Source organism: Mirounga angustirostris, unplaced genomic scaffold (assembly GCF_029215605.1).
Source record: "Mirounga angustirostris isolate CCGP_5_RB_7025 unplaced genomic scaffold, mMirAng1.0.hap1 SCAF_12, whole genome shotgun sequence".
Classification (NCBI taxonomy): domain Eukaryota; kingdom Metazoa; phylum Chordata; class Mammalia; order Carnivora; family Phocidae; genus Mirounga; species Mirounga angustirostris.
The window spans coordinates 27,139,808-27,261,703 of record NW_026991720.1 but is presented as its reverse complement, the minus strand read 5'-3'; the positions used below and the strand labels follow the sequence as shown (position 1 = coordinate 27,261,703).

Sequence of the window (121,896 nt, the reverse complement as noted above, 5' to 3'; positions counted from 1 at the left end):
AACTATATCAAGGTGATTTAATAAACTACCTGTTACAAAGTTGGCAGGGGAGGTGGGGAGCCTGATTTCTCAGTGGGTCTTAGCATTATGTGGCCACGTGAATTTCTATTTTCCTGATCTAGAGATGTATTAGTACAGAACAACAGATTTGTTTTATTCTGGGGCCTACTTCCAATTTACAGTAACAATAATTCATTTTAAGTAGTTTGGCTAAACATAGGACATTAGGATAATAACACTTGCATTCAAGTGCACTCACCCAGTAGCTCCAAAAATAAGAGGTCGGAATTTTTGAAGACTCGGGAACTTGATACAGGAGAACATTTTCTTACGTTCCTGTTCCTTCTTGCTTTAGCCACCAGTTCCTATTAATATTTTAAAAAAAAACTTGTGTATTTGGAAGCTTTTGGGGGGAACAACTCTCAAAAAATTCCTTCATAGTTTTTACACTGCCCATCCCTATCCTCAGTTTCATGGTGTTATCTTGTCAGGGTGAGGATACAGCAGTGGTTTCCACGTGTTGAAAGATCCTTGCTTTATTATGTCAAGCAGTTTGCGTGTGGAGTCATTACTGAAATTCTAACTTACCATGCATCACAAACCAAGACCCAGATACGAAGAAAATGCTACACCTAAGTGTTAAACAGCCATGCAGTGGAAAAAATACCACATTCCCGCCCCGCCAAGTTATCCTATCTTTTCCAATGACCCGCCAAATCCCATCTGAGTTCAACTGTGCATAATGATTAGAGAAGTAAGCTTGACAAAGTCAAGACTGAACTCAAATGCCCAACGTACTTGTTTCTCTCTGCCCTTCTTCTCGGTGGCATGACGCGTGGCTTCATATTTAGAGTTGGGAAAGGAAGAAACATCTATGAAAAATAATACAGCGACTTGCCATCAAACCAGGTTTTCTGTTGTCCTGGAAAACCAAGTGATGCAAGTGGAAAACAAAAGGAGGATGTTGAGAGGGCTCAGTGGCACACGGAGCTCTCCACACCCGGTCTCATGGCATAAACCACATCAGACTGACCCAGACATGGTGGCCGTAAACCTCTGGGCTCTGGTGAGGCAGACCTAAAGCAATTGTCTGGCTCAGAATCAACTCAAACTTTCAGGAACATTTTCAGGCAGCAGGTCCTTACAAACATGTTCTATAGCATCCAAGCATTCAACCAGGGACAAAACAAGGTTACTTAAGTTTTAGCAGAATATGCAATTAAAAAAAGATGGCTTTTCTACATTTATAGCCTTGCTTTTAATTTTTTTTAGAATTTAAAAAAAATTTTTAGAAGATTTTATCTTAGGAAGAGAGAGCCAGAGAGAGAGAGGGGACGCATGAGTGGGAGGAGCTGAGGGAAAGAGAGAGAGAGAGAGAATCTCAGACTCCATGCTGAGAGCCCGAGGCAGGACTCGATCCCAAGACCCTGAGATCATGACCTGAGGCAAAATCAAGAGTCCGATGCTTAACCAGAGCCACCCAGGCACCCCTATATCCTTGCTTAATAAGCAAACATAAACCAAATACCCAATTTCATTAGCTTCTTAACTAGTTATCACCCTTCAAAATGGAGACTTTAACACACTTAATTTTACTTGCTAAATGTTTTCCCAATCCCAATCTTTAAACAAAAATCTGCTTGCAAAGAAATTCTCCTTCCTATTCTCTGCCTCCTTAGACTCCCACCCTAACTAAAAAAATAAATAAAAGTTGTTTCTTTTTAGGCTCAGGAGCTGATTTAAGGAACTAGTTAGAGTTCTCTTAACAGATCTCTACAGAATTGAGACATTATGAACAGCTTTATGTCTTCCTATAGTTAACTGGACATGACGATGCCTTTTCCTTTCACTTAATTTGTTTCTTTCAACACCAACACTAGAATACAAGCTTTATTTTCCTGCGTTTTTTCCAGTAAGGGTGAAATACATGCTACTAAATTAGAATCTCCCCTCTCTCACTAATAAGAAAACCAGGAAGCTGGATTTAAAGCGTTTGGTTTGTCCTTGTCCTCTTGGAAGAACTCCCGGTCTTTAAATTGACAGTGCAGCTGTTGACTGAAAATTATACAGAAAGATTAATACATTCTCAAACTGATTTTCTGTCAGGAAAGTTGAGTGTTAAGGGTTTACAAAATACTTACGTCTAAATAAAGGCAATGCTCTTTACATCCATAGGAAACAAAAATAATTTCGATGTAGAATATAAAGCTCAATTTTATTAACCCAGCACTAAATGACAAGAGTGTCCTGTGATGACCGAATGCTTGGACAATGTAGGGTGTCCGCCATCACTGAGCCAAAATACGATCACATGCTTCAGAGTCAGAGGCCGGTTCCTCAAAACAAGCCAGCTTTCCTCGGCAGAGACAAGAACAGGATGCCAGTGGCTTCTATCAACACCCAGATGACAAGTACGAAAGAGTGAAATTCATAGCCATAAATCTTTCAGAAGCAAAGTAAATCTCCAACTTATTAGTAATTTAAGAAAAATACAGAAAACAAGGATAAAACAGTATTATGGTGCACAGAAAAAAGCAACTGAGCTAGTAGTCAAGGCTGAATTCTAGTATTAGCTCCTTCTAACAGAACTCAGGCGAGCCCCTCTACCAGTCTGATGAGAGTTGGCCTGATGGAACTTGATGGTCTGCAGCTGTCTTTCAGCTGTGAAGTAAGTATTTTAAATGTAAGGAGGGAGGGGATCTACCTTACTGCAATTATATTTTAATGTCCATCACCTATTCAGTCTTAATAAATGTTTAAATATGGCGATATTGATGCTTAAAAATTCTTAGACTTGGGCTTGGATGAAAATCCTCACACATCTAGCCATAACCAAGATAAAACTGAATTCAGGTCAAGACATGCAACCAGTCCAAGACAGAGAGTGATGTCAATATGACACCTGGAAATTCCAGTTCCATAACATAATTTGATACTGTTAAAATGGAACTTCCTCTTGAATAGAAAATTTAAAGAAAATCCTTACTAAAGTAAGTATAAAAAATGTTCGTGGTTGTTAAAAAATTAAGGGACTTCAAATTTACTAGAAACGCCCCAATACATAAATACCTAACCTAAAAACCACCTATAAGCTTCTTAACTGTTAAATTTTACTCAAAAAAATTGTGTGCTATTCATATATTAATTTGTCAATCTTGATGGTGGTACAGACCAGTTTAGATTTACACTGGACTTGTGTGAAATTAAATACTGCACCAATAGTTAGGATGACCACTGATACAGACTTAAAAAAAAAAAAAGGTATGGCTTATTTATGTAGACATGTTTTGTTATAAAGCCAAAATTTTCAATGGGCTCCCTTCATGCAAAGGAGGATACATGTATCACATGTTGACATAAAGGCAGTCTTAGCATTAACTGCAAAGTATGCTCCCCATCATATTCATAACACCCAATTTATTACACCTTTTTCCAGGGGCTTCACTAAAAAGCAAAGGTTAAAAAAAAAATCCATCAATGAAAGACTAAGAGATTATAAGAGAATACTGTATTTTGGAGATAAAATCTAACAATGTCAATAAAATGTGTGCAAAGTGAAATTTCTCTTTTCCATAAAGAATTTTCTATTGTATATAAATAGACCTTATTTCTATATTTGTCCTTTAAGAACTCCATTTCTAAAAGACAGTAAGTTATTTCAGGAATTTCTCCTTTGATTAGATAAATATAATATGACAAGAGCAATTCTGAGGCATTTGTCTCTCAAAAAAAATTTTTTTTTAAAAGTTTGGTTAATACATTCGTAAGTGTTCACATCTGCACAACAGAAACGAATTTTTAATAGAACATATTATTGAAATGTTTAAATTTGGCTAAAGTTCTTAGAAGGCATTTTGTAGCATCCTACACACTAGATTCCATAACTCAGTTTAATCTTCAGACACCCACTTGTGCCAAAGTCAGCAGCACAGAAAATTCTATTTATCAAAACTGAGGTTCCTGTTTAATGTACCATCTTTGATACCATTGATTAAGAACTATTTAAGTCCCACATGAACTGCTGTATTTGGCTTTTACTGAAATGACCAGTAAACTGCAGTATCATTCTGATTTTAGGGAACTGCAACATTTTCAGTATGCCAAACAGCTCCAGGTTGACCTTGCAATGTGAATGCTCTGTATACCACAGCAGTGGCTTCCAGGGAGCTGAGCAGCTGTCCCATTTCCCAGCAGAACAGGGTGTAACATTCTTTTTGCTCACCGTGTTTATTTAATGGCACACTCCCTCAGGGCATGCAGTCTGCTGAAAACTTCAACCATCATCATTCACTGCTGTGTACCCTTTACTATAATCTACAGTTAAAAAAAAATGTTTTTATCCATTTTAATCTCTTCACAATAAAGAAAAACACAGCATTTTAGCCTATTTGGGTCAAATTAATTTTATTATGCTCCATGATGAATTGCCACCAGTGCAACATCCTATCACTATACATTTCAAAAAAATTCACATACTAAACAAAATTTCAGTTGATAAATGGAAACGAATGATTGAAAAGTCTTTATGAATCTCACGCATACAATATGTGGCTAGCTGAAATTGTCTATCACGTAGCATATAAAAAGCCTCATGCTAAGTTTGTTAAATGCGAAGGCTATCAGACAATCATTTAGCTGCAGAATATATGGGAGGCTTTCAGACAACGCACAGGTACAGTGCTGCCCACAGTGCAAGGTGGTGGAGGACCGAAACATGCAACCTTTACATCTACAGTGGACTTAGTCTTCATGCCTGGACTGAACTCCACAGCTGCTGTGTTTCAACCAACAGTAATTTAGACTTTGTGCAACAACAATAACAGAAAGCCTTTTTTTCCTCAAGAAGAATAAACTCAATTACCTTTGGCAAATTTTATACTCATATTACATGTTTAAAATTGTTTCCAACTCAAAGAATTGATATCCTTTTATTCAGAGCAGCTCCTGATAAATACCATACCGAAGTTAGCTGGAAAACCCTGAATTCCTTGGCCAAAAGTTAAGAGAGATCTTAAACTGGCATTACCTTAAAGACATTTCTAGGATATTTAAAATGTTTTTTATAATGTCAAATGAAAAAAAAAGGAGGATGCTTAATATTACTTAAAATAATTATAATGTTCTATTTACCATTTGCACAAATTCCTAACTCTATTGGTTAGTAGTTGTCCAGCCTCATCCACACCAGACTCAGTGTCACTGAGCTCAAGCCACGATAAAAATGAGAGTAAGCAGAAAAAGGTTTCTAGCAGCAGAGGGCACTGTTTTTGCAAGAAACAAAAAGTCTAGAATCTTTCCCATGTGTTTAAATTACTCTTGCAAGAAAGGTAACATTCTTTGAATAACTTAACTATCTTACCGCACCACTTACTGCTTTCAGCAACAAAACCTTTTAAATTATTTATGATAACTAGATGCATGATCATTAGAGATTATGTGATAACTGGTTAAAATTCAAGCCATATCTTGCAGGTCCAGCCTGTCAAGATCATGCCAAATACTAGATTTTGGTCGGTACAATTCTAGAGAGCTTAATTTTTAGTTGGATATTGTGATTATAGTACTGAAATACATTTGGAACTACATTCTGCATATGACTCAATGTGAGAAAAATACGTGTCTGTATTTAAATCAGATCGTTTTCCTACCTAAAATTTAAAGTAGGTAGGTATGATAATTAGCACTATAAATATGAAAACAACCACCTTTAGGCAGATTAGTGTATTGCAGAGAGGCAAGGAAACCCTAATTTTAACACATCATTTAGTATACATAACAAATGTGCAGGTTGTAAAGTTTTATTTAAAAAAAAGAATCTATCATTCAGTCATGTGTTTCAAGAAATACGACACTGGGACCACCAATCTTTTAAGAAAAATGTAACCCTTCACCTGACATTTGACAAAAACCTTGAGAAATTATAAAAAAAAAATTTAAATAGCGTAATAGGTTCAGCATTACAGCGTTTACCTTTGCCAGCTAGATTCGATTTGTATGGCTGGTATTTCTGAATACCTCAATCCATACAGACTACACAATAAAAATAATTCCACATCATTTTTATAATGTTCTGATTTTTATAGTGTATTTAACTAGATACTGAAGTAACCATAATGTATAGCCTCCTTCAGTTCATGTAGAATATTAGCCCTAGAATCCCCCAAACTGCAAAAACTTAAACTACTGTTTAAGAGTAATACCAAAAATATTTTTAAATTTTTGCTAAAAAGAGCCTGACACATTTGCTATAGCATAAAAATAATCTCAGTCAAGTACAGGTATGCAAGGTCTCCTTATGATTCCAGCCTCCAAATACCACTTCTGTACAAGAACAGGCAATACTGTTACAAGAGGTGTGTTACTGATTTTCCCAACTAGCGTCTCTGTAGTGACATTATGCAGAGCATACTGCTACAACTTGAGAAACCGCATCAGTGTAGTGATGTCTAGAGAACTGTGCAATGTGTCAGCTTCAACATTCATGTAGCATGGTGTTCAAAATGAAGGGGCTAAATAAACTAAGGTCTGTATCACTTAAAAAAGAATGTAGTGCTATACTAGATTTTAATAAGAAAATTTAGGTACAGAAAAAGTAGGGTATGAAAATAGTGTTTTTCCTTCTGGCATTATAACTAAATTACATTAAGGTTTTTGTCAGTCTCACATATAATATTTAAACTCCCTTGTTGATGGAATGAAAAATATTCACAAATTAAGTGAGCATCCTGGTGTAAACTTGCACACAATAACAGGGAGTAGCTTTGTAGAGGATTTTGACAAACCTTTACAGATTAAATGAGGTATTGCACAGATTAATTAAAAAAAAGCAAAAAAGGCAACAAAAATATACAGCAAATTGGTAGAACATTTACATGATAATTTTACAGAATCCATAGACAGAAAGTAGTGTTTAGTATTTCACCTTAAAAATATATATATATAATATATAGATCAGTCTTCCCATTCATCATCATCCTCAAAATCTTCTTCGTCATCTTCATCCTCATCTTCATCTGGAAAAAAATCACCAAGGCAAACAATCAAAACATACGTATAAATAAAATAACATTACATGATTCTTGGATGATTCCTCCAATTATTTAACTTCTGAAACAAAACCATTCGATTCTGGAGGAATCTGGTTACTAGGACAATTTAAAATGAATCAAATAAAATACATCTAAAGAGTAGGATGGTCAGTTGAAGATTAGAACAGGAGTCAGAAGACTTGGGTTCTCGTTCCGTAGTATCTATGTAGTGAATTTCAACCAGTGTTTCTTTATATGAAAACCCACATTTGCGTTGGCCTCTCTGAATTTTCACACATCTCAAATCCAAAAGTGGCCCCTTTAATGACTATTTTTAAAGAAAAGTTGTAAAAAATACACCTGACAGATTGTTCAGCTACCAATTCCAGTTATAATTCCAGTGATAGGCAGGAAACTCATTGATACTGAGGACACTGAGCCACTAAGGAACAGAGCAGGCAGTCCAAATACCCAGCCTCCCCTTCCTACCCTCCTATTCTCTCCTGAACCCAATGACATTGCTCTTTCCAGGTCCCCAATAACCTACTGTTGCTAAAGCTAAAGCTCAATTTCCTGTTCTCGCTTTCTTGTCTGACCACATACATTTGACCCAGATCGTCACTCCATCCTCCTTCAAACACTTCATGTGGCTTCTAAGACACTCACTCTCCAGCCTTCAGACCTTATTACACCTTCTCTTCTCTATTCACATCCACTTCTTTAATGATCCCATCCCATTCTGTAACTTTAAATACCACGCCTATTTTAATGACATGCAAATTTATTTTAACAGTCCAGACCTCGCCCCTCAACTCCAGGCTCATAACCAAATGCCTGCATAACATCTACGTTTGAATTTTTAGTAAGTATCTCAAATTTAATATTTACAAAAACCAATCTCCTGATCTTTCCTCTCAAACCTGCTCCTCCTTAAATCTTACCCCACTCTGTTAATGAAAATTTCACCCCTTTCATGCTCAAGTCAAAAATCTTGGGAGTCATCCTTCACTCCTTTCTTTTTTACAAACCTCACTTCCAACCCATCAGCAAACTCAAGGATCTCCACAGTCAAAATATACCGAGTATCCAACCCCAGCTCACTGGTGCTACCAATCTGATTCAAACTTTTGCTATCTCTTGCTTGGATCATTGCCATTCCTCAGCTAAGGACCTTCCAGTGGCTTCCCATCACATTCATGGCCTCCAAAGCCTTACTACTGGCCTCCTACCATCTCTCTTACTTCATTACCTTCCTATTCTTTCCTCAGCCACACCGGCCTCATTGATGTTCCTCAACCTCAGGGACTTTGCATTTGCTGTTCTTTCCATCTGAATGAACACATTTTCCCCAGTTTTCTGTATGGCTTACTCCCTAAACTCCTGGTCTTTTTTCAAATGTCACCTCAGTTAGGCCTCATCCTATTTCAAAATGAACTTCCCTCCCACATCCTTTAAGTCCTTATATCTCCCTTTCTCCTTAATTTTTGTCCTTAGTACATATGACCATTTAACATATATTTTCCTAACTTTGTTTACTGTTTGTCTCTCACTGGAATGCATCCATTCATGCTCCATGAAGGCAGGGATTTTTTTTTTTTTATTATTATTATTCCATGATAAGTATTTGCAGAATGAAATAGCCTATTCTCTCTTTATCACACAGTACGAGAATAAATATGTCTATTTAAGGAAAACAAATATTGGTAATAGATCCTAGATATCCACATTCTTACAGAGAAACAAAGAGAAGAAAAATGACATTTATTGAGCACTTACTATGTGCTAAGTAATCTGCTGGTTAGTTACGTATTATTTTATTTATTCTTCATATCAATCATGATTCATGAATTCTCTCCACATAACAAGTAAGAAAATTGAGCTCGATAGAGAGTAAATAATAGATTTAATAAGAACAGAGAACTGATTCTGGTACATCATGCTGGGGAAGCTCTTTAGTAAACCTCAAGCGTTATATCAAGACCCATTGCTTTCTCTTTTGAAAGTAATATCCACTTATATGGTGGTGTACATACGCTTAATAATGGCCTCAGAATAGGGACAAGTTTATTCAAATAAACCTTTTAGGAAATCACAAGAGGACACAAAAAACTTCAAAATTCTTTAGCAAATCCCAGAAAACCCAATTTCTCAGCCCTGATTCTCACAAATCAGGGAAATCTGAATTTCTCATGTCACAAGAATGTCACAGGAATGAGATCCAGAATCTCAAGCCTAATTTAGAGAGTTGCCAGGCATTCTATTAGTATTTCCAGTATAGGAAATGAAATTGCTATTTTTCTGAAGTCGTTCTTCCAGTTTATGGTTATGGCTATGGTGTCCTGGAATCCATTAAGCTTCAGACAGACTAGTCACAGTGGCAGTAACTTTTAAAAATTTGTCCTAAAATCCACATCAGTGTTACTCAACAGCAGGGGAAAAGCTAGCAAAGACTATCATAAAATCAAAAGAAAATAGAACTTCAAATATTAAAATTAAATACACATATGTACATGTAAATATACCTGAAGAATGAATGGCTTTGCTCCTTTTCTGCATCACTTCCATTAATGCACCCACAATTCCTGAAGTGGGTGCAGGTGTTGGTGGTGTAGACTCTTGGCCATCAGATACCTTGGAAAAGAAAGTTAGCAGAATTTAGAAATAAATTCTTAGCAAAAAATTTTTGTCTCCAGAAAGTCTTACGTTTTTAGAATCACTTCCTATTTAAAAAAAGGAAAGGGATAAAAAAGAGCACACAAACCCAGGACAGGATTAACCAAGTTAGGAAGAAATAAACTGCTGCCTTAAAATAATTATTCATATACTCCTTAATGTATAAAGCCAACAACACATTTGTTATTAGAATAACAAACCCTTCCCTAAATAATACTTGTCCTTGCAGATGGATTACTTCTGTTCATTTTCATTCTAGAACACAAAGCCTTAGCTGATGAAACTTTAAAACTATTATCAAGGAACATCATTTTAACAAAACTAAGGTAATGTCCAGATCCCTGGAGTTGTTAGGTGAGGACACTTAAGATATCTAAGAGCAAATGAAGAGACTTCTGCTCTCCTAGAAAAACTCAGCTTTACTAACAAGCTTATCACCTTATATACTATATTTATACCTATATGTAATTTTAACTCAAAATGAATTTTCTTTCTCATAGCATTATGAGGAGTTAATCTCTTTAAGGAGATCAGTTAGGTAGCTTTCAAAATATACCTACCTCACAAGGCAACCAACTATCCCTAACTAAAGTACTTCTATCTAGTATAAACTACATTCAAGGGGGGGGAAAAAAAAATCAACCTCAAGGGGTCTCATTAAAATCTAATTTCTATACAAAATACTCCCTGATTCCAACTCTCATTAAAAAAGAGAGAATACAGGAAATCTGTTGAGATTCAGGGAAAAAAAATTTAGAAAGTACTCCTCTAAGTGTACTTTGACTAAAATGAACAGTCATTTATACAAAATATTCATTTTGTTAATTTCGTCTCTGGAATTATATTACCTTTGTAAAGGTAGAATACTGGTATAATTAAAAATGAAATCACACAGCTGTTTCATTTCAATTCTAAGTCATTCTCCACCCCTACCACCACCACCCCCCGCCCCCGCCAAATTACTTTGTTATGGCAAACTTCTTATTTTGGTCTTCACAACTCTTCTCCTAATACTACTTGTCTTTCTGGATTTACAGATCTTTTTCTTTTAAAAACAGTCAAAGTAATTCCCCATAAAATACTGACTCATTCATTAGGATTTAGGTTTTTAGAGACCAGATGTTAACTATTACTGGTATAGAAATGCCACAAATGAAAGAGACAACAGAAATAGTTTCAGAGCTCTGAATGTCAGCATGAGGCTCTCAAAGAAGTATAGCAGCAATAAGGAGAAACAGACTCCCCTTAAGCAAGCTGGTAATACGAGGCAGGGAGCACTGCAGGAGCACGACACTGCCATAAACATGTTTTCTAAAGCACTGACTTAGACATGGTGCTGTCCGAGGTACTATGAACACAGAATTCAAAATATATGTAAGTGAATACTTACACCTTTCCTGCCAGCTCTTTATAGTAAATCTGTGATCTTATGTTAGTAATTTTCATCACTGAACAAATGATTTATATAGACTGTTAAAGAAACAGAGAAATTTCAACCACAGAATGGTTTCTTAAAAAGGAAATAAAATTATGGACTCAGATCACATATATAGCATGCTAATAATTCACTGATTCATGCCCTCTAGGATATTACTTTGCAGTTAATTAAAAAAAAAGGTGATTATTTAGGGTAAGGATGGCTTACATTTAGAATGGAACACACATTTCTTTTTCTAAAAGAAATGCAGAGATCAATTTACAGGGTTTTTTGGACAGGGAGAGAGTTGGGATGGGAAGAAATGATGATGGGGAAAATAAAGACGGAATTTAATTCAGCAACTTTTTAAATTAAAAAAAGAGGACACAACTTAATTCATTAAATATAACACCTTATTAGTATCAGCAAATGAGAGAAAAAAACAAAGTTGACTGTGGAAGAGAGAGGAAAGAGAAACAAAAGGTAAGTTAAGAGTGGCAGATGTGGGGATGAGTGACACATTAAGTGGCACAGATTCTAAGCTGCAAGCTTGAAAATGACTCCATTAAAACCTGTTATTCACCGTGGCTGTGGTCATTTTGACACTAATTCTTCCCACTAACAACTGTTCAAAACTCTTCAACTGTTCCTGAGAAACCTTTAGTCTAAACTAAAGGGGGAGAGGGAGCAGAGCCAACTGCTCACAGCTTAATCATATGGTAAGAAAAAGCTCTAGATACATTTTAAAGATCAGAGTTTTTTAAATCTGTGCTATGCCAATGTTTAAATGTTTTCATTCAATCAGCTGTGTTCCCTATCCACCATTCTCTTCCTAGCTAAAGTTTTGGTGATTGAGAAAGTTACCATAATTCCCTAGGTCACAAAATAATTTTCAATCAAAATCCCCTTCTTTCATCTTTATTTACTGCAAAGAAAAATCTACCGTCCGTTACCTGTCTGAAGCCCCGCAGAGCAAATGTTCCTGTTGGAACTGACAGACTACATGTACTCTCAGAAGGAAGTATGTCAACGCTGAGAGTTTAGGTTCTAGAAAAGCGGCCAGCAAACTATTGCTCATGGGCTAAATCTAGTGTGTCCTATTTTTGTAGAACTTTTTAAAGTGAAAAATGAGTTTTACTTTTAAATGGCTGGAAGAAAATCAAAAGAATAATATTTGTGACACGTGAGAATTATATGAAATTCAAATTTCAGTGTCCCTAAATAAAGCTTTATAGAACACAACCATGCCCATCCAATCACGCATCGCCAATGCTGCTGCTTTTGTGGTACAACACCAGAACTGAGTGGTTGTGACAGAGACCACATAGCCTGCAAGCCTAAGATATTTACTATGTGGTCCTTTAAAAAAAACCAGTTTGCCCACTTCTGCCTCATCCAGTACAGAGATTTCTTTCCTTTTTCTGCAGAGTCGGGTTTTCTACTAATCTAACTTTCAGAACACAGGAACTTTAGAATACAGTTTAGTTTTCATAAAGGTAATGGTCTGAACTTACCAAGGTGATTACAATTGGTCTATAAGTAGAGTTTACTTCTCTATAGTTTGAAGATTTTTCTTTAAATTTAAAGCAAATTTTATTCAGAAGTGAAGTCTAGAACAACAGCAAACATGTTGGAATATTCCACTTACCTGAGGTTCTAGAACAGGCAAAACTATCTACGGAGACAGAAATCAGACTGGTGATCTTTTTGAAAGGGGGACTAACTGGAAAGAGGCATGAGGGAACTTTCTGGGGTGATATTTCGATTACAGAAGTATGGGTTACACTGGTAATAGGTATAAATGTGTGTGTTTTACCATATGTAAAAATATCAGAAATTCAAAGGGTTAAAAATATGAATACCAAGAGAAAGAGCAAAAAGTGAAATAAAGACTTTCCAAGTTGTCTTATAAATTACTTTAAAAATTCCATTAGGACAGATAGTCTAAACTGAAAAGAACAGATTACTTACAGATTTCAGCTGAATACCCTGTCGTATCTGGTCTAAAAGTGCATCCCTTCCAGAACAGGATACCGGTCGACTGTTTTGTTCCACTTTTTTTAGCTGAGCACCCTCTCTAATTTGATCTAAAAGAGCTGCTTTGTTTCCTGCAGGAGTTGGAACTTGATGGTCACCATCAGAAGGGAGGCCAGGGGGAGGTGGCGGCCCCGGTGGGGGGGGTGGGGGTGGGGGCGGGGGCGGTGCTGCTGACCCCGCCAACGACAGAGGCGGAGGTGGTGGCGGAGGCCCTGCTGGTGCTGAGGAGGGCAGGGCTGGAGGTGGAGGAGGGTACATCCTATTTGGCGGCGGTGGAGGGACTCCTACACCTGGCCTGGACGGAGGCGGTGGTGGAGGTGCAGCTGTGGGAGCTCTAGACGGTGGTGGAGGAGGAGCGCCTCTCCCCCGGGCAGGAGGTGGGGGAGGGCCTGAGCTGTGCGGAGGGGGCGGAGGGGGAGGCGGCCCTCCCCTAGATGGTGGTGGAGGAGGTGGTGCTGAAATAAAAACAGAAAAAAAGAAAGCATACTTTTTCCCCCCACAAACATCATACTGGAAAAAAAAACTTACTTCAACATATATAAAAAAAACTATACGAGGAAAAACAAAGGCCTCATCTTTGTATCTTATTTTACAAAGATATGTGAGCACAGAAGATATCATTCTATTTGGGAATACTCAACTGAAGATCACCTTCTTGTCGTTTCTTGAAAAATATTAGCTAAAACTGTAGAATTTAGTTTTTAGGAATCAGCATCACTTCTGAAGGTAAGGGAATAAGCACTTTCTTAAATAATAACAAAAATATCACAACAAAACTAAACACTGGTCAATTAGCATTATTTAACATTTTCATAAAAATTAATGGATACCTTCCCTCTTTAAAGAACTGAGTTTTAGTTACTTTATAAAATTAACTTACATTCAGAATTAAATAGCTGATGTAGCATAACCTACCAGAGTTTATTCAAGTTAATCTGAGCTAAACCCAAATTGAATACTTTTTCTTTTAAAATTTAAACCTTTGCCACCTTATGTTTATATTTTATGTCTTCTATTTTCTATACAAGATGGTCAGTAATTCTAGTGATGGCAGTTAGGGAGGCTTACTCAGGTGAAATATTCAACTACTTATTCAGAAGACACAACTAGCTATTAATAAATTAACTGAGAATTTCTACACACTGAAAAACCAAACTAAAGTTATTAATAAAATATTAAGACTATTCTGGTATTAATGATATTCACATTCTTTTTCTACTTAAGTAAAAATGTAAGATATAACAAGGAAAAAATTCAAGGTACACATTTATTATATTTCTGGAGGCATGATTTTACCAACAGTATACACAAATTTACATAATAATGAACTTCATTACTTCTCCATTCATTTAAAGACTGGAGAGAAAAATTAACTACTTTTAGGAGTAGAGAAATCCTAGAATTCATAAAAACCATTTGTATTTACTGATATAAACTATATTATTGATGGATAGTTCTACAGTCTTACAAAATACAAATGCCAACCCTAACTACAAATAACAAGTACCTTTAGATGTTCAATAACACAATGATACCAGAGAGGGGGAAAAAGCCCTCATTTCAAAGGAAATAGAAGGTATCTTCTAATTTAACTTGGGGCAATCATGGGAAATATGCTACCAAATATAAACATTAGATAAAATATGCAGAAAGACCAATACTCACAGGGTATTATCTCCTTGCATACAAACTTTTAAAAGTAGAAATAATATATATCTGCAAACAGGAGAGTTACCCCACTTAGATGTCAGCCATCACAGAGGAAAGTTCCTATGATTTACATTCAAGGCACACTGGAGGTCTGAGTGTTGCAGCTAAGGTCCACCCAATTCTCTCACTGGATCCAAAGTGAGGAGACTTATTAAACTTGCTAAAAGCAAAGTCCTTTTCTAGCATATTTTGTAATAAAAGAGCAAAACCAGGAGGATATGACATAAATGTATTACATATACTCTGAATAGGGACAGTACATCAAATCCTTCCAGCAATGTTTTTTTTTAAAGATTTTTATTGGGGCTCCTGGGCAGCTCAGTCGTTAAGCGTCTGCCTTTGGCTCAGGTCATGATCCCGGGGTCCTGGGATGGAGCCCCGCATCGGGCTCCCTGCTCGGCGGGAAGCCTTCTTCTCCCTCTCCCACTCCCCCTACCTGTGTTCCTGCTCTTGCTGCCTCTCTGTCAAATAAATAAATTTAAAAATCTTAAAAAAGAAAAAGATTTTTATTTATTTGACAGAGAGAGACACAGTGAGAGAGGGAACACAAGCAGGGGGAGTGGCAGAGGGAGAAGCAGGCTTCCCGCCGAGCAGGGAGCCCAATGTGAGGTTCGATCCCAGAACCCCGGGATCATGACCTGAGCCGAAGGCAGACGCTTAACGACTGAGCCACCCAGGCGCCCCTCCTTCCAGCAATTTTAATCAGTCTAAGGTTTATATTTCAAATAGTTATGATTTACTCGTTTTTTAATTAAAAGGAAAATAACCACCGTATCCTACTATAAAAAGTATTAGTAAATCATTTCTCATGGTCTCATTGAGGACTCTGAATCCACAATCTTTTATACTAAAATGATCTATTTCTTCAGTAGAGAGAATAAAAGTTCTTTCGAACTTGTAGTAAGTACTTTATTGGAATAACTTGCACTCTAGCTATTATTCATTGGAATGGACATTAAATCACTGCCTAGGGGAAAGGAAGCCTTAACTGACTGTGTGTAAATTATTAACTGCATCCAGTTTGGGTACAGCACAAGTTCAGCATTTCTATGACCTTGAAAAGTGACTGGAAACATCTCTATATTTTTATGATGAAAATCTATTACCAACTTTCTCTTTTTTTATAGTCCGTATTATTTCTACATAAAAATAAGTATGCAAAAAACATGCCTTATCCCAACGTAAAAATGTGAAAGAATTAAAAAAGGAGAGGAAAGGGCACAATGGGAGTTAGATGTTTCCATGCACAAATATGCCTGCTAAGCAGATACCACACAGACCAAGAGAAAATCTGATGGCCTAGAGACTTGCAAAACTCTATGAGTCACCATAAACACCAGAATCACAATGACAATACTTCTTAGATTTCTAAAAAAGAAATAAAGTGAAAAATATGAAACAAATTACAACCAATAAAACTTCTTACTATCAAAATTTAGTTAAAAAGGAAGAAAGACTGGCATCTATGGAAAAAAACCTTGTCTTGAGGTTATACTACAAAAAAGCTCATATACTTAAAAATTATTATTATTGCAGATCAACATTAAGAGTAATAGGTAACTCTCTAGATATTTGACATTTACAGGTATTATACACAGAAATTATAAAGCAATATAAATATAACTAATATTTAAAAGAAATATAGTATTATAGAATTCAGGAAACATTAAAGAACTGCTCTCATGTACTCTCATCAAAGTAAAGCAAACAGAAAAATGCTACTCAACACAAATTTAAATTTATGGGATTACTGACAACTCCCTGAGTAGAACTAACTGTATGTATTTATATTAAGTACCCCCTCCCTGGCCCAAATTAATGTAAAAATCTAAGTATATCTTATACAGGTTACTGAAATAACGCCAAATGTGAAAAGCAATCACTAGGAATAAGTATAATAAGCAACAATAACAACAATGGTGCTGTGGGTAAGAGGTGTTTTTAAAATATCCACATAATTTCATTATAATTATCTAAAGTCAGATGAAATATGAGCTCAGACTCATACAGAAATAAATTAGTTTGAGTAGAGGACAAATAATCTCACTGGATGCTTGGAAGCAGGATAAATGAACTCTAGCTTCTTTGAAAGTAAACGTATCAAAGCATACATAATTTAGAGCACTGGGTCAAATAACATCCCACATACATACCACTCCACTGTGGTGGACCTACACAGATTATTCAGTTAATGGCCTTCATTTTTTTTTTTTTTTAAGATTTTATTTATTTATTTTGGCGAGAGAGAGGGAGGGGGGAAGAGAGAGAGAGAGAGAGCGAGAGAATGGGCACGAGCAGGGGGTGGGCAGACTCTCCACTGAGCAGGGGGAGCCCTATGTAGGACTCAATCCCAGGACCCTGGGATCATGACCTGAGCCGAAGGCAGACGCTTAACCACTGAGCCACCCAGGCACCCGAGTTAATGGCCTTCAAACAACTGCACAGACACACAAAAAATATGTTGGAAATCACAAGTCTACTACTTTTAAAAACCTGATTACATAATTTTACAAAACAAGTTTCAAGAGATTTGATCAGCAGATTTTACTATATATATTTTTTTTTTCACAAAATATATTTTTAAGGCAACTTCATAAACTTCTCTAATTTTTTTTATACTTTTGAACACATATGTTCTGCCTGGAAAACATTTCCTTAATAAATCATTAGTCTTTTTACTCTTCCATTGAAAAAATTTACCTTCTATAAAGTAATTCTTTGGTGTCTAAAAGATTCCACATTGGGAGTTAGGTTCTTGAGTATGACAAGAATTTAACTTTGTTCCCAAAGCATGTTTTTTTAATGCCTGTATATTTTTTTTTTTAGGTAATTCAACTGAGGACTTTGCCTAATTTGATGCTTTAAAAGCAGCTAAAATAAAAAGCAATCACAATAAAGTTTAAAAAACAAACCCAATCAAGTTAATATAGTCAACTCTTAGTCACCGGAATTTAGGTGTAAGGGCAGATGTATGGATGGTCTAGTAAATGTCAAGAGTAGATTTATAAACTTATAAATTCAGAGAGCTCAGAGAGATGTCAGGCGACATCTGGTAGAGTAACGCCAAAGTGTGTGGTAAGAGTGGACAAAAAGAGAGTCAAGGAACACATTAAGAGTAAATGTGACTCACTCTGGGAGCATTTAAAAACAATGGTGCTATGCCCAAGGTGTTATTAAAAACCCATTCTGGAAATGTAATTTTTTCAAAAAATAAGATAAATTAGCATCACACTAGTTTCATTAAAACTAACACTGTGTTTGTACAATAGCAGTTATTGACTATATACTTGTTTAAGTATCTGTTTCCACACTAGACTGTAAGATTTCTGAGGACAGAAACTGTTTATATCTAAATATCCTGAGTGAAGACAAGTGCTGACATAATAATGTTTACTGAATATATGAATGAATGAAAAGCCGAACGAACATCAGTAGTGAAAAAGATACAGGTAAGTCAAACCCCTAATTTAAAATGACAGTTAAATTCCTCAGAAGAATGCTTTAACTAGAGCTTTTGTTCCAGTACACAAAAACTAGGAAGAAAAGCAAGCCCAAATGAATAAGGTGGCAAAGAAGAGTTTTTAATAAGAAAAACCTTATCAAAATTTAAGTTATATCAAAATAATGCAAAGCAACCAGGCCAAGCTACTTATCTATAAATTCAAATATTCTGCTTAAGGAAAGTTCACATGAACGTGTGTAGCTGTCTTCCATGAAACTGACCTCAAAAGATTCACAAGGAAAAAAAGATTTGAATGCCTGAATAGAAAAAAAAAAAAAGTTACCTTGCCTTCGTAGTTCATTTTTAACAGCTTCTACACCTCCTGTTTTTTCAATGAAGTCATATATAACTTTTGATGTTTCTCGGTCTTTAAGTTGTGCCTCTGAGATTCCACACATATCAAAAAGATTCTTCAATTCTGGATCCAAATTATTCAGCTAAAAAAGATAAAGTAACTGTTAACTATAAAATCTACCCCAATTTTTAAAAAGAAGCATGATCAAATTCAAATTTAGTTCTCACCTGAGTCCTTTATGATATTATTTTAAATTTATACACTTTTAACATGGTTAGATTATTTATAAGCCAACTAAACTTTCTTATTTAAAAAACAGAAAAGATAAGAACAAAGAATAAATTTTTCATTTTTTGTTCCCTATCTTCAAAAAGAAGGCATCTCATTTAGAGTTTTACTAACCCATTCCTGATTCAGATCTCCAATGTTCACCTGTTACTAAATAAGATTTAGGTATAAACACAAATAAACAAAAAAAGTAAATCAATTTGAAAATTTGAAGAAAGGACCTCCTTATAACTTCAGCATCCTGTACAGAGCCCAACATAAAGAAGCATTCAATAAATGTTGTGGAGTTAACATTGTAGTTAATAACAAAAAAAACCCAGAAGGATTTCTGACCCCAATCACAAATATTTCTCTTCAAAATAATTTTTCCAAACCCTGATTATCTGTCAAATGTGAAATACATATTACTTAAGCAACCAAAATAGATTAAAAATGTTAAAAACACTTATTTTTGCCAGCAGTTGCCTACCTTGCTCATAGTGCTAAAAATTAAATAATGACAAAACTGCCAAAAAGAATAGAATGAAAAGATTTAGATAATTTAACAACTGGATATTCAGAATTTGATTATAGTACTTTCCAGTAATTTGGTATATATTCCCCTAAAATGATCAGTTAGCAGAAATAATTCTCTTGGCTGTCAACACACAAGAATTTTATATTATAGTATGTAAGATTTTATCTATCTATCTGTCTGTCTATCTATCTATCTATCTATCTATCTATCTATCTATCTATCTATGAGAGAGAGAGAGCAAGCAGGGGAGGAGCAGAGGGAGAGGGAGAGAGAGAATCTTGAGCAGACTCTGGCTGAGCGCAGAGCCGACACGGGGTTCGATCTCATGACCTTTAGATCATGACCTGAGCCGAAACCAAGAGTCAGACTGAACCATCCAGGCACCCCTGTATTACAGTACATAAATCCAAGGAGTATAAAACCTTTGTCTTTACAGACATAGCCATAAATGACAGAACAATACTAAGGTTTCCAATCTCAGTGGTATATGTACATAAACACATTCAAATAAACGCTAGAATTCACAAAAATGAATAATAAAAATCTACCCGTAGGCCACAGCATTACCACATATTTAGAGCAATAATATTTATGGCTTGAAAAGACACTTACATCAAAGCCAGTATTCGGATCCCAACCAACATGTCCAATGTGCCTAAAGAAGTAGACCAAAAATACATATAAATAAAAAATAGAAAATACATAAAAAGCATTTAAAACATAAAATATATGAAATCCAATCCAACCAATAAATTTTGGGGCTGAACTAATAGTTCTCACAGACATACCCATATTCAGGGAAAAACTGTGTGAGGAGTCAGGAGGTCAGGATTAAAACTGAGTTTTAACATTTTTGCACAATCTTTCTGAGCATCCATTTCCTCAACTGTCAAACTAGCAGAAGAATATAAGCATATATACATGAGAGGATAGGAATTTTGTAATGAGCTAATGAAATGATGTATATGAAAATGCTTAAAATATGTCAAATAAATACCAAAGGTTTGATGCCTACTACAGACTAAATGTTTGTGTCCCCTAAAAATTCCTATGTTGAGACTTAATCCCCAATGTGATGGTATTTGGAGATAAGGATTTGGGGAGGTGATTAGGTTTTGAGGGTGGATCCCTCAAGAATGGGATTAGTGCCCTTAAAAAAAAGGCCCCAGAGAGTTCTCTTGCCCTCTTCCTCTTTTTTTTTTTTTTTTTTAAAGATTTTATTTATTTGACAGAGAGAGCACAAGCAGAGGGAGAGAGAGGGAGAAGCAGGCTCCCTGCTGAGGAAGGAGCCCAATGTGGGACTCGATCCCAAGACCCTGGGATCATGACCCGAGCCAAAGGCAGCCGCTTAACCGACTGGAGCCACCCAGGCGTCCCTCTTGCCCTCTTCCAACATGTGAGGAAGACAGCTAGAAGACAGCTATTAATCAGGCAGTGGAACCACACTAAATTTTGCCTGCCTCTTCCCAATCTCCAGAACTATAGAAATAAAATTCTGTTGTTTATAAGCCACTCAGTCTACGGTATTCTGTTATAGCAGCCCAAATGGACTAAGACAGTGCCTCTAGGCAATTTCCAAATACCATTTATAGGGAAAAAGTGAGAAATCATTATGTCCAACAGTTATTTAAAGAAACAACTTAATCTGATATTTCTTTCCTGATGAGAAGGGTAAATAAACTGTAAGATGCACAGGAAGTCTACTGAGCAATAGCCTTAAAAAAAAAACAACACACATACACACACAAAAAAACCCAACTCCAACAAAATCTATAGCGAAAAAAGTATGCAGATGATAAATGTAAGGGTCCTCCAAAAAAGAAAACAAAATTTTCTAACAAGGTAAAAACCAAGAGCAGCAGTGAGTAAATGAAAAGATAAGAAAAACAAAAGAACTCTCTTACTGGAAATTGCTTGGTGTTCCAATATCTGCCTTGGTTAATCTCTTCTTTTTAGCTTTTCCTTTTTTCTTTTCTTTGGTATGGGAGATGTTGTTGACTTGTGGACCATAAAATCTATTGGTTGTGATTTCTGGATTTTTTATGTCAACTGTTGCCATGGGTAGATTAGGACCTGCAAAACAATATGAAAAGGATATAATTTAAGATAACAATTATTACATTCATAATTTATAATTTAAGTATCTTTCTCTGAAGTAGGACCACTTCACTAATATAAATTATTTAAATTTTAAAGTTGCATGTTAATTTTTTATAAATAATGGATAAAGTACTGCCAAAATTTCAAAAGCCTATAATAAATTCTTAAACACATTAGCATAGGTGGTATTTCAAAGAGAACTTACATTTTTGTAACATTAAATCTCATGGAAAATAAAAATAAAAATTTTCAATAAGAATTTAAATTTAATTGGTCTAAATCCCTTAAATTTTGACTATAATAGCCTTACACACATCCCATTACTTGTGGGTAAAGTGGTATATATGACATAACAAGCATAATAAAAATTAAAAAGAGCATATACTTTTTTTTTTAAATCTGACACAGAAATCTAGTCTTACTTCTTTGTTTCAACTTTATTAGTCCATGAGGGAAAAAAAGTACTTATACAATTATTACTACTATTTTTTCCAAAACTACCATATATAAGTCCAGTAATATTTTCCCTATCAGTATACGTACACTTTGACTTTGGAAGTACAGGGCTCAAAAATGAGATGGAAAAATTCTCAAAACACTCATCTTCCACAAGAATCAATAGTGAAAATCTCCAGCATCTTCAGATATTGATAATAGCACCTTTAGTAGTGACACTAAATATAATATACAAAACCTGTTTTATAATTCACAAAAATATCCTTGGCTTTAAAAGCATGACAGTCTAAATGAAATGTATTCAATTTAAAAATTCCTTATAAATTTAACTAATGGCATCACATGTTCCTATTTTAATATAGGATTCTCTGACAAAACCTCTTACTAGAAAATTCCTCTGAGATGAGTATATTAATGCCATCCTTAGAAAGGGCTGCTTGTAAGATTTGCTCTGAGCTGGCATCTGGAAAATGGGATTGCAAGAGGTTTTTTTATCATTCCCTGATAAGATGGGCTCATTGTGCCTCAACTATTTGTGCTAACAATGTGCTTAATGCTAAACACCTGCGTTCCTTCTGGGAGTCTAGTATCTTGGTATGTGCTAGAAAGAGGAGGACTACGTGATTAACCCCCAATAAACTCTGAGCACTGAGTCCCTAATGAGTTTCTCTTTTAGACAACATTTACCATGTGTTGTAACAACTTATTACTGGACGAATTATGTGCATTCCCCACGACTCCAATGGGAGAAGACTATGGCAAAGCTGTATGTGGTTTCCCTCAGACTAACCCCATATGTCTTTCCCTTTGTTGATTTTGTTTTATATCCTTTCACTGTTGTAAATCTTTGCCATGAGTATCCCACTATATGCCTGGTCCTGTTGAGTCCTTCTAGCAAATCAGCTGTGGGGTGGTCTTGAGGACCCCTGACACAATCATAGAATGGAAAACAGAAATCCCAAGAAATTACAGGCTAATGTATGTTAGGTGATAACTAAATGCTAATTTGACTGTATTTCTTCAACTGCATTAAAAACCTCAAATGTAGCCTATTCATTAAAGTTATATGAAAGAACAATGTTTATCTAAATGGGTATATTATATATAACCCATGTTCTCTCTTTCAACTCTACTATTCAAGATGAAATAGAGCTAAAATAAAATTTACAAAAGCCATCTACCACCTTATCGGACAAGTAAACAATTTGGAAAGATTTGTATTTTTAATATCACCAAAATTCAGCTATTTTCCCTCCATATTCAAAGTCTACTTACATGTAAGTGTCTAAAAGTTCTATCTGTATTTTCATATAAAATTCCATGGGAAATTGCTCATATCGGCAAGAAATAAAGAAACTGTTATTTGAAAAAGATGGAAGGTAGTGAATAATATGGATAAGACCATTAAAATAAGCTGATTCAGTGTCAAGGAATAATAAAAATGACTGGATCAAAAGTTAAAGGTTAGTTATGCAATACAGAAGGCTTATGAAATAGTAGATAAAGGCTGGATTTTCAAATTTGTTCAGGTATCAGATTTCAGTGTTTACTATAGTTTCACAAAGTAAGGGACTTATTGAGAATACCCAGAACTCAAGTGTTGGAGGGTTAAATTGGTGCCATACTCAAAGGCTTATCTACTGATCTGTTTCTACCTCTCTTCCTTTCTTTTCTGCCTTCCCTCTTATTATTTAGCTTTACAAATCAGTATCAGCAACACCATCCATGGTAAGATGCCGCAAAACACTACCTACTCTCTTATCTTTATACTTAATAGAATTTAAGAGTTAGCTTAAGACAGATTTAGGAGTATCAGAATGAGGCACTTTCCTTATACATTACCACCCCTCCTGAAATAGGTGTTCAAAGAGCAACTATAAAGAAGCAACCAGATTCACCATTTAAAAAATAACAAAACTATTACTAGTTTTTAGAAAAAAACAAAGATGAAAATATTTTTATGCTGCTTTAGGTTATATAAAAGTTATTATTATACCATGGATGTTTTAAATGGTAATAGAATGGGGTAAAGTGAAGTTTAATAGTTTAAATTATCCAAGCTAATAAATTCTTTTCTGGGAAATTTAATAAAGTTAAGATTCTTGTAAGCCTGATTCATAACTCACTAGAGAAAATAATTCAGTCATCTCTGAAGAAAGTTTAAGGATAAAGAAGACAGGAACAAAATATAAGTGGTATGTGGAATGAATAACAAAGTTTAACTCATACTGTAGTCAGACTGTTTCCCCTCCTCCCTCTACCCAAAACGGAGGTGTGGATATATTGTTACTGCCACACAGTTTATAAAGCCTTTGAATTAGCTATTTAGCGTCATTACACATGAATTTCATTAGTACTAGTTAAAACATTACTTAAGTCTATACAGGAAAATTCAAATTATACAGAATACAGAAAATTAGTATTAGCTGAGAAATTAGAGTGTTTTTCTACACTTTTCATCTTATAGATGAAAACTAAGGATGAGAAGGGTCAGGTGACCTATCTAAAGTCACACAATTAGTGGCAAAAGCAAAGGTGAACTCTATCTTGGTTCCTAGTCCACTACCCTATTAATTACTACTGTACTTTTTACACTAAAGTCAAACCATAAGGTGATTGATAATGCTAACGTTACCAATGTTATCATATATCATTTCCTTATCAATTAGTTTTCTCAATTTATATAGTTCAACAGTCCATCATTCAATAAATATAACTTCCAAAATTTAGAAAAAAAAAAAAACTCCTACATAATCATGGGATTTAGGTATTTGGTTATTTCTGTTGACAATAGTCACTTACTTTAGAGTTTGAAGGTGTTTGGAAGTAAGTTTAAAACGGTGTTCTAAAGCCCAATTAAATATTTGTTTCAAAAGTGACAACCTGTGTAAGGCACGGAGTCATTTTTTAATAAAGTTTATGGAAGATCTGGTAATACAGATACTCTTATATCACTTCTAGTAAAAATTAAATTATTCCATTTATGAAATTGTACTCATCCTAAGAACATATACTAAGTAAATATATAATGGAGGGGGCGGTTTCCCTTCTTTAAAAAAAAAAACAAAAACCAGTCAAATGACAAATTACCATTTTCTGATTAAAGACAACTGTCACAGAAAAGGCTTTTTAATACTCTCGCTGAACAGCATTTTTAGTTAATCTTTAGAACTAAAAGAACAAACTGAAGTCTTCCCCTTAATTACATAAAAAGCAGAGAACTCTCACCAAGGTAAAATAGTTGAGAAACAGGTGGCCCAGAGGCCTCTGATGTCAAGCAGTCATGAAGCTGAGAACAAATCATTGGAAAGCATCTAAGCTAAAAGGTGAGACTGACCGATAAAGAAAAAAGAAAGATGTATGGATTAGGAGTTAGTGAGGAAGACACTGAATTGCATTTCAGGAGTATATGTTACTTCTACATAAAGTGTCTTTTTAATAGTTACGATTTGACAAGGTCTACTAAACTGATAATCCAAATGCGGATTTAAGACAAAACACCCGGGTGGACACAGCAGGGTGGTTCAGGTGTCCACTGCGCCTGACAGTAGGGTAGAGTACCAAATGCAGGAAAGTAATATGCTGCCCTCAAAACAGCGGTCTCCACAGAGTGGGGAGAGCAAGACAAATGACTGCACTGCAGGAAAAAAAATACGAAAACTTCTATTAATTATTTCATCCTTTACTGTGTATGTAATATGTTAATACCATATTATATGTATATTTTATAAGGAAATATACAAATGCTGGCAATACATGCCATATAATTTTGCCTTTTAATGATACTATTTTTTTAAACTCTCATTTAATGAAAAGAAGTTTGGGATCACTGTGCCGAAGGGTTAAAACTACAGATCTAAAGATTTAAAACCAAGAGCAATCACAGAGAAAGAAACTATTTAATTATGAGTACCTCTCCTACTAGGAGTAATAAAATTGCAAGACACCACTGTCACCAAATTCATGAGGTGCCTGGTAGCTCAGTCGGTTAAGTGTCAGACTCTTGGTTTGGGCTCAGGTCATGATCTCAGCAGAGTCGGCTTGTCCCTCTCTCCCTCCCCTTCTGCTCCTCCTCCCGCTCAGAGCTCTCTCTCTAATAAATAAATAACATCTTAAAAAAAAAAAAAAAAGAATATCCAAATTCTGTGTATTCACGGATTAGGTGCCTCTTCAAAAGTACATTTTATATGTACTGAAAACTCCATAAAGTATTTATATTGTTAACTTTAATTATTTATACAACATCTACACTTTAAAATCTCAGGTTACTTTTCCCAAAGATGCCACTTCTAGGAAGCCTTCCCCACTGGTACTCAACACATGCTTACAGAATGCAGAATAAATTCAAAAGGATTAAAATATTGAGCATGCAACAAGGGAAAAAAATTCTAACACTGCTGTAAGAGTTCACAGATGAAGGACTTCTGACTCAGCTGCTTCTGCTTCCTTTGCCTCTGCCTCGTATCAGCTGTGTAACTTAAGGCATGTTATTTACCCAGTCTAGGTCTCAGTTTCTCCTTCAAAATCTTATGGACATAGCATAGTGATTAAGGGGCCAGGCTGTGGAGTTAGACTGCTTGAGACTGAACCCTGCTCTACCACTTACTAGTTTTGTGACCCTGAGCAAGTTACCCACCTTTGCCCCTGTGTGCTCTTCTATAAAATGGGGATAATAGCAGCCATTTCATAAGACCGCTGGACAGTGCGTGGCTGGTAGTAAATGATCATTACATAGTAGCTGCTAAAATTATTGTTGTCATTGTCTTCATCATAACCAGTATTTAGTTATACTATGCTAAGTACTTTGATTACTTCGTTTAATCTCCACTGCAGTCCTATAAAAAAGTATTAAAATTTCCACTTAAAAGACAAAGTCAAAGTATATAATACTTGGCACAAGGTAAGTCTTACTGAAGGTAGTCATTTTTTAAAAAAATTATAATAAGGTAAATAATCCAAAATTTAATACAGCAATATTTGGTTCATGTTTTTATATCAGGAAAACAAATTTAAGGACAAAATCAGAAATATATCTGATTAAGAGAAACAAACCCTAACAATCACCAATAGCTGTCACACATTGTGTGTTTTCTGGAATAAGCTATCTAAATTCTAATGAGAGGATGTGAGATGCTTTAAAAAAAAAAAAAAAAAGCCATATTTTCCATTATAATTAAGGTTCCTGGAGCAATGGTTCCTTTCCTCCACAGGGTCAGGGACCCAGTTTAAATGTGATGAAAGTTCTGCATCCTCTCTCCCCAGAGAAAATATATACACTTAAGAATTTACCACACTATTTCAGGGAGGGTTTATGGAGTCCAGGATAAGAATCTTTGCCCTAAAGATGTGGGACTTTGTCCTTTCTATTTTGGAATGTACACCTTTCTGGTATATATGTTTTTGTTTTTTTAAAATGAATTCTCAATACTTCAAGTGCTCATCATCAAATTAAGGAGGGTAATATACAGCTACTATTACTTCTAAACACACCATTAAAGTCAGTGCTCATTCTCACAGAGGCTAGTTTCATATTACCAGTATGAAATAATATTTCAAAATAAAAAAACATAAATCTTAAAGTAAGAAGTGAACAAGTATGCGACACAAAATTTACTACCTTTAAGGAAGATATTAAGTCAAGATTATACAGTTCCTAAACTTAATCAATTGTCAATACAGAATGAAGATGTAATAGTGATCTTCACCCTACATAGTCCTCCTTCATCCTATAAAAAAGCCAAAGAATAGTACATTTCTAAGACTCATCTTTGTTATTTTTAAAATGACACAATAAACTACAGTATTTGATCACAGATATTAAAAATTAAGTATTAATGTATGATACACGTTTCTAAAAGGATTAAACAACCATCCAAAATCTTCTAGATCAATAATTTGTATCTAAGAGCTTACCATTTGGGGGGTCTCGTCTCTTCTCTGTTAGAAAATAAATTAAAATAGTATTATTAGACATACACAATACAAAAATCAACATAAAAAATTAATTCACCTAAATTCTGTCTTATTCCTAAATCAATGTATAAGTGGCTAAGAAAGGTTTCTCTTAGGAACTGACATCTGAATAAAATAAGAGAGGGAACAACATATTTAAAGGCCCTAAGGAGGGAACAGCATGAAGGAACATCATGAAGCTTGGACTAGAGTGAGCCAACAGAAGAGTAAAAGGAGACCCAGGGACTGGATCATATAGGGTCCCACAGGCCATGGTAAGGAATACAGATTGTATTCTATATATGATAGGAAGCTATTACAGGGTTTTCAGTAGGGCCAGTGACATAATCTAATCTATGTTTTTAAAAGTTAACTTTGGCTACTATGTGGAAAAGAGATCGTAGGGGGCACTGAGTGGCAGCAGGGAGACTAGTGAGGGAGTTATGGTAGTCCAGATGACAGATGATGGGGGCTTAGATGGGGGGGGGGGCAGCAAAGGTGATGAGAAATAGATCCGGGATATGTTTTTGAAGGCAGAGACAACAGACTCACTGATAGGATTTACGAGAGACCATGGTAAGCCAGAGCAGAGCCTTCTACCAAGTTGGGGAAGATGTGGAGAGGAGTAGGAACAGGTCTAACTGGGGTTAGGGAACATGGCTCAAATGTTCTGCTCAGACATGTTAAGTTTGAAGGTTATTCTGATGCCCAATTGAAGTAAACAAGTCTGAAGGTTGGGGGAAACGTCAACAAATTTGGGGGGGCATCAGCATATGGAGAGTTTTCAAAGCTACAGGACTCAATGAAATCGCAAGAGTAATGAGAGATCTGATCACTAAAGCAGACCAAAATGATAATAAAAAGCTATAGAAGATTAGGAAGGAGTAAATCGAGGAGAACTATCAATCCATTGCACTCAGACTCTTACATACCAAGTTTGATATCATTTTGGCTTTAAGAAATTCAAAAGTGGTTGAAGAATTTTAAACAAATGTAATTTCCACAGATTTTCTAATATAAAATTGCCCAAAATTATAAGAGAAATACCCATAAATAAGGATATAATAATTAGTTTATAAACAGCCATAAACTAAAATTAATAGGATTTAACTGGGGGACAAGTTAAAAAATCCTGGCAATGGGAAACACAAATTTATTACTCCATCTGGTGGTCTGATGAAGTAACTTTCTGAAACACTGGACATAAGCAAGTCCTATCTATGTCAATGAATGTCAATCTCCCATTTCCCAGGTGATGTTATCTCTGCAACCACAGAGGAAATACTTCTTAAACTGATAACACAGATATGGAAATATACTGAGATAAATATAAAGTTCAGAGGATAAGTTCTAAAAAGTAATTTACAAATAAGACACAAACCGGGCTTGAGAGCCATTCATATGAAAAAAGTGAGAGTTTGGTTGAACAAAGAAGAATGGGAGCTATTGGTGTGAGGTATTTGCTAGAAACATTTGCAGAACAGTGTTTAATCAAATCAAGAGGTATTTTAGTATCAACTAGTAAAACTACTTGTGGAGTACTGTGTTCAGATATGACCACAGTATTTGAAGCTGGATCATTTCTTCAAATCTGGACCATCTGAAGAAGACATAAAAATCTATAGTGGATTCAGAGCACAGTATTCGGGATGATGCGTCTAGAAACTACATCATGTGAGGAGTAAGAAATTGAAACTGGTTAAACTAAAGAAGTAAAGGCATGAGAACATGATAGATGGCTTCCAGTATTAAATAGCTACTGGGAGGAAAAGAAAACAGACTAATTCTTTGTTGCTCCCAAAGTCAGACTCCATGCATCTAAGAAAGAGAGGGGAGGCTGGAGTTTGACTTAGCATGAAGCACTACCCAATGATCAATCAGCGGCCTCCCTGATCTTTCTGCTTCTGAAACACCATGCTTACAAGTTTAGGAACTACATAAAACAAAATTCCTGTACCAGCTGAAAGACACCTTTAAGTGACCTTCCTATTTCAAAGTCAATTAGTCTATATTTTAAGAAATATTTTTTACTTGTTTTGATTTGGAAATGTCACATATTTTGACTATAAGGAGCCCCACAGAGCCCCTGGCCTAGGACCTGACTATGTCACTGAAGTAGAGCACTGAACCATAAGTTATTCTATACCTTTAAATCCTTTCCTAGCATGGAATCGAGTAATTCATGTCCTTGGTCCCAAAAAGAAGTAACAAAAAACAGGTCCCTGATAATTCTGTTTACTCATTACAGTTGAGGTATAATAAGGCAATTGTGAGGCAAAACTTAGTTCATTTTATTTTCATTTTTTATCTCACCTCCCTCTTGAAAACCCATTAAAATAACAATAAAGACGTACAAAATGGAATACATGATTTTACATTTCTGTTTTCTGGATCCAATGTCTTATTTTTTCAAGGCTTAGTTCCTTTTAGTGGCAAAGCACATCCTGGAATACAGTGATCTTCAAAACTGTGGTAACATGTACCCCCAGATGTACAGAAAAACTTTCCAAGGAGCGTATGGCATAGCTAGTTTGAAGGGGATCTATTTGGTGATCGCAACTCCCATATGTCCTTTCTCCTAAAACTCATCTTCTTAAGATGTTGATTTTAGAGAGATTCACCTTTCCTAATCACCCTTCTCCCACCTGATGACAGAAAGGCCTAGTACACTGTTGTCAAATATTTCTATATCAATAAATTTAAAATTCTATACTAGACTGCATCATTCTCTATTTTATATGTATTACAGTCTCATGCATTAAACTACATTCCTTATGGTTTTATAATAGACAACATTAGGGCAAAACAGAGACAAAACAATGTTAACAGACTTTGTTTGCAATTTCGCTTATTTGCTTCTAGGCTTACCTAAAAAGTCTTTGTTGACAAAGTATTAAATATTCTAAGAATGTAAGTTAAGAACAATGCCATAAAAATGCAAGTTTAAGAGTCAGTATACATGGAATGTTATCAACAAAAAAGGTTATCAGAATGAGTTCTTCAGTAAATTTGAGAAAAATTAGTTCTTAATAAAAATATTTCTCTTAAGGATTAGTGCATTTTTTTTTTTTTTGGAAGGGGCCAGAGAATAAATATTTTAGGCTTTGTGTGCCATAGTCTTTGTTGTAACTACCCAACTGTTGTGGCACAAAAGCAGCCATTAGATGTATTATACAGACAGAATGGAAACCAATGAGCGTAGCTGTGTCTCGCTAATACTTTATTTATAAAAACAGGTGTGGGTCAGATCCGTCCCATGAGCCATAGTTTGCCAGCTCCTGTTCAAAAGAATTAAAAAAAAAAAAAAAGTTTACCAGATTTCCTTTGTCGCCGGCCCAACAAGTCTGTAACTGCTTTTCGGAATTTTTTTGCTTCTTCTTCATTGGCAAAATTAAGAGCAACTTGACAAGTCTGAAATATTTTTATTAAAAAAGGTAAACAACAAAAAACATGAGTCTAGCTTTATTTAATAAAAAAGTTGATAACAAAGTACATTTCTAAAGAAGGAAAGCTGAGTTTACTAGCAGACAAGAGCTTAGCTTAGCTTAGTTTTAATTTTATCTGAATAACTTAAGAATACTGAGAGCATGGAGAAGGCAAAGTAAAAGACTACTATTAGAAAAGTTGCCTCTCATAGTAGACATTCAAATATTAAATGGAATACTCCATCTTTTTTTTTTTTTTTTTTTAAAGATTTTATTTATTTATTCATGAGAGACAGAGAGGGAGAGGCAGAGGGAGAAGCAGGCTCCAAGGAGCAGAGAGCCCGATGCGGGACTCGATCCCAGGACCCTGGGATCATGACCTGAGCCGAAGGCAGACGCTTAACCATCTGAGCCACCCAGGCGCCCTGGAATACTCCATCTTCAACAACAACAAAAAGAGCAAATTGAATTTGATCTTTCAATAGAACTCTACAAAATAATTTGGATTTCAGAAAAGGCAAACACCAGAAAAGTTGGTCAAATGCAGGTCAGCTCTATCTTCACTAGGTTGTATGTATTATTTAAATTATAACCTTAATTCAGATAAATTATTAAAGATGTGGAAACACACTGACATCGATTATGGCATTTTATGCACACTTTTATATATGTACATATATTTATATTTTATTAAGAAAAATGTGAAAAATAACAGCTAGAGAAGAAAATACTTTTTGAAAAGATACATCATCTAATCTAAACTTTTTTCTCATTATACAAAACTTAGGAAATACAAATATGAAAATAAAGAAAATTAAAATCGCCTATAACCTAGTTAGACAATCCCTGTGAGCATACAGTATGGAAATGCTTCTAACATCTTCCTCAAGTTTATGCAATAAATTTTTTTTTTTTTTAAGATTTTATTTATTTATTTGAGAGAGAGAGAATGAGAGACAGAGAGCATGAGAGGGAGGAGGGTCAGAGGGAGAAGCAGACTCCCTGCCCAGCAGGGAGCCCGATGCGGGACTTGATCCTGGGACTCCAGGATCATGACCTGAGCCGAAGGCAGTTGCTTAACCGACTGAGCCACCCAGGCGCCCCTATGCAATAAATTTTTAAAATTCTATTCTCCCCTTATACACATTTATTGTATTTTTGCACTCTTCTAGGTCATGAACTATTCTTTCACAAAATAATTTGAATGGCAATATAACATTCAATATTTAAAAGATACCATGGATTAGTGGGCAAGTAAGACTTCATTTTTATACATAAGAAAACTAAATACCGGAAAGATTAAGCTATCTATCCAAAGACAAAGATGACAAAAAACCAAATTTCTTTTCTACATAGCAAATTATATTTACAATACTCTTTGGAATCTTTTTTTTTTTTTTTTTTTTGGCCCTTTAAAATCTTAGACATTTCTGGGGCACCTGGGTAGCTCAGTCGTTAAGCATCTGCCTTCAGCTCAGGTCATGATCCCAGGGTCCTGGGATCAAGCCCAAATCAGTCTCCCTGCTCAGCAGGAAGCCTGCTTCTCCCTCTTCCACTCCCCCTGCTTGTGTTCCCTCTCTTGCTGTCTCTCTCTCTCTCTCTCTGTCAAATAAATAAATAAATAAAATGTTAAAAAAATAATAAAAATTAAAAAAAATCTTAGACATTTCTTCCTATTTAGCTATACTATCTATGAAGAAGCTTTTAAAAGTAAAATAATTCTTTTTACTTTATACAATGTTTACATGGAAAGCTCATAAATGCTTTCCACAGACAAATATAAAAACATTTACATTAAACAGGGCAATAAAAAAAATATGACTTACATCTCCAGCAAAGGTATGAAAATATCCTCTAGGACTATTATATACAAAGTTATTGTATAGCTCTTGTTCCCACAATAGTTTCCCATCCTAGAAAAAAGTTAAAATAAGAGTTACCAAAAAGATAATCTCTAGGAATAAAACAAAATAGATGACTCATATTCAGGGAATTAGCTTTTACATGCACAGAAAACACACGTGTATAAAACATAAATAACATAATTTAATCAGTAATTTCTTAACAAAAGAGTACATTCTGGATGTTTCTTTCAAAAAACTACATAGCAAATGAGTTTAATTCAGTATGCTAAGACACAGTCTCATTAGCCTTGTATTCCCAAATATAGTTACTCAAATACAAAACTAGAACAATTACTAGATCATCATTGTTAGATAGAAGGACTAGAATACTGTTGTACATGCACTGATTATCAATGCATAGTTCCATCAGCAATAGACTGCCATCAAATATTACAGAACAGTTCATGCTCTCTTCCTCAATTCTGTAGATTCTGGGAGGGTCAAATATACCTTCTCTGTATTGTTCATTAACAATTTTTGAATCCCTAACTTATACACAGTGACCCTCTAAATAAATACAGGTAAAAGCAGTTAGTGTTGATCATGTGCAGAAAAAGACTGATGATTAAAGTGCACCGAGGTTAGAGTATAGTTAAGAGAACCATGGATGACTGGATTGTCCTATCTATGGCTGCAGTAGAAGAAATATAATTAACCTAATACCAAAGGTGGATAACTGCAAGTATTCAGCATTGGTTATCTATAATTAGAAATAAGTGGTTAGAGAAATATAAGTATTGTCCTATTCCGAAATCAAAGTTCTACCTAGACCATGACTTAAAGATATTCAGAAAACACTGTACGCACATATAATGCAATTCCTTTCTTCTCAGTGGAGTTATATGCACACTTGATTTCTAAACAGTGCTTCTCACTGGTGTTGAGAAATATGTCATAAAAACTAAACAGTTTTTTTCGAAACATGCATGTGTTCCCTATCCCCTAGAATCACTGCCATAGTGAGCGCCCACTACAGGAATATGCCATGTCTCTCAGCTGTCCTGGGGGATGGAGAAGCGGATGTTAAGCACAGTTACAAAGTACAGTAACTTAAATCTTATTTAATCTCAGGGAAACACTTTGCATTAGAACCAGATGGTTCTCCCATTTTACAAATAAATAAGCCAAGGCCCAGAGAAGTAAAACAGTTTGACTACAATCTATCTATCCTTAAGCATCATCCAGGAGAGTTCAAAGTCAGTTTATTTTTGGTAATTATTCCATTATACTTATTGCCATATCATATAAATATTACAAAAGCCTACCTATAGAAAAGGTTTTGTTTTTTTTTTTAATTTATTTATTTGTTAGAGAGAGAAAGAGTGAGGCAGGCAGAGGGAGAAGCAGGCTCCCCGCTGAGCAGGGAGCCCAATGTGGGACTCGATCCCAGGACTCTGGGATCATGACCTGAGCTGAAGACAGACACTTAACCGACTGAGCCAACTAGGCGTCCCCTATAGAAAAGGTTTTAAAAGATAAATGGAGGCTTCATCTCTGCACAAAGGTAATTACTTCTACGGTAACTGTAAGAGGGTGAATACCTGAGAATGGGCATTGAATCTAGGACAATATGGATTTGTGTTTGAATGTGAGAGGTACAAAGCTGCGAAAATCTGAACATACCTATGTTGAGACAACATAAGGAAAAATGGGTAGCAAACACATTATTATAGATACTGTATCATGCTTTAAACCTAGGATGAAGTAACTAACAGTACATACTAAACTAAAATATACTTCTATAGTTCCTTGAAAGGACTATATATGCTACTCTGTAATGGACAAAATCGAATAAAAGAGTACCATTAGAAAAAGAGAAAATATAAGGAAAGCCCACGATGTAAAGGTATTAAAAACAAAAACAAAAAAGTCCTTTAATATGTGGTGGCTGTGGAAAGATAAAATAGGGAACTATTCATGTTCTGGCTTATGACCTATTCCTGTTTGGTTGCAATGCCCATGCTTCATTATCTAAAACCAAGCTTCACTCTTCTAATATTAAGTATAATTTAACAATACATACAGGATGAACAAAAATTATATATATAACAATATATATAAATATATATAAAAATTATAACTGAGGTTAAAAAACCTATTCACCTACAGTTTAAAGTGGAAACAAAACTCACCTTAATATCAAATATTCTTAAAAAATAAGATCTCTGTGGATTGTCCTTAACAAGACAAGCGACACCGCTGCACTTCTTTGACCACATACAGTTACGATCTGCTGCATATAACTGTACCACTGCTGAAGACATAGTCTGGAAAATATAAAATTTATAGCCATTACGTTCAAAATAACATTCAGATGACCACAGCCCCTGCTGACATCTTCATTGCAACCTCATGAGAGACATGCAACCGGAACCACCCAGCTATGCTGCTCCTGATTTCCTGTCCCACAGAAACAAGGAGATAATAAACATTTATTGTGGGGCGCCTGGGGGGCTCAGTTGGTTAAGCGACTGCCTTCGGCTCAGGTCATGATCCTGGAGTCCCGGGATCGAGTCCCGCGTCGGGCTCCCTGCTCGGCGGGGAGTCTGCTTCTCCCTCTGACCCTCCTCCCTCTCATGCTCTCTGTCTCTCATTCTCTCTGTCTCAAATAAATAAATAAAATCTTTAAAAAAATAAAAATAAAAAAAATAAAAATAAACATTTATTGTCACTTTAAGCCATTACTTTTTGAAGTAATTTCTTATGCAGTAGTAAATAACACAATATCTACACTAAAAATAACTATGGAAAGCAAACATTTACTGATGCTTAGAATGTGTCAAAAATCATGTTAAGCACTTTAAACTCAACTCCATTTAAATTTATTACTATTATAATCTCATTTTATGCTTGCAAACCCAAGGTTAAAGGGATAAATAATTTGCCTCAAATCACACAGCAAAGTGGCAGAGTTCCAAAGAAGACAATCTGTGACTTCAGATCCTATATTCTTACTCCCTGTAATATACAGTAGTCCCCCTTTATCCATGGGGCATACATTCCACGACCCCCCCAGTGGATGCCTGAAACTGCAGATAGTACAAATCCCATATATACTATGTTTTTTCCTACATATCTATGATGAAGTTTAATTTATAAATTAGGCATAGTAAGAGATTAAAAACAATAATGAAAAGTAAAATAGAACTATTACAACTATTGTAACAAAAGTTATGCAAATCTGGGATCTCTCTCAAAATATCTTATCATACTATACTCATCCTTCTTCTTGTGATGATATGAGATGATAAAATGCCTATGTGAGCAGATGAAGTGAGGTGAATGCCGTAGGCATTATGATGTAGCGTTAGGCTACTACTGACCTTCTGACAATACGTCAGAAGGAGGATCATCTGCTTCCAAACTGCAGCTGACTGATCATGGGTAACTGAAACTGTAGAGAGCAAAACCGTGGATAAGGGAGGACTACTATACCATTTTCCAATACAGTGAACATTTAAGTAATGAAGTAGTAGTGTTAGTAAAGGCTGATGTCCATATAGCAGTTAACTACTTTAGTACGGTACTAAATCAAACCAGAGGCAAGATTTGAAGGTACAAATTATAGGGCTGGGCACTCTGAACATACCATCATCCTGGAAGATACATTCTAATATCACCTTTTTATTATTATTTTTTAAGATTTTATTTATTGGACAGAGAGACAGAGAGAGCACAAGCAGGGGGAGCGGTAGGCAGAGGGAGAGGGAGAAGCAGGCTCCCCACTGAGCAGGGAGCACAATGCGGGCTTGATCCCAGGATCCCGGGATCATGACCTGAGCCGAAGGCAGACACCAAGCCACCCAGTGCCCCTCTAATATCACCTTTTTTAAGGATGGCAAAACTAAGGGAAAAAAGACATTAAGTGACTTGCACTTGGCCATGCTTGAGAGCTATACATGAGAGCTATACTGAAGAGATGAAATTTGAGTTATTATTGTACTAATTTTCTCTAGGATATACCTAACTAGTACCCTTTTAGATGTGTAAGAGAAAAGCTAATTGTTACAAGCAAGGAACACAGCACATTAAGTTTTACCATGTTGCCACCTCCCTCAGGGCAGCATCATGAAAAAATGGAAACTTTTGTTTAATTCTAAATTAAAGTTTTTTTTATATTATAATTCCGGACGTTAACTATTCGATTTTAGTTTCTGTAAGAGTGATACACAGCACTTAAAAATCCTTTGAAAATAATAATCATGTTTTCTGGTCTAAATCTAGTGATTTCACTCCAAAACTAGAAACCAACGAAATAATTTAAAATACAACAAAAATTTATTATTTGTAATATAAATATGAAACAAAATGTCTATATAAATACATTAGTTATGGTTTTTTTTTTAAATAAAAGGAATTTAAATAACCGGAAGTGACGAATGATTTAAGTAAGAACAGTACATAAGAAAAAAAAAAGAACAGTACATCAGTTCAGTGAATACTGGGCATTGTTAAAGAAAATAGACTACGTTAAGATTTAGAGATAAAGCTGTTTTGGGTTACTTAACTATGGCTGGGGAATGCCTTCCTTTGATAAGAGGATTCCAAAGAGCTAATATACACACACACACATACATATGCAGGTCTTTTATAGTAATAAAGTCAAAAATGTAAGATCAGTGTACTTTTGGGGACCAAAATATATAAAGACTTTCCTAAGTAACACTACTCCATGTTATGTTTTTAAGTTTTGTAGACCAAACTCATCTCTGAATTTCAGAATCATGAATAGGACACAAAGCAGCAGGAAAATTTCCACAAGAGCCATTGAAAAAATTATGAAGATAGCTTAGAAACATAAAATGTATATACTAAGATACTGGGCTTAAAAAAGGACACTGAAGAAAGTTGAGTATGCCTTTGACCTGCTCAAAACATACTTTGTTTGTTCTTCTGCAATTGTAATACATATCATCATCTACTTGGGCTCCCTGACCCCAAACTCCTAACACTAAAAACTTAAAAAAAAAAAAAAAAAAAAAGGGTTTTGCATATATTATCCAAAGGTATTAAAGACCAGGCTGAAGGATTCAAAATCAGATGAGTAAATTCATTCTAAATCAAATTCATACAAATTAGAGCTCTTGTAGTATGATGCTGTCAAATGCAGTCACTTCTAAAAAGAGAAACAACTAGGAAAATAGATACCAAGAAAAAAAAACATCAAAAAATCCTTTTAGGGGCACCTGGGTGGCTCAGTCGGTTGGGCGTCCAACTCTGGATTTCAGCTCAGGTCATGATCTCAGGGATCATCTGATAGAGCCCCGTGTCTGCTCCCCACTCTGCAGGGAGTCTGCTGGTCTCCCTCTCCCCCTACCCCTCTCCTACCTCACGCGAGCACGTGCGCACACTCTCTCTCAAATAAATAAACCTTTTAAAAAAAAAAAATCCTTTTTTTTTTTAACCAAAAAACAAGAAGTAACAGCTTGCGAAAGAAACAACGTATTATCAAATAGAGTCTGAAATTCCATTATGGAAATTCCCTTGCCAAATGACCAAATATTAACATGTACAACACTGAATGTATATGTGAACTTAAAAAAAAGTAACAAAAAACTAAAAATCCACATTTAAACATTTATATAAAATTCTTAAAACATCTGCTTAAGAAATAAAGACCTGTGAAACAGTTCAGTAACATTCCACATAAATGTGGTTGGTACTATAAACCTCATTCTAAAACAATTTATAAAATTTTAATACTGAAGAAACCACCTAATCATAAGCTATTTTCAGTAACTGGATTTTCAAAATTTTGCTACAATCGTATCATCAGTCTAAGTATGCCCCTTTCACTCCCTTTTATCTTAAACTAGCAAAGTCTAAAATTATATAAATTTTATATAAATTAATCATTATATAAATAATTCTGGAAAATTACAGTGAATGCAAGAATAGCTTACACGCATAAAATTTAATATATAAATGCTAGAAATATAAAAACAGTGACTATCCCTTAGGCTCTAGATTGACAGTGGCTTAATTAAGTTTTTAAAAACATTCCTTCCATTCCTTTAAAGTAATTACAGCTAATCAACTCCATTACTTCTTGTCTTTCATAACTGAGAAGGTATTATTAAAAAACAACGGAGGGACAAGTGCTTAGGAAAGGAAATCTATTAGCCCAATAATGTTAGGGTTAAAATTTGTTAATTAAAGGAAAAAAGTACTATATCAACTTTTGTAGAAATAGAACCTGTCCTACCTTACGCATTCCTGATATTTCAATACTAAGTTATTGCCATAGCATATTCATCCTCAGAACTTTGTCAAGGGCGGAAATAAGATAAAGGATGAATTCTGGGATGTGAATCCTTCCCACTGTCCTTCAATGGGGCAATTTACCTCTCAGGCTTACTCTGCACTGTTAGGAACGATTTCCCTGATTCCCTATGTTAAATGACTCTTTTTTTTTTTTTTCATATTTCTAGAGTACAGAATACCTTGTGTAAATCTTATTACATCACAGATCTTATTCTAAAATAGGATATTTTTTTCTTTTGACTTATTACCCATTAAGTAGACTGCTTAATTCCCTTAAGCACCTAGTTTCTATACCAGAGTATAGAAAGTATAGTTTCTAGACTACACTTTCACTTCATCTACACTTTGCTCGAAGTAAGCAAACATTTGCTAAATTAAAAATTACATATTCTGATCTTGATAATACTACTATGATAATGCCCTTGATTTTAGGATCCAGATCTTGGGGATATCTGGGTGGCCCAGTTGAGTTGGTTAAGCATCCGACTCTTGGTTTCGGCTCAGGTCCTGATCTCAGGATTGTGATATGGAGCCTGGCAGAGCCTGGCATCAGGCTCTGTGCTCAGTGGGGAGTCTGCTTAAGTTTCTCTCTCCCTCTGCCCCTCCCTGCTTGCTCACATACACTCTTTTTCTCTCACATAAATAAATAAACTTTTAAAAGGATATGCATCTTGAAGTATTATAAAGGGTATTATATTGGCAACTTACTCTCAAGTGATTCTGAAAATAATAATATGTATGTGTATATACATAGAAGAAACCCTGGTAAAATGTTATAAATGCTTGACAAATCTGAATGAAAGATATGCAGGAATTCTTTGCACTACTATATTTGCAACTTTTCTGTAAGTATGAAATTATTTTGAAATTAAAAAAATTTTAAAGCCCAAATGATTCATAAAAGTGTAAGACTCTCAGCCTCCTTCCACAGCCATGACAGTCTTGGGAAGGTGGTTCTCTTCTCAGAGCCACTGCTACCTGTCCACATATAAAGCACCACCCACAATGACCCAAAACTAAGAAAACTACCACTTCTTCAAATTCCTTCTATACTGACACCAACTTTGTTAAAAGAAACTTCATCCTGAGTTAAGACTTAAATCACAAATATCCGTCACTTCTATAGTTTAAATTCTTTTCACATTATCAGAACAACCGTGTTATATAACAGGTCAGAATAAGAATTTTAGATGAGGAAAATAGATGTTTCTTTTATTACAGAATCAGCTAATAACAGGAAAAGACTGGAAGATACTAGGTCTTATAGATTCTTGCTTGACAACCAATCGCCTACAAGTACTAAGGGGACTTAACAGTGAATAATTGTCTACAACTATTATTATTTTAATAGTCCAATAAATAAACAATGTTGTTAGAGGAAATAATTTTTAAAGATATATATTCAATTAATATCCAAAATAAACTGAGTGTGGAAAAAAAAAATCACATGATTGAATAAGTAAGTCTTTTCTATGGTTGCAATGGCCTAGATTAATAGTCAAAACACTCCAGCTTTTATGTGTTGTGTGTACCCAAGTACCTAAAAACTAATCCAGGAAAATCCACCGTAAGTTTTCTTACTATATAAAGCTATTTTAAATATGTTCCTAAATACTCTGATGATATATTCATGCGAAATGTCCCATTCGTATCATGAATATGAAATTTTAATATGAAGCATAAGAGGAATCACAAAAGTAAAGAAAAATAAAGAATTTGGTTGTACTTCAAATAAAAATTAAAAATTATTTAAACAAGGAATCTGGCTGAATTCTTATGATTACTTTAACTATGCAGTGATCTCAAGGAGCCATTTTCTAAATAATTAAAGTATAAAAACACCGCAGTTACAGGTCACCTAAAAAACCCAATACAGAAACCAGCAATTTAAAAAACAGAAGCAAGAGTCCTGATTGGTGAGTACCAGTGAAAATTATCCAGAAAAAGAAAACACAAATAATTTACTCTGGAAAGGAGAGATTTCATCACCTGGTAATTTCCACAGTGTGAACCAGAAAAAGAAAGAAAAAACAACAGAAAAAGGAAGAAACTAAAAAAAAAGAATACATCAAAGATAGAAGACTCCACAAGAAACAGTAATTTTTATTTTTATTTATTTATTTTTCTTTTATTTATTTATTTGACAGAGAAAGACACAGCGAGAGAGGGAACACAAACGGGGAGTGGGAGAGGGAGAAGCAGACTCCCTGCTGAGCAGGGAGCCCGATGCGGGACTCGATCCCGGGACTCCAGGATCATGACCTGAGCCAAAGGCAGTCAGTCGCTTAACCAACTGAGCCACCCAGGCGCCCAGAAACAGTAATTTTTAAAAAAGCAAAGTTGGAGGACTAGAAGAAGAGGACGAAAGCAGTAAGTAACAGAATCTCAACAGTGGAAAAAAAATGGAGCCACGTGAGAACAGCTGCTGTCTTGTGGATCAAGCAGAAATAGTCTTTTAGGCCTTAGGAGCTGTTTAAGAAAACAACCATGTTAGGTATACTCATTTACCAAATGTTTACTGAGTACCTATTGCATGCATGGAACTGTGATAAATGGGGGTGGGTGGGAATGAAAGTGAGGTCAAGTAAAAAAATTTATTACACAGGCATGGTCCTCATGAAACGGGTTCTAATGGGCACATAGACATTAATAAATATTACAAACGCTATGAAGGAAAAATTCAGTACGCAGGAAAAATGTAAAACCTACCCAGCATGGGAAGGCTTCCCAAAAGTAACAATTTACCTAAAGGATGAAACTGAGTCAGGTGAGCAAAGGGGTGAAGGGAAGAGGGAGTGGAAACAACATTCTATGCGGACATATCAACAAAAGACCCTACCATGGGAAAATGCTAAGGGAGTTTGGGGAGCTGAGAAAGAAAACAGTGGCATGGAATGAAGCTACAGACTTCATATTGAAGTAACATAAAAAAATAGCTCACCTCTGTGGTTTAGAGAGATAAACAGCCACGTGTAGTTTGGAAAACCTTGTCTGGAGATGTGGTACAGTGGTTTATTATTCCTATAATGGCTTTTGATGCCCCTTAGTATACCAGTTCTGGTATACTCTCCTCCCCCACTGACCCTGGGTTTATCCATATAACTTGCTTTGACCAACAGGACCTCTGCAGATGTAAGTAGAAGCTTGAAAAATACTTGTACAATGTGGCTTGCCCTCTTGGAACTGCTGCCCTAAAATCTTGGGGTGAAAGAGCATATGGAGAGCAAGGCCCCCATCATATTACTTGACTTTGCTGAGTCCAGTTCCATTCAGACCTGCCAGCTGAATGTCACTGCATGAGTGAGCACAGGTGACAAAGTAACCACTCCACCAATCCACAGAATCATAAAAAATAAACCGATGCTGCTTTAAGTCCAACATTTTTAGGTGGTTTGTTTGCAGCAATATGTAGGAGATTATTTTTTAATATAATAGATGGTGCTAGCTCCTTTCTCCCATTCATTTATATTGAACTTGTGTTTAAAATTACCAGTGAAGTCACCAAAATTTTTTATCTACAAATCATAAAGTTCTAGAGCTCACTCTCACTATCAATGCATTTTCTTTTTTGGAATCATTTTTAAAATGCACTTTATATCCAAAAGGCTTACTAAAAAGTATGTACTGAACAAGAGACTAGGCTCACTCACTAAACCACTCATAGACACACATCAATCTCATATGGTGCCTGTGATTTAAATTCATACATCAAAAAATTATAAATTATGTGGCAAAGACCTTTAGCATTACCTACAATCAAAATTATAGATGCTAAAACCACAAATGGCAAGTTTTACTGTACTCTTAATTTTCTACTTGAAGGATAACCATATATAGATAAAGGTGAGAGTAATACTGATCTCATTACAGACTGGGTTATGTTTGCGAATAGGTGAGGACACTGTGTTAAAAGAGCAGCAAACAGGTGTTGGCTTGCTCTCCTCTGCCTCTCCCTTCCCTGCAGGATAAGCGGACCTGCTGAAAGGAGTTTTTCTTCCTTCCTCTTCTGTCTCCTCTTCCCTTTGTCTGCCTCTCTCTTACAAGGTCAGTAAAACCTATGGTAAAACCTGAAGTGTGGGTTTCAATTTTCAGGGAATGAAGGTAGAGGTAGGAAGGAGGTTCCCTAGGATTACCACCTCAGCTGACCGAAGGTTAACATTTACCAGTTGAGACCCAAGCCCTGGTAACAATAGGTGTATAAGTGTATAAAATATATTATAAAATTATAAAATATATAAAGTATATTATAAAGTATACTGTTTCATAAAATATACATTACATATTTATAAAATGGTACATATATTTTATGTGTATAAAACATAAGTATATATATTTATATTTATTATATATTTTTATTATAAAATATACCTATTTATTCATTATAAAAATATATTTTTTATTCTACCACTTTCCTGTGCAAATAACAGTTTGGGAAGAGAAGGTGGAAAGGCAGGTAGTTTGGTCACTGACAGGATTTCAGTGTTCCTGAACCTAATACCACTTCACCATAAATTTATCCAGAGTATAATCCAAACCCCTCATTTTACAGAAGAGGTCAATTTATTTGCCAAAGGTCATCTTGGTCAGCTCTGGATGAACTTCACAATCAGATGCTCATTTTATATTTACCATACACTACTCACTGATTCATCTCAGTTCCTAATGTTATATTTTTGCCCTATCCCATCTAAATGATTCTCAAAGAACTATGTATCTTTAATATAATTTTATTCATCTACTAATCACATTTGGTTTACCTTATTTTGGGGGAGTGTGGCGGGGGGTTAGTGGTGGTGGAAAACAAAGGGTTGCTAGTGCATGAGAAGAAAGGATCTTTATGAAAAAAAAAAACTTCAAACAGATATAAGTTATACGTCCTGGGGTCATAGGTAGATTTACCATGAAGTCTGTTAGTTTAAGCTTTACTTGGAAGCTTTAAGCTTTACCTTTACTTGGAAGAGCCCCTTACAAGGTCTGGCTCATTCTCCTTTGGGGATCACGTGAGGTAGCAGCAACCCCAGCCTCACGCTTAGGGACTCTTCTCTAGCTATCCTGGAAGGTTATCCTGGTACTTCCATCAAGGCTGTACTATCTCAACATCTGCCCAGCCCCAGCAAATAACCTGTCCCCTCTTGGACCACAAAATGCATCCAGACCCAATCTTTAACCCCAAGGAAAAGGTCTGAATGACTGCTGTCTAGCTCCCTGCTGGGGGTGGCATACTAAGACCAAACTTCACAAAGTGGGGATGGCGATGGGGAAGTGGTTCAGCCAACTGAGATCAAAGGGCTGGAGTTTTCCCCAGGTAAGAAGCACCCTCTAAACAAACTGAAGGAAATTAAAGATGTATTATTACCAGTAACTGGTTTCAGGAAATTTCTTTCAGCTTCACAACTATCAACATTTTGATCAAACATACTAGAGCAGGAGTCTTCTTCTGTAAAGTGCCAGACAGTTAATATTTTAGGCTTCGCTGGCTATTTGGTCTCTTTTACCTCTGCTGCTACATGTGTACAAGAACAGCCATAGATAATTTGGAGATGCATATGTTCCAATAACACTTTATTTACAAACACAAGAAGGCTGGATTTACTATGCAGGCTATAGTTTGCCAAGCCATGTGTAAACAGAAAGGTTCTCTCTAAAAAAAATATAAAATTGTTGTCATGTAAAGAGGTGTTCAGTGAAAATGTAGCTAAAGTAGATAGGAAAAAAGTATCAAGGTGTATCAGTCAATTAATAATAATAGCAATAAGTTATAATAATAAGTAATAAGCTATTATTCTGGATTTTGTGATGTTTATGGTATTTTTTTGTTGTGATCTTTTCTCATACTATATAACTATTCATTTTTATATTAATTTTGGATTCTTTTTTTGAAGAGAATCCCTCCAAATTGTCTATGTTTCAGGCCACAAAACCTGGACCAGCCTTACTGGGAGTAAGAAAATGATGCATCAGTTGCAGCAACAGAACTCTGTATCAAAAAAAAAATGAATTATCTAAGTCAATATATTCCTTTTGCCTAACTAAACTTAATGTAGTAACTTTTTAACATACAATGACCTTGCCCACATAAGAAAACTGTGGCCAAGCAACTTCAAAAAACCACTCAATAAAAAAAGTGTGAAAAGCCAGTGGGTACATATGTGTGTATGTGGATGGGCTACAAGTCTTTTATAGTCAACCTTCTATCCAAAGTAAAAATCCTTCATATAACATTCTTAATAGATAATTAAATAACATTTGCTTGAATGCTTGCTGTAATGAAGAGTTCACAACTTGAGGGGAAAAACTCCTATTGTTGAGCAACTCAGAAAATTAATACTGAACCTAATCCTGTTTTCCTGGCAATTCCCACTCATAGGTATTTAATTTCTAATCATTCATTTAAATATCTGTTGAACATGTGCTATATGATAGGCACAGGGCTAGTTATTGTAGCTATGATGCTATAAAACTGGAAATGTACACTGTTCCCCACTAATTGCAGCATACTTATATCTGTGTAATGGTAATAACATTTTCACTTCCATGAAGATGTACGTGTTCCAACAACCCTACTTCTCAGGTCATCTCTTTTTCAGCAGGAATTTATTTTGATTATCTTCATCTGACCTGATTTATGGATTCCTTATCAGTCTGGTAAAATGAAACAGATAATATTTACATGTGGTCTGAACAGTGCAGAACGTGAACAAAATGGTGGAGGAAATAATTTGTTTCTAATTGCAAAAAGAAATGCATGTGTGGCCTTATTCTCCTCTATCACATGGTATACAGAAGACACATGGGACCATCTTTTTCTAAATCATTATCCGCTCTCACCTCCTGATCTTCCATTTCAATTCTGTGCTCTCAAAAACAAAACACTCTCTCTCACCATCCTTTTCCCTGGCTAATTCTGCTCACCTTTCAAACCTCAGTTCAGATGTCATCTATCATATCCCTTCCCTGACTTCCTCAAAGTGTTACAACTTAACTGTTAATATCTCACTGTTTATTAGAATAACAACATAAGCTTGCCTAACAAGACACTTTAGTTAGCTTCAGTCATCAAAACTCGGAAGGAGGAATCACTTTTTCTTTTCACTGGGCCTTACCAAGAAGATTCTCTTAAAAAGTCACTGGACTGGTTAGATAATTAGGTCCTCTCAAACTACACCAATGGTCAGGTTAAACATTTTTTAGTAGACAGGAAATGCTAAAGAATAAAATGAAATATAGAATTAAAAAGTCTATAAGCAAACATGCTGAGAAACTTAAAAGTTCATTAAAAAAACATAAGGAGGGGCGCCTGGGTGGCTCAGTCGTTAAGCATCTGCCTTCAGCTCAGGTCATGATCCCAGGGTCCTGGGATGGAGCCCCGCATCGGGCTCCCTGCTCAGTGGGAAGCCTGCTTCTCCCTCTCCCACTCCCCCTGCTTGTGTTCCCTCTCTCCATCAAATAAATAAATAAAATCTTTAAAACAAACAAACAAAAAACACAAGGAACACAGTCAATAATATTGTAATAACGTTGTATGGTGACAGATGGTAACTACACTTTTGGTGGTGAGCATATGTTGTACACCTAAAACTAATGTAAGACTGTATGTCAACTATACTTCAACAATAAATAATAAATACTTGGAATAGGAAAAATTATGATCTCTGATGTAGCTAGTGTAAGAGTTTTCCCACTAGCACACAGAGATACTAATAATAACAATTCTCTGAACGGAAACCCAGTTGAGTGCTGCTTGGACAGAAGATCTGCCATAAATCCTCTGCAATAGAGCCCACATACTCAGAAAATATACGCAAGCATTACTCAAACAATCTTGCTTATGCAAAACAGTAGCAGATCTACAAGATACTGAGAATAAAAGTATCTAATAACTAGCAGGGATGATAAACATTACATAAACAAAGATAATATAACATACAGTGTGAAAGAAGAGCTGTAACTGACTAGCAATAACCCTAAAAAAGTTAAGTCTTAAGCATAGACAAAATGAACAAATTCATAAGATGCAGCATGATATGACAATTTGTATCCTACAATAATGCTATACTTCCTTTGGAGCAAGGAAACAGAGCATAGTAAGATATATGGTACCCAGATTGTTCACACAGATGATCTAGTTTATCATATAGAAGTTAAAATAAATTTAGTAATGTGTTTGGTCTATTTTACTAAAACTAAACTAAACTGTGTGAAAAGAGTAACATATTTTAGAAAGCCTTCCATCAAAATCACTGGAATACTTCAAATCTTACATCTGTTAATTCAGATCTTCAAAACCTTAATATTATCCAAAATTATTCAGGCAACTGGAATTTTCTAGGTCATCAAGAAAAATAAACACTCAACTCATTAAATTCAGCTATACAATGAGATACTATACCGCTGCTAAAAAAAAAAAAAAAAGAGAGAATGAAGAAGCCCTAAGTAATGATAAAAATTCTCAAGACACATTGTTATGTGAGAAGCAAGCAAGCTGTAAAATGAAAGGTATAGCATGTTAACATTTGTGCACAACAGGAGGAGCAAGAATCCGTATTTGCCTCAGTATGCATAAAACTGGAAAGGGACACAGTAGCTAGCTGTTTTATGTATGTACAGGGTGTTTTGTCAGGGAAGAAAGGACTAGGCAAATCCAAGATAGGATGGAAAAGAAACTTTTTACTTTCATACATTTTGATTTTAAACCATGTGACTCTTTTAGCTTTTCAAAAAACTAAATAGTGATTTGAAAATACGCAAGACAAAGAAAAAGACCTATTCAAGTCCTATCATGTTATAAGTCTGGGGGAAAAAAGGTCTTTGTGAACTGTAACTCAGGAGGAATTTCTAGTAGCTTTTAAAAAGCCTTCCCCTTAAAAATTAAAAGTGAACACTGCTGAGGGGCACCTGGGTGGCTCAGTCGTTGAACGTCTGCCTTCATCTCAGGTCATGATCCCAGGGTCCTGGGATCCAGCCCCGCATCGGGCTCCCTGCTCCGCAGGAAGCCTGCTTCTCCCTCTCCCACTCCCCCTGCTTGTGTTCCCTCTCTCGCTGTGTCTCTCTCTGTCAAATAAATAAATAAAATCTTAAAAAAATAAATAAATAAAAGTGAACACTGCTGAATATAACACTACACATAACATACTGTAGTATCTGAAGGCATAAAGTAATAAAAAAGCAAACTTTGGCTACTATAAAGAGACAGCAAAGGCCAATGTCTATGCTTTCTTTCACAAACTTTCCCTCTGAGTCTTCTGAACTTTTAAACATGATTAATCAAGACAAGCAAGTTTAAATAAAATTCAATTGGCTTTGTCTTCCCTATTTGTTATTCTATATGCAACTCATAATTATCCAAGCTTTTATAGTCACAAGGATGTGTGTACATATTATATACACATATGTATATATGTGAGTACATATATTATATATACACACATTTCTTTTGTACACATTATATATTATATCCATAAACACATTTAATTTGCTTGACTTTCATATGTACAATCAAGGTGGGGGAAAGACATGCAAAGAGAAGGTTAATCTGAGAGTAAACCGATAGTTTAAATTCAACATACAACCTAACTAAGGACTTTAAATTCAACATTTGAATAGACTTTTTTTTTTTTAAAGATTTTATTTATTTATTTGACAGAGAGAGACACAGTGAGAGAGGGAACACAAGCAAGGGGAGTGGGAGAGGGAGAAGCAGGCTTCCTGCTGAACAGGGAGCCCGACGCAGGGCTCGATCCCAGGACCCTGGGATCATGAGCTGAGCCAAAGGCAGACGCTTAACAACTGAGCCACCCAGGCGCCCCTAAATTCAACATCTGAGACTCATACATTATGTGTAACAATTAGGAAAAAAAAAAAAGGGAAAGGCAAGAATCTTTTTTTTTTTTCTTTAAGATTTTATTTACTTGAGAGAGAGAGAATGAGAGAGAGGGAGAGCACCTGAGAGGGGAGAGGGTCAGAGGGAGAAGCAGACTCCCCGCCTAGCAGGGAGCTCGATGCGGGACTCGATCCTGGGACTCCAGGATCATGACCTGAGCCGAAGGCAGTCGCTTACCCAACTGAACCACCCAGGCGCCCCAAGGCAAGAACCTTCCTAAAGTTGTTTTTAAGATTTACACTTTATGGTAACGAGACTTATTATGGTGATCCCTTTGTAAAGTATATAAATATTGAATCACTATGCTGTACCCTGAAACTAATATGATACTATATTTCAGTTGTTCTTCAATTAAAAAATTTATACCTTATTAACAATTTCAGACTCAAAATTATAATGTAAAACATTAATAATAATCTAGTCAATTTGAAAAATCATTTATTTAATAAACTAGGTTTTATATACTTCCTCAGAAAGCTCAATACTGCTACTTTCAAAAGGCATTTTTTATTCAAAATGCATGAACCAATATTTCTAACTGCAGTTACCGTTACTGAAACTAAATGAACATGCCTAACTAGATGTTTGACTGCAACTACCACAAAGGAGTAGGAAGCAGACTGTATTAAAATAAAAGGAAGATCATGTTATTTTTCCTTTTAAAACACCTTTACTATTAATAAACCATAAACTTGGGGGGCAGGGGAAAATGTTAAGATTTTATACAATGTAATTCTACTCTCTAATATTACACTAAGTGCTGCTATAAAGGCAAAAACAACAAGCTAATGATTTTCTCTCTAAATGGAATAAGTGGCCTGGCTCCCATGCAAACATTTAATAACTTGAATGTTTTATTTTTTAACGCTTAAATTAACTTTGAGCCAAACAGATTTTACAATGGTGGTGTTCTCTCCAGGTGAGTGCCTTATCTGGGTGGCTAGGCAGGAGGTGGAAGGGTGCAATATATTAGGTTCTGGGTTCCTCTCTGTTCTTTGGAGCTGCACTAATAAGGAGGTCAATAGCCACACAGTAGCTATTTAAAGTTGAAAATTCAGGTCCTTGGTCATACTAGTCACATTTCAAATGCTCAACAGCTATGGGTAACCACTTATTAAATGGTACAAAATATGTCCACCATTATAAAAAGTTTCATTGGACAGTACTGCTCTGGAAAATCCTGGGGAAGAGATTTTATATAAATACTTTCTTAGAATAAGACACGGGATTTATAAGGTCAAGGGTAGAAGAGAGTCAGGATCATTAAACAAAGAATATTCATAATAAAAAGAATAAAATCATATTCATGAAATGTCTGGCTAACTTAGAGACTAAGTTTGAATAATAGGTCATTAAATTCAATTTAACAGATACTTATGATATGCTGAAAATGGAAAAACAATTAAGGGCTGGTCTCTATCTTTGATGAGTTAATAACCTAGTTAGGGAGATATGTTTAAAAAAATAACAAAGTATGCTACCAAATAAAAATGTACCACATGAAATGTACCCAAAAGCAGAAATAACGTGCTCTGGGAAGGCTGAGAAGCAAACCCTGAATTCTCACTGGGGATAAGGTGAGGGCAGAAAATCAGAGATGTCCCAGGGAAGAATAATGTGAGGACTAAAGCACTAACTCTGGGATAGATCCCACCACTTACTTGCTAAGTGATTTTAGGTGATTATGCACTTCTCTTCCCTATCCATTTCCTGACCTGCAAAATGGGGATAATATTACTAACCTCATTTTGTGTTATAGAGCAAATTAGTTAATACACGTAAAGTGCTCTGAACAATTTCTTCATCATAGGGTGATTAAAATTAAATAATACACAGAAAGTACTTAGAAAATTGCAGGTCACTGTATGCACTTACTGAATGTTATTATTATGACACTGCTATTATCAGATTATCAGTTGCTACATTTCCAATCAGATCATTTTAAAGCTCTACTACTAGCTTACAGAAACTAGTAATTAGAGGATTAATATTTCCTGTTTTCAGCAAGATGGTCAATTAAAATAAGGAGAACGAGAAAGAACCCTAAGCTTGCAAAACATGAAAGACACCCTTACACCTTCACGGTCTGCAAATCTAGGATCAGAATTATAACTAAAGAAGCACCTCAGTTACAGTAAATATTTTTTTAAGATTTTATTTATTTGAGAGAGAAGGCGAGCTGGGGGGAGGAGTAGAGGGAGAGAGACAAGCAGACTCCGCACTGAGCACAGAGCCCAACACAGGGTTTGATCCCAGGACCCTGAAATCATGACCTGAGCCAAAATCAAGAGTCTGACCCCCAAACGACTGAGCCACCCAGGCACCCCCAGTTTAAGGATGGCACCTAAAGCAGGTTTAGGTCAATAACACACCAAATAAATAATCATGTACTATATCTCAACAGAATTTTCACTTTTACACACATGTTAAACCTATCTTAAGCAGGGACTGCCTGTCCCCCATCCCTAATACTTCTGATGTTAGAAACCCACTGCCTCTCTCCAGGGACAAGCACCTGTGTTGAAGCTCAACAGAGATTCTCTACCCAAAATTCAGAATTATAAACTGAGTCACAGGACTGAGGGTTGAAGGAGGAGATGACTGGAATTGAGAGAAATTCCACCAACTCCTGCTATTGTTCTCAGAACTTCCCAGCGTCCTGCTGTTCCTGAAGTTTTATTGTTCAATTCTGTTCCGGATTCCAAGGGATCCTGATAGCCAATAAATTCCTTTTTGCTTAAGCCAGCCAGAACTAGTTTCTGTTATTTATACCAAAGAACCTTAACTAACAATACACTTGTTAAAGTAAATTTTTATATTCAGTATATTCTCATACCTCTGAGTTCTTAATGGAACGAGAAAGGACACATTTTCCACTATATGTATATGCCCAACTGTATAAATGGGGATCTGAAATTTATACTTTCCTTTGGCCTGAAGTATTTTAATAGCCTAAGAGGACACTCTGCTTTTATTTTATTTTCCATATATTCTTGTCATTTTTAATTTTTAAAAATTTTAATTTTTTTTTTTTTTTTAAAGATTTAATTTGAGAGAGAGGGATAAGCAGATTCCCTGCTGAGCAGGGAGCCTGATGTGGGGCTTGATCCCAGGACCCTGAGATCATGACCTGAGCCGAAGGCAGATGCTTAACTGAATGAACCACCGAGGCACCCCGTCAATTATCTTTTAATGTATAGGTTCATGCTCAAAAAACATAATAGGTTCCTATTTGACAAGAATAAGGTCCAACTGTTTGGCAAGGATTCAAGCTTTCCCCCCCCCCCCCAATTTTTTTTTTTTTTAAGATTTTATTTATTTGCGAGAAAGAGAATGAGAGACAGAGAGCATGAGAGGGAGGAGGGTCAGAGGGAGAAGCAGACTCCCTGCTGAGCAGGGAGCCCAAACGTGGGACTCGATCCAGGGACTCCAGGATCATGACCTGAGCCGAAGGCAGTCGCTTAACCAACTGAGCCACCCAGGCACCCTGATTCAAGCTCTTTCTTAACCTAAGGTAATTAACAACTTTACCTTCATCTCCTCCTCTTAACCCAATATATATCAGATAGCAACCAAATAATCTGCAGATGCCCATCCATACATACCATACTTCCCATCTTAACTCATGATGTTTGTTTACTCTGCTGTAATATTCAGTTTGAAACTTTTCAAATTCCATATACCTAGTTCAAATATCACACTCTTTGATCTAGTTTTTCCTCAAACACTTCTCCCTCTGCATATTCCCATGTTTCATTTACACATCCAATGAAGCACATATCATTGAATGACTTGTGATAGGTCCCTACACAGGGTCTGCTTCACCAATACACCATTCATCCCGTGAAAACAAGGGCCATGTATTTTGTATACTTAGCCCGAGGACAGTATTTTATATGCATTTTGCACTCATTCATTAGCTCAACTAAACTGAAAGCAGTGTCTTTCTTAGAATCATATCAGTTAGTGCTACATTACCACAATTATTTTAAATAATTTTTCAGAAAGGTAGAAATTGCTAGTCTGTAGTATATAAATTATTTTTAGAAGAATGACAACAGTTCTCTTCTTGGCATTTCAATTAGTCATAAACATCAGTATGAAATGGTGAAAACCCCAAATTAATGCATCCCCATTTCTAATATTTTAAAGCCACAAACCATAGGAATTTGCTTCCATTTCAACCTCCATTCATAGACGAGAGAGGCAAGCCTTATCCTTCATCACTGAATTGACTTGGAACCTTTTTTCATAATGCCAACATAATAATGATTTGATTATTGTAGCTTTATCAAAATCTTAAAGTCAGGTACGGTGGACCAACATTTTTCTTTGTTCAAGATTGTTTTGGCTATTCTAGGTCCTCTGAATTTCCATCTAAATTTTTAAAAAAGTGTTTCAACTTTTTCCTTCTGCGATTTTGGTTGGGATTATGTTAAATCTATTGATCAATTTGGTGAGAATGGGTATGTAACAATATTGAGTTTTCCAATCTATGAACATATCTCAATATTCATTTATTTCTAGGTATTTTCTTCATATGCTATTGTAAATGGTGTTGTTTAAAATTTTTATTTTCGGGGCGCCTGGGTGGCTCAGACGTTAAACGTCTGCCTTTGGCTCAGGTCATGATCCCAGGGTCCTGGGATCGAGCCCCACGGGGAGCCTGCTTCTCCCTCTCCCACTCCCCCTGCTTGTGTTCCCTCTCTCACTGTGTCTGTCTCTGTCAAATAAATAAAATCTTAAAAAAAATTTTTTTTTTATTTTCTAATTGCTAACATATACAAGTATGTAGTACATTGACCTTGTATCCTGAAACCTGTTAAATCTGCTAAATTCAATTAGCTCCAGTAGCTTTTTTTTTAAGATTCTGTATTTTTTTAGATTCTGTAATATTTTTATGCATATAACCATGTCTTCTGTGAATAATGGAAGTTTTATTTTTTTCCTCCCCATCTTTATGCCTTTTATTATTCCTGCCTTATTTACCTAGCTTGGATAGAAGTGGTAAGAACAGACATTCCATCCTTGCTCTTGATACTGGTGGGGGAAAGTATGCTTTTGTCATTGACATACTTTTTCAAATTTACGAAGTTGCTGTTTATGCTTAGTTTGCTGAGAACTTTTATCATGAATAATGTTCAATTTTGTCAGCTGTTTTTTCTGCATCTATTGAGATGATCTATATGATTTTTTTTTCTATTTTGTTAATGAGGCAAAGTACATCGATGACCCCACTTGGTCATGATTCTTTTTCATGAATTACAATTATCAAATGAGTAACTATATGGAAAAAAATGAATCTCTAAAGAAAAAAAAATGAAATGATCATCTCATCTGACCCCTTCTGCACTCCATATACAACAATGAATTAGAGATGAAAAAATTAGAAATGAAACCTAAACATAAAAAGTTAGAACCACAAAACTTCTAGAAGAAGCATTTAACTATCATTGTAACCTTGGCATTGGCAAAGACTTCTTAGAACACAAACAGCATTTTCTGGAAAAGAAATAAAGGTAAATTAGACCTCATCAAAACTAAAAAATCCAACCCATCAATAGATATCACTTAGAAAATAATTAGGCAAACCACAGACTGGGAGAAAATATTTGAGGTACATAAATGGCCTTGTGTCTAGAATAGATAAAGCACTCCCACAAGTCATTAATAAACAGAAAACTCACTAAATACATGAGGAAGAGTTGAAAAGCTACATAAAAAACAAAGATACATAAATAGACAATAAATATATGAAAGGTTGCATAACATTATTAACTGTCAGGGAAATGCAAATAAAAAACACTCTGAGACATTACTTCACACCTACTAGAATGGCCCAAATCAAAAAGACTGACCATACCAAATGGTGGAGGAGACATGGAACAATTAGAAGTCCCATACATTGTTGGTCAAAGTGTAAAATGGCACTAGCCACTTAGAGAACTACCTGAAAGTTTGTTATAAAAGATAAATATGTATCTTCCTACAACAATGTAATTCTTCTAGATTTACCCCAAAGAAATAAAAACATGTGTGACATAAAAAACTTGTACAAGAACATTCACAGAAGCCTGACTTATAACTGTCCCAAACGGAAAACAACTTAAATATCCATCAATAGGAGAATGTATATTCCTCAATGGAACACCACTGAGCAATAAAAACGAATACCTATGCAGTAACACAAATGAATCTCAAAACCATGCTGAGTGAAAGAAGTCAAACAGGCAAAAACTAGGCCACTGTGATATAAATCAAAAAGTGATTGCTAGGGATGGGGTGGGGGGTAAGGAGAGGTAAGAATTAGAAAGTAATTAGTTCGATAGAGACATAGGAAACTTTATAAGGTGTTAGAGATATTCTTCTTCTTTGTTTTTTTGGGGTGCTGGTTACACAAGTGTTATCACATGTCAAAATTCATCAATTTTAGTATTTAGGTATATAAAAATTAAGTATATAAATCTGTGTGTTTTATTGTATGTGAACTATACCTCAATTGTTTTAAAAGTGAAAAATACCTTACTGTGATGAGTTTTAAAAACATACTACCAAATTAATTACTTATGCTTGACATAAACTTGTTTGCAAGGTGGCTAGATAAAATAAGGGGAAAGTTGTTAGTAATAAATAGTAACACAAACTTCTTACTTGCTTTATTTGAGAAAAAACCCATAATATCTTACTTTACAAGGGAGATACATAAAACTTTGTTACATTTATCTTCTCATTCATTCACTTTCATTTTATATTTTTTCCCCCAAGATTTTATTTAGATTAAAATTAGTTAATATGGAGTGTAGTATGTGTTTCAGGAATAGAATCTAGTGATTCATCACTTACGTATAACACCCAGTGCTCATCACAAGTGCCCTCCTTAATGCCCATCACCCATTTACCCCATCCCTCCACCCTCCTTCCCTCTACCCTCAGTTTGTTCTCTATAGTTAAGCCTCTTATGGTTTGCTCCCTCTCTATTTTTATCTTATTTTATTTTTCCTTTCCTTCCCCTCTGTTCATGTTTTATTTCTTAAATTCTACATATGAGTGAAATCATATGGTATTTGTCTTTCTCTGACTTATTTTGCTTAGCATAATACACTCTAGCTTCATCCATGTCATTGCAAATGGCAAGATTTCATTTTTTTTGAAGGCTGAGTAATATTCCATTGTATATCTATACACCATTTCTTCTTTATCCATTCATCAGCTGATGGAAATATGGACTCTTCCCATACTTTATTGTCAATTCATTCACTTTCATTTTAAAATTGAAAAATCTCTAATACTTAAGAAAAATCATATCCAGGACTCAGGAAAATCACATTTAAGAAATCAAAACAGGGGTGCCTGGGTGGCTCAGCTGGTTAAGCGACTGCCTTCGGCTCAGGTCATGATCCTGGAGTCCCGGGATCGAATCCCGCATCGGGCTCCCTGCTTGGCGGGGAGTCTGCTTCTCCCTCCGACCCTCCCCCCTCTCATGTGCTCTCTCTCTCATTCTCTCTCTTTAAAAAAAAAAAAGAAAGAAAGAAATCAAAACATTTTCATGGAATTAAATTTAAAAATTTATTGCTATTTATATTTGTTTAATGTTACTTAGTATTAATGGTTCCATAGTAGGGCTATATAGCAAATGGGCACTTTCAAGAACTACAAAGAACACACTAGAGTATCATAATAAAAGGTACAAGGACAGTGTAATTTGATAAAGTCAAATTTTAAATGTGCTTATCTCTTTAAGCAATTCTATTTCTTTGAAATTATCATAGTAAAATAACAGATCAAGTCTGTGAAGATAGATGGAATATATGTATACACACACAAATGTTAGGAAGAATGTTAGGAAGAATAAAAAGAAAAGAGAAAATTAACTGTCTATCTCTAGGAAATTGGTCAATCTTCTATAATGTGTCCATCCACTGAAAACAATATACTTACTGACATGAAACAATGTCAATAAAAAATTAACATCTATATTTGTCTGGGGGCGTCTGTTGAGATTAAGTACACGTTTTTATTTATCATTCACTAATTCATGAAAAACAAAACCTAGAAGAATATACAAAAAAACATTAATAAGAGTTATTTCTGGGTGATGGGGTTTATAGATGATTTTCCATTTTTCTCATTATTACCTTGTGAACTGCTTAAGTCTGCACTGCCCAGTAAAAATATAATGTGAATCATATAAGCAATTTCAGATTTTCTAGTGGCCAATATGTAAATAAAAAGTAGATGAAATTAATTTTAATAAATTTTATTTAACTGAATATATTTCTTAAACTATCATTTCAGCATGTAATCAATATTAAAATCTTTTTTTAAAGTTTACTTATTTAAGCAATCTTTACACCCAACGTGGGGCTTGAGCTCATGACCCCGAGATCAAGAGTCACATGCTCTTCTGACTGAGCCAGCCAGGCATCCCAATATTAAAATCTTAGTGAAATATTTTGCATTCTTTTTGGTACTAAGTCTTAGAAATCCAGTGTGTATCTCACAGTTACTGCACATCTCAATTTAACTAGTAATACCTCAAGTGCTCAACAGACACATGTGGCTAATGGTTACCAGGTATGTTATCAGACAGTGAAGGTCTTCATCTTTGTAATAAGCACTGTATTTTTAATGAAAAGGCAAAGTCATTTTTCAAATAATCAGTCACTTGACTTTTCCCGAAGTCTTACACCTGAATATTACATAGTTTTTTGAGTTATTCAAACTGTTTCCTAGCATTCTGTGGAAAATTCTGTTTTTAGAAATGAACAGGTTGGTCTGAGCTCATGGAAGAAAGATACAATACAAAAATTAAATAAAAATGGAGCACTAACAGTCTTTCAGTATATAGGTGGGTGTACGCATAAAGCCAATTCCCTGATTTCCACTTTTTTTTTTTTAAGATTTTATTTATTTATTTGAGAGAGAGAATGAGAGAGAGAGAGAGAGAGAGAGAGAGCATGAGAGGGGGAGGGTCAGAGGGAGAAGCAGACTCCCTGCTGAGCAGGGAGCCCGACGCGGGACTCGATCCTGGGACTCCAGGATCATGACCTGAGCTGAAGGCAGTCGCTTAACCAACTGAGCCACCCAGGTGCCCCTTCAAATGTTTTATTAGTGAATTCCTGATGGTTAAATTCAATAAATATTAACTGATTAGCTATATACTATGAACATTATTTTGAGGTCATTTTTTTATTATTATGTTATGTTAATCACCATACATTACATCATTAGTTTTTGATGTAGTGTTCCATGATTCATTGTTTGCGTATAACACCCAGTGCTCCATGCAGAACGTGCCCTCTTCAATACCCATCACCAGGCTAACCCATCCTCCCACCCCCCTCCCCTCTAGAACCCTCAGTTTGTTTTTCAGAGTCCATAGTCTCTCACGGTTTGTCTCCCCTATTTTGAGGTCTTTTAAAGTGAGATTAAGATTATTCAGAGTATGGGGGGCGCCTGGGTGGCTCAGTTGGTTAAGCGACTGCCTTCGGCTCAGGTCATGATCCCGGAGTCCCGGGATCGAGTCCCGCATCGGGCTCCCTGCTCGGCAGGGAGTCTGCTTCTCCCTCTGACCCTCCTCCCTCTCATGCTCTCTGTCTCTCATTCTCTCTCTCTCAAAAAAAAAAAAAAAAAAAAAGATTATTCAGAGTATGTTTAATCAAATAAAGAATTAAAATAACTTCTGCTTTAGAAACTTCTCTGAGTTCTAAAAAATAAGAAAAAGATCATAATCATTAGATGTATCAAACACAGACTTGAAAAATTAAGGATTCATTCAGTATACTTTTAAGTAAACCTAAGAATTCCTATTGGAGGAATTTTCTGCTCCTACTGGAAGTAAGAATTGCATCAAATGTCTCTTCAGAAGCCACACAAACAAGAGAGTGGCATAAAATATTTAAAGTGCTAAAAGAAAAACCCACAATTCTGTATCCAGCAAAATTATCCTCAAAAGTAGATAAGTACTTTTTAAGACAAACTGAAATTGAATTTGTTCCCACTAGACAAGAAGCCTACATGCAGTAAGTATTAAAAATTCTTAAGAGTGAAGCAAATGATAAAAGTCAGAAACCTGAATATACTTGAAAGAAAAGTGTTAGAGAAGGAATAAATAAAGGTTAAATAAAATTTTTTATTTTTATCTAACAGGTAACAGCAACAATGTATTCAGTGATTATGGCTTATAGATCAGTGAAATGAATGAAAGCAATGTTATAAGGGATGACATGGAAGAACTGGGAGTACTCTGTTATAAAGTACTTATATTACCCATGAGGCAACAGTATTATTTGATACTGGGTTTAGACTGACTGTAAATGTATACTGCACGAGGTAGGAAAACCACTAAAAAATTTTTTTTAAGAAATATAATTGATATGTTGAGAGGAAAGAAAATGGAATCATATAAAATGCTCAATTAAAACCAACCAAAGCTTGGGGCGTCTGGGTAGCTCAGTCAGTTAAGCCCTCAACTCCTGGTTTCAGCGCAGGGCACGATCTGGCAGTCCTAATATCAAGCCCCACGTTGGGCTCTGAGCTGAGCCCAGCGGCTACTTCAGTTTCTCTCTACTTCTCCCTATACCCTTCCCCCCCACTCACATGTGCACATGCTCCCTCTCTAAAATAAATAATAAATAAATAAATAAATAACTTAAAAAGAAACACAAAGCAGAAGAAGAGTGGAAGAGAAAAAAGAAACAAAAAACAAGGGCAACAAAGAGAAAATAACAATATAGTGGATATTAATCCAATTATTATCAATAATCACTTTAAATGTAAATGCTCTAAATATACTAATTAAAAGACAGTGACTGTGAGAGTGGATTAAAAAATAGAGCCAAGTATATACTGTTGGTTTATAATTAAAAAACCATTTTAATTATAAAGACACAGATAATTAAAAGCAAAGAGAGAAAAATATACTATGCTAACACTAAATGAAAGAAACCTGGAGTAGCTATATTAATTTTGGGCAAAGCATGCTTCAGGGCAAGGAAAATTATGGGGAATGAAGAGGAATATTACATAATGATAAGAAGACCACTTCTCCAGGAAAATATAACAATACTTAATATGTCTGTATTTAACAAAAGAGCATCAAAATACATGAGGCAAAAGCTGATAGAACTGCAAGAAGAAATAGATGAATCCACTATTTAAGCTGGAGACTCCAACACTATTCAATCCATAATTGACAGATCTAGCAGGCAGAAAATCAGTGAAGACTCAACACTATTCATCAATAAGCTGGATCTAGTTCACATTTATAGAATACTTCATTCAACAGCAAAATACACATTCTTTTCAGGTCCATATGGAATAATCACCAAGAGAGACACAATTCTGGGCCATAAAATGCAACTTAAATTTAAAAGAAGAGAGGGGCGCCTGGGTGGCTCAGTCAGTTAAGCATCTGCCTTTGGCTCAGGCCATGATCCCTGGGTCCTGGGATTGAGCCCCTCATAGGGCTCTCTGCTCAGCAGGGAGTCTGCTTCTCCCTCCCCCACCCCCGCTCAGGAGCTCTCTCAAATTAATAAAATCTTTAAAAAAGTAAAAATTAAAAAATAAAAGAACAGAAATCATGCAAAGTATGTTCTCAGACAACAATGTAAAAATCAATAAAAGAAATTTTCAAAATATTTGAAGTTAAACATACTGCTAAATAACAGGGGTTAAAAAGGTCTTGAGAAATTTTTTTAAATTTATTTATTTATTTATTTGAGAGACAGAGCAGAGAGAGAGAGAGCACATGAGTGGTGGGAAGGGCCAGAGGGAGAGGGAGAAGCAGACTCCCCGCTGAGCAGGGAGCCCCCACACGGGGGTTCGATCCCAGGACCCTGGGACCACAACCCGAGTCAAAGGCAGACGCTTAAACAACTGAGCCACCCAGGCGCCCCAGGTCTTGAGAAATTTAAAAAATAATTTGGAATTAAATGAAAATGAAAATAAAACTTACCAAAATTTGTGGCATGAAGCATAAGCAGTGATTAGAGAGAACTTTATAGCATTGAATGCATGTAAAAGTGAAGAAAAAAAGGGAAACAGTCAGATCAAACCGTAAGAGCTTTATATGAAGCCTAATTGTATTGGAGGCTTAGAGAGGTAAAAGGGTATTTTAACTTTTGACACTAGATAGTGCATTGTGTGTGTGTATATTTTAAACAATAGTGTAAGTAGATATTACTTTTGCACTCTAAAACAACTTTAAATGGCTAATACATATGATAAGAAAATTATACAACTACAGAATGAAATAAGAACTAAATAGTAAATAAAAGAGACTTGCTTTCCAATGGGAAGCCACAATATGTCAATTCTTCCTAAATTAATCTACAAATTCAATACTATTCCAAATCAAAGCAAATATTGTCTGGTGAGGGACAGAGGTGGGAGGTAAGTCCTGAAAAAATACAAAGCACAGGCACATAAAAATAGCCAGAAGATACTGAAAAGGAGAGTAATGAGGGACTTAATGATAATCAAACTGTACCATCATTATAAAGCTACATTCACTAAAATTCTGTAACAGGCAAAGAAACAAACAAATGAAATAAATCGAACAGAATGCAGAACTACATGTAAGTAAGTACATCTGGAAATTTAGTAAATAATAAAGGTCGCATTTCAAATAGATGAGAGAAAAAATTGTTCAATAAATGGTACTGGGACAACTAGCCATTTGTAAAAATATAAAGCTGGATTTCTACTATATTCATTTTCCAAAGTCATTTCCAGAAAGATTAAAGATAAGATGTTCACCATAAAAATACTAAGAAAATTGAGTAAATATTTTTGTAATTCTAAGCTAGGACAGTATTAAATAAAAAGTTGATATAATAGGAAGATTATTATATCAAACTGTACAAAACTTTGAATCCCATGCAATGACCAGAAACACCAAGTATACTTCTGTCAAAAGATAAATGACGAACTGCCAAAAAAAATACTGTAATATACAGTAACTATCCCTAAAGAATTCTTCAAATAACTAAGAAAAAAAACAACCCCACAGAAAAAAATGGTCTAAAGACAAGAACAAATAATTCACAGAAGAAATATCAATAACAGACATGAAAAGATATTTAACTTCACTAAAAACTACAAATCAAACAAGATTTTTTTTGACCAGTAAAACTGTCAAAATGGAGGGACGCCTGGGTGGCTCAGTCATTAAGTGTCTGCCTTTGGCTCAGGTCATGATCCCAGGGTCCTGGGATTGAGCCCCGCATCGGGCTCCCTGCTCGGTGGGAAGCCTGCTTCTCCCTCTCCCACTCCCCCTGCTTGTGTTCCCTCTCTCACTGTGTCTGTCAAATAAGTAAAATCTTAAAAAAAACCCCAAAACTGTCAAAATGGAAATGATTTTGCAATCCTAGTGTTGATGAGAATATATGGAGTTTAGAAACGCTTTGTAGTTGTTGTTTCTAAACAGCAGTATATATTAATTTTTTTTAAAGATTTTATTTATTCATTTGACAGAGAGAGAGAGAGTGAGCACAAGCAGGGGGAGCAGCAGGCAGAGGGAGAGGGAGAAGCAGGCAGCCCGATGTGGGGCTTGATCCCAGAACCCTGAGATCATGACCTGAGCTGAAGGCAGACACTTAACCGACTGAGCCACCCGGGCGCCCCAATACTTTTAATGTTCATGTCCTCTGACTTCATTTCTTAGAATTCATTCCATAGAATTAGTTTAGAAAGGATACACAAAAACATGTACTTGGATGTTCACTATAGCACTTTTTCTTTTTTTTTTTTTAAGATCTTATTTATTTGTCAGAGAGAGAGCGCACAAGCAGGGGGAGCAGCAGGCAGAGGGAGAAGCAGGCTCCCCACTGAGCAGGGAGCCTGATGTGGGGCTTGATCCCAGGACCCTGAGATCATGACCTGAGTTGAAGGCAGATGCTTAATTGACTGAGCCACCTGGGTGTCCCTTATAGCACTTTTTCTAAAAGCAAAAACTTGGAAAGTAAAAAAATACCTATTGTTCAGGACTGAATTATGTCTCCTTAAAAGATATATTGAAGTTCTAACACCTGTATCTACGAATGGACCTTACTTTGAAAGAATGGCTTTGCAAACAAAACCACGTTAAAATGAGGTCATTAGGACTGACATTAATCCAATAACTGGTGTCCTTGAAAGAGAAAACACAGACAGGTAGAGAACACCATGTGATTACATAGATAGAGATTAGAGTCATGAATCTCTAAAACAGGGAACATCAAGGATTGCCAGCAATGCCAGAAGCTAGGAGAGAGGCATGGCACAAATTCTCTCAGTGCCTCCAAAAGGAACCAACCCTGCTAACACCTTGATCTGACTGCTAGCCTCCAAAATGAGCAAGAATAAATTTGCCTTTTAAGCTACGCAGTTTGTGATACTTCATTATGGTAGCCCCAGAAAACTAATATACCTATCAACAGTTACAGTAAGTTACAAGAAACTCACGAAACAGAGGATGTAGTAATAAGAAGGATGCAACAGATATAAACAAACATGGAAACATATGAAAGATATATTAATATAAGTGAAAAATTGTTTCAGAACAGCATGTATACCATTTTTCAGATAAATTAAAGAGAACATCTTTCTCCCCCTCCAACTCCTCACTGAAATCCACCCTTCTCAAATACCGGCCAAGTCAAATATGGGTTAGACTACTTCCCTCTGTAATCCTGACCCGCACCAACACCTTCGTAGATGGAATTCACTCCCAAGGCCTCAATAATCAACACTCTGTAAAGGATTCCAAAAGCTCTACTCCTACAATTCCTACTATGAGGAGTTTCTGTTGTTATCTGCAATTCGCACAGCCAACTAAATATTGCCAATTTTTTCTTCACAACATTTCTATTATATAGCCTTGGCATAGCAACTAGATTTCATCTATGTGAACTTGGACTGATTGGTAGTGGCTGCCTGTAGGGATATGCTGAGTATTCAGAGACCATATCTGGACATAGTAGGAAAAAATAATATGAGTGATAGTGGTGTCTGCCATGTACACAAAGACCATGGATTTACTATACCTCATAACCCTTTTTTTGTTCCAGATGCTGCCACAATTCAGGTTCCTTAGCCAGGCCAGGTCAGCTAAGATAATGAATATGAAAATGTTTACTAAACTTTAAACCATTACTGAATTATTTCCATTATGAATGTAATTTCTAGTTTTCCCCATCTCTAGATCCTTCTAGCTTGACACTTTTTGAATCAAAAATCTTTCTGACCCTTTACTACTTAAGGACTAAAGCTCAACCTCTAAGTCTGAAGGTCAAGGTCTTCCAAAATCTGGCCTCAATTTACCCTTCAAACTTATCATTCGTTATGTTCTCAAGCAAATATCATTCTCATTTCTAGCCAAGCCAGTCTATTCAATATTTCCTAGTACTCCATGCAAATTTTCTACTCTAAACTTACACATTTCCCTCTACTTGAACTGAGCTGCTTCCTTGTTCCTGACCATTGAAGTCCTCATATTCAAGCCCCACAAGGATGTACCAAATCCCATTGTAATCTATCTATCTTTCCTATTATTTAAATCTTTATTATGTGCTGGCTTGTGAAACACATCTTTTTGTGCATGATTTTTGTCTTCCCCAGCTAAGGTGTAAGGACTAAATCTTCCTTACTCCTTTCACGTATTCCAAGATACTGAGAGGATGTTATGTTCTCAGTAAGTCCTCAGTACTTGATCATGATGACATTTCATTAATAAAAACATAGGAAATCATCTGGGTTTCTAACTAGCTTTATGCATTACATACAAATCAATCAGCACCTTTACTATAATGAAAACTTCTTAGGCATTTAAGGATCCTCTAATATTTTATGGCAACAAAAATATTCATAATAGTAGAGGGACAATTTCACTTAAAATTTTTTATTTTGGAACCAAAGACATGATAAATAAACAACTTCACCTCTATCTTAATAATTAAAAATACTAAATAGTTTTAGCTTCTCCAAATCTAATATAAAATTTAACTTTAAAATGAAACTTGAAAAATATTTCATTGTCCAAAGGTTACTATATATTTGGCTTATGATAATTTTGACCTCCTCATATCATTTTTTTTTTTTAAGATTTTATTTATTTGACAGCGAGAGAGGGAACACAAGCAGCGGGAGTGGGAGACGGAGAAGCAGGCTTCCCGCGGAGCAGGGAGCCCGATGCGGGGCTCGATCCCAGGACCCTGGGATCATGACCCGAGCTGAAGGCAGACGCTTAACGACTGAGCCACCCAGGCGCCCCACTCCTCATATCATTTTTAACAGCATTTTATATTCCTAGGTATCTTTCATATTTCCCTTTTGTTTGAATTTATCTGGTGTTTAATGAGCACCCCTTTACAAAGACAGATTTCTACAGTAATCTTCAAAACAAGTCAAAAATAAGTTTAAAAAATCACTATGGCAGGGCACCTAGGCAGCTCAGTCATTAAGCGTCTGCCTTCGGCTCAGGTGATGGTCCCAGGGTCCTGGGATGGAGCCCCGCATTGGGCTCCCTGCTCGGCAGGAGGCCTGCTTCTCCCTCTCCCACTCCCCCTGCTTGTGTTCCCTCCCTCTCTGTGTCTCTCTGTGAAATAAATAAAATCTTTAAAAAAATAAAATAAAAATAGCTAAACTTATGTTATTAAAAAAAAACACTATGGCAGAGGAACCAAGGGGCCAAGGAAACTGAGAAACCAAGAAAACTAACAGAAATCCATAGTAATTGAACTATGAAGTTACTACAAATCTTTCATTTGATTCCATCTTCTAAAGGGGGCTTTTCTAGATTTGCCTCTTCAATATTACTCTAAACCCAATTATTTGGTTTAAAAAAGGGTCACAATTCCTCTATAACACATTAACTCCAAAGTGAAACTAATGTTGTCTAATGAATTTCATTCTCCTATATTGATATTATAGTCATTAATCCTCCACTACTAAGAATACACATATAGATACAATAGATATGATATGATAAATAAAAACAGGATATATTTCTGTTACATATATTTATGAATAAAGTTAAATACACCAAACATCTTCTAGTTACTAAATAATACATAATCACTTAAAAGTACTAGACTGCTCAGTAATACACCAATAAGAGTTACATTTACAGTTAACGATATATATGACTATGAAGTTGTTTTGCTTCCAAAATCTTTACAGTGAAAGTGACCTCTGTATTAATGCTGGGTTCTATAAACTCTTAGACAGATTAACTTTTCAATTAATTACCTATATCTGCTTTTATACCTCAACTTTGAATCAGTCTCTAAAATGACTAAGTCAGTTCACTATAACTGTTGAATCTAACACTTAAACAAAAACTTTTTAAAAATCTTCTTTACCTTCTTTCACATGCTTCTCCAAACAGCCAGAACACTTCAGAAGTGGCAGGTACTCCAAGTGCTATACATACATTATAGCATTATTCTCGAAATCCTTGAGTAAGCCCACTTTACAAATCTAGACATTAAGGCTCATATTGGCTAAGAAATTTGCCTATAAGCTAAGAATAACAAGAAATAGGATTTATAACCCAAATCTGCTAGATTCTTCTAAATCTCCTCCTATACTTATAGTTTATCCCATATGACACACACTTTTACTCACCTTTTTCCTCTATACTAGACGAGGCTGCCTTCTCTGCTTTGTATATTCCAAATCCCATAAATATTAACCTTTTTTCTCTTTCCATACTCAAGGTGAAATACATTCTCAGCCCTAACTTCCCACCAGTGCTGCCTTAATTCAGGCCCTAATCAAAACAATGATCCATCTAGGGACCTCTCCCTGTAAACCTATTTAAGAATTTAGAACAGAAACAAAGTAACTGTTGGACAGCTACTGTTACCACCTGTATTCAGCATCTGACTTAAATCATTTTGTTCTAATAAAGGCAGACTTAAGTCCAAATACAAACTGCATCAGAAACTGAAGATTTTAACAACCTGATTGAGCAATGAGAAATGCTAAATGAACTCCTAAGGAATAAAAGAGTTAGCAAATTATAATTAATAAGTATTCAGTGATCTGTATGCTAGATGTTATAAAAATTATAGAAAATTACATAGACATAAGGTCTAATCTCCCAGAATTATATATAGGGTGAGAAAACAAACCAAAAAACTAACAAAGGAATATAAGCAAGTTAAGACAAGTACTGAGGAATCAAAAGAAATGAAGATGGTTAATAAAAATGGCTTCTTAAGCACCACTAACTCTTGAAACAAACCAGGTGAGCATGGCAGAAACAAGTAGCAGTCAACATTACTAACCTCAACCCATTTGGACCAAAGATGGTTATAGAGAGCTAGTATGAGATTTTATTTTTCCCAATCCTTATTTCTTTTTCAGGACTATATATATTAAACTTCACTTGGGAAGACAGCATATACTCTGTAGAAAGTAAGGGGCGCCTGGGTGGCTCAGTTGGTTAAGCAACTGCCTTCGGCTCAGGTCATGATCCCGGAGTCCCGGGATCGGGTCCACATCAGGCTCCCTGCTCAGCAGGGAGTCTGCTTCTCCCTCTGACCCTCCTCCCTCTCATGCTCTCTGTCTCTCATTCTCTCTCTCGCAAATAAATAAAATCTTAAAAAAAAAAAAAAAAAAAAAGAAAGTAAGTTAAATCACGGTACAACAGAACTACAAAATAAGACCTGATAATCTTTTTTTTAAAGATTTTTATTTATTTATTGGAGAGAGAGAAAGAGACAGAGATAGCGAGAGAGCACAAATGGGGAGGAGAGGGAAAAGCAGGTCCCCTGCTGAGGAGGGAGCCTGAGACAGGGCTCCATCCCAGGACCTGAGCAGAAGGCAGATGCTTAACCAACTGAGCCACCCAGGCACCCCGAAACCTGATAATCTTGTTTTTTAACTCTTAATTATTCTAAGAAAATACTACCAGCTAATGAATTGCATCAGAACTATTTCTTTTAAGCACGTAACATATACTGATTTATTATATATAACTTTAAGTGAAACCTCATCTTTCACAAAATCTGTTTTTTAAAACTGTGGCAAAATAGATTTAAGATGCACCTCTTCCATGAAACCAATCACCAACCTGTAGTCTAATATAAGGCACATTTCCATTTAGTAAAGTATGCAGGTTTCTGCATACTTTTTCTGCTGGTGGTTGTACCTGTCTTTAACCTAATTCTCTTCCCTCACCCACTAAATCTAAAGGGGATGAAATCCTACTAAAGACTTTTTAATTGTCCTGGAATTTCCACCAGCAGTGCCTTAATTTAGGCCCTCATCATATCTTATGTGCACTACTCTTAAACACCTACCTGATCTCCTTTGTCTCCATTCTTACAATCCTCAATCCACCTTCTACAGTGCCTTCACCTTTCTCCCCAACTTTCTAAAAGTCATCCCTGATCTTGTGCACTAACTAGTGCAATACTTCAACTGTATCCCTCTCTTACATCTGTGAAATACACACTGATATCTTAACAGGTTAGAGCCTGTACTAAAAAAAACAAACAAAAAAACAAAACAAGACAAAACAGAACCCTCCAAAATCCCTTTGTTTTAATTTAACTTTAACTCACAAAATATACACCCAAGATTGAAGGGAAACATATAAACATTTCAAATATGTTTCAAGATTACCCTATCAGAAAACAGTAAACTTCATAAGCTTGCTAAAAACAGAAATGCCCAAGTTCCCCCTCAGACCCACTGAATATTATCTAGGAATTCGGGTTAGCAATATTTGTAATCTCCACAATGTTTCTAATGCATACCTAAATTTGAGAACCCAAACAGAAAACCCTCCTTGCTCCATAACAAACTACTAGTAGGCCCCCACCTTTCCAAGCTGTTTCGTTCCTCTCATCAACCTGGGAGCATACTAATCTTAAATATTCAGGTATCACCCATCCTAAAATATTTTAACACATCCTCTTTTAATCTCCTAAACTTTTGCAAAAATAATAATATCTATATATTTACATATGGTCCTTCTAATCCACAAAATCATCCCACAAGACAGTATCCCTATTTTAGAAATAAGAAAACCCATTCTACCACAGGAAGTTAAAAAAAATAGAAAACAAGAACAAAACTTGTCCTAAGTGACCAAATAAGTTTGAACTCTGGTGTGCTGACTACAAAGCCAAGACATTTTCCATTGTGAAATGCAGCATCTTACACATCACTCTGAAGTACTGACTTACTCATCAGTTTGTTTCCCTTTTGAGACATAGTAAAGCTCCTTGAAGGTAGGCATCAACCCTGATTTTGACCTCAACATTTACTTACTCCATATATACGTTGAGTCAAAGAAGGAATGCAGTTCCTCCAGAACTGGGACTATAAGTACTTCTGTTTCATTCCTTGAACTCTTAGGTAGGGCTCTGAATACACTTCTTCCCTAACAAATTTGGTCTTGTAAATGTTATTGCTGATTTTTTTAATGAGATAATGTATTTCACTATTATTTTAAACTACAAAAAGCTGCATAGTCAGCAAAGAAGAAAAAAGGATTGTTCAAAAAAATTAACTCTCAAGTAACTGGAGACTTCAAATATTAAGGTTAACCTTCACAATAATTTCAAACTGTTTAAGAATGTGGTTTTAAATGACATATTCAAAAGATAAAGGTGATTAATAATAGATGACATAAAGATATAGAGCATTGAATACTGATGGCTTATTCAGCAATTCACTTACGCTAACCAGAAAGCAAGGCTATCTTTCTCAATCACAGTATTCTTTCACATCTTTCATTTTTTTGAAACCAGTAAACATTACAGGTAAGCACAGAGAAATTAGTCAGTGTACTCGTGTTTAAATGTAATGTCCTTCCTCCCTAAAGTTAATGTGTCTGGTATGTAAAACATAATACAACTACTTCCTTTCTGACATAGACTACATAGCAAATGAAAATAAACCAGCGAAATTTTAATTTTTTTTTTCATTTGCAGATAATGTTAACATTTAAAGAGCTGGAGATTTTCCTAAATTGAAAATATGCAAAAATTAGTGCTGCTTTAAGAATCTTGCACTCTAATTATATCAAAAAGAAGTGATTATTCCTTTTGCACCACTTTTTGAAATAAATCAATAACAAGTAATAAAAAAACCCTTCTAAAACAACATAATGTAGTGAAAGTACAACAGACTAGGCATCAGGAGTCCTGGTTTTCTAGTTCTGGTTACATCACTGAATTGCTGTGTGACTTAGGGTTCACTGCTCAGTTTTCTCGTTTGTTTAAAAGCGGTGGGGGTGGGGAGGGGACTTGATTATCTTTAAAGTTGTTTCCTAAAATATCGGTTTTAAGCCAGTCCTCCTATTTCATTCTTCTAATCAGTAAAATATGAAACACATCTGAATTAAATGCAATGATTCAATCTCCAAGAGGATACAAAAGGTTGACTCCTATAAAGTTAACAATTAACCCACAGGGTAACTTTCCGGAAACTGTCTAATCCTAACTTCTTAAACAAGCAGATGTAGCCTAGTTTGACATATTTAACACTACTAAGAAAAGCTGTAAAATGGTACTGCTCTGTTGACATTTCGTAGGGGTTTCCTGGGTTCCCGTGACACATACTGTGCAGGTGCTACCACGTAAGGAGGGGAGAAAGAGACCCAAACAGCGTTTCAACAAACTCAACCACAGTTCAACCCAGCTACCGCAGTAAGATGCAGCCTGACAAGGCCTACACCACAGAGCAGAACCTCCCCACCCCCAGAAGTGCCAGCAGCCAATGTAATGAATGCTTCCGTCAACAACACACATTCCCCTTCCCACAGCAAACTGCCTGCTCCCAACCGGCCATCTGGGGTTGGAACAGGCCGCACAGCACCAACCTAAGAATCACTCTCAGGCCCCCAAAGGCCAAGACCTACTAGAGATTGCGGTTCCCCTGCGCATGGTTGTGGGGCGAGCAGCACCTCCTCCCACCAATGAAAAAAAAAAATCAGTGGGGAGGAGAGCAGAAACCAGGCCTGGGCGAGATTGCTGGAGAAATAAACGCTGTTTCTCTGCAATGGGGAGCAGTAACATTTCCTGCCCTCATTCTGAACCGATACACTCGACTTCATTCCCTCCTGGGATCCTAAAGGGGGATCAAAAACCCCATTCTGGTCCTCTTCATTCATATCTCGGCTTCATTCCCCGACCTATCCACTCCTGAGACCTCTGCCATTGTCAAAGAAGGTACCCCCGGATCAAGCAGCAGGAGGTGAAGCGAGGGCCAGTACAGAGGCCCGGTTTTTAAGATCGAGCAGCTCGTGCAAGAATAAAATCCCCTTGCGGCCTGAGAGCAAAGTTTGAGCCAGCAGCAAGGGCGCAGACCCGGGCCCGGCCAGGCAGGGTTCCAGGACACGGCTGCGGAGGTGACACTTCCCTGCTCACGGGCAGCTTCGGGAGGCGGTGTCCGCCCGCCCCGGCCCGCACTGCCCATACCCAGGGAGCCGGGCTGGCTGGAGGCCCGGCCGGCAGCCGGACCCTCCCCGCGCCGCTCCCGCCTTCTTCCCCCCTCCCACTTCCCGGCCCTCAAGCCCGACCCCGTGAGGTAACGTCGGGGACGGCGACGCGGGTCTCGGCCACTGACCACACATTTCTTGCCGAGGAAGGTGAAGAGAGACTCATTCTCCTGCGGGGTGAGCAGCAAGGACCCCACATTGGTGACCCTCCGCGGTGGCGGCGGCTGCTGCTGGCCGGAGCTCATGGTTTCGCCGGCGGGGTTGCGAGTCCAGGGCCGTCTCCCGCGAGTAGGCGAGCGCTCTTTCCCCTCTCGGTGACAGGGGTGGGAGGAGGGGAATCAGAGGCGCAGCATCTCGCAGCTCCTCGGGCGCGGGGAGGAGGCGGCCACGGGAAGGAGGAGCCAACGACGGGCCGCGCAGAGAAAGGGAAGCTCCCCGCTCCCGCCCGGCTGGGCTCTGGCCGGGTGGTAGTTGTCCTCGTACTCCGGCGACTGCGCTAAACTCCCAACTCCTCCTCCAACCCTCCTTCGGCGGCGGCGGTGGCGGCCGCACAATCCAACATGGCAGCGGGGGCGGACGAGACCACAGGACGCAGGACGCGGGGGAGCGCGCCGGAAACGCGCGGCTGCGGGCCGGGCCCCGGAGGAGCCCCCCCAACCCCACGCCGCGGCCGGCCTCGCCGCGCCGGCCCGAGGCCCCGCCCCCTTCCGGCCGGGCGCGGGCTGCGAGGTGGGAGGGGGGACGCGGGCGGTGATCGCGCGTGCGGGCCCCGGCCTCCAGCCTCGTTTCTGCGGTGTTTGGGCCCGGCGGCAGCCGCCTGCACAGAACCGGAGCCGCCCGCCCCTGTTGTGCGGACGCACACCTTTGCGAAGCGTCAGTGAAGACCCAGGTCTCCCCTCCCCACGATAGCTCTTATTTCTGGGGCACGGAAGCAGGACGTTCACGTTGCAGGTCAAAAAGATCTGGGATCTGGAAACGGAAAACTGTCAAGAAGTGACGCGCTCCGCTGTGCTCTTCGCCGGTTTCGGTCAGAGCCGCAGGTGCCTGGGGTTTCTCAAACTTTGTCCAGACTTCAGCAGTGGGAGTGGAGGAACAAACAGGCCTCTCCCAGTATTGTGAAAGAGAGATTTTGCCGATGGATGTTAACAAAAACCAAACGCACTTAAAAAAAATTTCTACTGCTCGCCTGGAGTGTTGCGAGGGATAAATGTATTTGGAACATTTAAATTCAGGCTCTTTTCTTTGACGTGCCCTGAACACATTTTTCCCCATCCTGTGGCTTGGAAAATAAACTCCCCCTTCCCATTTTTTCTTTCTCTCAAACCCCAAAGACCTGTTTTCTTTTTATCCGGAACGAATGCGCCCATTCGGGGGTGTCACACAGGAAAATACGTACTCTGATTTACTCCTTAGAAGTAAATCTCAAGAATTTTTGTTAAAATTTGTATGCCTCAGAGTATTTAAAGTTACTTAGGATAATGCCCTTTGTTCAGTAAATTAAATACTAAAATATTGTTAAACGAAGTTTTGCACTTACCAAAATGTAAAGAATAACCTCCGCAGCAATAAGTATCTGACTTCTCCATTTTAAACATCATTTATTGTATAATCTTCGCCATTATGTTTGCTAATTATTCAATTTCAATAAACAAAGAAGTTGCCATATATTAAACTTGACATCCATGTTACGCCAGATAAAATTGGGTAAAACTATTTGATTTTAACATCTCTGATAGCTTCCAATACAAGTCTCCTAAAGAAATTGGTAAGCCATTATCAATGAACTTTGAAAATATTATAAAAATTCAAAATTAAAGGTGCCCTTATGAAACTAAGCAGGAATAAATCTAGAAAGGAAAATGAGGTATGTAGTCCTGGGAGTCCTCTTATAAAATATGGATATCTCAAAATTAAACTTGATTAGTAATGTTGGGGGGAAAGGGATTCAAGAAAAGCAAGCTGACTTTTTATAAAATAATTAGGTTTAGAAAGGCAGTAGAAATGTAAACCTGGAGTTGCCTCTGAATTAGGAAGCTAACAGACACTAAATCAGTTTGTCTCTTACATCAAAAGTGAGGTTCCTTGAAAACCACAGTGACAGCAGAAAGCAGTACAAATTCTTGAGAAATAATGGAAATCAGAGTCCTAATAATTGTCAAACCTGTGAACCACAGTGATAAGAAATACACACTTTAGATAGGCCTGCGTGGAGTTCTTGTTACGCCATGTATATATGTATATAACCTTATGGACCTTGGACAAGTTGCCTCTCTGTTTCCTCATCTGTAAAACGAAAATAATTTCTATTTATTAAAGGTGTAGTATAGAGATAATTAAACCTAAAGTTGTAAAATTTACCAAGAAAGCATATGTGAAATACCTGATACATAGTGGTTACTCAAATATTACTTGTTCACCATTGACCATCTTTGTCTATGGTCTCCTTGTCTTCCCTTTGCCTAAGGTCAGCTTCCCTTCCCTTAGCTAAGGATCAAAAGTTGAGTTGAAATGTGTATTTTTACCTTTGTGCTATCTGTGATATTTCAAAAACTTTCTCGCATTTAGAACTCTATGTACTTCTCCAAATATATAGTGGTGAATTTGGGGCATAATTTCTTTTTTAGCAGAATTTCTACTAAGGCTATATATTATGCCACATGGACTATATATGTCCCACTATGCCAAAATTACAAACCTTTTAAAAACTATAAATCTAGAGACAGAGTCATATTTGTTTCTAATATCTTTTTAATATTAAATAATATTTTATAATATATTTTCTAATATTAATTTTATTTGTTAATAAAAACTGAAAGGCAGCAATTTTTATGCTAGAAGGCCAGCTTTTAAAAGCTTATAGACCACCCAACTATTTTGAAGATGGGAGAGAGAGACGTGGAAGAGGACTAAGGGGAAAAAGCAGGCAGCATGGAAAGCTAGTTGAAGGGACATCAGCTATGAGTTAACTACTGGGTTCTAATCATTTCACGACCTCTTGTTAGCCTAGACTATGTATTGTTTTAATTGCTTTTTTTCTTTCAGGAAATATTAAATGTCTTATCTATTTCTAGGTGCAATTTTCTATTTGCCCCTGTTCTTTTTTGTTTAGAAATGATGATGGAAAATTATAACCACCATAGGCTTTTTTTTCCTCAAGCCCAAATCATTTCTTTAACTTTGGCTTGAGATTTGAAATATGGTTATTTTGTCCACAAAATTGCAATCTAAGTTCTTATTTTCTACCCCTTCTTTGTTATTTTTGCTTTTCTTTGGCCTTTTTCCAACTCCCTATTCATAAAATGTGGAAAATGTTACCGTGAACGTTACATTGGAAATATGACTTCCTTACTCTTACGAGCATGTGAACAAGCAATATTTGGGGTTTTCCCTTCTTAGGGTGCACACAAGGATTTTATTTTTCCATGTTCATCCTGGGACCAAGCAGTAGCAGCTTGATTTGTTTCAAAGTTTTAGTAAGTCTCTTCTTTTATTCTCGATAGTGTATCCTCTATTTGGCAGAACACAAGACATCTTTCTCTCTGTTTTCTTTGGCAAGTTACTTTCTTATCTCAAATTCTTTTTACCCAGTTTGAGAGATTGGATTTGGTCCAGGAAATAAGAAGGATTCTATTTCCTTTCCACTAAGTATCTTGAAGTTTATAAGCCAGGTTAAGAAGACTGTAAGGATTTTATCTTCATATGAGTATAAAATGCATATGCTGTATTAAAATGTCTGAATATAAGAATAAGGCAATTCTTAAATTTAATTTCTTCCATTTGACTTTCCTTGACTCAGAATGTATTCTAACTACTTTTATTTTCTTCTTTCTTCACTATGATTCTTTAAGGTAAAGTCCTCACCTTAACAGAAAACATTAGGGTAGCTTATTTATGGAAATGAGGGCATAATTTCAGATGGATTACCTGCCATTATCGTTATACTCTGCAAATTTCTCCTTTGTTAATCCACTTTTCTTCTTCACAAATATAATTGTTTATAATCTATTATAAGTCCTTTGAAACACCCTGTTCTCCTTGCTAATGTTAATAATTCAAACTGTAGTGACACCTATCATTGTAGAGGAATGTGGAGGTAGCTGCACGTGGTATCAGTTGCATTCAGCAGCCGTTGTAGCTTAATTACCAGTACTGACTAGCTGCTTTACTTGGCAGAACTGAGTTATAGAACAACAGCGAACCTGGATACTGCAGGGGTGACAAATGTGACTTCTACCATGCAACCTCCAAGTGCCTTGGGTTTAAAATGTGCACATTGTAAAATGTCTCTGTGCATGTTTATGTAAATGTTGCCTATAGCAATGTTTGAGAGAATTTGTCCTAGTATTTTCTCTCATTAAATACTGAATGTTTTTCATCAACTAAAATCTTAAAGAGCTAGCAAACTATTTTCCCTTCCCTCTTCCTTTTATTTTTATTTTTTATTTTTTTTAGAGAGGGAGAGAGGGGGAGGGGCAGAGGGAAAGAGAGAATCGTAAGCAGGCTCCACAGCCAGCTCACAGCGCGCAACACGGGGTTCAATCTCACAACCCTGAGATCATCACCTGAGTCAAAAATCAAGAGTCAGACGCTAGCCAACTGAGCTGCCCAGGTGCCCTTTCCTCTTCCTTTTAAATTTATTTTGAGTATAAGCCTCTCTGGGGCTTACTTTTTAAGAAATAGCTTATTTACAATTCGTTCTAATTTCTTATTGATGTTAGTAGAAAATTGAATTCTTATCCACGCTACGAATTACAGTGATAGTCACTACCTCTATATGGCATAATCTCCAGATACCTAATACATATCTTTATTGAAGAAATTATCTAAACAGCTAAGTACGTTATAGTTCCCAGGGTGCTGCTTACTGTTTTTTTCCGCTGTTGCTCTTTAATGTTAATGAATATTCAATGGCTCTCAGTTTAATTATTTCAGATGAGAGGGGGAGAAACATTGGCTCCTTTATTATAATGTGTTTGATGTCAGTCTACCTTAGTTGAATTGGTAGGCATCTTGGATACTCGTGATGATTTGAAGATGCCATGTATCCCCATTACCTCACTAAAAGTATCAGGGTGAAGGATATGGTCTTCTCTATCATCCAGTGTGTTGTTGTTGTTATATTGATCAGGTTTATTTGATTTTCTATTTCAATAATTTTTGTGTTTTTATTGCTCTTTTCTACTTCAGGCTTAGTAATTCGTAGTTCTTTTCCCATTTCAGAGTTGAAATCAAGGCTTTTTATTTTTTTATTGAGATATAAGTGACATGTAACATTAAATTACTTTCAGGTGTACAACATAATGATTTGGTATTTCAATATATTCCAAAATGCACTTTCTAAAATCAATCTTTAGCTTTATAAAAGTGATACATGCACAAATTAAAAAAACAAACAAACAATACTACAAAGTTTATAACAACAAAAAACAGAATCTTCATGCTTCCTTCTCTACCCTCATTTACTTTCCCCAGAGACATCTACTTTGTTTCTTCTGGTTTTTACATATGTATTTATAAATAAGAGGTTAAACTACTATGTACTGATTGATCAATTTAAAGTATTATCTATTAACTTTCTATTATAAATGGTGAGGATTTATCTCTTAAACTACCACTCCCGCTTTTCTCTCTCTTCCCACAGAGTTATAGCACAATTTGTGTTTAAGTCATTATCCCACAGAACGATGTGTGTTAGTCTCTAACAAGTCAAGTATTGCACTATGATTATATTTACATTCTTGTACTACTTTAACTTTGTTGGGTTTTTTTTCACCTCAATGGTTTCCTCAAATTTTCTTTTATTTAATTTTTTCATTTCTTCCATATTCTTTAACAGCTATAAAATCCCTCCCCATACTATTTTCCAGGTATCATGTATCAGGAATCTATTAGATGTACTTATGTTGTTTGTTAGTTTGTTTTTAATCAGAGACCTCTCTCCCTGAACCCTCCCCCATCCTATGTTAATCTAGTCTATGGCTATCTTGACTACATGGCTGTTATCTGGGATTTCCCCTCAACCCTTTTATGTCTTGGGCCCTCTGTTTCTGGATCCTATGTTAATCTAGTCTATGGCTATCTTGACTACATGGCTGTTATCTGGGATTTCCCCTCAACCCTTTTAAGTCTTGGGCCCTCTGTTTCTGGATCCTATGTTATCTACATTGGTTTATTCCCTCATTTGGTAGTGTATATCCATTAGTGACTTCCTGAGGAAAAAAAAATTGTAGAAAGTAAAATTTTTGACACCTTGCATATCAGATAATGTCTTATTCTAACCTCACCCTTGGCTGATAGTTTAACAGCCAAGTTTAACAGGATATAGATTTCAGACTGAAAATCAGTTTTCTTCAAAATTTGAAGGCGTTATTCCATTGATTTCTAATTTTCAGTGTTGCTGTTGAAATATGGTGACGTTATTCTGATTCTGATCCTTTGTGTGACTTTTTATTCTCTCTATAAGCTCTTAGGATCTTTGCTCATGAAATTCTGAAATTTGATGATATATCATAGTGGCATCTTTTATATATATACAGTCATTGTACTGGATATTCCAAAGGCCTTTTCTATCTGAAAACTCATGTTCTTTGGTACTAGAAATTTTTCTTAGGTTACTTTCTCATCATTTTCTCCACTCAGTTTTTCTCTTCTCTTTCCAGAATGCCTGTTGGTCAAACGTTAAACCTCCTGATGTATTCTTTTTTTTTTTTTTAAGATTTTATTTATTCATTTGACAGAGAGAGACACAGCGAGAGAGGGAACACAAGCAGGGGGAGTGGCAGAGGGAGAAGCAGGCTTCCTGTGGAGCAGGGAGCCTCAAGCGGGGCTTGATCCCAGGACCCTGAGATCATGACCTGAGCCGAAGGCAGACGCTTAATGACTGAGCCACCCAGGTGCCCTCTCCTGATGTATTCTTTACACAACTAGGAACTACACATAAGTTTCACTCTTTGGGATTGCTCCAGTGAACTCTCACCCATCGTCATCTCTGAACACAGACGCCATAAATCCCCTGCTAATATTGGGAACAAGAAACTAGAATCTAAAAGCTGTATATTTCTTTTCTTTCTTTCTTTTTTTAAAGCGTATGTTTCTGCTACCACCTTTGCCAGAATGTATTCCTTTGCCACCCACTACTTTGTGCTTTGAAATCACAGTTGCCCATGGGTTTGTCTGTTTAGAGAAAAGTCACATACCTGTGCCCTAGCTGCAAGAAGGCCTGAGATTTCAGGTTCAACTTTAGGGATCTACAGATTCACAAGGTCAGAAATTCCCTGAACATAGGAGGAATATTTATAGGCACTCAGCAGCAAGTTGATTCAGTTGGAGAGAAGGTGGCAGTTGACAGTCAGGACTTTAGTAGGACACTGGATGACTAGAGAGGAGATCTTTTTAAAGACAAAACAATAATATTAAATATTAAATACAACTAGTATTTGCTTTCCAATTTTATGAAGGTGATAGCATTTGTACATGCATATCCCACACATAAAAAATTGTAAAATTGTCTCTAGAACATAAGCAGTCCTTTTCATTCCTATTTTTTTTTTTTTGTCTTTAATAAGGATTATCAATGTTGTCCCCCCCCACCGCCACCCCAACCCAGGTCAACTAGGTTCGTCCTTGGAAAGTTAGTAATGGCTGAGAGGATTGGTACTATAAGATTATACACTTTGATGTCATTCGTCTATGAAGAGCTGCTTTACCAGTCCATTAAAGAAAATTGTGTGTCATTTTATAATATGCTGTTAAAGCCAGTGACATACAAATTTTCTATTTGGTAAATATAACTAGTTTGTACATGTCTGTCTCCTCCATTACTAGCCTAAAGGCTCTGTCTTAGTCATCTTGATATTTCCTTATTCTTAATATTGAACCTATACAGTATTAAATGTATATTCCTAGATCAAATGATCACTTCTGATTCAAGAAACAATATATGAATGTTTCTCATAAGGTACAAAGCTAGTTATACATGCTCTGAAATCAAGACCAGAAAACTTACTGACTTGTCCAAACTCTTCCACACAATACTAATCATGTAGTATTCAAAGAGTATCTGGAAAGAAAATACAATACACAGAAATCTGCATACAACCTAGTGGGAGCAGGGAGAGGGGTTGTAACTTAGAGCAATAGACATGGATGGCTCTCACTATAGGTGGCCCAGCAAATGAAGTCAAGTCCCGAGCATGAAGTGATTTTTTTTTTTTTTTCCCTGAGAAGTATCCAGGGGTCTGGTTCAGAAGAAATGTGGAATCTGTTGTTAGGGATTTCTAGGAATAATAGCTTTTAGCATGAATCATTTGCCAGAATAGTAAATTGAGGCCTGACTTGGTCTGGGAAAACAAGACTGAAAGCAAGTCCAGTATCCAGGTGTATTAAAAATGGCAGTAAGAACAAGGACCAGGACAAAAAGTCAGTAGACTGGCCATCCCTAGGGACTAGGTGAGATAGACCAGTTCTCAAAATGTGGTTCCCCCAACCAGAGGCAATAGAATCAACCTGGGAACTTGTTAGAAATTCCCATTCTTGAATTAGAAACTGAATCAGAAACAATGGGGACAGAACTCATCAGTCTATATTTTAAAGATTTTTATTTATTTATTTAACAGAGAGAGAGAGAGCACAAGTAGGCAGAGCGGCAGACAGAGGGAGAGGGAGAAGCAGGCTCTCCCCTGAGCAGGGAGCCCGATGCAGGGCTCGATCCCAGGACCCTGAGATCAAGACCTGAGCTGAAGACAGCTGCTTAACTGACTGAGCCACCCAGGCACCCCTCATCAGTCTATATTTTAAAAATCCCTCCTTGTGATTACGATGGACTGACTTTCAAGAGGACATCTAGGGGGTTAAATTTACTACTACCAACAACTACCTTCCTCCCCCTCCCCCAGCATATAAGATATATAGCATTCTACACACTGTATCTGAATTCCATTCCTTTTTGGGGAGGGAACTAAAAACCACGGGGGTTTATTCTTGTCAGCATAAGGCCTAGATAGTATAGTACCTGTAGGCACAACATCTTCATTGTTCACATCTGGCAAAACAGCTGCTAGGGCAAATGGATTAGCTATTCTAATCTGAGTTCTGATATTAACTAGCCATGTAATCTTAGCAAAGTCACTCAACTTCTGTATGCTTCCATTTCTGATTTCTGAAATGAATGAATTAATGATTGCTAAGGTCCTTTACAGCTTAAAATTATATAATCAATTCCATATTTTTGGATTGAAAAGACATCCAGCATTTTTAAAAGTAAGGGGTAAAGGGGCGCCTGGGTGGTCCAGTCGTTAAGCGTCTGCCTTCGGCTCAGGTCATGATCTCAGGGTCCTGGGATCGAGCCCCGCATCGGGCTCCCTGCTCCGCGGGAAGCCTGCTTCTCCCTCTCCCACTCCCCCTGCTTGTGTTCCCTCTCTTGCTGTGTCTCTGTCAAATAAATAAAATCTTTAAAAAAAAAAAAAAGTAAGGGGTAAAAAGGCAGTGCATAAGAGAATATAAGCAATGCTATTTTTTGCATTATTACAAATGCCCTTTGGTGGTATAAAAATGAATATATAAGCCTTATGATAAGCCCACCTCTACTGCGAGAGGGGCTGGTAAGAATTTCAATCTCTTGAGCATAAAAATCCTACTTCTAGGGCGCCTGGGTGGCTCAGTCGTTAAGTGTCTGCCTTCAGCTCAGGTCGTGATCCCAGGGTCCTGGGATCGAGTCCCACATCGGGCTCCCTGCTCGGCGGGAAGCCTGCTTCTCCCTCTCCCACTCCCCCTGCTTGTGTTCCTGCTCTATCTCTCTCTCTGTCAAATAAATAAAATAAAATCTTTAAAAAAAAAATCCTACTTCTAATAACCACAGCAGAAAGGAATGGGTAATTAGTGACTATGGTTTCATGGAAATGTCACTCTAATATGTATCATTTATATTCAAAACTAGATTATACAAAACTTGATAATTGCTAAATCAGTCATGCTTCTCAATTTCCCATGGCTGAGAGTTAATATTATTAGTTTTTTTTTTTAATAGATGAGAAAAACATTGAACACTCAAGAATTTAGCCAGAGTCAATGGTTATATTAGGATAAGTTCCTTATTCCTTGTTTGGAAATTATTCAGCTCAAATCCTTGTGTTAGAGGTAGAAGGGACCTTAGCAATTATATAGTTCAAACTACTCATTCATCTATGTCTAAAAATGGAAAAAGCAAAAAAGTATAAGAGAATATGTGGAGGGGCGCCTGGGTGGCTCAGTCGGTTAAGCGACTGCCTTCGGCTCAGGTCATGATCCTGGAGTCCCTGGATCGAGTCCCACATCGGGCTCCCTGCTCGGCAGGGAGTCTGCTTCTTCCTCTGACCCTCCCCCCTCTCATGTGCTCTCTCTCATTCTCTCTCTCTCAAATAAATAAATAAAATCTTTAAAAAAAAAGAGAGAATATGTGGATATATTTGGTTTGCTACATAGCAACAGCTGTTGATTAAATGATTCTAAAAATTCCATTGAGAGGCAGCATAATATAATGAAAATAAGGTAGACATTATAGTCAGACCTCTATTGAAGACTAGGTCTGCAGTGGTCAAACTAACTTCACTGTATCTCATTTTTCTCATCTGTAAAATAGAGATAATACCTATCCCATGGGACTGTTGTAGGGAGTAAAATTGAAATTATGTATATAACAGCACCTGCTACAAATTTGGCCTTTAATTGTTGCTCAGTAAATGGTAGCTATTACTACTTAGAATGTAAGCACCTCCCACAAAAAAAGATTTTCAAGAATGTTGATCAAACTACTCAGCCATATTTATACATACTTTATACATATAAACACGTGTAACCTGAAAACCCTATGGCGTGTAGATCAAGTTTTAAAACATTTCCTTGCTGTGTTTTCTCAATTCTTAAGTTACCCATCCAAGAAAAATATTTTGCCATCTCATCAATAAGTACAAATTTGCCATTTGTTTTAAGATTGAATCCTTAAATCTTAATATTAGGTTACTAGTGATATCTTATTAAATCATTACTGTCTTTCTCCAGAATCTATTTGTCCTTCTCTAGAAGTTAAAAAAAAAAAAAAAAAAAAACACCCAATAATTAGTGTTTGTATTAGACCAGGTTCCCTAGAAGCAGAGCCTGAGATAGGAATTCAGGCACACATGAGTTTTGTTTTTTTTTTTTAAGATTTTATTTTTATTTATTTGACAGAGAGAGAGACAGCCAGAGAGGGAACACAAGCAGGGGGAGTGGGAGAGGGAGAAGCAGGCTTCCTGCAGAGCAGGGAGCCCGATGTGGGGCTCGATCCCAGGACCCTGGGATCATGACCTGAGCCGAAGGCAGACGCTTAACGACTGAGCCACCCAGGCACCCCTACACATGAGTTTTGAAGGGACTGTTTGTCAGAAAGCACTCAATAATGGAATGAAGGAAGCTGCAAGGGGGAGGAGAAATAGCCACGGGAATGACATCTCAGATGAGGTCTGGCCTTAGTTTGATCCAGAGTATGAGGCTCTGAAGCATAAATTATTGCACAGAAATGTCACCTTGAGGCCGAGGGGATCAGCCTTTTGTGTGTCCCATATTACACACTCAGCCATTGGTTTTGGGAGGAGGGAGCAGTTTGAGTGGTGACACCCACTAGCCAAAGGCAATGTCAAGTCTCTGGAGAAGGAGAGCAACTGTGAGCCGTTAGCAGGCAGCACTTTCAACCCTGGGAGCTGGGTGCCTGGACTGGTCAAGGGGAACAGGATAGCTCAGGAAGGTTTCTAAATCCATGATTTTTCCTTTGCACTCACAGCATCCCGAATAGTAGTTTCTAGATTTCTGTAAGCTGAAATCTAATTCACGCTCTATAGCCAAGTCATGGGCCCCAGCACCCAGAGGAGACACTTTTTGCTAATTCCTACAAAAGCACTGAGTAGACTAGCGACAGCCGTTGAAGCGTAAACTGCAAGTGAAGGGCCTCAGTACCCACTGCTCAGCAGGGCCAGGAAGGCAATACTGACAAATGTTTAAGGAAAAAATAATAGCTGGATATAAATTTTCCTTTCATCAAAGCCCAATAATTGTTTTTCTCTGTTTGGTCATCACTTAATCTTGATCTCAATTGTTACCAGTGAAAAACAATAATTTCCTCGTCTTTAAAGCATCTGGAGGGGCACCTGGGTGGCTCAGTTGTTAAGGGTCTGCCTTCGGCCCAGGTCATGATCCTAGGGTCCTGGGATTGAGCCCTGCATCAGCTGGAAGCCTGCTTCTCCCTCTCCTACTCCCAGTGCTTGTGTTCCCTCTCTTGCTGTGTCTCTCTCTGTCAAAACAAAAACAAGAAAAACATCTGGAGGCTTATATTTTGTTTGGGTTTAGACTCTTGCCTTTGGTTCTGACTCTGGAGTACTATGAGACTTCAGAGAAACTTTGGCAATCAAAAACCCGCAGAGGGCCGCCTGGGTGGCTCAGTAGGTTAAGCGTCTGCCTTGGGCTCAGGTCATGATCTTTAAGTCCTGGGATGGAGCCCCATGTTGGGCTCTCTGCTCAGCAGGGAGTCTGCTTCTCCCTCTCCCTTTGCTCCTCCCATCCCCCCTGCTCGTGCTCTCTCTCTCAAATAAGTAAAATAAAAAAAAAACAATACCCGTAGAGATGCTCATTTCAGTCATGGTCCACCTAAGGAATTATAAAATTAAGTATTTAAGACAGAATGAATTTAACCCAGAGTAAAGATAATATGTAGAATCTGATTATCCGTAAGTGATTTAAAAGCTAGTAACGAGCAGAAACCCTAAGTGATCAAAGTCCAGTCAAGAGAAAATGAATTTGGAAGTATATATATATCTTGCTATCTCTGAAGGAGACATAGGGACTGGGAATTTAGAAGGCTACATACAACCTTGTACAGTTATTTTAGCAAATAATACCATACCTGTCCTTGAGATTTTGTTATCAAACCAATTTCTCACCCTTCCTCTGTAATGTTCTGTATTGTAAGGGGTGACTCCTAGAAAGGTATAATTCGCAGCTTCCAAATCAGCTGATTTCCAGCTAGGTTCGGCTAATGAGAGGCACTTTCAGAACTGGAGGACTGGAGAGAGAAGTCAGGAAATTTCTCCCATTGTTTTTGTTTTGTTTTGTTTTGTTTTCTCCTGAGAAGGCCTCCCTGACAGTAGAGCTTCCACTGAATAGGGCAGCTGAGGATCCAGCTACTACTAGGTATCTCTGGGTCCTCCTTCTCCCTTTGTCTTTCCAGACTCAGAATTCTAGTGACTTTCTTTTTCTGCTAATCTCTGTTTCTACTGTCCCCTATTTGGTTTTTCAGCATTCCTAGCACCTGTGAAAACAATAATCAGATTCCACATATTACCTTTACTCTTCCATATTTTCCTATAATAGATAACTGTTCTTCTACAAAAGCTAATGTCCACACTGCCAAGTAGTGGTAGTCACGTTTATATTTTGTGACCTTGCCCTTAGAAAGTCAAATCTAAGGTCTAAGACCCTCCCGAACATAGAAAATTGGACCAGGGCTGAACACCTAATCTCAACTGGGCCAATCAAATTTGTTTCCTGACATCTGGGAATCATATGTACTAGACGTTAGTGCATGCTAGTTCCATAAACTGAGGACATATAAATGCAAGGGATGTGTGGTGGCCAAAGCAATTTGCAGAGAGAAATCGGAATGAAGCAGAATCAAGCAAAGATGGAAGCTCCTGTGACCCCCCTCCCCCAGGGAGGGAGATCCAAGGACGAGTAGCCTGCGTCCCTGCTAGCAATCCAGTTCCTAGTTGGGACCCAGCATGACTTCCTGCTCTTGGATACTGAGAAATACTCCATTATCCTATATAAATTCCTCTTTTTTGCCTTATTCCAGGGAGGGGGGAGGTTCTATTACCTACGACTAAAAGATCCTTGCCTAAGCTAACATTTTAACTAATTTAAACAAGTAGTTTAAAAATTAAGTTACATATTTCCTTTTCTTCTCCTTTAAGATAGGGAGATATACACAGTGGAACACTGGTACTTTTTTTTCATTTGGATACTCTTCATACTGAAGCTATTGTATGTTTACGTTATATTCAGCTAGACTGGGACTTTGAACCAATGAAAGAGGAAAGCTCTAAAAAGCATCAAAACTGACTTGGTGTGTTGATTCAGTTCCTACATAATGATGATATCTACATGCATGCACATTATAATGTTCTGACACACATAAGGAGAATGTGTCACTCTGTCACAATTTCCTGTCTTAATGAAGGTTCACACAACACATCCCAATCTTCCCCAGGCTCTCCAAGCACCACTGGATTTACTGGGCCATAAGAGACAATTGGCAGACCACTTTACCTCAGGCTGAACTTACTGGAGAGCCTTCTTTTACTCTCGGCTCCACTCCAAAAGAGCAGTTTGCAAACACTGGATGAATAAATTGAAATAAGGCACTCAATTATATCTACTGACATAACCATCCAAAGAGGTCCACCAAGCCTCCTTTTTTACTGGAAAGACATGTTAGGAATGGCAACACGCCCTTCATTTTGAAGAAGATATTTTTACATGTCCTCCTGTAACGTCCCTATGGTATCAGACTTCTGTATTTGGTGGTATTCATTTCCCCATCACGTTCATTTATCTGACCAAGGCACCTAGGATACTTGCAACCTCCTGATCTACAGGTCAGTTTCAGCGTGATGTTGTTTTACGCAGTGAACTAACCCGATATCAAGTGGAATGGGAACATGGTCCAGGAGGTCTGACCTAGGCTTGAGAAATGAGCCGATCTGTGAGCCTCACAATACCCTTCCAATAAATTCCTCTTTGCTTTAGTTATTCAGGGTCAGTTTCTGTTGCTGGAATGAAACCCTAGGTGATTCTAACATTTCTAGCATAAAGCTGGTTGCAGGTAACATATCATCATTGGGTTATTTGGAATTGGTTATCTGGCTGTGAGGAGCAAAAGGCAGTGAAACTGTCATTCACATTCTAAGTTGGGAAACTAGCAATGAAACAGCATCACATTATTGCCCAGGCTTATTACAATCGAGAATTGATTAGGATTCCAGGAAGCTCTAGGGCAGGGGTCAGCAAACTATAGCTCAATCTGGCCTGCTGCCTGTTTTTATAGATAAAGCTTTTTAAAAGATTTTATTTATTTATTTGACAGAGAGAGCAAGAGAGTACAAGCAGGGGGAGCAATAGAGGGAGAGGGAGAAGCAGGCTTCCCGCTGAGCAGGGAGCCGGACACCGGGCTCGATCCCAGGAGCCTGGGATCATGACCTGAGCCGAAGGCAGATGCTTAATCATCTGAGCCACCCAGGAACCTCTATAAATAAAGCTTTATTGGAACATAGCCATGCTCATTCTTTAAGTATTGTCTATGACTGCTTTCATGCTACAATAGCAGAACTGAGTAGCTGCAACAGAAACATGTATGACTCACAAAGCCTCAAATATTTACTATCTGGCCATGCACAGAAAAAGTTTGTTAACCCTTAATAGGTAATTAAGTGGGTTTTTTTTGCCATCAAATAATAAAGGTATGAAGAATTCAATAACTGTGAGACAGCATTGAATAAATTAACCGGTGAGAATGACAAGCTCTTGTCTATAAATTCCTGCCTCAGAGCACAGCCTGATACTCAGGGACATTCTGTGATAATTCTGAAAAAAATATCTCTCTTGGATTGATAGGACTATAGGACTGAGATAGCCAGAAGTGAAGTTCATAATTTTATCCACGGTTGCTGAACTTATGACTTGTGGATTAGAGTATCCTAAATACTTTGCAATGAGATAGGAATAACCATTAAAATTACTCATAACAAAGAAACTGGCTATTTTATTGTAAATTTCTTATAAGAATCATTGACCTTAAGAAGTTATACCTTTTCTGGTCTTTTTAAATAATATAGACAGCTCGAATTCTATCCTTCAAATGACAACAAAGGTAACTCAACACGCACTGTGTCTGGCATCTCTATGCTCACGGAAGCCTAACATTTTGCCCTTCCTAAAGCCTTCCACCTGCTATACTCTACACTTCTCTGTATTCTTTCATTGGCTTTCTCCAATCAATATATAAATATGCTCAAATATTTCTCAAGTTAAAATTAAAACTACTCTGATTGTTTAATTACTATCCTGTATCTCTCCTCTTCACAGTCAAGCTTCTAAAAAGAGTCATGTTCATTCACTGTCCCCATTTTTTCCTTTCTCTTTCACTCATCAAGCAATGTGAGCTTGTTTCCACCCCTAACATTCCAGGGACTAAGTTCACCAATGACTTAGTAACTACTAAATCCCCCCCAAAATTCATTAGTTACGTGACATATTGGTAGAATTTGACATCTTCTCTTCTTTGCAGGCTCTCTACCGCCAGTCAATACATTATCTATCTCTCCCAGTAGTGTTATCAGTCAGTCTTTTCTCTATGAGCTCTGCATCTTAAAAAATATTGATCCAGCCAGAGTTCTATCATTTTGCTTCTTTTCTTTGGCCTTGAATATCGTAGGAGTCCTAACAAGATCTGGTGAATAGATTGATTCTAATTCATTAATCCTGTTTGTCAGAATAACATAAGCAACCATTTATTGAGGACTTATTACATGCCAGATACCGTATTGAGTGCTTTAGATACATTCTCATTTAATTGGCTTATGGGAAATATTTTTAACATCTCTTTTCAGATTTAGACAACTTGTATAAGTCAGTGAGAGAAAAAATCTGATTCAAAGCTGGTTATTCTGACAGAAAGCCTACACCCTTAACAGTGACATTATTAATGTCCATGGCTTTTTACTGTCATCTTTGTGATTCCCATGTATCTCTCCAGACTTCTCTCCCGAGCCCCAGATCTGTAGCTTCAACTGATAAGCGCCTCCAAGTCATCAATGGCAAAGCTGAACTCATAATCTTTGTTCCCAATCTTTCCTTTTCAGAGCGAATAGCACTGCCATATACTCTTTCTCAGTCAGAAACTTCAAAACCATCGGGTTCTCCTATCCCTCACACTGTCCCTGTCCTCTAAACTCCAGTCACCATATTGTGTCAATTTTACCTCCTTTAAGCTCTCTACCCATCACCTCGTTCATCTCCCCTGCCTGTGCCCCAAATCAGGCCATCCTTGACTGCCTTCATAGTCTCCCTGTTTTTACTCTTGCTGCTCTGCCCCCAATTCACCCTGCACATTATTGCCAGCAAGCACATGAGAAGCTCACCATGTTACCCTCCCTCCTAGAAATTCTTCAGAGGTTCTTCATTGCTTACAGGGTAAGATTTAAGTTTCTTACTTGGATGTATAAGGCCTTTCAGTGTCTCTCCCTTCCCACCGATTCAGCCTCGCGCTCTGGTAGCTCTCTCTCCCTCACCCCTCATACTTCATGCCCCATCAGTACTTAGGGTTGCCCAAACAGGTCACATTTCTTACCCCTTATTACCTCTGCTTGGAATGTCCTCTCTCCTGTTTCCTTGTTTGTCTGTGTGGCAAGCTTTCCTTCAATAACCAGGTCAAGTATTTACCACTTTTGTGAAGCCTTTACTGAATTTCCCAGGGGAGATGCCCCTTTCTCCTCTATGCCCACATTGCAACTTGCGTGCAATTCCACTACAGCTTAGGATGAATTAAACGTGTCTGTACTTACTTGTTTCCTCATGTGGTTCTAAAGAGATGGAGCCTGTATTTTTAATGCATATGATCCCCTACTGCCTGGCACAGATTCTCAATAAATATTTGTCGATTAACAATTAAAGAAACACAAAAGGGAAGGGAGGAAAGAAAGGAAGGAAGAGAGAAACAAAAGGAGAACTTTCAGAGTTCTAAGAAAAGACTACAGATTCCTTGTAGTTCTCTATCTCCTTTTCTTTTAAATAATCTTGGCCCTCCTGGTGTTAAATATCTGAGTCATGACTAACACTTCTGTTCTCACCCATTTGGATACAAATACCGATGTCACCCTCTGCAGCCAGGTAGGTTCCTTCAAAGTTTTCCTATCTTTATTGGAAGGTCTTTTGCGAGATACCAGCTTCTCCAATCTTACTTCCTTTCCACTGACACTCCTGATGCATAACAATTTCATAAACAAAGAAAGCCAAACTTTCTTTTGAAAGTGGCAATGACTCTTAATGACAAAAACACATTCAATAATAGTACTGGATTGACCAGGAATCATATATTATATCTAAATAATTTGTCTGAATATATTTCTCCTGCAAAAAATGCAACATCAAAGACTTAGAAGCTAATTGTTTTGAACATCTTATTCATCATTCAAGATATATATTAATCAAAAAACTTGTCAATTCTCAAGGAAATTTTTGCATCTTATTTCTTTTGAATTAACAAAGCTACAAGTGATAAATAAAGAAAATGAGTTGTCACTCTGAAGGTGAATAAAGGTGGTAACCAAGTGGTGATGTTGCCTATATAGAACAATGTTCTTGCTTTCTGACAATTATCATATGGTTTCACTCATATGTGGAACATAAGCAATAGCACAGAGGACCATAGGGGAAGGGAGGGAAAACTGAAGGGGGAGAAATCAGAGAGGGAGATGAACCATGAGAGACTATGGACCCCAGGAAACAAACTAGGGTTTCAGAGGGGAGAGGGATGGGGGATGGGGTAACAGGGTGATGGGTATTAAGGAGGGCACATGTTGTGATGAGCACTGGTGTTATATGGCAACTAATGAATCATTGAACACTACATCAAAAACTAATGATGTACTGGCTAACTGAACATAATAAAAAATTTTTTTAAAAGATAAAAAGCAGGATTCACAGTCAAAAAAAAATGTTCTTGCTTTCTGAGCACGTTGGGGCAGGGGTAGGGAAGAGAGACCAGGTCGATATAGGTAAAGAGAGAAATTGACAGTATACAATTGTCAGGGATGCAATATGTTGGGCATTTTTGCAAGTCAAGGGTTTAAAACATAATCATTAATTGGAGAAATCACTGCTCTTAACATACAACAGTATTGGGTATCTGTTAATTCTATGGGAAACATGGTAAAAAAGGGACTTACAGTCTCTTTCTCTAATATTTTGCCCTTAATTCCCTTCTTAGTTTTCATTAATTTCTCAAAAGCAGTATCTGCTAATGAAATAGTTTGTCTTTTCAAAATTAATCCATTAGATGACAAATATTTATGTATGTAGAAGAAAGCATAACTTTTCAGTATTGAAATGATCAAAAACTAAGACTTAAAAGAACAACTGCTTTTGCAGTCCCTCTTTCTGTAGTCAGCATTTCTTCAGCTAATGCATTACCAAAACAGTGCAGGTCTTTATCTTAGTCTTCATATTTATTTAAACCAAGGCTACGAGTGAAGCAAGCAATACGCTCTTCCTGCTTCCGTAGTGTAACAAAACATTGTCCCAAGGAGGTTTATTCTCTGGATATGTTCTCTCACTCTCTCCTGGTAGGTCAGGTTTCATTTTTTTATCATTCTACTCTTCCTTTAGCTATTCTAATTTCCTTCCGAAGATATGCTTTCCAAGGCCAACTCCTGATATTTCTCTCATTTGCCCATTGCTGTTGTTCCATGACATTACTTACTCTTTTTTCAACAAATAGGTTCCTAAGTTTCCCACTCTCCAGCTTCTGTTCCTAGAGTTCCTGATTCACAGCGTCTACTAAATTTGGATTACTAATAACTTATTTTCTGTTCTGAAGGACATTATGTTGATATCTTTCTTATTATGAAACTGTTCTAATTGTAGTTGCTACAGAACTCTTTGTATTACAAAAAGACTTTTCTTTTTGTCATCAATAATAGTTGCCTTCTGTTCTCTTGATTTTCAAAGCATATGAGTCTGTCCTTAATTAGAAATATAGAACATCAGTACTCCAAAACCACCTCAGGCAGCATAAACCATAATTTTTTGCTATTCAGCTACTCTCAAACCCAGTAAGAAATGTGAGAGTTAGAAAAGTTTTCAATGAAATGCTCCCCATTGAAACCCCTAGGTAACCTAACTTTTGTTTTTGTACTCAATTAGATCCCTGGAAGGCTACATAGTTGTACCACATTAACTTAAACCTCTTGTGGGATCAGAATGCACGAAGTTATACTTTCAAATGCACTAAGTTATAGTTTAAAAACTCTTGACTTCAATAGAAGATTGTTATAAGAAAAACAATTCACTTTTATATTGAGTATAAAATTATTGTTTGGGATATTTTTCTTAAGTAATATGAGTTAGTAGGCTCTCTATAGAAGTGCTTACTGAGAAATTTCTTTTGGAATTTAGTTGAAGGGAATAGGCTCTCCGGAAGTGGTGACATGATTGCTCTTTTCTGATAAGAGCTGTAAAATAATGTACTTATACCCCATCCCCCATAGGCTCCACCTGCCCCATCTCAGCCTAGTAGGATACTCAGGGGAAAATTTGAAACTCAATCACATGAACTATCAGTGTCTTCAAAATTTCTGACATTTGCATACCTTCTGATGTTTGCCACCTCCTCACCCTCCCACAAGAATTTATATTCCCACTTTAATCAGATCTCTTTGTTTTTGCTTTAACAAATGTATTTTAAAAGAACACTTGGGTTTGATTTGCTAGCTGTATTTTTAATTCACATTAAAATAAATATTAAGCTATTAAAATAAAAAGTTTATTATACACATCATGCTTAAAATCATCTCACATACAATCCATGGTATAATTATCATCCATTGGAAAACATTGAACTGTGTTAACTTTTAGGATTGACTTATTTTGGTTCTGATTTTCTACTTAATAACTTTATTGTATATATCTTTTGTTGCCTCAAGATAACTTGCTAAAAGGGGACTCAACTATAGGTGGTAGAATTCTAAGTATAACAAGCTCATGCAAAACAAAAGAAAAAGAAAAAAAAAAAAGATTGGGTTTATTGGTTCTCATAATTGAAAAGACCAAGATAGATTTCTTAAGGCTTAGCTGGATATCTAGGGCTCATTGATGTCAGTAGGTCCCAGCCCTTCATTCTCCACATTTCAACTTTATTCTATGTAGCCACGATTCCTGGGCAGGTTCTATCCATGTGCTGGCTCCCCGCACTTCCAGTTCTTAGCACCTGCCAGCTTAGCAATTTGAAGAAAAGCTACACTGCTCTTTTCCCACAATCTGAGAAGTCTTTAGTCTGACTCTCATTGCCCCCAGGGTCATGTGCTCGTCACCACTGCGGCATATGGTGTGCTGTGTTCTAACTGGTAAAGTTTGGATCACCACCTAGGGGAGATGGGCCAGTTCTACCCACACCACACATGCTTGTAGAAAGGTAGATAGTTTCTAAAGTAAGAGAGGGGTGTGGTAAAAGAGCTAGTATGGACTCAATGTTTGTGTTGGCTCATTCCAGGAAAACTTTGGAGCTAAAATGGCCCTTTCGAGTATTCCCATTATGGTGTCAATTAGTCACTGGATGGAAGCCACCACAAAAAGGGCATTATCTTGGGCGAGGTGGCTCTCTATAGTTGATGCAATCCCTGTCGAGGCTGGCAGCAGAAAGCTGCCTGCCAGTAGCCCTTCCAGGAGCTGGGGTAACAAGTCCTCCTCGGAGGAGGATCTGAGTGACTTGTCACAATGTCCACCACAGTTAACCAGCTCGTGCAAAAGGTTGAAAGATGCAAACATCTGTCTACTTCATAGTTTATATAGTCCTTTTGCAAAGAATCTCATGGAGTATTATAGCCACCTCAAAATCATAAGGGAAAGAGATTTGAAGGGGAAAAAAATGAACATTTACTAATATAAGGTAAAATGTGATAGGCAGATTTTTGGATTTCATAGACCAAAGAAATTGCCCTTAAAAATTGAGAAGACAAACATAAAGTTACCAGCTTTTATATTTACCAAGTAAGAATTTTTTTTTACATCGTCATTAAAGAAATAGGTTATTTTAAATGAAAAGTTAAGATGGACACAATACCAGAATAAAGGACAACTTATGTTTAAATAAATCTACTTTCATAAAAATGTACTGTCTTGCTATTTACCTTATTTCATCATGGACAGGAGAAAAGTATGTCACCAAAAGTGTCACTGTGAACTGGTATTTAGGAATCATTACCACATGTGAAATTAAAACAACAAAAAACCAAACAACCTACTGCAGAAGTTCCCTGTAGGATATGGGGGAAAACTTTGTAAGAAAGGTGACATTAAATCTGGACAGTTCTTGAAAGCTAGGTAGCAGGATGAGTCAGGGAAAAGGTTTCAGGTTACGTGAAGAATGTGGGCAAAGACATGGAGATTGAATAGAGTAGGTGTAATCACATAATGAAATGAAGTAATCCTGCTCAGGAGGGACATTAGTCATATAGAAGAGTGTTGAGCAATGAAACCAAAGTATGTTGGGACTTGATTTTTCAGTAAGCAATAGAGAAATATTAGAGGTTTTTGAGCTAGGAATTTACATGATTAAGTTTGTGCTTTAAGGAAAATAACTTATTAGTAGATAGGTTTTATTCATGAAACATGCTAAAAATGGATTATATGGTGGAGTTTCTATGTCTTGTTATAAAGCTATTGTTGTAGTCTGTGAAAGGTAAAAGGAAGACACAGATTAGGAATGTGGCATTGAGAATATTAAGGAGGAAATGGATGTGGTAAATAGAATAGGAATAGAATCAACAGGATTTGGCTATATATTGAACATAAGAGCTTCAGGAGAAGGAAGAAAAAGATAGTGGTAGTTCCATTAATAGAGAAAGAGAGTGAGCAAGAGACAGACTTTGAAAAAAGATAAAATGTTCAGCTGTAGGCATTATGAATTTCAATATTGTGCCTTAGGAAGAGTAGGCTGGAGAGAAAGTCTGTTTCTAAAAATGCTTGTCCTTGTTTGCTATTATATTGTGAATTGTTCAGCTCCACCCAACAACTAAATGAAGGCAGTCTTTGCTCTGCACGTTCACTGAATCTTGTTCATATCAGAACTGTTTCCTCACTCCTCACTGAGGTCAAACTTCAGTCAATACAGCACCATGCAAAATGAGAGCTGCCTGTATGTAGATTTCAGTAACTGTCTGTCAGGGTTGCTGTACCTCAGCACTTGGTGTTTTGAACTGGATAGTTCTTTTTTTGGAGGGCTGTCCTATGCATATCCTATGTACTAAGTTTAGCAGCATCTGTGTCCCTGACCCACTAGATGCCAGTAGCCTACTCCATTGTGACGGTCAAAGATATGCCCAGACATCACCAAATATCCCCCTGGGAGGAAAAATAGCCTTAGTGGAGAACCACTGTGATATATGTACAAGTAGATATAGATTTACAAATATAAATTGACCTTTATAGTAAGAGATGAACCTCCTTATTTTTGATCCATGTTGTGATTGATGGTAAAATGCCAGTTGATGGTACTATGACCATTCCATGACCAACATTTCCGTCCTCATTACATCTACACAAAGACTAAACTTTGTTGAATGGCCACTGATGGAATGTATTGAATTTATTGCTTGTACTTCTGTGTCTTTACCTCATGGAGTCATAGTTACTTTGCTCTAAAAAGGAGAGAAACTAATTTGCTGGATGTCGGGGGAATCTGTCAGCTCTCACACATACTTCTACAGCCATTACTTATATTTGAAATTGTATTTGATTTCAGTCTACCCGAGTTGTTATTCTCTTTACCTCATCATTCATGGATGTTTGTAATCCTGTATTTTTCCCCCATGTAAATTCAAATAATAGAGTTAGGCTATAATGTTTCACCTTTTTGCTAGTATAGTAGTTGCAATCTAGAAACCTTTGGTTGTTATAATATTTTGGCATTTTTGTTATGGGTACTTTGTACATGATAACAATTACTTGGATTTGGAGAGAAGTCACTAAGACCAGAAGCAGAGTGGTTAGTGGGCAGAATCCATGGTAATAGCAATATCTAGTCGGAGTTCAGGCAACAGTGAGCACCAACATCTAAAAGTGGGGTATCTCGATGGATGGCAAGGGCATCTCAGTGGGTGGCAAGAACATAATCAGACATGTGATACTCTGACATCTAGATGCAGTTGCCATCTGAGAGGCTGGTGCACAAATAATAGGCCTTCCAACCATTACAATGATGTTTCCAGTACAAAATTTCAAAACCAGAGGCTGAAGTGGTGGAAATGAGCAACTAGGCAAAACACTAGGACTGAAGTTAAGAATTCGGGACAACACAGAGGTCCACTGATTTGAACTACATGGTAAAAATTGTGACTTATAGAATAGTAAATGAAACCAGAAGTATGGTATCTTTGGAACAAAATTATAGAAAATTGGCTCAAAACCAAGCTTTGCCTGATGAAAAGTGCTTGGTTACTTACTGCCTGAAGTCAGAAGGAAATGCCATGGAGTGGGCAAATCAAAGGGCCCAGAGGACTATCTGTCAGCTGATGGTCCACAGAGGTCGATAGCTGATGTTACAGTTAAAAAATCTTAAAAAAAAAACACCAAAAAACCAAAAAAAACTAGGTTTAATGGCAGGCTACACAACACCCATGAAAAAGAATGGATGCCAACTATTGATGACACACCATGATGTCTCCTAAGATTCATTGGTTGTTTTGATTTGGTTTTCTTTTTTCTATGTCATTAGAACCTATATTCTCTCAGTAAAATATTTTTATGACGGTCTAAGTCTATTCTTTTTTTTTTTTTAAGATTTTATTTATTTATTTGACAGAGAGAGAGACACAGCAACAGAGGGAACACAAGCAGGGGGAATGGGAGAGGGAGAAGCAGGCTTCCCGCAGAGCAGGGAGCCCGATGCGGGGCTCGATCCCAGGACCCTGGGATCATGACCTGAGCTGAAGGCAGACACTTAACGACTGAGCCACCCAGGTGCCCTTGGTCTAAGTCTATTCTTGACTATAGAAGCTACTGGATGTCTTTAGGCTTTTTCCTGATTCTTGTTCAGACTTTCTTTGCTTCTTTAGATTTTACAATCAATTAAGAAATTTTTGCTGTTAATAGAACAAATGGTCCATGTACTCTTCTTGGATGAATTTCTATTTGTTAACCTGCATAGGAAAGAACTATGCAAACTGTGATTTATCAGATTTGAGTCTAGTTTTATATTTTAAAAAATTAGATATTTACTATTTCAGCTATTTAGTAATTGTATTTAGGAATAATAAGTTTGCTTTGTTATTCTTCTTAATTCTTTCCCTCTTTTTAATGGAAAATTAAGATAAATATAACTTGATCACTACATGAGATTATGTTATTGGTTTATAAATTTCACGTTAATTTGTACTAATTCAATTTTTATACTAGTTCAAAAAAAAGGGGGATAACTACAGTGGATTTATATGCTCCTGGGGTAAATTTCATCATATAGAATGTTTTTACTTAGCATGCATTTCTCTCATGGTATTAGCTTTCAACAACTCTGTTTTACCAGTGTGTATGTGTTCTTTGTATCAACCAACTCATCTTTTGAGTCAGATCTTTACTGCTTGCTTTACTTAAATCCCTCAAGCTTGTGATTCAGAGCTCATAGAAATCTCAATCTAGATAAAAGTTTTTAATTGTTCAAATTGAGCTTTCTTCTTCTCTAGCAATGTTCATTCTTTGTTTTAACCTCTCCCCTCAAGTTCTCTGGGTTTTTTTTGTTTTTTTTAGATTTTATTTATTTATTTGACAGCGAGAGACACAGCGAGAGAGGGAACACAAGCAGGGGGAGTGGGAGAGGGAGAAGCAGGCTTCCTGCGGAGCAGGGAGCCTGATGCGGGGCTCAATCCCAGGACCCTGGGATCATGACCTGAGCCGAAGGCAGACGCTTAATGACTGAGCCACCCAGGCGCCCCAAGTTCTCTGCTTTTTATTAATGAATTCATTTAGTCAGTCAATCAATAAATCTAAATCCATCCATTCCTTCATCAAACACTTGTTTCACACTATGTCATGCATGGTAGTTAGCTAGGCAGAGGAGAATCAAGGGGAATAAGACATGGCCTCACAAGCCGGATTCTTGCTTCTATGCTTTGCTCACTCAGTGGCTTACCCTTCAATTACTGAGCAAATCCTGTCTATTCTGCCCCTTTTTCCTGCCAAATCTGTCCCTTGCTGCCCCAACTAGTCTCCATTACCATCACCCTATATCAGATGTCTATCTTTTGTCATTGGGATAACTGCAACTGCTAATTACTGAAATTCTCTTCCTCTGATTCATATTCATCTCTGCAGTCATAGCATCTTCCTGAAATGCAAGTCAGATCTTGTCACAAGCTACTCAAAGCCCCTTCAATATCTTCCAGTCCCCTTACAATGACGTCCCAATCTTTAACATTCTTTTCCTGATCTGGCTCATGTATATCTCACCTGCCTGATCCCTTGGCATTTCCTCCCCAAAACTGCAGTAATCTGAGCATGTGCTATTTCACCTTTGGGTGTTCTGATGAGCTTTCCCTTCTGACTCTTCACCTTGACATTCTTTATCTCCGCACCTCCTTCACCACCTTTTTCCTAGCTAATTCCAACTCATACTTAATGTCTCAGCTTTGGTATCTCTACTTTCAGGTAGCTTTCTCTAGGTTAGGTATCTCTTCAATGTGCACCTTTACCATAGACAGTATTGAAATTGCATCTCATCTTTTACTGTTGTCCTTTATATCTCTGTCTTCTTGTTTTTATGTCTCTTCTTGTCTTTATAAGAGACAGGGAAATGTCTATGTCACTCCATATACCTGGAAACTAGCTTAGTGCTTGTTACGTTGTAGGTGCTAAATAAGTACTTGTTGAATGAATGAATGAACATCCCAACAAATATTTCAAGTGTTTTAAGAAAACACTTATAGGGATGCTTGCGGGGCTTAGTCAGTGGAATGTGCGACTCTTGATCTCGGGGTTGTTTGAGCCCCACGTTGGGTATAGAGATTTACTGTAAAAAAGTTTTAAAAATACTTTATTTTTTTTAAAGATTTTATTTACTTATTTGAGAGAGAGAGACAGAGACAGAGGTAGCAAGAGAGAGCGGGAGCAGGAGGAGCGGGAAGAGCAGGCTCCCCCACTGAGCGGGGAGCCCGACATAGAACTTGATCCCAGGACCCCAGGATTGTGACCTGAGCCTAAGGCAGACACTTAACCAACTGAGCCACTCAGGCACCTTTGGAGAATGATTTTAAAAAGGTGGGAGGGGAGCTCTTTTTGTGGATCATTTAATGGGGAGAAAAAAGAAAATGAAATCCAGAGGTTGGAATTAAGAAGTCTAAATCTAGTCCTTGTCACAAATGTGCTGCACTCAGCATTTTACATATGGCTGTGTAGAGAAGCAGGCTCCCTGCTGAGCCGGCTTCTCCCTCTCCCTCTGCCCTTCCCCCTGCTTGCGCTTGCTCTCTCTAGTGCTCTCTGTCTCTCTTTCTCAAATAAATAAAATCTTTTTAAAAAATAAAAAAATAAAATAAGATAAAATCATGCTCCATACACATTTTTAAAATAGCAAACTTCCCTAGGCAACTGATAATGGAAATCCACTCAACCAGGAGTGGAAGACCTGTAGCAATACAGAAAAATAGAGGGGACCATATTTACCTCAAGTGCAGGTGGATACTGATCAGGCAACTTTATTCACCTAGAAAATTAGAGGAGTTGGATCACCTAATACTTACTATTCTGTAATACATTTTAAGTAGGAATTAATATACAAATTTTCAACTTATATAGAAGTTTCAGGAAAATATCTACTTCATAAAGTAAGGTATATTTCTATATGTGTCTGCATTTGAATTATCATAATGTGCATGTAAATCCTCCCATGACAGGAATCTGAGCTTTACACTGGACTGGGTCCATTGTTGGAACTTATGCATAAAGGACATCTTTTGAAAATTAGTAGGACAGGCCTAAGAAGAGCCTGATTTTTGTGGGTGGATTGTGATGAGGATTTTTGTTTCGAACTATAGGAAGTCTGAGGGAGTTTTATGCCCGGGCACCTGGGAGCTAGAAACAAATACTATGGGGCGGGCAACATGTCTCTTTCCTGGCCTCTTATTAAATCAGAGCCTTTTGGGGAGATGTGTTTTGGGTGGAAGCTGAAGGAGCGTTTTCATGAGAGAAGACAAGGTTTGGGAGAGGAATATTTTCCACGTTTTGGCGCAGGACACATTGCCACACAGGCACAATGAGTTGTTACTGGAACGAAGTACCATTTCTGATCCTTCAGACTGAAGATGTGGGATGCAATGGGAGACACAACTTTTGACAGTGACGATATGTCCCTTGACTGGGCTTCTCAAGGAAGGTTGGAAAGGGGATTGGTATGAACACAGGCAAGACAGCCCTGGAGACTTTGAAAAAATACTGCAGTGAAGAATTTTGCAACAGATCCTTGTCCCATGAAGTACAAAGGGAAACAACAAGGTCATTAAATTTGAATAATTGCTATGAATAAAAACTCTTTTGTATCCCCAAGATGATGAGGCTGGGGAAAACTCGGATTAAATTTACATAAGGGTCACCCGGATGCAGTTTCTAAGCCATACACTGCCATAGCGCTATTTTTATGGAAGAAATTCTCCCATCATTCTCCCATCACCTGTGCATGCTCTGTGCAAAATTGTAGCCAGAGGCCGTAACGGTCTGTTGAATACTTGAAATGTGGCTGATCCAAATTGAAATGTGCTATAAAAGTAAAATGCACACTGATTTCTGAGACTTCATATGTTTCTTTTTACTTCTTAAAATGTTGCTACAGGGAAATTAAAAATTACATATCTGGCTTACATTATATTTCCATTGGATAAGACTGCCCAATAATGAACATTTGGACACTAAATCATATGCCATTTATTTTACATTTTTTTGTTTCAAGTTTTTACTTAAATTCTAGCTAATTAACATATAGTGTAATATTGGTTTCAGGGGTAGAATTTAGTGATTCATCACTTACATACAACACCCAGTGCTCATCACAAGTGCCCTCCTTAATCCCCATCACCCATTTACCCCAACCCCCCACCTTCCTTCCCTCCACCCTCAGTTTGTTCTCTATAGTTAATAGTCTCTATGGTTTGCCTCCCTCTCTTTTTTCTTTTTCATTTATTTTACTTTTTAATTCATTCATGCAAAAATTTTTAGCTTGATAAAATTATAAGTTCCTGGAGGATAGATTCTAAGTTTCTATTTTTCATTTTCCCAGGTACTGAAAGCACTGATAGCATGTGATAGTTTTTACTGTCTACTTATTGATTTAAATTGATTTAAAAAGACTATTCATTTCCATAAATCTGTGAGCTACTTCTAGATTGTGTCCTAGATAAGTGTATTTTGATTACAAACAGAACTTTGTATTGTTTATAAAAAGTATTCAGTTCAGAAAATGTGCTAATGAATAACAGAATTATTTTAATTCCATCATGAGCTCATTTTTCCATCTCTTGCTTTATATTTCTAAAATGGGAATTTTAAGAAAGAATTCAGGGCAATTTTCTTCATTAATGTGTTTATTTCTATAAGCCTTTGATAATTTAGTATAAGTGGGAGGAATGTTAGCTGAATTTCTAGAATTGCAAATTATGATTTTTATTTTTAACTATTTATTTGGAAATAATTTTCCTCCAAAGACTTATAAGAATAGCACACCCTTCAATCAGATTCATCATTTATATTTTGCCACATTTGCTTTATTACTCTATATCATCTATTTATCCGTATTTTTTCTTTTTCATGAATCATATGAGGTGGTTGCTGACATTATGTTTCTTTATCCCCAAAATACTTCAGTTAGTATTTCCTAGGAACAAGGATATTCTCCTATAAAAATCATAGCACAATGATCAAATTAATGAAATTTAACATAATTCAATTCATTATCTATTATATAATACATATTGATATTTCACCAATTTTCTCTATGTTATTCCTTGCTCTCCCCTCCCCCATCTAGGATCTGATTCAGGAACATGCATTGCATTTAACTGCCATGTCTTTTTTAACTGCCTTTCATCTGAAACAATTCCCTGGCCTTTTTTTTCTTTTTTATTTCATGACAATGATATTTTTAAGAGCCTGAGCCAATTGTTCTGTACTGTGTCCTTTGCCTCCTTTGATGTGAATTTCCAAGTGATTAGAAGCAGGTTATGAATCTTTTGACAGGAGTACAATTTAAGTGATGCTGTGACTTTCTCATCTCAGGCACCACATGAGGAGATCATGTCAGTTTCCCATTTTGGTGATATTAGTTTGGTAAATGTGGTGTCCACTACATTTCTCCACTATAAAATTACAAATGCAATCGAAAAAAAGGTAAAACTTTTAAAATTAGGATGCCTGGGTGGCTCAGTTGGTTGAGCGACTGCCTTTGGCTCAGGTCATGATCCTGGAGTCCCGGGATAGAGTCCTGCATCGGGCTCCCCGCTCAGCGGGGAGTCTGCTTCTCCCTCTGACCTCCCCACCATGTGCTCTCTCTCTCTCAAATAAAGAATTAAAATCTTTTAAAAAATTAATTTGTAATTTATAAATAATTAGGATGAGATACTTTACCTATCTAAATATCCTATTCCTCTTCAAATGTCCACCCACATTTTTAGCCTATATTGATGATTCTTACCTGAACTAACTCTACTTCATATTCAACCAAAGCAATATATCTCTTTTTTAAAAAAAGATTTTATTTATTTATTTGACAGAGAGAGAGAGCACAATCAGGGGGAGCAGGAGAGGGAGCAATAAGCCTGGCCGGGCTCGATCCCAGCACCCTGGGATCATGACCTGAGCCGAAGGCAGATGCTTAACCAATTGAGCCATCCAGGCGTCCCCAAAGCAATATATCTCAACAGATTAAATGCCGAAAAAGATATGAGAATCCAGATGAATTCTATCAAGCAGGCAGTAAGGAGATTTGCGAGAATGTAGAATAATGCCACTCTTCTCAATAGTTCATTTATGGTTTGGAGAATTAAGCTATTTCCATACAAATACGTTATTCATGTTAATGAGTTACGGGTTTATGATTCCACATTTCAAATAACCTTTATTGTTAGTTTAAAATGAATAGATATATTTTTAAGTTTCTCACTATTAATTTCTGACATAGTAAACATCAATAAATACAACTCATATAAGCCAAAGCTCTATGAGATCCTCTAGAAGTTGGACCGTGAAAGGTGTCTTGAAAACAAAAAGCTTCAGAACCATTGCCTAAGACCAAATGATATGCAGGTGTCAGTGCTATACTCCGGAAATTTCTTAGGAAAGTGTCAATGACGGGGAACTGAAAAGTTCCGGAGTGAGTTTATCTTTGGGACAACAGTATCTTCAATATAGGCCTGCGGTTCTCCATAGAAAATTCTTATCTTTTAGAGGTATGTAATGTAATACTGAGAGGTAAAATAATATGATGTCTGAAATGGGCTTTGAAATAATACAAATAATGATAACGGTGGCCACGGTAGTGCAGGTGGAGGTCGTGGTGGCGGTGGTGAGCAGGGTACAGATGAAATGAAATTGTGCTATTACCATTGAAGTTGTGCGATTGCTACACGGAGGTTCATTATAAAATCCTATTTTGAGCAGGTTTGAAGATTTTCAAAACAAAAGTCTTTTTTAAAGGTTTCATCTCTAGATAAGCTTTTTAATGGTACAGATTTAGGAGGGAGTTAAGCTTAATTGCCTGAAATGTCATAATTATTTAAAACGCATGAATTATCGTTTCATGGACTTACGTAATACCTTTCTTCTGAAGAGTTCGAACTGATGAACCTCGGCTGGTTTTTTAAACATGAATACTCATTATCTATTTCTTTGACATTTTGAACATCTTAAGGAAGTTTGCAAAGTAAGAACAAACACATTGAGTACACATCAAAAACTATCATTCAATAAGTAGTACTGTATTTTTGGAATTAGCTGCAATAAACTAAATGTTGCTTGCATGCAGACTGTGTTGTTCTCTTTAAAAGTGTAGACCCTAAAATCAGATAGATCTGACTTTGATTCCTGGTTCTGCTACTTTATAACACTTACAATAACATTAACAATAATAGAAATAATATGCTAACAAAGCCAACATTTATTGAGCTTAATATGAGATGGGTTTTGTGCTAAATCCTTACATTAGTTCATCATTGAATCCTTACAACAATACTGTAAATACTTTTTTTTAAAGTTTACTTATCTTTTTTTAGTAATCTCTCTACCCAAAGTGGGGCTTGAACTCACGACTCTGAGATCATGACCTGAGCCGAAACCAGGAGTCACACGCTTAACTGACTGAGCCACCCAAGCACCCCAGTTCAGTTTTTCTTTTTTTCAAAGTGTATTCCAATAGAAAACTAATCCTATAAGATTAGGGTGTCCATACATCCTGGATTGCCTGGCATAACCCAGTTTACAACTATTATCCTGGCATAATTAGCAGCTCTCTCTTTTGCTCTCAAAATTGTCCCAGTTTAGGCAATAAATTACATGGTCACTCTTTGTGTAAGATCTTCACTGATGAAACAATTCCTTGGTCAAATATATTTGGGAAATGAATCTATCCTCCTCTTAGAAATTTATAACACATACTAGCATTTCAGAAGTCATATAAAAAAGAAAGTTGTTTAACTTTGTTTAAATCAATGTTTGCTAAACTTGCTTCATTGTGGAGTTCCTTTTTTCCTGTAAAACATATTAACATCCCACAGAACACACTCAAAACTAATTTAACCATATTCAGAATTTTTCAAAGCCAGATCTTTGACTAATAGTTGCAATTATTTTTTATCATATGTAAATAAATACAATTTTTTTTTAGATTTATTTATTCCAGAGAGAGAGAGAGCAGGGGGAGAGGCAGAAGGAGAGGGAGACAAGCAGACTCCCCATTGAGCAGGCAGCCCAAAGCAGGCAGGGCTCTATCCCAGTACCCTGAGATCATGACCTGAGCTGAAACCAAGAGTCAGATGCTTAACCCACTGAGCCACCCAGACATCCATAAATATAAAATTTTTATATAATGAAACCCTTTGCCTTTTTTGAGCATAGTAGTGACATGAACAGATACCTGCTTAAAGAAATATTTTTCTTTTATTCATGATTAGAAAATCTGAGTTTCAGCTCTGAAATTCTGATTTACTTCAATAAATATTTATCATATGTCTTTTATCCATCAAGTGCTGGACTAATGCTGATAATCCAAAGATGAATCAGACATGATCATTATCCTCAAATTGCACATAAATATATGGATTGATTTGCCTCCTCTACGCAGGGACTTTTCTCTACTTTTGGTTGATTGGTTGTTTTTTAAAATTGTATTTCTAGTTAGTTCTTGCCACATTTCCAAAATTCTATAAATGTTAGTGGGGTTAATCTAGCAGTAGAGCCCAGATGATTGCATTAGGTGCTATAACACAGTGTTCCTTGAAAGGGAGGTATATGCAAAATGATTTCCAAAGGCTGAAGGAGCTGTAGGACCAAAGAAAAAGGCCGAGAAGTCCAGCTCGACAAGAAATGGTTTATTGAGGGGACTAACGAAAAGAAGCATGTCTTGTGTGGCCACCAGATGAGATCTCCGCAACCCGACCTTCCCTAAGACCTGTTTATATAGCCCTAGAGGTTAGTGAGTACATGCTGGGGGGACCACCCTGGAGGGGAATGCTTGAGAACAGGGGTGTGTCACTGTCGTATCTCTAGAGTAGATCAAGGACATTATGCCTTAAGTGTGTACTTTAGGGTGTGGTTAAACAAAAGAAAAGAATGGGGGGGGGAGCGCCATGCTCAGGAGGGCTTCAGGTCATGGAGCAGCCATCAAGGCGATTTGTCCAAGATGGTGTTAGTCTGGTTCACACAACAGGTGTCATTAAAACACAGTACCTGCTCAATGCTACCCAACGTCACTGAAAAGGATTTTACCAAGGAGGTGCTAATGTGAGCAGAAAAAATTAAAATGCTGACAGACACAAGAGGTAGAAGTATTTCCAGGCAAAGAGAATTGTTTGTACAAAGAAGCAATACCAGAAAAGTCCATGATTCACACTGCTGGCAGTAGGTAAGGGTGCCGGGGGGACAAATAGAAATTTAAAAACATAATTGGGAACAAAATACAAAGGCACTTTAAATACCAGAAAAGGATTTTTTTTTAAAGATTTTATTTATTTATTTGAGAGAGAGAGAGAATGAGAGAGAGAGCACGAGAGGAGGGAGGGTCAGAGGGAGAAGCAGACTCCCTGCTGAGCAGGGAGCCCGATGCGGGACTCGATCCCGGGACTCCAGGATCATGACCTGAGCCGAAGGCAGTCGCTTAACCAACTGAGCCACCCAGGGACCCCACTAGTTAAGGATTTTGAGGAAATCACCTATGATTCTCATTACTATGACTTTATGACATGGGTGAGTACACTTCAGTGTTAGAGGGCCAATTCTTGAAGATCCTGAAGAGGAACTTTCACGGGTATGTTAAAGTTCTACCAAAGAGATAAAATATGCTGAATCACCACTGTGCAAAATAGCATTTGACCACCCTCTTTCAATAAAATAATACTATGTTTATAAGCTAATCTTGTTATTTTAGCAAGAACTTGTGTTCCAGGTACCGGGTTGCTGAGTGTACGTGTGTGTGTCCATGTAATGGCCACAGAATATATTTGTAAAAGAGGGTTTAATTCTGTGGTTTGAATGTTATTTACTTTAAGTCTCCCATCTGCATCACAAATAATTGTCCTGGTATTTTAAAGTATGTCCAGCTTTGATTGTTTTCAAATTCTGTAATTTCAGTCTATTTATGAAAATAGCAAAGAAAACTAACAGAACGAAAAAATAAAGTTAAAACGTTGCCAGATGAATGATGTCAACATATTAGTCAGAAATTTAGCACACTTGCTGTGCACTGCATAATAGCAATATCATAGTCGATTTTAGAAACTCTTGGCATGTTGGTAACTGAGAATCTTACATTTTTCACCAGTTGAGAAGCTGCTTAATTCAGTTAGAAAGTGTGACATAAGCCCTACAGTGACCTCACTTAATGACTAGCCAAATAAAAACAGAAGTTTAGAGGTTTCACAGCTGCTGACAGAGTCCTTGGAAAGAATTATTTTGGAATATTCTTACTGTTGCTAAAGAAGGGAATTAAAGAGGTCAGAAATAAGAAACCAGGAAGAAAACAAGCCTGTCAGCATTCAAAACTGATTACGAGGGAATTACTTTGTGGTTAAAAATCCACAGTGTTTCAGCAACTTTGTGTTGGAATGTTTATCCCAGAGGACTTTCGTTGCATGTATTTTGCTACAAATAAATTTGCTTACCTTAACTCTATAAAGAGCTTTATAAACCACAACTGCTTGGATCTGAATTTGCCAGTTTTCACAACCGCTACCGACTCCATTGAAAACCAGGAGACTTTCAGGATGTGGGAAGGGCCCTGGCCTTGTCCCAGGGTCCAAATATGTGGTTGTCCCTTTTGTTACGGTTCACATCTTAGAAGAAGTCAGATCATGAGCCACAGCGGCCAACATTAACAACTAGGAGCCTGTTAATTGTGTAGAAGCCCCTTAGGTTGAGTGTAACAAAGGGAAAGATGGTGTTTTTCTAACCTAAACCAGTTGGATAGTTTACTTTCATTCTTTCATTTGCTTTAATACTTGTGGAATAAACAATTATTGAAAAATTTAATATATTTAATAATATGTTTGAACAAACATTATAAATATCTATTTGAACAAACAAATATAAATATATATTTGAACAAACAAAAGAATCTCCCCCTTGGATTGGAGAGCCACGTGCCTGTCATGTGGGGTAGTGGGCTGTACATCAGTTGAGATTCAGGGGACCTAAACTGCATTTTCTACTTATTTATTGTCAGATTACCCTTGTCTAAGATTGGTTAAATTCCTCAGTATCAGCTTCATAATCTTTACACGGAGGCGATGATAACTTAAAAGGACGTGTGGGTCAAGAGAGATCGTATATGCCAAAGTCGCTCATTAAAACACTAATTTGCTCTATTGCCTCAATTCCCCTCCCTCCCATAAACACATTTTAACTTCTCAAAGTTCCTTGAACTCAGAGTTAGATTAAGGCGTGGGCAAGGACATATTCAGCCTGGTGCCAACGTATAAAAATGCTGCACAGCCCTGGATTACACTGGAAATATGTTGCCAGATAATGCAGGCTTTGACCTGTCATCCTTGGCAAAATGTAAATTCTTGGTTTCATTTCTGCCCAAAGAGGTAAACCCTTGAGCGGAAATAAAAATCTAAAACAAAACTCCCCTTGCTAGAAATAGCTATCTATGCTGACCTTTCCTGCAAACAAGCAGTTATGAACAGCCACAATTCCAAGGTTCACAATGCAGGTCACAATGCTGCTTAATGGGGACATAATCAACTTTGTATTTAAAATTTTAATCTACGGATATATATCCAACTAAGTGGTCACATTCTTTCAGAACATTGACTATGCTCTGACCAGTAGATGTCAATCAGTAAAGGAATTTGTTTCTATGTCAAAAAAATTTTAAAGGTTTTATTTATTCATTTGAGAGAGACAGAGAATGAGCAGAGAGAGAGGCAGAGGCAGAGGGAGAAACAGGCTCCCACTAAGCAGGGAGCCCAACTCAGGGCTCGATCCCAGGACCCTGAGATCATGACCTGAACCAAAGGCAGGCGCTTAACCATCCGAGCCACCCAGGTACCCCTCAAATTTTTATTAATATAATTTTCCATACCCTATAAATAAATGCTCAACAAGTAGTTTTTATATATTAGTTAAAAGGGGTGCCAAATCATCTGCCTGCCAATAATACTCAGATTTTCTTGCACTCGCTATGCTTTTCCACATATTTCCATTTACATATATGCTGTCTTTACTCCACTTTGGTTACTAATCTTTTGAGTCAATTAAAAAATCAATCCTTATATGATACCTTCCTTTCCCCCTTAGTTCCCTAAGAGAGAATTTTGATATTTTCTCGATTCTAAGATAGTAGCTTTTTTTGATATATCAAAGCAAAACAAAGAGAATATTAGAGATGTGCATCAGTTTATGACATGTTCCAATAGAAAAATGCTAAAGTGATCAAACAAAATTTAAAATCTAGAAAATATTGTAGTTGGGGTGCCAGGGTGGCTCAGTTGGTTGGGCATCTGCCTTTGGCTCAGGTCATGATCCCAGGATCGCAGGTTATTATTGGATTATTATTATTAGATTATTATTATCCCAGGATTGAGTCTCACGTCAGGACCCCTGCTCAGCAGAGAGCCTGCTTCTCCCTCTCCCTCTGCAGCTCCCCCTGCTTGTGCTCTCTCTCCCTCTGTCAAATAAATAAATAAAATTTAAAAAAGAAAATACTGTAGCTGCTTACTCCTATGAGCACATAGTACACTCTCTGTTTTAGAACTTATCACACTATATATATTATAAGGGATATTAATTTGCCACATGAGACTCGGATAAAACAAATGTTGTATTACCTTATTTTAAAAAATCAAAATAAGGGGTGCCTAGGTGGCTCAGTCAATTAAGTGTCCTACTCTTGATCTCAGCTCAGGGCTTAATCTCAGGGTTGTGAGATTAAGATTAGCCTCATGTTAAAAAAAAAAATCAAAATAAATCTCACTCTGAACTCCCTTGTCAACACCTTTAATATTAATTACTAGAAAGCCCTTCTTTGAGGTTGTTCATGATTCTACATCATCATGGAGAAAAGGATTCTTGACTTGAGTTCATTCTAGTTGCCCAGTTGTCATGTCCATTGCTCAAGCCCATGACCTACTGGAAGGTAGGCTACTCCATTACTTGTGTAGTATCCTTCGTCCACGCTCAACTCAGACCCAAGGCTTGCAAGGCTACAGCTGTATGGACTTGACCCCCAGACACCTACATGCATTCCTTACCACAGGTCATGCCACCTGCTGGGATTCTGACTGGGAATAGGACCCTGTCCTACCGACCTCAGGGAACAGTAATTCAATTCCTCTATGCACTCTCCTTCTGAGATAATCCAGTATAATCTTCCTCAATGGGCCTGAATCCCAAACAGTTTAATTTTCTGAATAGTTCTGTTTGTGTTTACTGGATGGAGGAGGGGCAGCTGTTATATAAAGAGAGACTAGACCTTACCTTTTCAGGGACAAGTTAGGAAAGGAGACCATTTTTTTTTTACCATGGTGAACTGACAGCAGGGAAAACTAAAAATGATATTTAACAACAATCAAGATTTAACAGTCGGTTTGGTGTATATGTCCACCCCCTGCCATAAACAGTTGCTTTTGAGGGTAAGTCTATGTTTTCTTCATGGATGGGTCTTTAGCATTCCACATAGTGCTATGATATGTTATCAGTCAATATTGGGTCAATGAACTGAGTACAGTGTGGATTATTATTCTTAGCTTCTAGAGTAATTCTGGTTTTAGGAATTTTAGATGCATTAAAATGTAAAACTAGTTGAATAGAACTCAAGAACAAGTCTCTGTCCTCCAGTCATACCATTTTGATGAATTTTCTCCCAGAGGTACAAGGAATATTAGATGTCAAACACACTGAATTAGAATTTTAAAATTATTCGATCTAAAATAGATTTCAGCTCTTTTTTCCCCTAAGAAGTCATTGTATCTCTGTGCCACTGTGTCTATTCACATAATGTGAAGTTAGTAAAGTGTTCTAAATTTGGATGGAAAGTACACGCTGTTCACTGAGGGCACAGAAATATCTTTGAAAGTGAAATATTTGATGGGTACACAGACATTTGTACTTTGCTTTTGTTATAATTTTAGCAGTGAGTTTATATCACTGATAAATATCAGGAATATGTCATGGGAGAACAAGGAAGTACCTTGGTTACTGTATAGTTACCAAAGTACACTTCAAGGCCTGTGTGATTTTACTACCTCTGTTCATAAAATTCCCTCATTTAAAATGTCATTTTAGGCCAACTTTCAAGCTCATAGCTAAAGCCCCATGCTGCTCCTGTTCATTCCTTTACTACCTAATAAATACTCGCCCACCAGACCACTACCATACCAAAAAGATTACAGTCACTCTGATAGAAGTTTCTTATAAGACTTGTTAATGGCACAAATTGGAGAGAATGACTTAAAGTCCAGAGACCAAAATGACCCACAAAATTTTATTTATTCAGTATGTATTTAACAAGACACCTTAGGCAAGGACCTAGAGCAGGCTCTGATGAAAACCATGATTTATCAGTAACTGTTACCTTCAAGAAGACTGTCATTTCTAGAGGTGGGAACAAAAGAAACATTCACATAACTATAATTCAGGACATAAAGTGATGAATACTAAAAGAGGAACAGAGTTCAAAGGAGGTAGTAACCACTTTCGGCTAGAGGAATTTCGCATTTCAGCACACTGAACGGGGCTTAAAAGAATGGGTTACATCCCCTTTGGACAAAGGATGACAGGGAAGGCAGGTGTTTCTAATGCACTGAATTCCTTGAACAAAGACACACACTCAGTCCCCAAAGGCAGATCAGCAACCCCAGACAATAGCAAACATTCTTGTTTTATCCTACTTTCTACTTGGGTATCCTAAGTGTGCATATTTCATAAGAATAAGGGAAGATATTATGAAACATACTCTGTATTTCCTCTATATTTGAAAACTGACCAACAAAAAATGTCGAGAATAAAATGGTATTTTATGAAGGTGCTTTGATTGCTTTCCACATTTTTCTTGTTAAAGTAAGGGCTTCATTCAGAACAGCTATTGCATTAGTCAGCGTTCTTCAGAGAAACAGAACCAATAGGATGTCTGTTGTGTGAATGTGTACCTGTGAGCACACATATGTATACACACACACACACACACACATATACCCCATATTGGTTGCACAGAGAGAGATGTATTTCAAAGAAATGGCTCATACAAATGTAGGGGCTGGCAATATGACATTTGAAGGGCTGGCGGGTAGCCTGCCAATTCTTGCAGGAGTTGATGTTGCTGTCTAGAGTCTGAAGTCAGCCAGGAGTCAGAATTCCTTTCTTTGGTGGGGTAGGGACTTCAGTTTTTTTCTTAAGGTCTTCGAATGATTGGAAGGCCTACCCATGTTATGAAGGGTAATCTGCTTTACTCAAAGTCTACAGATTTAAATGATAATCACATCTAAAAACTACCTTCAGGGGCGCCTGAGTGGCTCAGTCAGTTAAGTGTCTGCCTTCAGCTCAGGTCATGATCTCAGGGTCCTGGGATTGAGCCCCTCATCGGGCTCCCTGCTCAGTGGGGAGCCTGCTTCTCTCTCACACTCTGTGTGCTGTTTTTCTCTCTCACATAAATAAATAGAATCTTAAAAAATTTAATAAAATATTAAACTACCTTCACAGCAACATCTAGACTGATGTTTGGTGAAACAGCTGAGCACAATAGCCTGGTCAAGCTGACACATAAATCATCATAGTTCTCAGGAATCATGAAGATAGGGCACTAAAGAAAAGAGGGAAAACAGTATCTCTCGCTTGTTTACATAGTTCATTATAATTTTATAAACATTTTTGCACATATAATTTTTAAAACCCTGTGAAGAAAGAAGGGAGCATTACTACCAACAGTTTCTAAATGACAAATCTGAGGCACAGAGAAATTAAGAATCTTAAGGGTTAAAGAGCTAGAAGTGATTCTCAGAATTAGAACTGTCTTCTGACTCATCTAACGATTTTTTTTGGTCTAATGATTTTTCCATTACACCATCTACTAGTGTTCCAATCCAAATTCCTATAGCATTTATTATCTGTAACACTCTCTCAAAACTTAAAGATATCTTTATTGATATAGTCTGTTTCTCTAACCAAATTCTAAGACATGCCTGTTTACAAAAAACCTTGTTATATCCTATACATAATTAAATATCAATAAGTATTTTTTTTTAAATAAGAGTGAATGCTGCCACACAACCTATTTATGCTGGGTGACAATCTGTTTATTTTTTTTTTCAAATATTTTATTTATTTGAGAGAGGGAGAGTGAGAGAGAGAGCATGAGTGGGGCGGCAGGGGGAGAGGCAGAGGGAGAAGCATGCTCCCCGCTGAGCAGGGAGCCCAATGTAGGGCTGGATCCCAGGAGTCCAGGATCATGACCTGAGCTGAAGGCAGATGCTTAACTGACTGAGCCACCCAGGTACCCGACATTCTGTTTCTATAGTGGGGAAGAGACTCATTGAATTAGTTTTCAAGTCATGCAGATGAAACCGTCACAGGGCTTTTTATAAGGCTGGCAAGTCTGAAAGACCTAAATGCAGGTTAAGAAAGGCTTTGAGTTGTGTGAACATGGGCAACTTGCTCAACTTCTATGGTTTAATCTCTTTATCTGTAAAAGGAGGATGATAAGAGAACTTCAGGAATGTATTGTGGGAATAGAAAGTGACTTACTATATGTATAACAGGTATGAATAGTTCTGGGACATTCAAGGTGCAAGAGGTGTCATGGTTCTTATGAAGCCATCTCCAAATCACCACTTATCAATGTCAATAAGTCCAATACCAGTTATCAGCTGGGGTTATCCTCATTGGAGCTTACAAAATTCCCGGAGCTTACATCTTCCTAGAAAAATGGGGGGGGGGGGGGTCTGGTTCTCGGTCATAGGATGGCTCTCTTCTCTCTTGGCTCCATGTGGCTGCTCTATACAGGGCCATTGTGTATCCAGCCTTCACAACATGGGTGGCAGCTCAGTCGTCTAACTGCTCAACTATAGCTGAGCTTCTGTGCCATGTATCTGAGATGGCTTTTGTGGTTGGGCTGACTGATATCTCTTCACAGTATTCCTCTCTGCTGATTCCTTAGCCACAACCATCCTATTCAAGGCACTCAAGATGCAGCGTTTGAGGCCAATTCTCCATTCTCATGCTCATACAAGGACTGTTATCTCCAGAACGCAGGGTCCAGGCCATTGAGAAATCCACAATCCTCCCCATGTTTCAGTTGAGGAACAAACTCCAGGGTTGGGCCACCCTCCCAAAGCCTCCATTTTCACCTCCTTTGGGACAGCCCAGTTTAATCCCTTTATTGGCTGAGGGCTTTGAAATGAATCCTATTGAAACTCTCACTCTGAGGATAAGGGAAATCTATATTTCAAGGGCATAGAGCCTCATCTTTGTCATCATTCTTCAGTGAAAACAATAGAAAAAATAAAAATACGGATCAATTTCTCAGTAAGTCACACAGACGCACAGGTAAATCACTTAGCGTATATTAGCATATGTTAATTGCTCAATATATGTTACTTTTTATCATTATTGTTTGGAATATTCTAAATGCATATGGACGGTGTTCCACTGAATCTTTCATCTATTGAGAAGTTTTAAGGTATAGGGGGAAGATCCTGGCTTTTGGAGACAAATAGCTCTGGTGTTGCTTCATGGCTCTGTCGCCCATTATCTCTGTGAACTTAGGTAAATTACCTCATTCAACTTCAGTTTTTCTTCTGTAAAATTAATTGCATAAGCTAATTGCACATAACCCATATAGCCTCAGGCTTCACCTGCCAGGACATATACTTGATACTTATAATAATATCCTGAATCTCAAGCTTTGAGTCCACAGCTACTTGACCGGTAGAAAATTCAGTCTTTTGGTGGCAGCCCTTCCCATTAATTTATTCTGTCTGGGAAGCCCCATGAGTGAGGTGTGCCTGCAGTTGCTTCATTTTCACGTCTTCTGCTCTTACCCCTACACTGCTGATCTTACGCTTCTCTTTCCCTCTGGGCAGTAGGAAACATCCTTTAGGGTCCCATAATTAGAGATACTTCAACAGTTATGCCCCCTAGGTCCCTGCCTTCTCCATTTATAGCATATTCAAGCTTAGGGGGAGAGGGGAAATGTCAAGGAAGATCAAGCACAGCCTCCTGTGGCCACTGCTTCCTCTGACATTCAGGCAAACTACCAGCTCAGACCTGTTCTTCCATATCTTCTCATAGGTTCTGAGGTCCCTGTCTCCAGACCAACCTCCTTTGAGGGATCCCAGTCCCTTAGACTGGTTTCTGGATGCCTGAACACAACATGTGGACCAGGTTTGAGCTCTCTCCTACAGATATCCTGGGTGCATGCAAAACAAGATGTATGTCTGGGCATCTGTTTCAGTCCGTAGGAGCATTCTGTGATTGTCACAAAGCCCCTGGAACATTCTGTCACCCGAAGCTGTGCTATCAGGGGCAAACAGAGGACCTTATGTCATGCTCCAACCTTGACTTACTCCAAAATATTCCTTAAAGTAACTAGTGTCTGCTACATAGTAGGCTCTTAGTAAACAGAATTCCGCCTTTGTCTTCTTTGCGTAAGAACGATTTGATGCATTTGGTGGATAGTTGCCTATAAAACCTATTTTATCTGTGAAAAAATCTGTGAGCCAAAATCCTCTGGGTCATGTGGTTAAATAGAGCATCTCAGGACTTGGGAGCTTACTATCAATGTACCCTACACAGTTCTAAGCATGACTGGCTTAATCAGAGAAACTATTAGTAGAATGTAGATTAGCCACCAGGGAAGAGTCATGGCACTGTACCATGGTGGGAGCCATTTCAGTTTGGACCCCAATGAGCAAGTGGAGGAGAAAAAAATGAGTTCCTCCAGTGCCGTGTGACAGAGACACATAGAGTAGGATGCTCGGGTTAAGAGTAAAGAGCCAAGCAAATAAACAAAAACCTTCCCCACAGTTTATAAGTAAAGCAGGAAGTCAACTGTTTGCAAACTATATTGCAGGGAAATGAAGCCTCTATAAAGCTTGTATTTAGGTGAACTTTGAACTTTGCCAATGCAAAGAATAAGTACTATTTAAAATCCCTATAAGGCACTGAAGAAAAGAAGTAACAATTCAAACAGGGAATGGTGTGGGGGTAGACATGGGAAACAGAAAATGGTTGGCAGAGCTGGGACAGTACAGGAAGAAGTGTCCAGATCTGACCAAACCTGAGATTGTTCCTGATGTTATTCTGCTTTAAGGATTCTCACAAAATCTTTAAGGAAGAAAATCTGGAAATTAATATAAAAAATACACTTATATGATGTCTATGGATATATTATGAGCCTTTCACATTGTAATTTGCTTAATCTTTAAAACAACCACATGAGGTACTATTGGTCCCATTTTATAGATAAACAAACTGAGGCAGAAGTTGCCTCAAAACACGAGGCAAGAAACAGAGCCAGAATTAAAAATCAGGTAGTCTTAGAGTTATCTGGGGCACCCGGGTGACTCAGAGGGTCAAGCATCTGCCTTTGGCTCAGGTCGTGATATCTGGGTCCTAGGGTTGAGGCCGGTGGAGCCCCGGGTGGAGCCCCACGACAGGCTCTCTGCTCAGAGAGGAGCCTGCTTCTCCCTCTCCCTCTGCCACTCCCCCTGCTTGTGTTCTCTCACTCTCTGTCAAATAAATAAATAAAATCTTCTTAAAAATTAAAAAAAAAAAGAGTTATCGGGCACCTGGGTGGCTCAGTTGGTTAAGCGACTGCCTTCGGCTCAGGTCATGATCCTGGAATCCCGGGATCGAGTCCCGCATCGGGCTCCCTGCTTGGCAGGGAGTCTGCTTTTCCCTCTGACCCTCCTCCTCTCATGCTCTCTGTCTCTCATTCTCTCTCTCTCTCAAATAAATAAAATCTTAAAAAAAAATAAGTTATCATAGGATATAGTAATTTCACTCCTAGGGCCTACTAAATCTGTTCCAAGAGAAATGAAAACATATGCTCACATAAAAATGTGTGCACTAATGTTTATAGCAGCATTATTCATAATAGCTAAAAGGAGGAAAAAATTCAAAAGTCCATTGGTGGGTGTGAATGGATAAACAAAATGTGGCATATCCATACATAGGAAATTATTCAGCATAAAAAGGTATGAAGTGCTGATATATACTATAACATGGATGCACTTTGAAAACATAGTGCTAAGTGAAAGAAGCCAGTTATAGAGACCACTTATTATATTATTCCATTTATATGAAATATCCAAAATAGGCAACTCTGTAGAGATGGAAAGTAAATTAGTAGTTGCTTAGGGTGAGAGGCATGGGAATTGGAGGTGATAGCTAAGGGATAATAGAATCTTAGGGGGAAAAAAATCAGGTAATCTGGTTCAAGAGACTGGGCTTCCAACCCCTGGGCTATGGCATCTCTCTTGACCACAGAAGCCTGCCGACCAGAACTTTTTGCTCTATATGCTCAGATACTTTAAAATACATATGGTTTTGGGGTGCCTGGGTGGGCTCACATCATGATCCCGGGGTCCTGGGATCCAGCCCCACATCGGGCTCCCTGCTCAGTGGGGAGCCTGCTTCTCCTTCTCCCTCTGTGCTCTCTCTCTCGCTCTCACTCTCTTTTGCTCTCTCTCAAATTAATAAATAAAATATTAAAAAATACATATGGTTTTGATAAGCATGGGGGAGAAGTCAACTAAAAGAGACCTTAAAGAAGGTTGGCTTGATGAAGCTCAATGATAAATGGATGGATAGCATGTTACACTAGGTTTTAACATCTATCTGCTGTACCCTTCCTTCCCCATGGAAAAAGCCTACCATTCTCTTTTCGTTGCTGAACATCACAAAAAATGTGGGATAAAAGTATCAGGGTAGGACTCCAGAACAGATTCATTACATTGTTGCTCTATTTAGCTAAGTTCACCTTTCAAAAATGGCCAAATTGAATTCCGAACTTAATCTCTCAAGGAAACAATCTTCAAGTTGCGAGAAAGTGTCAGGTAAGTAAATGTGCACCGATACTTCAAAACTGAAAAGCTAAAACCTTTATTTCTCTTGCCTTTGTAAAAAAAAAAAAAAAAAAAAAGTCTCAATATTAATTTCTGGTACTCGCCGACAAACAGGTGTGAAGGGCCCCCTGCTGGCCCTTTACTAATAAATACTAAGTGAATTGGAGGCCTATACTCAGTGCCTCGGCCTGGCATGTGAAACTGTCTAAAATTGCCAAGATACTAGGCTCTTTGATGATAATAGTCTCAGGTTGTAAATAACCCTCTCATCATGACCAAGGCTGCTTTATTTTTATTTTTATTTTTTAAGATTTTATTTGACAGAGAGAGACACAGCAAGAGAGGGAACACAAGCAGGGGGAGTGGGAGAGGGAGAAGCAGGCTTCCCGCTGAGCAGGGAGCCCGATGCGGGGCTCGATCCTAGGACCCTGGGATCATGACCTGAGCCGAAGGCAGATGTTTAACAACTGAGCCACCCAGGTGCCCCAAGGCTGCTTTAATTGACCCGGGTTTCATGTGAACAACCATCAGTCAGAAATGGTAATATGAAAAGGCACACACCTTGTATTTGTCCCTGTTTTCTTAGAGGAGGATTTCATTCCTCAGGTCTCCATTCTAAAGCTCCCCAAAAAACTTTCATTTGAAAACCTGATTATGTCTATGGCAATAATAATTTTAAAAAGTGCCCACAATTGCACATTCGGTAATTTCCCACATTCTTTCCTTCTTACCCACCAGATGGTGCTACTTCCTTACATTTCCTAAAGGTATCAATTTACTCATTACAGTAGGTTTTAGGTACTCTGTGTTCATATTCAAATTTGCAAATTTCTCTTATTCAACATGCTGTAATGTAATAAGGAATTTTGTAAATGGAAACCTGTCAGTTGCAACTGAAAAGCGAGGTGCTTGACTTTTTAAGTCACTCTTGTATATTTAAACCAGAAGAAAGGCCAAGTGGTAACAGGCAAGTTGTAGGGACAGAAACCACACACTCACCAGAGACCCCACCCTTCCACCTGCATGGTATCTTATTCCTAATGTGGGTAAGAGTAGATGTGTTCTCATCCTATAAACACTTAAACAATTAAAAACAAAATAGATTACCTGCAATGATCTCAGAACTGTAACTTCATCTCTATTAAGATTTGTAAAGATCCTGCAATATTCTTCCCCGATCACAAAATGTAAAGCAGTCTCCAAAATAAGGATAATATTTATTCTGAACCTAAAAGCAACCTTGGAAATGAAAAGATCTGAAATTAGGAGGGGGTAAGTACTGGATGTGTGGATCAGGTTTATAGGGCTGTGACAGAGATAGGGCAAACATTCCATTTGCTCTTCTACATTTCCTGGCCCCTTTGCAATGGAATGAGTAAAAAGGACTTAGTTCTAACCAGTGAAATCTTAGTGGACGTAAGTGTATTATTTACAGGCTGAGGTAGTCAAAAGCCCATGTGAGTTTCTCAAGTTTTTCTCTTTCCCTAACAAAATACTGAGGAAGGTGCATGTCCAGGATGGTGCAGCTAACCAGATGGCAGCAGCTCCATCTCTGTGTGGATCTCTGTGTGGAGCAGAAAGTTTGCCAACTCCTATGGGACATGTAATGGGAACAAAAAATAAATTTTTGTTGTATTAAGCTACTGAGATTTTGGGTTGATCATAATGCTTGAGCATATGCCCAGAACAATGCCAGCTTGCTTTCTGCTCTGTGGCTTTCTTACATCATTCCTAAGCAATATATTACTTGATTCTGTTTCCAATTATTTGCTTTATGGGCTTTTGTTAGAACGTAGATTTTAAGTTGATTTGCCTTCATCTGTATTACATACTGTGCTGGAATCCTTGGCTTTTATTTTCTTCTTTTTAGAAGTATTAACACAAAAATTTCAAGAGAAGGCATTTAGCATGAGTTTTGTAGATAGAATGGTTGGAGTCCCAATAATGTAATTTGATAATTTGTGTTATAAGTTAAAAGGTAAAAAGATCTTCATAAGTATCAGTTTCTTCTCTAAAATGGGAGTAGTAAGATCACTGAACTTGTAAATTTGATGTGAAGATTGATTGAATCAGATAATAATTATGAGTACTTTTTAAAAATTAACAGTATAATTTTTTTTGCTTTTCTGAGCTCATGATTTTCATTCTTGGTTTTAAGGAGGCTTCCCTCTGTGTAAGATGAATCTAAAATTTGTTGTATGAGGAGTGCAGATAGAATAAATTAAAATTCTGCTTCTGATATATACATTTGAATTGTGCAGGAAGATAATAGCCATGTTAGCTTGATGGACTCAGCTAAGCAGTTCTCCAGTGATAGAGAGATGTCACTCCTACCTATGACCACCAGGCCCTCTCTGGGTAAAATATTCATTTTTGAACTGTGGGGAATAATGTGAAGAAGAGAGAAAGTGAGAGTGAAGGGAGCAGATATCTCTGTACATTTTCCTCTGTGGGCTTTGGCTCTGGCCTAGAGCTGAGCATTCTTTAAGTGAGAAGAACATTGAGAGTAGAGAGGTATTCTTTCCTCCTTTCACCATTTGAGATTCTGGGAGGAAGCAAGCATGCTAGCTGCTATATACCAATTTCAAGAACAGTCATCTAAAAATGAACTATGGTCAGGTAGCTTGCCTGAGCTGCCTCTGTTCTTATGTGGTATACATTGACCCCAAGTTATTGAGCATCTGACTAGAGAGTTTGCCAGAAGGAGTTACCTTAGCAGAACAAGAAGCCTAGTGGCCAGGATTTTAGAAGGGACTCTGATCAAGTCGGAAACAGACAGACCTAGAGCAGTGACCTGGACCAGCAGAAGATGAGACTGAGTCACCTGGGGGTCACTACCCTGAGACAAGAGAAGTCAAATCACAGCTGCACCCAACTTCAACCTCAGCCATAAATACCTCCAAAGGTGAGCAATATCCTGGTGGATAAAGAATATTACACTACAAACCAGAAGACGCAAATACATTACATTCCAGATCCTGGATTCTTCCCTGCTGCCATGAGGTTGTTTAAGCTCCCCTTATGTACCCCCACATGAAAGGACACCATTCTTTGTGAGAGATGTAGAAGAATGAAGGAGGCCATACTAAAGACAGCACTTTTATTTTATTTTTATTTTATTTTATTTTTTTAAGATTTTATTTATTTATTTGAGAGAGAGAGAATGAGAGAGAGCACATGAGAGTGGGGAGGGTCAGAGGGAAAAGCAGACTCCCCGCTGAGCAGGGAGCCCGATGCAGGACTCGATCCAGGGACTCCAGGATCATGACCTGAGCCGAAGGCAGTCGCTTAACCAACTGAGCCACCCAGGCGCCCTAAAGACAGCACTTTTAGTCTATAGAAAGGAACATTATACTTTTAAAGATGTCGGGTTTGATTAAATATAAATGGAATTAAACAATTTGTTTTTTAACTCAGAAGTAGGGGGTTCAAACTGAAGACCAAAATAGTTGTAGACAACTACTGTGTGTGTGTGTGTGAATATATATATATATATATATTTATATACATATATATGTATACAATGAATGTATACATACATTCTTGCAAATATGTATGCATATATGTGTGTATATACATAAAATGTAATTGCTTTGTTTTGTCTACAACTACTTTGGTCTTCAGTTTGAATCTGCTACATGTGAGTAGGAAGAAAATACACAACAGAGTATGACTTAAATTTACGACCCTGCTCCATATGTTAAATAATGAGCACAGTGCTCATAAGTGCTTAATACGTGTTGAATTAATGTCAACTTAGAACTTCCAGTAAGTGCAGCATCTCTTGGATATTTAAGCAGCATATAAAATTTAATATGTTAAATGAAGAATTCTTGATTCCCACCATTCTGATTTACCCCTTCTCTGCCTTATCCATGTCAATACATGGCCTCACCTTTCAGGTGATTTCCTTAGTCTTTAGGTTTTCCCTTGTCTTTTATCTCCACATTCAACCCATTAGGAAATCCTGTTGGCCTTCTTATTAAACATGTGTTGACTCTATTTCTCTCTCTGTCTCTGTTACCTAAATTGAATCAAAACCAACCAGATTTCTGCATTTTACTTCCTAAAAGTTCCCCTATCCATTCTTTTTTTCTCTCAGGAGCCAATGTAATTTTTTAAAAACATAAAAATTTTAAATCCCCTTTGTCTCCCACCTCTCTCCTCCTTCCTCCCCGGTGCAAACCATACAGGACTCCTTGCCATTTCTCAGTCATGCCAGAACTTTTACACAGGTCCCGTGTGTCTGGAATTCTCTTTCTCTGGATCTTTGCAAAACTAGCTCTTTCACAGCCTATACACATCTCTTCTCAAATATCAATTTAGAAAGATTTTTCTGACTATCCCAGTTATTCTTTATCAAATGTTTATCTCCATTATAATATTTATCACCATCTATAACTATTTTGATTTTGAAATTCTGCCTACCTGT

At 37.2% G+C, this 121,896-nt stretch overlaps 1 protein-coding gene across 2 annotated transcripts; it reads right to left on the bottom strand.

The window, feature by feature from the left end:
* Window positions 1-259: 259 nt before the first annotated feature.
* Window positions 260-72,567, bottom strand: WASL (WASP like actin nucleation promoting factor). 2 transcript variants are annotated; one of them, XR_010406403.1, is made up of 12 exons: window positions 72,015-72,567; window positions 35,437-35,571; window positions 33,227-33,313; window positions 31,290-31,386; window positions 27,937-27,960; window positions 21,372-21,540; window positions 20,080-20,122; window positions 18,651-18,804; window positions 13,090-13,610; window positions 9,551-9,659; window positions 799-7,013; window positions 260-365 (listed from the first exon to the last, which is right to left on the bottom strand). XR_010406403.1 is itself a non-coding variant. In XM_045864324.3 (11 exons), the coding sequence occupies exons 1-11, from the start codon at window positions 72,129-72,131 to the stop codon at window positions 6,952-6,954; spliced, it is 1,518 nt and encodes a 505-aa protein (XP_045720280.1). In that variant the 5' UTR covers window positions 72,132-72,567; the 3' UTR covers window positions 260-6,951. The 2 variants fall into 2 exon arrangements, 1 of the variants encoding a protein (XP_045720280.1); XM_045864324.3 differs by having other exon boundaries at window positions 260-7,013.
* Window positions 72,568-121,896: the final 49,329 nt, after the last annotated feature.

Bases quoted from the DNA above. Each gene is read 5' to 3' on its own strand.
- WASL (XM_045864324.3), bottom strand. From the start codon at position 72,131: ATGAGCTCCGGCCAGCAGCAGCCGCCGCCACCGCGGAGGGTCACCAAT. The intron at 20,123-21,371 runs GTAAGAGAGTTC...CTACTTCTTTAG, and splicing joins GGAACACCAAGCAATTTCCA to GCACATTGGACATGTTGGTT. The intron at 18,805-20,079 runs GTAAGTGTCTTT...TATCTTTTTTAG, and splicing joins ATCCGAATACTGGCTTTGAT to CTGAATAATTTGGATCCAGA.